Source organism: Lepisosteus oculatus, chromosome 8 (assembly GCF_040954835.1).
Source record: "Lepisosteus oculatus isolate fLepOcu1 chromosome 8, fLepOcu1.hap2, whole genome shotgun sequence".
In the NCBI taxonomy this organism is placed as follows: domain Eukaryota; kingdom Metazoa; phylum Chordata; class Actinopteri; order Semionotiformes; family Lepisosteidae; genus Lepisosteus; species Lepisosteus oculatus.
In genome coordinates this window covers 1,843,733-1,987,327 of record NC_090703.1, presented here as the reverse complement: position 1 = coordinate 1,987,327, position 143,595 = coordinate 1,843,733, and the positions used below count along the sequence as shown (strand labels likewise).

Genomic DNA, 143,595 nt, shown 5'->3' with positions numbered 1-143,595 from the left:
TGAGAACCACTGATCTATCCAACCATGTTCTAATATGCTTAATCCTGCGTTGAAGTAGATTTCCATGCTAATTTCTTATTCTTATTGTTATATCAAGCCCAGAGTAAATTTTCTGTAGCTAAAAAATGAGAGGGGATTTAACTTTTAATTAAACTTTTGATTCTACCTGGCAGTTGGGTTATATGATGGTCTCTGACCTACAGTAGGCCCTGTAATGTTTTTGCAGTAACATGTTGACATTTTGTTTAATGTGATAAAATCTAGTTAATTCATTTTTTTAAAGTTTTACATCATGTAAGTCTTGTTGTTCAAATGGTTTTTGAATCACCTAAAAGTGTCATTTAAGGTTAGGAAAGGCATCTCCCACTGAAGGTCATGCTCTATCTAAAAACCAGATGGATCTATGATTATTCCCCGCAGTCATATTTATTCTGATTTTGTTTTCAGATATTCTCCATTTTGCCACTTTCAAGGGTTTTCAATTGAAATGATTTAATTTGATATGCACAAATCATCAAAGCATACTTTGTACGAAAATCCGAATAACTTAAAAAGCCAACTTAAAGAGAAATAGCATTGGAGAGACATTTTGTTTTCAAAAATCACTTGTAGAACGTTTCTCTAGTGATTCTTAAATTAGAAGGGTACAGATTTAAGCTAAGAAATTATCTGGAGCTGAATTGTATCCACTTGAGTTTCCTCTCAAATGTGGTGTTATTATGAATAAACGTACTGTGGTTATAAATTGAGAGGTGATTTTCCTTTTAATCAAAGATTTCCATTTCTACTTGGTAGATGGGTAATCAGTGAATCACGATGGCACTTAATAAAAACAAGGATTTGATTTAAGTGCAAATGTAAAGCATGTTAATCAATTAACTCCTTGTTAGTAATTTTGTGGGGCAGTACCTCAATTTTATACTTTTAAGTAGAGCTTGATAGAGGCTGGCATACAGTACTTTTTGTGTCAAAGATTTTCCTGTATAAGTTAAAACAGACACTGATACTGTAAAACCTTCTGAATTTACTGTTGGAGGCACTTATTTTATTAATCTTTCTTCACTTAATGCATTTAATACATTTGTCAGCAATACAGCATTTTCAAAAATATGAATATACATGTTGTTATTGATTTTTAACATGTTGTGTAAGGAAAATATTCTCAAAGGTATTTAATGCAAATTTAGATCTCTCTTTCATAATTGAATTAAATCCTTATTATAGCCTAATTCTCAGGCTAAAATGAGTTAGACTAGTATTAGAGAGGTTTTAGTACAGTCAATCTAGGCTCTTTTGTTCTATGCAATTATCCGTCTTTGTACCTTTCGATGAATGAATTACTGAATTGATCCCTAATTGTTTAATTAATGAACACAGGTGCTAAAGATCAGTTTGATCAACAAAGATTTGCTGGAGTGGAAGACACGAAGACACCCCTGAGCTAGTACTTGTCTTGTCAATGCTTGTCAAATTGATGCGATTAAAATTACTAGCATATGTTCTCATGTGGAAATCACTTTCTGCTAGAGGTTTGTAGAATTCCTTCAGCACCACTGCATCACAAAGCTCTGTAAAGTTGTAGAGTAATAATAGACAATAGTTACAAAAGCATTAATGCCACACAGTTTAATATCTAGATATAAATTATAAATAAAACACATTTTCTAATTTTTCTTTTTGAGCTTATTGACCTTTGTTGCTGTATAAAACAATACTTTAGGGGATTTTGTTTTGCACAGAGCAGAATGCTTGTTTAAACTTGTAATTAATGAAAAAATACTTTTCAAACATTTGTTACATTATCTTTTCTAAACAGACAGAGCATGCACATGGAAATAGCTGGAAAGTAAGTGCCTAATGATTAGCACATTATTAATTCATAAGCGACTAAGACAGACCCTGCCAGGGAGAGGCGCCAGACAGATGGTGACCACATTTGCACAATGGAATATAAATCCTGACAGATGTGCAGCCAGTGGAAAGAGAAAAAAGGCCACAAATAAGGCATTTAGATCTAAGATCTACTGATATCTTAATAAGGAAAGAAGTGTGTTTTGAACATGAAAGCCTTACTTTTTGAGTCATGGTTGAGATATACAAGAACAAGTACGGGGACTCCTGTAGATTTTAAAGTGTAAAGCTCTGATGCAGATCTGAATCCAATTCATCCAGCTACATAACACATGTAAAAACAGTTATCTAGAGTAGGAGCTTTTTCAAAGTGAATGGAGTCGAAAGATGTCCTTTATCGTGTGATTATGATCAATGATCTGGCAGTTTCCATTAGGTACTTGGCGTTTCTTTCAAACATTCCAAAAAGCACACATCAGATCTGAAACAGTCAGGAAGTTTAGGCTAATATCGAGAGGGTTTCAGAAAGATGTGAGTGGCATGGCTGATTGAATGATGATATAAATACTCTCTTAAACACCCTTAAAAATCCACAGCTCCTGGAACGTTTGGTCAGTTAACGTAACTGGAGGGCTCTTCCCTGTGCAGCCTGCCAGGAGGCGCCTCGCTCTCGGCCAGTGGAAGCCCTTTGCAGGGCACCGCCTGAGAGCTCCTGGAGGGAGGCAGAAGAAAAGTCAATTGTGAAGTTCTGGGGTGGAGCTCAAACCCTTTCTCTGCGTATGCTCCGGCACTTTCGTGTTTTTGTAAATAAAATGACCAGAATAACCTGGTCGACAGTCACAATGACCTTCTCCATGTACTCGTCAATACAGGCATCCTTTCATTCAGAAGGCCGGCGTGGAAAACCACAGGGTGTGTGTAATGGGGGTGTTCAAGACTTAATCCCTTGAAGTGGCCAGGATTACTACTTTGTTTTATGAAGAGGCCGCCACCAGTGGCCTGAATTGAGGTTCTGGCTCTAGGCAGGTAGAAGGAACATGCTGTTCCCCCTCCTGCTATGAATGCAGAGCAATGTGCATTAACCCTGGCAATGGCAGTACAGGGGCCTTGCCAGCTGGCGGTGGCTTGCGCCGTGTTTACTCTTCCTGACCAGCAGGAATATGAGATTTCCTATGTGTATTCCACAAGAGATGCGCAAACAAGGATTTTGTGTCAATGGGTGTTTTGTAACACCCACTCCCCACCCCTGTCTCAGGCTGGATTGCAGTGATAGAACAGCATAGTTCTGTAACGTACATCGAGGTATGAAAAAGCCATACATTCTGAGACTCCGAGAAGACATTCACCATGCATCTGAGGTGGCAAAAAGAAACAACTAATTATGCGTACAAAACGTGTGCCACTATAGTGTCTGATAAAGTAACCGACTTGATTGAAAGTGTGTAAAAAATGAAGGAAGTTCAAACTAGATATCATTAAATGCAGTTTCAGGACTTCTCCCCATCACCTTTTTGCTGGTGCCTTCCTTTTTTCAGGACCACTCTCCATTGAACAACAGATACTGTATTGCTATTGACAGACTAGTTTGGAAAACCCTGCAAAATGTAATAAAGCACACCGTCAAAACACCAAAGCTCAAGCTAAAACGGTCAAGCAGAAAATCATGGCAAAAAGTACAACAATGTAATGCATTTAGCACTTGTATATCTTATTCATGACCAATTGCTTAAGACAGCTCTAGCTCATTTGTAACCCGTATGATGTAATCCGGCCTTCACAGCTGTGGCCACTTGATTCAGTTTTGTCATTCCAGCCTGTCCATACTTTACTACAGCCCACAAATCAGAACAGTTTGATCTCTCCCACAATGCTGCCAGCTCCGTCCTGGCCCTAGAAACTGAGCTACTATTAAAGTGTCAGCCTGGATTAGCAGAGTCGGCTCAGTAAGCTCTGAAGCCTAAGTCAGGTGGACAAGAACTGCATTCCCCTTCTCATGCTCAGGAGGTTGGGATAGTTCTGTGGTTTAATTAATGGAAATATTTAATTATTAAAATATGACCTGCACAATCCAATTTGCAAATAAAGTCATTTAAACTGTCTCCCATATTCCACTGCTTTTTAAAGAGTCCTTCCCCTCATTTTGCAATGTTTTTACATTACACAGTGAACACTTCTGATACTCCGATTATGTACAGGGACATTTAATATACAGGTTTAAAGTATGAAGCGCCTTGCACATTTACTTTTGAAAATAATACTTAAACTTGTCTTTTTTACTGATCAAGCATTATTAAGTTATCATTGTCTAACCAACATGATCAGTTTTAAAACCCAGAAGTGTAAGTTTTTCTATTCTAGTATATTGTGTTGATTAGCTGAACACGTCATTCTCCCACAGCTGTTTCTGATTTGAAGGGCACCGGCAGGGAATTCCATGGCTGTGTGTTCTGTGGGTCGAATTTGTACAAATGCAAAACAATGTAAAGAGAGTCTGGTGACGTAACTTCATAGCTATTCTCTTTTAGCCTCAAACACAAAACAACATCTATGTTTTCATTTAATCAGTTTAATTGCTGAGGCAGGCTTTAAATTTAAGTGAAAAAGTACAGATTGTATTAATTCCAGCCTATTTAAATATGCACATTAATTTGGAGAGACATCATGATGCATCATGAATGGTTTTTAAAATAAATGCATCAGCACAAGGGTGTACCTCTCCAACGGATTTCAATGAAATAAATTATCCCAGTACAAACTCCTCACGAGTAGTTGCATCGTTTAAAAGGAAACAAAATGCAGGACCGACCCAATTCCAATTCCAGAAATCTCTAGTCCATAGAATAAGGCACCTTGAGATTTCACAGCTGCACTCATTAAAATCTGTAAATTCTAATGATTACTTTTTAAAATTAGTGAAAAAAGTATCTAGGAGAAAAACACATAAAGGAAGAAGTGAGTGAATCAGTTTTGATACACTTTTTTCAACCGGAAAGTTGAGTTGTTTTCCATTTATCTTAAAATTCAATTATAGCTATTGGTGCCCAAAACAGATAGCATCTATCTCTCTTCGAATGTGTCTCTGGCTGTTTAGCTGTTCTTATTTTTTTGTCTCAACTATTACACAACTCAGTTTCTTTTTCCACAATTAATTTCTGCTGAAAATTGTTCTTACAAGTGAAAGGAAAAATGCCAGGAAAAAAACAACAAAAAGTCCTCAAAACAGACATTTCTCTGGCTTTTATATGTAGCCAAAAGAAAACAAGCCAAATGTAACAAAAACCTGTTTAATCTGTGGCAATCTAAAACAAACACTGAGGCAATATTAAATAATGGCATTATTGTGTTGATTCTCTTGAGTAAATGTAGATGCAGTAGCTTCCTTCATACAGCTTTTGGCATTCTTTAAAATCTATGGTGAATGTCATGAAACTGTTTCTAAACAAATTTGCTTGCAATTTAAAGCAGATGTCTCTATAATCCAGGGATGCAAACTTTCTCATATTAGCATTCAGTGTTAATCCAAGAATCCGACAGTATTCAAACTGCGCAAGATCAACTTTCAGATTTCAAGATGTCCTCTTTAGCACAAACACTATTTGCCCAGGGCAAACCCTAATAATAAAGGTCTGTCACAATCTCTTTACTGATCTTTATCTGTTAAATCATCACCAGGTGAGAATTTGCTGGACTTGAGTTGAGCAGAATCATGAAAAGTGAAAAACATGTTTTTGGTACAAGCAGTTTTGCTAGTTGGTATTAAAGATTTTGTTAGGGGATATGATCTTTGAGGGTCTGATCGTCCCAAGAATGGTTCTTCTTTGTCATACAAAAATAGTTTTGTCTTGTTTTCTCTTTCTTACAAAAAACTACAGTAAAGAAAAATGCTCTTTGAATAGGAAGCTAGGCTTCATATACTATATTTGAAAACATTGGTGGAATATTTCAATAAATGGTTGCATGAGTTGGATCTATAGACTAGAAACATCTAAACAAACCAGGCAGCTCAAATAACCTCTTCTAGTTTGTAACCTTTCTTTTGTTCTACTTTTATGTTAACCTTTCTCCTCATGACAGTATATTTATGAAGTACAGTGCCACCTGCTGTCATGATTAAATGCTCTATCTTTAATGTATTACAGGAATGCTGCTACATTGCATCTTTTTTTGTGATCAAGGTTCCTGCTGAAACAGACCAGCAATATTATCTCCTCTATTGTTAACTGTTACTTAAGATCTGAAATACTTTTATGCAAATAGTTCCTACCATGCTTAAGAAAATATTCAATTGCAGGAATTCCAAAGCATTCAGCTTCCATTTATACAAGCAGGTGAATTTTCTTGATGCCGTTCTCAAATGTATTAAAATACACAAGTGCAAGGAGACGACCGAAAAACAATTTCTCCCAACAATTTACCTATTTATAAAGAAACAGCTGTCTGGAGATTCCTTGTGATGCCTCTCATGGTGCCGAGCCTAATGGGAGGCAGGTATGTATTTGTTCAGTGGGCTGACGGGGATTAGCCCATTGTAGTCATGGCCATTTAGCAGAGGAGCAGAGTGGGATCCTCAGCACTGCAGAGTGGACATGCTGACCAGGGCCTGGCGGCTTGGGAGGGTAAACAAACCAGCAGAGGGGCTGACCCCTCATCGGACAGGACAATGGAGAGATTAAGACACTGAAGAGGAGGTCAGGAATACGGGTTTGACCCTTAGGGCTCTCAGAAGTGACAGGAGGACTGGCCAGCAGCAGCAAAGCTGCAGGGCTGGACGTGCTCAACCTAGCAGAAAATTGAGAGCTGCATTCGACACGGAAAAGACTCGGGCAGGTCCTCCAGGGAAAGGAACCTGTGTGGAAGTTTTTTTGGGGGAAAATGTTGCCTTTTCCCTAAGCACCCACATGTTGGTCAGCTGAGCTGCTCTCAGGCTGCTCTTTACTAGCCTGCAGGGAATGGAAAACTAAAAGGTCGCTGTTACGCTATACTGAGTGGTATAAAAAAGGCTTTGAAAACCTTTGAGTTTTTAGTTAAAGGTTCAAAGGCTGTATGTTTTTTGACAGCATAAAAAAAAACCTACTGAAAAATTATAGTGACAAGATTTGTGGAAAATAATTCTTAATAAGAATAATTTCTTGGCTGTGAATAGCGCTTTTCACCAGCAGAGCAGGGAACCGCAAAATTGCTCTGACCAGAACCAGTATCAGATGGAATAAGAGGGTGTTCGGGTAGCCCAGGTTGTACAAGCCACTACTGTTACTGCATGTTGTGTACATTTCAAAGCACACATTGAGTTATAGATGCCACCTTTAAAATCATAATTGTTATCCTTGGTAACAACATAACATGTTCTCATTGCTCTTAGCATTTCCAGAATATATGTACTGGATATTGTGAAATTATATTTCCTTAAGTATACAAAAACCATTGAATATGTATTTTCGCATTAGTACAGCCTTAAAATATCTACTGCTTGTTGGGAATGGAAAATGTCTTCTAACAAACACATTCTTTTTAAGTTACATCAGGATTTTGACTCACCCCTTCCTCTTGGTTCACTGCACTTATCAGTGCCTGACTACTCTGGACTAGATGGGCTTTTTCAATAGACACTATAGATCACTACCTGGAACTGAGATAAATCTGTCCACAATCTGTCCCCATGTGGTGTCAGTTTGGTAATTCAACATGTCTAAGAAATCAAAAGTCCCAGTCAGACTGCTCTTTCAATGAGTTATCTTTTACATGATGTTATCATGCATTTTAGGGGGCAGAGATAATAGATAGATTGATTGCAAAGCTAACCAGATACAGAATATTTAGTTAATATGTGTCTAGTTAAGATGTTTCACCTGGCCAAGCTGATAACAGCTTTGAATAACTCAAATACAGGTAATACCCTCTGCTCTCTATTTTGTTAAAGACTCAGCTCGAAAAAAACCCCCGGCTTGATTCACTTATCTGTAAGGAGCCCCTTGATGTCCTTATTCATGGTCTTGCACTGCAATGCTGTTTGCTGAACTTAGCGGACTCTGCCAATGTTAGGGGACAATAACTTTTGGAATGCTGTAATGTTAATAATGCAAATCAGATTCTAGGAATTCTAGTTTGTCTAAAGAAATAACAAAGTCGTTCTACAATGTCACGGAGATGTGTTAAAATCTGTAATAATCCTTACACAAATCACCAGCAGACATAGCTGCTCCACACTATAAGATATACATTTATATATCCCAATATTCATTGTGTTATATATATATATTATAGCATATGTAAAGGATGCCTGTCCATTCCAGGAGAGACGCACAAGCAGAAGTACAGACACACTCACTCCCACCAGGGCCGATTTACCCTGGAGCCAGTTAACCCACCAGCATGTTTGTGGACTGTGGGAGAATACCAGAGCGCCCAGAGGAAGCCCACACAAACGTTACACGTCTCTGTCCAGTCTCGCGTTCCCACATGCGCGGTGTTTAACAAACGCTCACGCCGACACTAATGTACCTACAGCATCACCGTTCACTCCCGGCACCATTTCAGTTCCCCTCTTTCCTCACTTCCCTTCTCACTATTGCGGATTCTCCTCGAGCTCCCAAGTGCGCAGCGTTTACTATTACTGTCACTACTCGGTATCAGACCTCCTTGCTTGTCCCCTCCTTTACGATTTAGTCTTGTGTTTCGGACTGTTACTCTCCTGCTGTCTCAGCCGTTATCAGACCTCCTTGCTTGTGTCCTGGATTACGTTTTGGCTTAGCGATTTGGATTGGGATTCTCTCTCTCTCCTGCACAGAATCCATACTCCCTTCCCTGCTTCCTGTTACACAAACGGCAGACAGCAGCCCAGCAGTTGAACCCAGGGCACTGCTGCGGCAAGGCATGAATGAAAATTCTGTGTCATCATGAAAAATAAAATAGGATGTTTTACTGATCATAGTGGTAGTGTTTAAGCCACAAATAGAGTAGAACCATCTACACCTGTCCTGTACATTGGCCATTGGATGACTTTGTTAATGAAATAAATCAAACAAGCACCACACCTTGGTGTTATTTGTTCACTCAGACTGCCTTTCTATATCACTAGGACCCACTTGAAGGTCTGACAATATTCAGTGGCAAAAATATGCAAAAATTAATTCAGTTTGAAAGTGGTGAATACTTTTTCACGGACTGTAATTAAAGGTTTGTAGTGAGCAGTGCTGGTATTAAAGAAGGGCTTCTTCAAATACAACACTTAAGATAAGTCTCCAATGCCTTTAGAAAACAAAAGGATGCTGAATATGATTCTCAGCAATTCTCTTTGCTATATGCAAAATGACAAATTACTTCTTTTAAAAACAGTGTTATATGTTATTTTAAAATAACTCCATACTGTCCATTAGGTTAAAATGTGAAATTTATTTTCAAAATAATTGCAACAGGATTTTTTAGTTTTGAGTCTTAACATGTACAGATTAAAATGTAAAGACGATAGCGGAGAGTTCATTCTGGTTTCTGTAGGGGTACAGTAGGTGGACCAGAGAGCAGGTGACTCTGATCCATCACAGGAATTACCCCAGCACTGCTGGGCCCCATGGATGCAGCTGGCTGGACTCGGGCAACTGGGGTAAAGCACCTCACTCCAGGGTGACATATACCGTAGAGTAGATTTCCTTTTATATTAATATATAGCTTGGTCAAGATTTTCCATTTCTCAATGGATGAAAACAGATGTCGAATTGCTGTGAGATTCCATGAACAAGTCTTATGGTCCCTCGGAAGGGTTTGGAAATAAATCTTAAGAAACACAATCAAACTATGTTTGGAAAGACAGATGTCTGGATGATCTCCAGTAAACATAGTTGAAAGCAACACCCCCAGTTCATTGTCCACTCATACGCAAAGCCCAGCAAAGCCCACCTGTGAGTGAGCGCTCCTGCAGAGACTGGCAGTCATGGAACACAAGCAAAAAGCCAGAGTTGGCTACCAATGTAAGCTCTTACATAGTGGTGTTCACATGCACATAGATCCCTCTGTGTTTAGAACGGGTGTACAAACAGGGAGAGGCTTCAGAATAAGTAAAACAAAAGTTTGCAGTTGAGGAATGTAACTAGTGCACAAATAAAATAAAATGTCTGTGTTCATGCAGCTATTGGAGATCTCTATGTCACCTCATCTGTGTGTGGACCAGCATGTCTGAGGTCAATGCCTTGTTCTGTCAGTACAACCTGTCCTGGGCTAAACACACACAAGAACAGTTTCACTTTTCCTTGGTCATTACTGAAATGGGAAGAGTCAGCACACTCACCTTCATAAAATACATCATTATACTTTTTATTAACTTACAGCTTTCCAAAAATATTGCAATTATATTGGCTGGGATGTGGAATGCAGCCCTAACTATTATTGAAAGAAATCTGCCATTGGTGACAGGGTATTGTTTTAAAATTGCTGCAGCAAAAGAAGGCTGAAAATCCGAAGACAAAGAAAAACTGATGATACTATGAAAGTCATGTTTATGGTCATGAGACAGCACAGAGATTTCACTGTTGCATATTAATTGTTTGAAATGTCTAACTTTAAATGCTGCATTTTCAGTCTAGCGTGTGTCACTTAAACAGGCTTAATAGCATAATTGGTGTTTTCCTTCTTGCATGCTTCACAGACGTCGAACTGAGTCATCTTTGACAACTTAAAATCTCAATTCAGAATGTTTTATCTGTTGTGTAGCCCTTGATCCAGGATGACGGGTTGGGATAAAAATGAGTTGCATTTCTGTATGAGATACCAGGGGGATGCAAGTTCCTATTTTAGTAGGTCACAGGTAACACAGTGTCACTGGACAGAAACAGGCGTGTCCAGTTCACTGTTCTGAATCACGCAAGCTGAAGAGGAGCGTTAATGTTCCAGTTTTGAACTATCCCTGTAGATGCGAGTTAACAGCGGAAACTGAAAGGGTCAAACCCATTAACACATTCATTTTATTGAGTTAAATCTGGCAGTATAAATAGTATTTCACATTCCTAAATAAAGCTATTCACGATCATCACGTTTGATACGTTCATATTTCGGAAAATGTGTCAACAACTCATGGTAAGCTTTAATATCAACTTTTTTCATGGGTGGAAGAGATGGCTCTGAAGAACAGGAACCACATTCATACGCGGATCTGCTTGGTGAAAGCAGCATGTCTTTGCCCGTAGGGAAGAGGAAAGGTTTTAAAGCCGACGGTGATGTCGGATGAACAGATCTTGGATCTGTCTCCACTGGATCACGAGGATTCACTTGTGATTTCTAGCGGGGTGAAGGGTAACCCACAAGGTCTCCAGAGGTCACCGTGAGCCGCTCTTACATTTTAGCAAAGACAGAGAATAGTAGTGCAAACTGTTGTTAAGACATCTCAACACATGAACCAGGGGTGACTCTTCCAGTTAATGTACTAAAAACATGCGTCACCGCCGTCAGTGTAGCATGCCCAATTTAGGACGCACGTAAAATGTATTTTTAGAGTAGCAGAGTCGACAGACGTTTAACAAGCATATTTAATGCAATATCGATAGACATTTTGCTTTTTACCCAGACAGCCATTAATATCGGTTAATTTAAACACCCCTCTGTGACAGAGCCTGCCAAGCTTCTTTTCCCGTCAGCAATGCTTTGCAATCGTGAAATCTGGTTTTGCCATTTCAGAACCGGTAGTGGTAGAGTGCTCATTATTTTGCTTAAATTCGAGCAGAATCACAGCTGACGTTTTTTACAGCATATTTAATTATATCAGCGATTGTAACTGAAATGTATTGGATTGCGCGGAAGTCTAAAAACATGAAGATGAATCATTACTCATAGGCCACCAAAGGATAAGTGGACTTTGCTGCTGTTTTCATAACTTTTATCATCTTTGGAATTTAGTGTATGCCATCCTAATTTTTTTACAGTCAAACCAATAAATTAAAGATAATGTAACGCAACGGGGGCTCAGGCGGGCGCCCTTGCCGCATCTGGTCGGCCCCATCCCGACTGGAGGCTCGAACCCAGGACTTCCGCGTCTCTCTGCAGCAACCCAGCCCCGTGAGCTAAAGAGAGATCTCTCCACAGCCCAGTAGCTGTGGTCCTGCTATCACAGGGAAGGGCGGTGACGTCACCCGCTCTGGTACGCCGGCTCTTACACACAGTGCTTGTCGGCCGTAAGCGTTACACTCTCCCCCGCTTAAATCGCCGTCCCCGGCGAAGGGCTATCCCGCCCCGCTTCTGACACCAATGTAACGCAACGTGGGGCTCAGGCGGGCGCCCTTGCCGCATCTGGTCGGTCCCATCCCGACTGGAGGCTCGAACCCGGGACTTCCGCGTCTCTCTGCAGCAACCCAGCCCCGTGAGCTAAAGAGAGATCTCTCCACAGCCCAGTAGCTGTGGTCCTGCTATCACAGGGAAGGGCAGTGACGTCACCCGCTCTGGTACGCCGGCTCTTACACACACTGCTTGTCGGCCGTAAGCGTTACAATAACAAGAAAACTCTGACCATGATGTAACACATACGGCCACCATTGCAGGTTGTTCGAGCCAGCTTACCAGCGCGGTGACGTCCCTGCCCTTCCCTATGAATAGCAGGGACCGCAGCTTCTAACGGCAGATTTCCCTTTGGCTCAAGAGGCTGAGTCCCTGTTGAATGATGCCGGAAACCCGGGTTCGAGTCCCCGACTGTGGGGACGCATACCCACGTGAACCCTACGACTATATAGACCGTGGAGCACCCATATTTGAATGCAGTAAATCATTAACCATTCAAATCCAGTATTACGACATATCTTTTTACTGCATTTAATTATGATATAATGTCTTAAAAAACAAATAATGTGTGGAAGAATATCTTCACTTTTATACATTGTTTTCCTGTTTTCGCGTTACCGCGCTTTAACTTCATATCGGTCGTGTTCCTGAAGCGATTCGGTTTATACTATCCTACGATTCCCTGCCAGAGCAGCAGCACCAAGCACCATGATCCCGGAAAGATAACGTTGCCAGGCGGAATTGTTTTTCAAAGACTTCTAAAGGTCACTTCTACAACGCAGAAACGAACCGAGGACAAGGAGAGCTCTCCGTGTGGCACTTACAACAGCCATGGCTTTACTGAGTAGTGTCGCGCAGTGCGTGTCCAGCGTTCTTCTGTATCTGTTCTTCCTGTTGCTCTGCGCTTTTATTCTGTATTGTCTCTATGTGAAATACATTCACATGAAGTTTGATCACATACCCGGGCCGCCGAGGGACAGGTGAGTCCCTTTCGTCCAGTTACGCAAAGAGTCATCATTTGCTAAAATTACACATAAATAAACGCAACGAAAGATTACGCTAAACGTTTGAGGGTTTCTGGACTCTCCGATATTCTGTTCCAACGTCTTTAGAAACGCTGCTGTCAGATCTCCTTTCACATGTCCGTATTATATCTTTGTGTGTCCGGATTGTGAGTAACTCTTGTATTGTATTGTATGTATTGTACTATTATTATATAATTCGTTACACTGTGGCTGTGTTGTGTGTGTTAAGCTGCTGTTGCACTGCAATTTCCCTCACTGGATCAATAAAGTATCTATCTAAACACAAAGACATCATTAGTACGCATGTTTCGTATTAGAATAATGGCGTCGGTTTTTGTGTGACCTAGTTAACTACCCCCTTTAGTTTTCCTGTGCCTGTTGTATCAAGGGATTTTAGTTTACGTGCTTGCCGGGAGTTGGAGCCGATAGACCTTAAATCATGTGCAACTTCAACAAAAGTTGCGATTTAAAGCAAAACCTGGCCTTTTTTTTTCTTTAAATTCATAACGTTCAAGTAATTTTGCAGTTTACAAAGGGGTCGTATTTCATACACAGTCCAGACTTATTTCTCCGTGTTAACTGGTTACATAACTCCAGTTAAGCGCATGGAGAGCAAGACGAGGCAGTGACCAGTAAGAAGTGGGTAGACCCTGCTGGGTGTCGGAGTATCGGGGTACCCCGGTGTGCCGCGGAATTTCCTGCCTCCAGTTTCCCCCTCGTGCCCTCCGTGCCAGGATAGGGCTGCACTCTGAGCGGACACCTCCCATACACAGTACAGGTTGCTCGACCTCCATAAAGTCTGCTCCTCACTCATACTGACTAGAACAAACTTATTCGCTCAGCTGGGCATTTGCTCATCTAGTCTGCGTTTTTGTTAATGATTTTGCATAAAATGTTATTCAGATCTTTGCCTTATCCTGTTACATTGTATTTCTCCTCACATTTACTCTTTCACACAACTTAGTCTTAAATTAAACCCTGCAATCTCAAATCCTCCTCGATAGAAATTACATACTGTAACTGGGAAGAAAAGGTGTTAATTTTATAATAATAATAATAACAATAATAATAATAATTGTTTACACTTATATAGTGCTTTTCTGGACACTCCACTCAAAGCTCTTTACAGGTAATGGGGATCCCCTCCACCACCACCAATGTGCAGCATCCACCTGGATGATGTGACGGCAGCCATAGTGCGCCAGAACGCTCACCACACATCAGATATCAGTGGGGAGGAGAGCAGAGTAATGTAGCCAATTCATAGAGGGGGATTATTAGGAGGCCATGATTGGTAAGGGCCAATGGGAAATTTGGCCAGGACGCCGGGGTTACAACCCTACTCTTTTCAAGAAACGCCCTGGGATTTTTTAATGACCACAGAGAGTCAGGACCTCGGTTTTACGTCTCATCCGAAGGACGGTGCCTGTTTACAGTATAGTGTCCCCGTCACTATACTGGGGCATTAGGACCCACATGGACTGCAGGGTGAGCGCTCCCTGCTGGCCCCACTAACACCTCTTCCAGCAGCAACCTTAGTTTTGAGATGTTTTGATGGGTGTCGTGCAGTGTAAAGTACTAGAATCATTAGTACTTTATCGGCACTGTTTTACAGATCAGCCAGTTTTGTGTCCTTCCTGTTGATCTTTAACCTTTTTCTGTTTTCCATCTTTGTACAGCTTTCTTCTGGGACATTCCTACACACTAAACAAAAAGTTTGAGGACTACAGAGTGGTACATGACCAGTTCCTTGAATGGTGAGCAAACATAACTTTCCTGATATTATAGAGAGTAGTTCAGATATTTTATTGTCTTGTGTGCTTTCAGTAGACCCACATGTAGATCAGCATGCATGTCACAAACATTTATCATTGTTAGGGCGGAAAAGTACGGACCTGTCTATCGCGTCAACTTTCTTCACACGGTCATGCTGACCGTCACCAGCCCGGAAGCAGTGAAGGTAAAGCCATCAGAGTACGATATTTTTCGACAGCTCTAAATGTGTTCATGTGCACACTGACAAACAAGGAGTGCATAATATCATTGCATCAATCTTCTCAAGAGTGCTGTTCCTCGGTGTTTAGATCTCTGAGGAGTATGATTTTTAAAGCATCTTTTTAAATGCTTGCAGTGTCAGGTATATTTCATTTGCTTGTGCTTTAGGCATTTTTATCATATAGTCTTTCTTTTGAAAATTTGTATTTTTGATGCTGAAAATTCCTGCAGTCGTCTTAACAACTGTTTGTTAATAATGCATACGTTAACAAATGCTGTTACTGATGTCATTATTCAGGAACTTCTGATGTCTCCAAAGTATCCTAAGGATCCAGTCGCCTATAAACGTCTGTTTTATTTGTTTCGGAAAAGGTACTCTTGTGGAAGAGGGCAAAGATGCATTGCTTAATGAAAGATCATGTAAATGTCAGTTTGCAAACCACAACATGCATTTTCTTTGGAAAAAGTTTTTACAAACTTCATTTGACACTGCATTTGCAGAGAATGAGACACTAACTGCTGTGGCCTGTGTAGAGACCCAGTCGAGCGCACACAACGCCTTTGACTTCAATGGCGTCAGAGTTATTCAGGTTTCATCCTACGTAAATTTAGAGAATTCCCTCACGTTGTAACGTCTGAAGAGCTAATGAAGTGTGCTCTGCTGCTTGCATTTCACACTCCCAGCACCTATGTCATGGGGAAAACTGCTTAATTTCCACTGTCTTGACTCCAGATTACAATAAGATCAGAATCTTTAACCAATATTTATGTGGCTCACTGGTGTATAACCACCCCTGTGTTATCTTCATATAAACCTACGCTGACTTTTAACTTGCAGTGATTCACATCTTTAACCAAGAGAAATATTTTGTCCAATTACCTGCAAAGAAAAGAAACTAAAATCTGTATTCCCCTTTGAAAGAACAGAAAGTAATCTACCTGAAAGACCTTAAAGGCTGAATATTTTCAATTTAAAATTAAATGCTGATTATCCTGCTAGAATGAAAAGGATATTCCATTACTCATAAGTACTAAATTAGAAAGCAGAATTATTTTTTTATGGAAACACCAACTGATGCTAGCCATAAAATTTACAAAGAATGAAACATTTTTTTTATTTTTAACACACTCTCTAAGATGTCAAATTGGCCCAAGTCTCAATAAGAATTTCTGCGCAATGATTACGTAAAGTTCAAAGAATATTTGAAAAGTAAATTAAATACAAAACACTTGGATAACACAATCCTTATGATTTCTTGAAATACTATACTAATTTGAAGTTCTTGATGGCGGAGAATGATCTACATGCAATGTTCTCTGTAGGTTTTTAGGTAATGGGTTGCTGACTGACCCGGATCATGACCACTGGTACAAACAGCGCAGAGTTATGGACAGTGCCTTCAGCAACTCGTGAGTCCCCTCTGGTGTCACCCTTTCTTCCTCTTATATATCCACTCCAATTCCACATGCTGGAATGCAGCACAGGGAGGACAAACCTTTTTCACAAGAAGTGTTTTTGTAGCAGATATCTGTAATGTATTTTACAATGTATTGTGAAAAAATAAAAAAAACCTTGTGATGATGTTCTATGGTAAACATAAATAACGCACAACTAGTCCATGGTACAAGTATAGTTCCAGTGGCAGAGTAAAGTGTGCTTCCATGTGGGTTCGAGGGGCAGTGGAAAGTGTAATGAAGATACGCGCTTGCGGACCGGACACTTTCTGCACAGTGTGTAGAGGAATGGGCCTTGAACGTCTGAAACATGGACCGGATATGTAAGATAAGATAAGATCACTTTATTGGCCATATATAATTTATTTCATTAGGAATTCATCTTTTTGCATACCCCAGCTTGCTCTCCATGAGACACAGACAGGGAGAGAGAAGCTTGGGGTCAGAGCACAGGGTCAGCCATTTATATAGCACCCCTGGAGCAGCTGGGGTTAAGGGCCTTGCTCAGGGTCCCAACAGAGTAGGATTCCTCTGCCAGCTGCAGGATTTGAACTGGCATCCTTCAGGCCACAGGCACAGATCCTGAGCCACAGAGCCACCACTCTGCCCTTGTATGTGGGAAAGCATGCAAGAGTGAGTGTATGGGAAGTGCAGGACAGGCCATGCATGTAATGAAAGTTCGGGAGGTGTGCTCTGGTGTCTGTATCTCAGCACCTCGGACTGCACAGAGGGTAACGAGCTGGGCTCGCTAGAATTGGCGCCGTCATCCTCATCCAACGGGATGCTGCTTGAATTCAAATGCAGCATCTGTGTCATCGCTTGGATAGCAATGCTAGCTTTTTAGTATTGGTAGCGGTAGTAGAATACCACGAATTGGCCATTCGACAAAATATGCAAGCTGATCCAGTCACATGTATGAAATGTACACACGGTTGGACCAGTTTGGGGATTCAGGCTGTGATTTCTCCTGCTGTGTGGCAGATACCTGAAGGGGCTCATGGGCACCTTCAATGAAAAAGCTGAGTGCCTCATGGAGAAGCTGCAGGAAAAGGCTGAGACACAGGAACACGCCAACATGCACCACCTGGTCAACCGCGTGACACTGGACGTCATTACCACGGTTGGTCACCATGCTGCCCATGTGTCTGTACAGCGCCACTCCCCCCGTCTCGCCAAACACCCATTCCCTCAAGTCTGACTTCTTAACCCTTCGTGAAACAAACCTTTTCCATTGCTATTTTTTGTACAGACAGCATTTGGAATGGAGTTGAATTTGCTGGATGATGACACCACCCCTTTTCCAAGAGCTATATCTTTGTGTTTGAAAGGAATGGTGCGCTACGTAAGAAACCCTTTTATGAAGGTAGGAGACAGATGTTTTACTCATCTTTGTAAAGGAGGAAGTGTGGTTCTAAAATCTACAGCGTATAAACTTACTCCTGACTGCTTTGAGAAAATGCAATCACCAGATTGCAATGCAAAATCTTGCAATGATTTTCATATTATTGATGTTTAAGCAAAATATCAATCGATCTAACATTATCAGGAACATCTTTTTGTACCGCAGATTACTAAAATGGGGAAAATGGGATCAAAACAAGTGTCTCAAAATAAAATTAGTTTTAGTTCGTTTTTAGTTTAATTCTAATTAGAAAACATCAAGACAGAAAGCTCATCAACAGTTCAATAGCTGTAAGCAAAATAAATCTGTGCTGTTTGTAGCAGGGGTCATGATCGAGGTCTGTCATCAGTCCATTTCCTACAGTTTTATAAAGAATATGGAAATAACATTCTGCCCTCTGAAAATTTAACAGCAGGACCCACACCGACTGCAGGGTGGCTGCCCCCTAATGGCCCCACTTACACCTCTTCCAGCAGCAACCTTACCTTTCTCTGGAGTCTCCCATCCCATTTTTCCCTCTTTCCCTAGTTTTTTCCTTGGAACTGGAAATTTATAAAAGAAGTGGAGGACTCTGCAGTGCTGCTTCGCAGAACTGGAAGGGAGTGCATTGAAAAGAGGAAGCAAGCAGTGAGAGCTGGGGAGGACGTTCCTCGAGACATCTTAACTCGGATTCTGGAGAGTGCAGGCGAGTCCATCCAGGAGTACGCTCGTTTGCTGGTTTTTATAAGGAGCAGAGGAGGCCCTCCTAGCTCATCTAGTTTCATCAAACACTCAGACAGCTAACAAATGCTAAACAGGTGCATCTTTTAATTATAAATTCCTTTGCAGGTATCTTAGCAGTATCTTTGTCTTGTGAAAAAGTTTAAATTAAAAAAAATGTTTTAAGAAGGAACCATTCGATCAGAAGCTAGCTTGTCAAAATGCTCTAATTGTCTTCAGGGTAAAAATTCAGACAGCACAAAGTAATCCAGTGTCTCTGTGAGTATTTTTGTTTTTTATCTTTGGCAGAGATAATGCTTTGGTCTCACTTGCATTAGAAGAAGCTGACAAGAAAATCAGTGTCTGAAATGTGCTTCTTGCACTGAAGCTGTAACTGTGTGTATAATTAATTGTTAGGTTTTCTGAAAATAGCATTCTTAGAAGTCTAGAAGAAAAATTAGATTGCACGCTTACTTGTAAATAGATATCAAATACAAGCTTTCCAAAATAACACATATTAGAAAATAATTACAAAACTAGTGCATTTGGCACTCCATAGAAACAACTTCTAACCAATTCATTGCCTGAATGAAATAAAAGAGAAAAAGAACGCAGGTTTGAGGTTTGCACAGCCCGTTGTGGTGTGGGTGCGCAGCCCCTTGTTGTAAGGTTCTGTGGTAGTGTTTGAACAGGAGGCCACTAAGGATGCTTAGATAACAGAATTTGATATGGTTAAACTCTGAGGTACCTCATTGTATAAATAGTTCATCTTTACCTGTGCAGCTGTTAGACTCACAAGGGGAAGGGTTAGGTCACTGGGTGACTGGAGTTATGCTAGGAGCTGCTCAAGCATAAATAAGTCTGAGTGGGTCTAATGCATTTTTATACTTGAAGTGATCACTTTTTCCTTACAGGTAGGGGAATACATTTGCAGATTCCTTTTTATGCTATTGCCTTGTACCCTGGAAGGAGGGGCAGTACTGATTGAAAAGGTTTACACGTGATTTATTTGCCCTTTTGAAAAGGAGCAGTGATTTGGCTCAGTTTGGATGAGCCTGAAAAGGAACTAGAACAGAAATTCTCGCATTCAGTCACTCACATGTAATACATTTAGCATAATGGATTGCAAAGAAAGACATTAATGATCATGTTTTTGTATTTCTCTTTAAGTTTTAAATTAAATCCATTTTTTTCTGTTTTAGAGGAACATGGAGACTACGATGATGAGCAAATGCTGGACAACTTCGTAACATTTTTTGTAGCCGGTGAGAATTGTAGCCTTTCTCATTCTCTGGCAGTTCTTGTATTAGATTTTTTAAAACTACCTTCTTACGGTATATATGAACCAAATATTTATCAGGCCATATCCTTTATTATAATTATATTAATAGGAAATTACCACAACCCTAAGAACTGCAAGAAAATGACATATTAAATTATTATTTTTTTCCTAAGGGCAAGAAACGACAGCCAATCAAATTGCCTTTACAATAATGGAGCTAACAAGACAGCCAGAGATAACAAAAAGGTGAGCTGCTGCCTGTGCACAGAAGCCTTGATGCAAGTGCAGTGTTTGTAAGGAAGAAAACCAGAAAGGGTTCTGGAAAGTTAAATCTTTTCATTTCAGGCTCAGAAATGAGATTGCTGATGTGCTTGGCTCAAAGCGAGAGATAGATTATGAAGACCTTGGAAAGTTAACGTACTTGACCCAGGTAGGTGTAACGAGAGACATTGATTTTGGGCGTACAGAGTCCGTGTGTGAATAATAATAATAATTGCTTACACTTATATAGCGCTTTTCTGGACACTCCACTCAAAGCGCTTTACAGGTAATGGGGATCCCCTCCACCACCACCAATGTGTAGCCCCACCTGGATGATGCGACGGCAGCCATAGTGCGCCAGAACGCTCACCACACACCAGCTCTCAGTGGGGAGGAGAGCAGAGAAATGAAGCCAGTTCATAAATGGGGATTATTAGGAGGCATGATTGGTAAGGGCCAATGGGAAATTTGACCAGGATACCGGGGTTACACCCCTACTCTTTTCGAGAAACGCCCTGGGATTTTTAATGACCACAGAGAGTCAGGACCTCAGTTTTATGTCTCATCCGAAGGACGGCGCCTGTTTACAGTATAGTGTCCCCATCACTATACTGGGGAATTAGGACCCACATGGCCCGCAGGGTGAGCGCCCCCTGCTGGCCTCACTAACACCTCTTCCAGCAGCAACCTTAGTTTTCCCAGGAGGTCCCCCATCCAGGTACTTAGGATTCAGTGGGTTGCCAGTTGTGAGTTGCAGGGTGATATGGCTGTGTGGGTACGGTATGTACTGTAGGCGGATCCCACCTCAATACTGTGGATTTTCCTCTGGGCACCGCCACAGGTCTTGAAGGAGTCTCTGAGGCTGTACCCCCCTGGCCCCGGCACGTCTCGGTGGATTGCTGAGGACTCGGTCATTGAAGGGATTTTCATTCCTGGAGGGGCTTCTGTGACGGTAGGTCTTCCTTGCGGTTGTAACAAGTTGGTTTATCGGGTCTCATTCCCCATTTATGTTCCCAATTGTTCAAAGATGAAGCATGAAACCAGAGCTTGACACAGAAACAAAAGCCAGGAAATAAAAGAAACTGAAGTCTGTGCATACCGTTGCTGGTCTCTCTAGGGATTATTGCACAGCCAAGCCCTTATGCCTTAATATTTCTTAGATCCCTGCAGCATCTGAAAGGGACACATGCAGTATGTCTGACACACAGAGACCCAGTATGGTGGAGACTTAGCTGAAGCTGAGCAGTCTGGAAAAGGCAGGACCAAGGAAATCATGCTGAATCCAATTGTTTGTAAATAATCACTGTGCTTGGTGTTTTTGTTGTTTTGTAAATAGACCTAAGTGTCTGTTAAGTTATTACCTGTTCTTTTGTTCTGAAACTGCACTGAGCCAGGAGAATAGAATCTGTGTGAATATGCTCAACACTCCCTGACTGCTGTTGTATTATTTGACTCTTAGCAATTTTCTTTCCAGGTAAGCTGGTATGAGGCCCTTATTTTTAAACTTTAATTTGACCTTGTGTATACCCTTATTTATTACAATTGGTGTCTGAACCAATCCTGCATCCTCTTCTATTGTCTATTACAATATACTGAGCATCAAAATCTATCTCCTTTTTTAAAAAAAACATGCGCTTTGGTCAGTTTCTTTTGCTGCTCAGTATGTATCGATACTAGAGAATATTTTGCATGTGTTCATGCAAAGGGTTGCTGCTGTGTGGCACTGAGCACTGTGTGTGTGCATTGCAGAAACTGACCCGCTCGGACGTGTCCTGCCTAATGCAGCCAGGCAAGGAGCACATCCCAATGTCCTCCTCTCACATCTGCCCTGTTTCTGGAACTAGTGACCAGAGTGCAGCAGGAGCTACAGCAGAGTGTGGGACTAGCAGGCGGAAGCATGGGGTAGTTCAGACGGCTTTCTCCCTTGCATGTTCGTGTTTACTGTGGTACTTCTTGTGTTTAACAGCTGAACACTTATATCATGGGAAGAATGGAGAAGTTTTTTAAAGACCCCTTGAAATTTGACCCAGACAGATTTCATCCAGATGCTCCAAAGTAAGTCCATGTACATCCCCCCTCCCGTTTCCCTGTCCTGTTGTGCTTGAATTTCACACGAACCTGTACAGTTAATCACTGCACTGAAACAAGCTCTTACCTGGAAGTGAGATACACCTGTACAGGTCCTGCAACAGTGACCAAATGTGGACAAAGAGCGTGATTAGATTTCTGAATGAACACTGGCCCTCCCACGTGTACATTTCTAAATGTGTTGAGGTTTGAGCACGATGGAAAGGATGTTGGATAAAATTGTCTTATTGTTGATTACAGTCTTAAGTCTTTTTACTCAGGTCCTGGATTATCCGGATCCTTTAGGTTTTCTGTGCATCGTAGCCTAAAACTGAATAAAATTCCTATTTGTATTATCGAGGCAGTCAGTGGTGCTGGTGGGTAATTGAGAGATGATTGGAATAAAAAGACAAGTCCTTGCTATTTAAATAAATAATGGAATGATGCTAAGAGTGTGCCTTTTTATTTTAGGCCGTACTTCTGCTACTTTCCCTTTGCGCTGGGCCATCGCTCCTGCCTGGGACAAGTCTTCTCTCAGGTGAGGCTTCCTGCTTTCTGGGTTGGGGGTTCAGGTAAAGAGGTGGACGTCAGTTTAGGTTTGAACTAGGAGCTGCGTCAGCATGCGCAGGCTGCAAGGGAAGAAGTTAAGGCTCATTCCATGAAAGGAAAAGAAATATTGCATATATATATCAGCTGAGGAGCCTTCTCCAGGTGTGAGGGAGAGAGAGAAAGTTGCCAGTTCAATTCTGCAAAGTTTAACTGATAGACAAAGCAGAAACATGCAGCAGTCATGACAGACACTGTAGTCTTATTACATCACCATAATTGATCACAGTACAGCTATTCCTTAATTAATGAAATGGCTACATTTGCAAGGGGAACGTTCAGAAATAAAAAATCAGTTTCATGTGAATTTAAAGCTTTGAAAGCTGGAGTTTTCTTTTCAAGCACTGTAGGTTTTGGTACCCTTTGGGAAAATTCTGAGAATATGCAGTATATGAAAAGCTAGTACTTTTTTATGGGCATAAAATTGCTTTCATATTTTGCTTGGTGACAGCTTTTGTCTTCAGGAAGATGTGTGGTGTACTGCATTGATTTTGAAATTCCATCCACATTCTTGAAAATTTTTGCTTGAAAAGTTTGCCTTGAGTTTCCCTGTTTACTTGCCATCAGAATTGTTTTTGCCATCAGCCCAACAAGTAAGGAGTACCCACATAATGGCTGTGTTCTAGGACCTCATCTTGATTCATCCCTCATCGCAGCAGTCCTGATGAAGATTTTTTTTTCTTGCACAGATGGAGGCTAAGGTTGTGATGGCGAAGTTGCTCCAGAGGTTTGAGTTCCAGCTGGTCCCAGGACAGCCGTACGGGATAATGGACACAGGAACACTGAGGCCTCACGGGGGAGTGGTGTGCAGAGTGACCCCGTACAGCAGAAAGGGCTCTTGATCTGGGCTGCTGTTGAGTGGGATGAAACTGCCTTAAGGAATTCATAAATGTTATTGTACTAACAGAAATCACGTTTTCGCACTCTTCTAAAAGAATATGGAATCAAATTCCTGTATGATATGGCCTGTCATTGAAAATGAAGCTTTAAAGCTTGAGTACTATATTATGATTCTGGCTTCTTTTTGGCTGTTAATCATTATTTTTTTGTTTCTTCTTCAGTCTTAATTTACAAAATTAAAATACCCTGAACTAGTGTGAAAAATATCCTAAAAATCTGGGAATTCATCTAATGTAAGTCTGTAATGTGTGGGTTCGCTAGGATCAGTCGTATATCCCCAAGGTGAAAATCACGTGGGCTCTGCTGTCCTGCTGTGAGAACTGATCTGAAAACTGGTGACAGGAGATGTTGGTGCACAGGCTTTAATCTCTCTGCAATCTCACTGTCACCATTCAGTTTGATTCATTACTTCATTACTAGTTCTGTGTGCATTTTCTTCTGAATTCTGATCTTTTAAAGATAGAATTTCCCTTTCCGCAGAATGAAACGGATGTTACTCAAGTTTTAAAAAAGACTCAATTGTGTTTACTGGCCTGCTACCGCTTTCCTGTTTTCTTAAAAAAAAACAACAATTTGTGCTACTTTTTAACATTTGTAATAATGATACGTTTTTCTCATTTGATTCAGTGAGGTAAGATAATGGGGAACAAACTGTGTATTCCTTGAGTCACTGTTTACCCAGCTGGGTGTTTGAGCAGTTGCAGCCTGTTGCCAAGGGTCCAATCCCACAGCCCTTTCTGCCGAGTCCAACTCACAAGCCACAGCTGGCCCTCGTGTTTCCACTAGAATCTCTCGGCTTCAATGCGCAGAATGTATGTATAACAACAGAAGCAATAACCGGAATACGTCTTCCTATTTTCTGTGTAAATTGAACTCAACGTGTCCTCTGGAGATCTAGTGACATCTGGTGGGCATTCGCTGAATGTTTAAAATGATTTCTTGCTCACTTTTGGTTAAAATACACGTGTGGTTGTTAAAATTTTATTACACTTAACGTGGAGTTCGTTTTGATCTATGAAACATTAGACTTTATACTGTACCTATCGTGTGTACTGCTCCGCTATGCTCTGTAAAAATGTCAATGTAAATTTATGAAAATTTACTAAATGGTTCGCATGGGGGTTTTTGATCACTGAACGCTATTTTAATAAAGAGTATAACAAAGAATTGCTTTGTGACAGTTTTTTTTATTTGTTTCGGAAGTTTTTGTATATGATGTTATGTTTAAAAAGGAAGTAGAAAACACGAGGCCCCAGCGAGGATCGAACTCGCGACCCCTGGTTTACAAGACCAGTGCTCTAACCACTGAGCTATGGAGCCGGCTGGTACCATCACCAACACACTACTTTAAATATTTTAATATTCAATTTCTTTTTAGAATTTTCTTCCTGTGTATTTAGATTTGTTCTGTTTATATCTGTCCTAATTTTAATTGTTGCGTCTCTGAAATGCGGAAGTCGAGTAGTTAGATTCGCGCAATTTCATCGCAGGATTTTCAGCAGCGCCGTGAACCTGTGCAAACAATAGAGTTTATCTGCCAGATACAGATTATAAATAGCGTTCAGACGGGTAGACTGAACACAATCGGCCTCGTTACAAATAATATCGTTCTGAAACATTCTCCACTATTGCGTCACAGACATGAACGCCGTGGGGGGCGGTGGCAGCGCACATCTTTCTTCGTCACCGCCGCCGGCCAATCAGAGAGAAGGAAACAACAGTTGCCTGGCGACCGCAGGTAATAGCCGCGGCCGTGAAGCTGGGCAACAGGGACTTTTCCTGCGATTCGGACGCGCCCGACGACTCCCTCCGGCGGCCGGACGCCGCTGTCGCGCTGGTCGTCGTGGAGGGACACACTAAAAAACTCCCTTCTTATCCCCCTGCTTTCGGGAAAACAAGTCGGGCAAAGTAACAGGAGAACCATGTTTTTAAAATTTATGTATCTGCGTGAAAACGAATATTAATATCGATTCCGGTCCTCTAAGAATCACAATTGCGCGCCCCAATGTGACGGGCTGTTGTATCCCTGTACGTCTCACTTTTTCAGTAGTTTACATAAATGGCTAGAAGGCTAGAGCCAATACACCTAGAATATGTTTTTCTTAAATGATTTGAAAAATCAGTGGGTGCGAAATAAATGAACAGGACAGCAGTATTACATCACAACAAATACGGGGGGAATCATTAGGTGTCATTAGGAATCACTAGAATGCACATTTTTTTGTTTCCTACAGCATCTGGCATCAGATAAACTAAACAGTTCTATCTCTTTCAAGCGCACCACCGATGAACGGGTTCTCGGTGTTACAGATTGTGAGTTATGTTGGAAAGCTAGAAGTCATTCATTTTTCATTATGTAAAGACAGCCAATTGAATTTCGATAATAATGTAATGAACCCTAATAATTTATGTTAACTATCGTTTTACCTGTCTTCCTAAAAAATCGTTTTTGACGCTTTCGATTGGCGTCCATCGCAGATTTTATTCTCCAGAAGACACGTATACAATACTCTTGGCTCTCTAGGTACGGTAAGATCAGATCACAGGACATTTTTAGCCTCTTAAATACTATGATGTCAGTCGAGTACCAGACTCGGGAAGGCTGAGCTCAAACGCCCTGTCTGGAAAAGAAAATCTAAATGTGATTTACAAGGCTCGGTGGTGTACTCTCTTAACCGTGTCACATCCGTGTGCATTTCGTCCGTATTTTTTAAACGTTGCACCAACACGAAGTTTACCTGAACTTTTCGGGATCTGAATAAGAGCAGCCGGTGGAAAAGTCCTCCGCTGGCGACGAGCGGTACTCAGGGCAGGGGGGTGAGGGGGGCTCTCCAGGTTTTTTTTTCTTCCAGGACCGATTCACACACTGACCTCCTTTGCATCGTCCACTCCCAGCACTGCTTTCAAGCTGCGGTTGCGTGTGGCACGAAACACACCACAGCACCCTGGAAGAGAGCCGCGGCCTCACAGGGGTTAATTTCCCTTTACTGATTAACAGGTGTGTGTGCCGATCCCGGAGGGGGATGGACGGCAGAAGACGGGGCTAGAGAGGAAAGGGACACATCTCCCCCTTTGAAAAGGGAGGTAGGGAGCGGGGTATGGGAAGGATATCGGCTGGAAGGTCGGGGATCAGTCAGGCTTCGCCCCCAGAGAAAGGCCCTCGAAGAGCGAGGTCTGGGGTGATGAGGGGCGCTCCGGTCCTGATGGAGAAATACCTGACGGCACCGGAGGCGGAGGAAGATTAGGGGAGCAAGGTGTATTCGATAACTTAAAAAAAAAACCTTTTTTATTGTAACAACAAAAATACATATAATACAAACAAGAGTACATACACAATATCTAGATCCTCGTCAGGGGAACGTACTGCAATACAGTTACAGTTTATGAAAAACAGATTAAAAAAGGTGAATAAAGATAAGGTTCGCACGGCTTTCGAGTTCTTACATTTAGATATAGTTTGTAAATATGCATTTACATCTATTTTGAACCGTTCAAACATGGGTCTCTTCCCAGACCATTTCAGTATTGGATACCTAATCTCAATCACTCTCGGTGGACCCAACGAATTGGCGTCAAATTTAGGGCAGCAACCTTTGACCTTTTGACGTTTCTATTAAATGGAAACACAACGATGTCCTCCCGTCGCTGACGGCTTGTGCTATTATTAGAAGTATTTATTGGTGTAGCAGATGCCCTTATTCAGGATCACGTTTAATACGTAAAAAACATAGATTATGTGTAAGCACAAAAAAAAAACAACTACACAAGTCCAATAAATTAAATTAAGAAAATGGCAAATGTGCTGTCACAAAATAGACATTGAAACGCGGGTGTTGGACTATACAGACTGAAGCAGTAAGAACTAGAATGTAAGAGCAATCTAAAGACCCTTTAGGTAGAGTATGTGTGGTGTTCATAGTGACTAAGTGCAATTAGCAGGTTGCATTACCAGTACCAGTACATTACTAGGAAGAATAGAGCTGAGAATGGACATGTTTGGGGTGTTGAAGGGTAAGACAGGTTGAAGAGGGGGAGAGGGCAAGAGGGAGTGAAGGGAGAGAAAAGAGATTATCCAATTCCCCAGCACCTACACTGGCCCTGACCTACACTCAGAACCCTGCGTGTTGCTTACTGCTGTCTGACGGGCAGGAAGAGGGTCACAGACAGCAGTAAGCAACACGCAGGGTTCTGAGTGGGCTGTGTGCAGCCACAGGGCCAGTGTAAGTGCTGGAGTATTGGAGCATGAAACAGGCAAGGATGAACACAGATGAGGGAAGGCACAGATTCTAGATTAGGCGGAGCAGGCTGATAGCACTGACAGGCAGGCTAGCCAAAAGAGTTACCGTGCTCCGAGAAGGAGAGTTCCAGGACCTGGAACAGCAGTTGAGTTGAATAGTGGGGTGAATGTCGACCAGGAGGAAGTGGCAGAACTGTACCAGAGAAGAAATGGTGAGAGTAGAAAAGGAAAGGGTCAAGAGGTGGCTGTGAGATGAGCAGGGATATGGAAAAGCACATGAGAAGCAGAAGGAAGAAAAACATTGTTGGCATCGTCAGCATGAAAGCGATAGGAACAGCAAAAGACATGAGAGGACCCAGGGAGAGAGTGGGTGCAGCAGAAAGACAGTAGGGGCCCAGGACAGAACCTCGGGGAACCCCAGTGGAAAGAGAGCAAGGAGCAGAATTAGGTTCTCGCCAGGAGACCTGGTATGTGCAATCAGTGATCTAGGAGAAGAACTGGGAGTGAGCCATGCCAGGAAATCCCAGGTCAGGGAGGCTGTCAAAACAATTAAGACTTAAGAGAGAGAGGCAGGACCTGACTGAGAAGAGTAACAGAGAGGAAAGCAGGGTATATTAATACAGAGAGAGCAAAAGCCAAACTAGAGAGGCCAAACACTGCAGATATGTTGTGGACTTTGGAAGTGAAAAGGAGGCAAAGTTGACTGATGAGGCAGAGGACGAACAGGGGGTTTAGTGAGGAAGGAGAAAGTTGGAGGGTTTGAAACAGGACCTTTTGGTGGGTGGGAATACAGAGGAAACTGATGAAAGAAGATAGCAACATGGGTTCGAGGAAGAGGGTTCAGATCCTTCTTCAGAACTCTATGCTAATCATGCAATATAACTAAATTGTTGAACCCATTAGTCAACACAATCAGTCAATACAATATCCAATCACCAAACCTATTTTAAAATCAACAGTTTTTAATGTTTAGATCAAACACACAAAAAACACCTATGTATCTTTGTGTAATGTTGAGATATATAGTCCACTTATTAAATATGTTAAAGTTGATGTCACATTTAGGGATGAACAGAAAATTGTGATTTGTATTCCCTTACCAGAGGTTATGTTTAAAATTAAAATAAGGTTTTAAAACTGTAACCAAAGAAATTAGCACACAATGGTTCAATAGTGTAGTACTCCAAAAGTGTTTCAGCATTTAAAATGTACAAACCAAGTTGCACAAAAATGTTAACAAGGTATGTTAATATCTTTTTTACCACCATAGTAATGACATGAGTCTGTTTTATGTAGAGTGTTTTTGGCACACATGCAATTCCTGTAACTATAGATCTTTTGGAAGAAATGATGACATGCAATAAAAAATGTAACTTAAAGAAAACATTTAGAAGTGTTTTACAACATAAAATATAATATAATTGCAATTAAGATGAGAAATTGGAGGGTACTAATTACACAAAGCCCAGTATGAGTCAAAACTGACGTACAGTAACTGCTATGTATAAAACAAAGGGAAAGTAAATACTGCTAATGCCAGATTTTTCATTCATTTTAGTATGTCTGCACAAGAAGTGAAATTAACTTGAGTGCTGATTTAGGTCAGGTATAATAAGTCTGCATACATTTAACAATGCAGGAACAAGACTACAGCATGTCACCAGTAGTTAGATAATCTCAGATCATCATCTCTGAACCCCATTTGCTCTATTCAGAGTTCACAACTGTTAGGGCTTATTAACTCAAAGGCCATTCTGAATTTGGAAACAGTGTCCTGTAATGAAGAGGTAGACTGCTGTGCCAGTACCAACAAAAATCAGAAGTGAGGTTTGATGTTTCTGGGTGGAAATTAAACCTGATGACCTTACTAACATTACACTCTAATATTCTATATATGCTGTGTTTGCACATATCACTCCTGCGTCTTCGTAGTGCGCACAGTTGTGATTGCCGATGCCGGCGTGCTGGCAGTCCAGCAGGCTCTCCTCCGTCCCGGCGCACTGGACGTCGTCCAGCAGGATGGGCAGGTGTTTCCCCTCCCCGAACTCCGCCTGCTTGGAGGCCTTGACCGCGTGGCGAAAACCGAGCTTCCGGCAGGCCACCGCGGCCGCCTGCGCGCTCCACAGGTCGTCGCAGACCGTCCCCCAGCGGCCGTCCACGAAGACCTCCACCCTGCCCCGGTCCGGCCGGCCCTCCGCGCCTGCCAGCCGCAGGGCGCCGTTCCGGACGGGGCCCTCGGACCGGTGCTTGCCCTTCCTCCTGCGGCCCCCCTTGTGCGGCCTTGCCGGCCTGGGCGTGCGGGGGGCCGCAGTCGTGGTGGTGGCGGGCGCCGCGGGTGTTCCTCGTGTGGACGCCAGCTGCTGCCTCAGCCTCTCGATCAGCTGCTCCAGCCAGTCTGGGGTCGCCGGCTGGGGGCCCGGTGTTGTTCTCGGCTGGGGCCTCACCGGGCCTTTGGTGGGAAGGACATCCCCTATCAGTTCTGTAAAACACAACACGTCTCAGGCGGAAAATGACCTTGTTTCCTTCACAAGGTTCCCAAAATGTTTAGTTCATTTAATTGGTTCTGTGTCTGCCGCCTTATATTCCAAGGCCCTGCGGTAGTTTGTGTTAGTTCTCCTCTCCTTCTGTGCTTTTATGGCAAAGCACTTTTAAGAAGCCACGTTTAAAGGTGCAGTATAATTCATCATTATTATTATTCATCATCCTGCACACATGCCTGCCATCGCCTTGCCACAACGCTGCAGCTTGTCGAGGCTTTGAAATGATTTTTTTCACCGCCTGCTTACACATAACTTATACAAGACTTGTAATAAAAAACATCCTCCACTATTTCAGCTCTCAAAAATCTTCCATTAAAATAAAAGAGTCCTCTGTACCTTAAATAAAAAAAAAATCAACTTACTCTCCTTTGGTTCGAACGGTATGATCTTGCTTTTAACTCTAACTGGCAGAGGGTCATAATGACATTTTCCTGGTGGTGCTCGTCTAAAAACAAGCAAAAGGAATGAAACACATTATTGAGGACTAATGTTCAATGCATGTTCATTACAAGGGCAGTTATACAGGAATCCGATACTGCAGAACTGTCTTTTAACATCACAAACCGGTTCACATGATTTTTATACTGAAAGATATCAATCTTTTCTAAAACTTGATACACAAATCATACTTCAAGTTTCTGTTCTTTTAGCCAAGAATAAATAAATCATAAGAGCTTCTTTACTTGTCCAGCATGGTTTTCTGAGTCATTTAAATGAAACTGCAGATATTTTATTTTATTTTTAATAATGAAAGAAGAAAAGCTCTAACCAATGGAGGCTCTTGACATGAAGTAAATTATTTAAGAACACAAGTAACATGAACAAAGTCTGCCACTCCTAAAATATAACGTTTTACTAAAACCTATGCTAGTTAAAGCACAACATTTTAACTTTCTGCTTTGGTTGTGCTGTAGGGAGATTTATGAATCTCTGAGACCAGTAAAACAAACATATTGTTAATGTTTCACTCAAAGCTTAACCAATGTTTGTGGAATCTGCTTTATGCTCTCAGCTGCATGACACTGTTGTTATCATTCCTCCTAGGTTAATATGCCTCAAGAACAAATAACTTCTACACCACAGTCTTGTACTGCTGCCAGGACTGTTTGGAGTCTTTTCTGGAAGACATTTAGAAAAACATATGATACAATCACTAATGTAGCCTTTCACTCAGACGTTCTGGAGACAAAGTCATTGATAGAAATCCCAGCTACTCATGGAAATACTGTACTGGCCAAAAACACTTTGAATTTGACATTTTTATGTATAGTGTTGTATTTAATATTTAATAACTTCTGCTGGTTTGTTATTTTTGGTATGCAGGAAAGCTGCCATATCAGATGGCACAAGGAAATTCCTGGATATGCACTCGAACAGTCTGCTCAGCTCAGCATGAAACGGAGCTCAGTTTTAATATAAAGGAGCAGAGAGAACACACGGTAACCCTCTCTCTTTCAGAAGAGTACGAAACAACCCTTTTCACATCGCTGTTGAACAGTTATCTGACGGTCAGTTTAGAATTACAGTGGCTTCAATACCAAGATGAGGTGAACAGACTTTCTTCAGTCTTTAACATCCATATAATTGGGTAATCTAAAAAGATATTACAATGAAAGAAATCCTAATGAAATGTTCTTACATTTAATGCAAAATCCTAATTTAGATTATTAAACATCTTCATCAGAGAGACGTGAAAGAATGTACTGTAACTGTAACAGCATAAAATCAATTTAAATAATAGCTTACAAACCTTAACAACAGAGTACAGCGGCAATTCATTTCGACAATCACAGAAATATGACAGTGTGTTTCACATCAAAAGGATGTTGAGAAGAGGACTTTCGGTTAAGTAGGACACGATATCTAAGACGATTTCTAAGACGATTAAGAAGATTTCAATGCTATGGCACTACTGCAGCCTATATGGTTATTTTTTTAGGAGACACCTTCCTTCCTTATTATGTCAGCGGTATTCCGGCCTTTCCCTTACCGTGAGGGGTCTACAATCTTGTACACGACCCCCGAGTACGAGGTTGCACTGGGGATTCCAGTGGACATGAAGTACAGCTCCCCTACAAAAAACAGCAGGGAAGGTCAGACGAATTATGTGCAAGATGTCTAGGTGAATAAAAACATGACTGAGCATTTTAACAAGATTTCACAAGCGGGGCAAATTACCCGCCTCGTCCTCCGCGAAGGAGATGATGTAAGAATAGTAGTTGTTGATGAGGCCGGGGAAGGCGCAGGCCTGGGCAGTGCCCATGCAGATCTCGTGGTAGTCCCACTGCCCACTCTGCCTGCTCTCCTGCAGCATCATTAGGCGCCTGCAGGGGAGGCACCATGCAGAATCTCACTACTTCTCCCGGAAAAGCACACCCGGCCTTCAGAAAATGTTATGTTTCTTCTCTGCTTCTGTTTAATATTTTATATCCAAGAACTGAAAATTTTCAACAGGTTTTGAACCAAAGATTTAAAAGATAGGACAATGTGAAAAAAAAAACAATTTAAGTTACTGGATGTCCTTTTTCATTTTTATGAAGTAGGAATTTTTGTTTTTGTTAGACTCGTCCATTGGGAACGCCAGACTTGGGAAGGATATAAGAGTGCCTGTGGCCTTACCCGCTCATGAAATCTCCAAATATATACATGCCATTCAGGTTGGGGTATTCACAGCCTCTGTAGACGTACCCTCCGGTGACTGATTTCCCTTTCTTGTGTGGATAGGCATAAATAGGGAGCACATCACCTAAAGGAGAGTCAAGACTATATTGTTACCTTGACCTTTTAAGGTTATTGTGCATAGGTGGTGCAGCACACACACACAAAAATAAACTTACACCTATTATATTGCTTACTTGCATTTTAAGCACCACAGTTTTACAAAGGTGAGTGCTCCCTCCTGAAGCCAGGATGCGAGCAGTCCATAATTAAGGTGCCAGTGAAATGATGAGGAAGAACGAGGGAGTACAAGCAGATGCTGACCAGTGGGGTTTACCTAAGGAGCTGTTAGCGCAGAGTTTTTTATCGTAGCAGGAGAACCCCTCTCTCGCTCTCCAGCCGTAGTTCCTTCCTCGCTCGATGATGTCCACTTCTTCGTACTTGTTCTGCCCCACGTCCCCGCAGAAGATCCTGCCCTTCCCCTCCTTGGTGAGGGGGTCCCCCCGGTCCACAGAGCAGCGCCACATGTTGCGCACGCCGTAGGCGTACACCTCGGGCCGCGCCTCGGGGCTGCGCACGAAGGGGTTGTCCGGGGGGATTCGGTACAGCGGCCCGCGCTCGTTATCGTCCACGTCGATCCGGAGAACCTTGCCCAGCAAGGCCGACCTGGTGCGAGACAACAGAGCGAGGCCCGTGTCAGGAACGAGACAGCACTGATACCAGCACGAAAAAACACAACACAAAATAACACAAAGAGGACAGCGGGGCTGACAGATTCACAGGTGTCAAGACATCCACCACCGTTCAAGGGGAGCTCCAATTCACACGCAACCATGGGGACTTAACAGTTTTGTAGAAAGCCAGGCTGTTTTATAAAATATGGTCATCTACACTCTCTGATCACTCTCTGATCACTCGCTTGGGAACATCGAAGTTCCACCTTGTTACACCTACTTGTTCTGAGCATTTCCAAATTTCCCAAAAGGATCCCCTGCCATTCCGCCATCTCCAGTGAAGATATATAAATATCCATCATCAGCAAAGAGCAGCTGACCTCCGTTGTGATTTGACGCTGGTTCCTCGATCTCCAAAATAATCCTGAGAAGAAAATGTAAAAGTAGAACTGTAAGAACTGGCGTGTTTAAAATCCCACCTTCCACCTCCAGAAACCTACACAAAATTGATAACTTTAGAACACATCAGCTCTGACATCCTTTGCTTCCAAGCAGAGCTCATTAGGTGTAAAAACCATCATATGTACCTTTCTGAGCTGTGGTCCACAGTATTCATGTCTCCGGGGGAAATTCTGAACTCACTGATTCTTATCTTCTCCTCGAAACCCACCTCCACAGAGTAATAGACGTAAAGCTTTCCATTGTATTTAAAATTCGGGTGGAAGGTCAGCCCCAGGAAGCCTCGCTCGTCTCCCTCCCAGGGTGACGTCAGCACTGCTTCGGTGATGTTCAGGAAGGGCTTCTCCAGCCGGGAGCGATCGGGCAGGTAAACCCAGACAAGCCCCACCTGCTCGGCGATGAAGGACCTGTGGGTGCCGTCGTTGGCGTGCACCATAGCCAGCGGGTTCCTGAGGCCGTTGGCCACCTCTTCCAGGCACAGCTGCAGGCAGCCCTCCGCGTCCGCCGTCACGCGGCCCAGGTTCCTCGCCAGCCGCTCGTTGGCCAGGAGCCCAGGGTAGCAGTAGTCCCGGTCCCCCAGCTCCAGGTACTGACACAGCTGCTCCTGGTCCTCCTGCAGCTCCACCAGCTGCATGTCGTCGCTGAGGAGGGTGATGGCGGTCCGGCACTGGAGCCAGAACTCGGAGCAGTAGTCCCCGCAGAGCCCCGGGATGGTCCGCACGGGCGTGCTGGGGTCTTCGGCGTCGAACAGGTGGGCGGCGTACGGGGAGCACTCCTGAACACAGCCAACAGCAAGACAACTGAGACCGCTGCTGGGACTGCCCTTCTGACAGGGCGCACAGCCCACAGCGCGACCTGCGTCTCGCCTGCTGCGGACAGTACAGCTCCAGCAGAGCACTTCGCCAATACAGAGCTGTGAGCGGATACGATCAAGTACTACTTTACCGTCGAGGATGACAATACACCGAGCAGGATAGGGAAATTCAAAATGCAGTGTGACAACCGAAGCTGTGTTTGCGGCAGGTCAAGGTAAATGCCAATCTAATCAAGTGCACAGAGCGATGTGTTTGATAGCCTGACGCGGGTCAAACTAAGGCTAGAACCGAGAAGGATTCGATTAGGGGAAACATTTTTCGTTTTCGTTTCCCTGCGATTTACGTGTCAAAGTGTCCAGAGTTACTGCCTGGGGTCCATACTTCTCTTTAAAAGTTTGCTGCAGTAAATGTGAACGGTATGTCTACGCCTCCTTCTCTCTGGCTCCTTTAATCTCAAATGGTCTCATTTTTTACCTCGAGCTGATTCTCTAGCGTGCATTTAAGAGGTCACTGTGCTTTACCGAAGGTTCAACATTGAACACAACAGTACGCTAATGTACTGAGGCACATTTCCTTACGTTAGAAGAAAACAGTCACATTGACTTAAAATAACAATCAGAAATACAAAACTGCAGGAATCCCACGGGCTGTTAAGAGTCAGCTCATTCACGACTCTTACCTGGCAGATAATGTCTTGCACGTACCCCGCACACGTCGCATATCCGTGATAATCGAAGTTGTCCATGATTCGATAGAATTTAGCCATTAGCTCCTGGTCTTTGATCGCATCGCAGCAGCCGAAATCCTTGTACATCACGCAAAAGGTGAGCTCTTCTGGCGGCTTGAAGGGAGGCTTGAAATCCAGACATTGAGGGTGCGGGCACGCAGGTGGTATCCAAAGTCCGAACCAGAAAACCCAAAGAAGAAGATGAAGCCAGCTCCGCTTTAAGCCAGCGCTATAAGGAGACATGACTGCTATTCAAGACAGCCGGGTGCGATCTTGGAAAGACATGGAATGTGTTGTAACAAAAAGTTCTGTGAGCTGACAAACAGCAAGACCTCATCCGAAGGGCTCCACGGTGTCGGTCCTCTCTGCTCGGTCTGCACTTTGCCCCAGTTTTAATCATGTACTGTCTGTCCAATCGATTTGTTTTTAATGTCAGAATCCTGCGATTCCGACGGAAGTCGTTACAGCTCGTTTTTGTATTTTCGTCTTTAAGATGCCAGTGTTCTGCAAATTATAGAGAGACGTTTTCAGATTTTCCCTTTTTTTCCACACTTTTCCGTCCTCCGATTATTACGAAACCATTATGGCGATTTCTGCTGTGCAGCTATCGCGATTCGACCAGGAACCCAGAGCTCTGCTTGAAAGAAAGAAGAACTTGAGATAAAGCCACTGAGTCTTCTTTCGGCTCTTAGTTCTTGAACAGGAAAATTGGGAAAGGAGGTCGGGCTAATGAATGTGCCAATGAATTCATTCTTCGGTAGCTCCTACATGACGGATGCACTGTTAAAAAGTGGGAGTGTAAAGGTTTGTGGATCCTAGATTGTCTAGTAATTCTAGACACAACACCAGAGGACATTAGGATGGAGGGGTTTATACAGCGAAAAGAAAACGGAACTGACTTTAGAAAATCCTTGAAAACCGATTGATAAAATAGGTTTAGATACTGTACAGTACATGTTTATTTTCTTTTTGTAGACTAAACTAACACAGCACGCAGACAGAAGTGTATAAAACTTGTTACTCCGATACAGATTAATTTGCGGGGTTTAGGCGCGTGTTGCGATTTAAGTGATCGACACAATATAACAGAATAAAGGATTTCCTAACAACAATCTTAACTGGAGTCGACAGTCATTTCTTCTAAAGATCTTAACGAAATCTCAGAATGGCGAGACGAGTTGGGGGCGCAGCGGTTAGGGATTTGACTCAGAAATGGAAGGTTGTGGGTTCCAGCTGTATAATTGCGGGCAAACAGAAGTTACTTTGGACAAAAGCATCAGCCACATTAGTAATAAACTGCAGAGCAATTTGCCAATCTAAATGCTTTATCAAATCTTTCTTTAAAAAAGATTACCTCTAGAGTGTTTAGGTTGCAGTCTAGACAGCAACTTTTGTGTCATGCAAACTGTAGTAAAATTAGAGTGAAGGGTACTTAAGCGCAACCGAATCATGGTAAAAACGTGGTAAACAGTGACACAGACAGGTGCATTCGATACGAGAAGTAAGAACATGGGAGAATTGCATTGTGCCTGTGTTAACCTTACGTGATTGTAATGCTTCCGCTGTCACCAGACCTGTCCTTATCAAGTTGCAGCATGTTCATGAATCGGCTGATCAGATTTAAAACTAAAGTAAACCGGTGGAGCACGTGTCACCTGTTAGCTTCCTAGCACGGGGAATCCTGTGGATTTCGGAAGATTCAGAATACTGCTGCTCACCTATGATCCTGAATACTTTTCCTTCTTGTTAGATCAGCGACCTGTCACCACGCTGCACGCCCCAACGCCCCGTGCGCTCCTCGTACTGTATGTTTCTCTCCGGGGTCCCAGCCCGGGAGCTCTTGCGGGGCTGTGCTTCCTGTGCTGTGGGAATGATCCAGTCAGCACTTTCAAGTCCCATTTAAAACCTCTCGTGAAACCGTTTAATCTACTGCTTCAGTTTATGGATACCCCTCACCATTTTGTTTGATTGTTTTATGGTAAAGGGCCACGAGATGATGTCGCGCGAAAATACAAATGACCTATTAATTCGACAATCATGATAGGGGACAACTGGACTAGATGGAGTGATTTTTGAAAACTCGTGCCGTAATGTATTTCAAAATGATGACATGTCCAAGATTCAACTCGTTTATAAGGTGGGGGCATTTACGCAACTGCTCGTTTAAATAAAAATAACTTATCTAATCACGTCTTAATGAGTAGATCTGCCGAACTGGGCAACGGACCATGGCATTGTACGTCAGAAGGTTGCTTTGTCCTCAAGGCGGCGCTACATCCCCACTACAATGTTGGCGTTAACTCGACGTGTTCGCTTGAGTCTTATTGAAATGCCTACGAGTCGACCGTTGATCTTTGGGTGAAGGAGAGTGCAGTCGGTGCGCCTCTCAGGGCGCTGTGATAAGAGCTGTAATAAAAGTCCGGAGGTCCTTCACTGCTCAGTTGCTCGTGTTTTTTCGGTGTCGCAAGGTGAGAGGAGGATTGTCGAGTCCACAGTCCACCTGCTTGAATTTGAACCTCGCGGCTTAAGGAAACGAAGGCATTTAGAAAGCCAAAGGGCTGCCAACGGTTTGCTTCCCTGTCACCAGAGCTTTTAAAAGACTTAGGATGTGATATATGTGTGTAGAAGCAGTATACCGACTACCGATATAGCGGTTAGGAAGCGCTCAGCTCTATAGTCAAACTCTGGAGACTTGTATCTGTGAATAAATTGTCTCTCGGGTGAATTGCAGCAGGATTTTAAAACGTTGTGTATATAACAGTACGTATATAGTTTTCATGTAATCTGAAATCCTCTCGTGTTCCTGACTCGTGAGTGCTTGGTAGGCGCCGAAGCGCAGCGCTGCGGGCCCTTTAAGGAGCCTCGGCTGCACCTTTCCTCTACCTGCGCTCAAGACTGCTCTGCCGCGTCCTGATTGGCTGCTCGCAGCAAATCCTCTTGAGTAACTTGAACCGAGCCTGGGGAAGGGGAGGGGAAGGAGGAGGAGGAGGGGAAGGAGGACAGAGCAAATTCCAACCTGGGAAAGGGCTCGGGTCTCTCGACGACGGTCCCAGGAAACTTGCCTTCGCTGGACGTGCGAACCCGCATAATCGGCGATGCGGTGAAAGCCGATATGTGATTTTATGCTCTTTGGTTAAATTTCTTTCTTTTTTTGACTTATTTATCTTTTAAAGATCGAAATTCGAACTCCCTTCTTTGCCTCTTTGCCTTTTTTTCTTTTTCCTTCTCCGAGCACATTTGGTTTGAATCAGTCGCGCCCGCCGACTCGCCTGTGCCAGCGGGGCTCTTGCGAACTGCGCCTGCCTCCGCGGCGGGCGTCATGCCTACTCGCTAGCGCTGACATCACCGCACACACAGGCAGCCGGAGAGGGACATCCTTCATCCCCGCACACACGGGCAGCCGGAGAGGGACATCCTTCATCCCCGCACACACGGGCACCCGGAGAGGGACATCCTTCATCACCGCACACACGGGCAGCCGGAGAGGGACATCCTTCATCCCGGCACACACGGGCACCCGGAGAGGGACATCCTCCATCACCGCACACACGGGCAGCCGGAGAGGGACATCCTTCACCCCCGCACACACGGGCACCCGGATAGGGACATCCTTCATCACCGCACACACGGGCACCCGGAGAGGGACATCCTTCATCGCCGCACACACGGGCAGCCGATGGGATGAGCCATCGCTCGTGACTGCGGCAGCGCAGGTCGGGTCCTGGAATCGACGGGATATTTCTTTGGGTCACCCATCTGAAAGTCTTCTTATTATTTTTTGATCCAGGGGTGTCATTTTTGTAAGACAGAGCAAAACAGAAAGCGGGAGGTTCAGAAATAGCAGTGGAACAGCCGTCTTTTTAAGGTAAAGTTGAAACGACGGGTCTGGTTTAAAACACTGGGGACCTGCTTGGGCTCAGGGCGGTGTACTATTATTATCGGATTCTGTGTGTCCTTCTCTGGGGCTTTATGAGCTCTTTCCTCTGGATACGATGTCATTGTTGAGGCACTGTTAGACAATAAAATACCTCCTCTCTGTAATTAAACTAAGAAAACACAGATAGTGAAACTAGAGAGATAATATGGCTAAAAATTCGCTGGACCAGTCCAGGGAAGACTTGAGTAAGATATCGGACGAGGAACTGATGAAATGGAGCAAAGAGGATTTGCTAAAACGACTGAGAAAGACGGATAACGAGAAAATGAACTTGATGGTGGAGCACGGCAACCTGATGAAGGATGTGAACAGGAGGCTACAGGTTCACCTCCACGAAATCAGAGGCCTGAAGGACATCAACCAGAAGCTCCAGGATGACAACCACGAACTGAGGGAGCTGTGCTGCTTCCTGGACGACGACAGGCAAAAGGGCAAGAAGTTGTCCCGGGAGTGGCAGCGGTTCGGCAGGCACACGGCGAGCGTGATGTGGAAGGAGGTCAGCACGTACCAGCAGAAACTGAAGGAGCTGGAGGCTAACCAAGAGTCGGTGATGCGGGAGAACGTGGAGCTGAAGGAGATCATCCTGATGCTGGACGAGGAGCGGAACGGGGCCGGGTCCCGGAGCTCCATAGACAGCCAGTCTAGCCTGTCCAACCTGAACGGCGGCTCCAGCACTATGAGAGACGTCGGCGACGGCAGCAGCACGTCCAGCGCGGGAAGCGCCGGCAGCCCCGATCACCACCACAACCACATCCCCCCGCACAAGCCCGCCGAGGCCAAGGCGGCGGCCGTCCGGAGGTCCATGGACGACCTGACTGCCCCGCACCACCACAGGAGCACCCCGAACGGGCTGAACGGTGAGTCCGAGCGCTGTACGGCTCAGCCGGGGGAGGGTGAATGCGGCTCATCAGGTTATTAATTCACCTCGGGGGTTCAGACGCGTCTGCGTCCCAGGAGCAGATTAGGAACAGAACTTGGATGGTGCCCTTTAAAATTTAAGAAACTCTTTTAGCGGAGTTGGCCGATAAAACGAGTCCCACTGGAACAGCGGGGTTTGATTTCTGCAGAAAAGCACTCGCTTCCCGAGTAATTTCTTTTATTTCGGCGTTTATATATATATAGGAACACTGTAGTGAAATGTTTCTGCATTCTGTGATTGTTGCTCAACATGACACCCTTTTCAAATATAAGATGAAGAATCACCGCACCCTCTTTGTGCAACAGAGAGCCATGTCCAACTTGAGTAAATGTGTGGGTGCCGAAGGCTGGGTGGCTTAGTCATCTCAATATATTTTATCCCTGATGTCTTGGCCATCGTGTACTGTACGAAGCTGCTACAATATTGAGTTATTAGTTAGCATATGCTGTGTAAGAAAAGATGCAACATGAACTGAATTAAACATAAAGGTGAAGCACTCTACACCTGACTCCTGGACATCACTTGATATTAACGTTGTATTTCAGAAAAAAATGTTGCTATCTTTATGCTACATGGAATAGTAATTCATGTCTAGCACGATGAAGGGAAATGTGGAGTGCCCTCCTCATAGACAAACACTTCTCCCCTCACTTGAAAACCTCCGGATTGCTGAGTTCATTGAACTGGACTGTAGTAACAGCAGCATATTGATTGGAATATGGTCCCAGGCCCTGCACTGAAACTCTAGCGAACTGTTTTGATGATGCACTTGCAACCGGACAGATGAGTGTATCAGTCCTGGGCTTGATTACATAGTCAGATGTGCACAAAGCATTGGTCACGACGACAAAGGGGTGTCACAATTTGATGCAGTGTACTTTATTAAAATGCCCTACATGATGTCGGGACAGCACACAGCACTTGAAACTGAAAGGTTGTGGGTTCAAGTTCCTACTGCAGACCCTGCTGTTCTGACCCCTGAGCCACACCAGCCCTGCTGGGGGAAACTGAGAGACTAGTATCCCAGGCAGGGGGGAGTCACATTCTCTCCGCAGCAGGTCGGGGGGAGTCCTGTACTCTGCACAAACAGGCTGAGCCTCTGGGGCTGAGTGTGCTCTTTCTTTTTTACGGCCGTGTTTCAGAGCGGTTAGGCGAGCTGGATTGTCGTGCTAGGCTCTGAGTCGTGACACAGAAAAAGCACTGTGTGGGCATGGTGGAGCAGCGGGGGCTTGATTAGATGTGTGTGCAGGGGATGAGAACGGGAGCCGTGCAGCTGCAGGCTGAGCCCCGGGAGCAGGGGCTGACAGGCAGCGGCTGTGTGCTGGGCAGCAGGGACTCTGCTGGAATGCAGTCAGGCTGGTCTGACGGAATGTCAACAGGACAGCCTGCAGTCGGTGATGTCATCAGGGTGTTTACAGGGCTGGAAGTTGAAATCTTATTGATAATGCTACCATTTCGTTCCCTGCCCCATCTCAGGCCTCCGTGTTGCACAAGACACGAAGGGCGCAAGTTGACTAGTGCGTATTTTTCCAGAAGTGTTCTTGGGAGAAATGTCCCAGTGGGCCTGTGTGTCTGAAGGAGTGCACTGGCGTGGCTGTGACACTGCTTCAGCAGAGCTCGACAGCCAGATGCCTGAGCTGCCTGTAATTGAGTTAGAGAGTTGTAGAAGAGAGACCTGGCCTGTTCAGTTCAGCATGTTTGACAAATGCTGAAGACAGCCCAATTCTTCAAATAAGCTTCTAGAATTCTTATTTGCCCCATCTATATTAGCTCATATGTTTGTTCTTTCATGTATGGATGTTATTGCATGTTATTCAACCAGACCAATGTGCAAATGCGATGGCTAAACAGGCAGTGAAATCCCTGCGGAGAATGTCGACCCGACAAGTCAGCAGCGTTTTCTTCCATGGATTGTTCAGGAGCTTAAAAGCTTGATTTGGTTTTTCATAACCATGACATCTGGTCCTTGGATTGCTGTACATAAGTGGAAACCCACCCAAAGCCCTCTTCAGCAGGAATCTGATGAAAAACCTATTACTGGGGAAAAAAACAGCTGTGTTTAACCTGTACAACACTGGAGATGTATTCCCTTCATGGACTGCACTTTTTAAAAAGTCATTAAACCATTTATAGTGTGTTCTATCCATACAGTATTTCAGTGAGTGTATATATATGAGAGAGAGTGGAGCCTCAATAAGTGAATTATATAGGTCAAACTTGAACCCCAAATTAGACTTCTGTACTACAGTGCAGATCCGGTTCCGTTTTCTTTGGATTCTCTCGCAAAACGTCTGTGTGACCCAGTTTTATCCAGCTGATTTCAGATGAAGTTATAAATGCTTTCTGGAGTGGTTGCTTGTAATTACTTTGTGTGTGCGCACCAGGTTATCTGAATAAATCTTCCTCATTGTTGAGTTAACGTAGTGCTGCACTGAGACAATCTCAGGGGTAGAGAGAATTCTATGGGCAAACAATACACCTTTTACATCTCTTCTTTGTATTTTGTGTGTTTTGCAGATCCTTAATATATACAGTTCATATGTGGTACATTTACAATTCAGATAGCTATCTAATGGATATGATAATTCTTTATTCTTTATTGCCACACAGCAATAGTTGGTGGAATTTGCTATCGGTACAGCAAAAAAGAGATAAGACATACAGTACATACAACATATACAGTACAAATTTAAATAGGACAGAAGACAAACATTGTCACATAGTGTACATATTCAGAGATAAATAGTACTTTGGAAATCAAGACATAATAAGAGGTCTTTAAGTCTGTTTTATCTGAAACCAAATTCACATCTTAATTTACTTAGTTTAAAACCCCATTTAGGGTAATTGAATCACCTACCCACTGCTGGCCAGACTTGTTGTTTTGTAAATATATTATACTTCTTAATGCAAGTTAGGTACAAGATTATTTGCGTCAATACCTGATATTTCAAAGGGAACCTGTTTTAGAAGTTTTGAAAGGGCAGATTTAAAATTTGGGATTTTGTCAGAAACATTTGAATGAGGGAATGAGGGAATCTCCCCTTTCCTAAAAGTTTTTCAGGTTTAGCCAGTACTTACAGTACACAGAGGGCAGAGCACATACTGCACATGTTTTAGCATGTGACTGATACAGTTTTTCCTGTAGCATGTTATTGATATCCTATAGGCAGGCACTCAAATCCTACTGCACCCACGGCTAAACTAATCAGTATTACTGACATGACAGGCTTATATTTGATTTGTTGGTAACTTTGCAAATAATTCTAATAATATATTTGCCCTAAGGATGGCAGTTTTATTCCTTATATCTAAAGAATTTGTGTACAGTGCTGTAGCTCAGTGGTTGCAAATACATTTGTGCATATTAACCCAGTTTAAGTAGTTGTGCTTTTCTGATTTCTGCAAATGTGCAGCAAAATGCAAACTTTGAAGCAGGCCTAATTAGGAATTTTGACTTATGCCCAGATGAACGAGTTGTATTGCTCATGCTATTGCCTCTCAGCAACATGAATTTCAATAGTTTCATTCTTGTAAGGACACATACCCTGCCCTGCTCTGTAAAGCCTCAGGTTTGGTACATGTGTGTGCATTTCCCAGGTAATGAAGTTGGAAGGTGTTTTGCAGGTTTTTCATGTGTTGGAGGTTTAAATCCTTTCCATGTCAGTACAGGAAAGTATAGTGAGCTTAGCCTGGTGTGAACAGCTTTGTGACTCTGGAGACAGGACTCATATTAGATGCATGATTTGTAATTCATATTGGCCTGGGTGGGAAGAATTCACACACCCACAGAAAAAATAACACCAAAGTGCTAAATGTGTCCAGCCTGCTCTTGATTGTGTGTCTTCTGCTGACACTGGTATGGGCTCAAGCCTGTTGCGCAAGTCTATGTGTGTTCTGTGCTCCTAAGGAGGCTGTGTGTCTGCAGGAGGAATGCACTGCCAGCTGAGGGCTGAGCAAGCTGAGAATGGGAAACTGCTCTGCTAATCTGCCAGGCTTGTTTTCTCTTTGTTTTGCCTTCGCATCTACTGCACCTAGCAGGCAGTCTGTGCAGATGGTGTCGCCTGTGTAATTACCAGTCCTGCCTAGTGCAGTCAGACTTGACATGGATTAAGCTCCCCACGCTCATACATGCCTGTTCTTCAGTACTCCAGTGCTTTACGTGAGGTATTTAGAGTGGTTGACAGTATAGCACTCTGCCACTGAATGACACACGTTACTGCAGTACAGGACCCTGCTGTATAAATGGTTAGATTAGAATTCAGTTGAATTAAAGTCTCAACCAAGTAAATTAATACTTTTTATACTCCGCGGTGTTTAGTGCGTTACTGCTGGAAATAAATATGGAAATACAGGAAAAAGGATGTATAGTGCAGATGAGATCTCGTATTGCCGACTGCAGTGTCAGAGGAGGTCGGGCCCATCAGGAAGGACCACACTGCCTCAGGTCCTTCACTTCCTTTCAGTCCAGTTTCTGCTAATGAGATGCAGAAATTATGCTGTTAATAGAAATTCAGTTACTGACAGGAAAATATGGTCTTTGGTCACACTGCAGTAGTTGACAACAATTAATCCTTTGTAAGCAGCAGATTCTTGGCATCGCTGCTTAATTTGAACATTATTTAATGATCTGGGTCTTGGTGGGAAGCAGGGTGGTAGATGGGGCAGCGTGGCTCCTGGGTTTATTTCTGAACTGTATTGTTTCAGATACAGGAGGTTGTATTTGTTTTCATGGTCACTAGTCCTCATAGACCACAAAGTGATCTTTTACTAATTCCGTTCTGTGGCAGATTCCAGTGGAATTTCTTTGCTGTCTTCCAGCAAAGTGTTTTTTCCTGTTTGCTTTTCCTGGCCCGTTCAGATCATTAACTTTTCAGAAGGTGTTTATTTCTGAGCCTTTTCCCAAACGGAACTTTTGTTTGCTTGAAGCCTGGAGAAGGACAGCAAGTTAAGGAATTTCAAAAGCTGTTTGACAGAGTCAGATGTCTGTTTTCTTGAGCTGGATTTAATTTAAATAGATAATCGCAAAGCAACATAATATGTAGCTAACTGGGCTCCCTTTTCCCGTCCTTTTCGTAAGCAGGGCGATTTACATTTGATCAGTGCCTGCTTGTTTGAACTGCAGCCCTCTTTGTTTAGTGTTCCAGGCTTTGCTATCTTCTGCAGTTCACGACGGGCCCCTTCTTCATCAATAGCTCCTTTTCTTTCTCCCAGAGCAGGGGAGCACAAGAGACCGGCTTACAAAGGCCCTGAAAGGAGCATGACCGTTGTGTAGAGTCCTCAGAGGCTGAGGGGGGTTAGCCCTGGCTGGGGGAGGCTGGGGGGCAGGGGGGCAGCCTGGTGCTGGAGTTGTTGGGGTTTTCCCAGTTGCTGTCTCTCGTGAGCCTGCAGACCAGGAGGACAGTGGCGCTGGTGCCCCACAGGTCTCCAGCACTGACTGGCAGCCAGATGAAGGAATGGCGGACTGCTGTTGAAAAGAAAGTACCGCAAAGAATGGGATATTGTCTGTTAGAGATGCCATCTGTGCAAACAGTTTCTGGTGCAGTTTTCTGGGCAGCTTTCACAGTTCAAAAGATGTTCAATTCTACAACTTTCTCACTTAAAGGCCTGTTTAAAGGATGCAGTGATATATTTTCTCCTTGCACGATAAAGATGTGAATTATTTCTTTCTCCCGGTTACATATAAAACAGTTGAGTTGTTGAGTGGGGGTATTACAGTGACAAAGAGTAAACATGAGACCTGTAAATGAGAAGAAACTGATCATGTACTACACTCAATGATATAGGTGCTTGTCATCTTTTGTTAGAAGGGTTTCATGCAAAATTATATTTTTTTGTTCAGATACTATTCTTAAAAAATGTTTTGTTCTGTTTTACTTGAAATGTTTCATGCACAATATGTCTGGTTTTCCATTCAAGATGTGTTCAGAAAGCTGATTTTTCATACTCTAGAGACACACAGCACCATGAAATGAGGAGATGCCTTTCCCTTAATATAATTTTAGATGCATGGAGTTCTCATTTCTGTACTGCTATTGAGCCACTGTTTGTTTGGAAGATAATTCAGATTCATTTGCACATTTTCCATCATTTTCCCTTTATCCTTGTTTACGTCCATCCTCTCTGACTCAGCCCACAGTGCTCTGTCTCGCTGGAGTGCTCCTGGTATGTTAATTTTGGTCACAGGTTGTTATTTGGAGTGGGTGTCTCTTCGTGTCGGCAAGGATCTGGATCGCCAGCTGTGTAAACATCTTGGTGCGTGTTGTCCTGAACCAGACTGCAGCACCTCTTCACATCTTCAAGGGCTCTGAGGGGCTTCTCATATCCAGTTTCTCCTGGAGATTAACCCCTTCTCGTGGGCACATCATTGCTCATTAGGGCCTTTAGTTCTGCTTGCAAATGATCTGGAAACTGAAAAAGGAGAACAAAGACTTTAAAATATATGACATCCCACAAGGGAGTGATAAACACGCTGATGTCTTAAGAACAGAATTTATTAATCTTTCCGTCTTCTGTCATGTCATTTGAAACAATACTTTCGAACTTACAGAGGTCACATCAAACAAACATCAAAGAAAAACACCTCCTTACATATTCAGACAAAGTGCGTGTTGTTCATAATCGGACCCCAGTGCTGAGAACAGATGTTGTACTTGTTGCTGTGTCCTTTCCCAAGTTGCAGCCCGGAGACAGATAAACACAATGTGCGAAGAAAGTTGGTACGGCACTTATTCAGGCTAGTGAAATACATGATTACCATTGTACAACATCAAAAAGTGGTAGATTTCAACCTTTATAGGAAATCCTTGGTGAAATTGGACCATGATTTTGTAAGGCAGTGTAACAGCAAAACTCGACAAGCATAAAACCATAAATGAAATTAAAGCAATATGATGAATTGCCCAACTAGCAGTAGCTTTGTTGTGGTCATATTTGCTCTCTGGAGTATTTCCTGGGCACTTTCCCTCCAGCTCTTCCTGTGGTGCTGTGCTGGAGTGGGGGCTCGCTCAGTTCTGGTGCATGTCCAGGGAAGGGGGACACTGCCGTATTGAGAGAAGTGAGGAAGAATCTCTGAAGTGCAGAGTCTCCAGAGACTTAGACCCCCCACCGTTAGTACCTGGGGACCAGGTGGGTTCTGGGCATCGGGATCTGGTTACTGTGGTCAGATTGCAGCTCTCCCCTCATTCCCACGGCAAAACGAAGAGGATCAGATTCCCCCATTTCTCAAGGCGGTCAGTCTGTCAGGACACTGCTTCCAGGAGCAGTGATTTTTTTACGGATTTCTTTGAAGTAAAGGAATCAATTTCAGTGTATGAAGACGGCGTTTGGCATGGTCAATACTGCACGCCCATCTGTTTCTGTGGATATAGGGGCAACAAAAACCCCCCGTTTTGTTCTGCAACACTTCCAATAATATAAAACCAGCCGTCCCTGTTTTGCAGGAGATGGTCTTTTTTTAACTCACCCTGTGGCAGTTTGCTGAAAGTGACACCTAGCAATTACATAAAGCACACAATTTGCAGAGCCTTATAGCACGCTGGATAAGTGAGACTTAAGACATCGCTGAATGACAAATGCATTTCCCCTAAGAAATGTTGTGTAACAGTAAATCAAGTACAACTCTGCGTAAGCTCCAGATAGCAATCGGATGACCACAAGCTATAAAACTGGACAGATAAAATCATGGAATTATAAGACATAATAAGGCAAAACCCCTGTGCTGCTGTCTGTGCTTTGGGTGAATCAAAAGGACAAAAGTCATTTTCCAAACCTCTTTGGAATAAACAGGATGATTTTCAAAGAAATGTCTACAATCATTTCATAAAAAGTTAAATATAATAAGTAATTTAATAAATAAAAGCTTCATAAGTAAATATTTTGAAAAGGTAAATATTTCATTTATAACAGGACCAAAGGAACCAGAGCACAAAGAAACATATTTGTATGTCATTAAGAATTCTGTTTAATTAAGATTGTTCTCAGTTCCTTGAAGTAAATGTTTTTTGTCCTGATTTAAGCATGCCTTATGAAAACATTCTTGCCCTCTTGCTGAGCTACAGTCCCAGAAGCCCATTCCTGGGCTAGTATTGTATCCTTGTATTGAGGCAAAGATAAACGGTCATGTGGAATAAAGATTCTGTTCAGTATGTCTTTAAAGCACTTCAAAATTCATACCTCATACTCCAGTGCTGGCTTCCCATTCACTGAAGGAGCGATGTGATGAATCTAACATCGATCAGGGAAGTTCCAAGCTCCTGCCATCAGGCTTGCCTCCCAGAAAGTGGAGCTAGCCTTGAACTCACTGAGAGATGCTGCTGTCAATGATCTTAAATGATCAGTTTATTGATGTCTTCCGTGCGAATCCCACCTGCGACATAAGCAGTGTCTCAGGCATCAGAAAGCGGTGGTAAAGACAGACATTGAAAGGAAGCTCCAGATGTTGCATAGAAAAGATTCTTTAACTTCAACAGTTCTCATATCCAATGCGTACCCTTTGTTGGCTCTGAAATTGAGTTCTGTCTAATGAAAGAGTCTCTTTTTAAAAAAAGACATTAAAAGATTGGTAGAAAGTTCCTCCCTGTGATACAATCTTTTTTAAAAGGCAGACTCTGATTTAATAGACATAGACACAGTAAACTACATTCTACTGCAGGTGCCTGATGAATATAGGACAAGCGCAGAGTGGAATACTAATTCTAGTGCTGCAGAGATACATCGGAGACGGTGTGATTTAGTAAAAATAGAAATGTTTCAGCACTGTTTCTCTAGAAGCGGTGTCTGCCTGTATAATTTACTGGTTTGAGCAGGATGCCAAACATGTTACTGGACAGCAGTTTCATAGTCAAAATATTTTCTTCCCATTTCTTCTCATTCGGTAGTTTTGCCATGGTAGAAGACCACAGGTGGAAAGGACAGTGCCATGATGAGCCATCTCTTTTCACTCATCTATCATATTTGACCTTTTCCAGCTCTCTATTGTAAAGTGGAATTAATTAAGTTCCACTCCATGCTGGTTGTAGCCTTTGAATGTCACAATATCCCCACCATCCATAACTAACTGTGAAGTGGTCATTCATTCACTGGCCAGCAGAAATTGTGGGCATCACTGTAGGTGCATGCTTTTAGTTTTCTGCAATGGTTTGAGAAGGAAATAAGGACTGCTGGAGCACAAATCCACTCTCCCAGCAAGTGTTGTAGCTGTCTTTTCCTGGTCTAACTATTCCAGCTGGAGTGTGCCTGCAGTGTACAGATCCCACACACTCTCTCTGCAGTGTGGGGGCTGAACAGCCAGAGCCACTAACAACACACTGCAGTGGCTGAGAGCAAAGGATGACAACGTGTTTTATCCATTTTAGCAAACCGCAAAGCATTGTGGAAATTCCTATGGAAATTTAGACTGATTTTGTAAAGAAAACATCAGGAGTTCAGTGCATGAAATGTACTCAACATTGGAAATACAGGAATGTTTCTAAATATTCGGTCTTAAAATGTATTGTGTTGATAACATCAATAATAGCACAATATAATTCTTGCACAAATTGAGCTTGATAAAAAACAGTTTAGTCCTGTCTCAGCCTAGCCATTCCTGTTCAGATTATTGAATGATTGATTATTCTCTGGTTTCTGCATGAATGAGACCTCTCAGGCCTCTCCGAGGTGTGAGAGTGTGGTGGTGGATGCTGCCATGTCAGTACAGCTCCCTCTTACGTTTCAACTGTTCGGTTTGCCTGGAAAGTGTGATTTCATTGAAAAGGGAAAGAAATTCTGTCTTTGTCATGGAAAATAGGTAGATTTGGGGATGGTAAAGCCAGTGGGATAAAGGCCTTTGTGAGTTAGATGAATGGAAGGCAAGATGAGAAAGCTCTTAGAGGACTGCCCCTTCATCCCAGCAGCATAGTCTTCCTCCCGTCCTCGTGCTGAGAGAGATAGAGATTGTCCCCAGGCTGCAGGGGTGATCAATCAAGTTCTCGAAGCACAGATAACAGATGCACATTAACCCTGTTTGCTGCTTTAAGGTTTTAAAGGGCCAGAGGAGGTCTTGCTGTGTGTTGTGTTTGGTTTTGTTGCAAAGTTGGTGTTGAACTCTTCCAGGAACAGGCCTGGAATACTAATGGGAATAATCTGGAATAGGAGCACCAACTCTGGAGCTAGAGTGTGCAGCAATGGTCCTAAAGAGCAGCTTTCTTGATCAGGGGCCTTCAATACATTAGCTTGTACTAATAAAGCAAAAAGTCAAATTAAGCTATTCAGAGTTTTGACAGAAGGAAAACAAGGTAACCCTGTGTATTTCCAGCTCTAGAAGAATTACAATTAATAATGTGTATTTTCTGTATCAGGATCTCATGTCCCAGCTCTGTTATTACCAGTAATGTGCATTTTTCTCTTTATTTTTTTCTTAACAAAAAGAAACAGTTCCTTTTGCACAACACTGATAGTGCTATATGCCCAGGGGCTTAAATAGGTATTTTACCATAAAGAGAAGCGTCCCCCTTACTCAAGGGCACTGGCAGTCAAGGCCTAAACCCGCAGCCCTGGGAGATGAGGGCACCTATGGATACATGAGCACACAGCATGTTCTGCAGAGGAGGAGTGGAGGTCTGTAGTGGGTGTTGGTGCCATTCCCAGGAAAGTACTGCTACTTACAGCCGCATCTAAAGTCTGCACTGTGGAAGGCTGTCGGCCACTGGAAACTTAAAGATTTCTTCTCAAATTTGTATCCAGCAGATTTGAAAAGTTTATAGCCCATTCTCTGTGAAAAGTTTATTTAGTCCATTTGAGGTCACAATTACACTGCTTTTAATTATAAAATTGTTTTGTCAAAATGTATTTTGTTATGGCTTGTTGAAACACTGTTAGTGTCATGTTGACTGTAAGTTGATCAATAGAATTCATTAGAATATGTTTTTTTTTATCAAAGGATGTGTGCGTTAAAGTGTTTTAAGATAGAGGATCTGTGTAGGTTCTTTATATTGCCTGGATCAGGTTTCAGCTGTTTGAACTGGTAAACTAAAAATGGTCTACTCCTGTTTCCAGGGCCAAGTGCTGTACTTTAAGCTGGAACTTGCTTTATTTTTAAGAGCTGCCTGGTCTGGATTTACAGCATTCATAACTAATCAGTAGAGGATGTGCAACAGGTTCAAAAAGCCAGAATTGTTTGAGCTGCTGGAAGGCTACAGCACCAGTGCTGGCTGAGATACCTGGGAGCCCCAGTCCTGATGGTTCTGGTTGTGTTCGGCTTGGAGGAATATTATCTAGTGTGCAGGCAACAAGGTGTATTGGGGGGAATTTATCAATAATCCCAACCAGGAAAATGTACATTGCCATAAAAATCACATCAAAACAAATTAAGCTTGCCTGTAATTGTTTTTCTAACGATTGTTAGAAACTTTTAGAAAACGACCTAAAGGGTTAACTTCAAGTCTCATGGCAGTCACTTCATTAGCTGATAAATATCCATCTGGATGACGCCAATTAATCAGTCAGTCATGCGAAACTCGATTATTCCCTTTGGTCGTTTTTCATTTTTAGTTGTTGGGAATAAGTGAGTTAATGCAAGGATGGAAGGAGTCAGAGGACGTTTCCATCAACTGTTCCGAGAAACTGCTTGCCTGTGGCTGGAGGTGATGTTGGGCACCATGGCAACAGTCATTCGAGGGTGGTTGACTGAGCCCGTAGGACTGGCAGCATGCCGAAGCTCGGGAGCGGCACGATCCAGGCAGGAGAGAGGGAGAGAGATGGAAGCGAAGGTTCTACACGCGCACGAAAGGGACGTTCGAGTTCACATTTTGCACCCGGCAGTTCCAGCCAAATACAGGTGGTGTCAGAGGCAGACGGCCTGGACAATGACGAGGAAGGGTGTCCCCTGTCGGCATGTTCCCGCAGAGCCCGCTGCTGGCAGCCCAGTGCTAGTGCCAGACTGGTCCTGGTTCAGCTCCGCACATCCAGTACACCAAGTGAAACACGGGAAACCTCGCAGGTCTTTTCCTGAATTGTGTATTTTTGAGTTTGGAATCTGCTGGTTTCTCCTCAGACAAGCGTAGTAGCAGTGAGGAGTGCGTAGGCTTGATTAAAAATAAACTGTTTGGGAATAGGCTGCAGACTGTTTATGAGGCGTGAGAGTAATTGGGACAGTGTGTGGGCTTAAGCGTCGAAGAGCTCAAGTGCCTTTTTGACTGCAATCTCTGGGGGATTTTTGGTTGGTCGCGTTTGTAAATGCCTTTTATTTACCCACAGACTTAGTATACTAAGCATGAATTTTAACTGTAAGCAGCATAATGTAGCCTTGGTGTAATTCAGTACAACACGGAGCTGGCAGAGGGTTCTTGTCTGTAAGCCTGGTCCCAGGTTTCCAAACTGGCTGGCTGGTGGTCAGCAGTGTGCTGACCAGGGTTACTGAGGTGGACCTGCAGCTCTCCTGCACTGGGAGAATTGGAATGACCGGACTGGCCTTTTCTCCGGGAAAGAAAAGCAGACCAAAGGCTGCCTGGGGTGAAGAGTTCTCTTTAGAGCACCGCTGCTTAGCAACAGTGACTCTTCAGGTTCCGCCAGTGATCCCTGAGAGCTCTTCTCTGTGAGGAGCGCGGCAGGGCAGGGTGTGCAGGGCGAGAGGTGGCCACAGCACCTGTGAGTCGTGCATTCCTCACTGAGGAGACAGGAGGCCCTCGCAGAGGAACTGGACCAGCGCAGTGCTGACAGATTAGGAAGAGCAATAAGATGTACACCGCAGCATTGGGGGAATGTCAAACTATATATGCCAGTAGGGCTGATCGTGAAAAAACGCAGGAAATAGACACAAATATCTGCAAACCCTTAAGAGACCAAGACATTACAATATCCATTTACATTAGAAAAAAACCCATATTAAACATGTTCCAGTACTTGAGGAGAATAAAAGTGATTAGTGTTTATCATCTGTAAACCCTTACACTACAATCTGGCCTCATTAGAGAGACTAGCCATTTGAAATGGCGAAAGATTCTAGCCTTTCTGTAAGCTTTATTAGCATGTTCCAGTTGCTTTCCATAACATAAATCTGCTGAGCGTTTTGTTTGTTGATACAGTATATCAAATGTGAAGCAGTCTCTGTGCGAAGGGGGGTGATGCGCTTTCATGTTGCGTAGCAAGAGATTAAGTTTGAAATTGCATGGCTTTGTGCTCTGAGGACCCAGATTCCATCTTCCATCCAGACACGGAGGAAGATTCCTGCCCCCAGCTGGGTGAAGGGATCATCTAGGCTGCACAGTGTGCTTCAGAACGCCAAGCCATCTGTCTGAGGCCATTGTTAGGAAAACAAAGGCACAAAGGGCCCTTCAGAATCCCTTGTCATGAATAGTGCTGTAAAGTCACCTGCTTAGGGCTTGATAGATGGGATGTGCTATTGTGTGTAGAGTAGTTGACTTGGAAGACGTGCAATGAGCTTTTTTCAGTGATCGTGGTGCAGTGATATTGAGGTGTACAGTGTGGTGCTGGAGTGTGCATGTGTACAACACGTACACCGTATATCTACAATATAGTTGTATATCTACAGTATATATTGTATATCTACAATGGCTGGCTGTCCTATCAGCTGGGAGGTGTTTCAGAAGAGTTCAAGCGGTTTCAAACTCAATAAATCGTCAGAGTTTATGGCACCCTTTTATCTCCCTTATAAAAGTTTTATGGGTGCCAATAAGACTGTACAGTACAGTGCGTGCCTTCACTTTCGTAGAAACGTCTATAAATATAATTGAGAGCTGTCAAAAAATGATAAATTCTTCTTATTAAATCTAGCTTTGCCTACATCTTGATTTAGAAACATTGTGACTCTTGGAGTTATTGGGTTAGGAACTCTATTTGCTCCTCTTTTTTTCAAAAACCAAAAACCGAAGTGATTTTAGGATTCTTGTAGTTCACAGTGCTTCCAGGAAGCAGGCTGCCTTACAGTAATAAGTGGCTCTCTGATACTGTCTGTTTGAACTGCTGATTTTGTTTGCACGTTATTTTATTTAGAAGAAGAAAACGTTTTTTTTGGAGCAGGATAGGCACACAAAACAGGACTGAACCAATTAGACTTCTTTAAGACAGAAAAGTGATATAAGAGACCACACTTGAAACCACACTGTTATTGCTATTTATTGTAAAACTCAGATTTTTGAAAAGGTCAAAATTTTAAAAGATTGTTCCCAATTGTGGATTGTCTGTGTGTAAGTCCCTCTTTCAATAGTGACCCCATGATCACCATTCACTCTAGCATCCCGTACCCCAGTTTTCACATGAAATGGGATGGTACTCATTTAACATCCAGAATATTTTTCACTGAACTAGTTTTAGAGCCATCATAATCCTTGCAGACACGTCCAAAAAGTACACAAATCTGAAATGTTGTCATGCTGACAATCTGCAGACAGAATTCTATATGACAACTGTAGTTAAATGCTGGGGCAGTGTTTTTTCTGCCTGTGTTTAATTATTTTCAGCATGCAGAATACAGTGCTTCTGAAAGATTCTGTGTCCCATGTGAATAATAAGGAGCTTATCTTTAAAAAAATAATGTAAATGATGGGATAATGAAAGCACTGCCTTTCTGAATGATTACTCTTCTTCTAAGCTAGTTTCCCGATCCTTTTAGGCATCCTGCCACATGTAGAGTTTAGCCTGATTTTGTCTGGAAATGAAGGGCTCTGCATGATTGTGTACAGCAGTGGCTGACTAGTTCTCATGCACTGTAGCTGCAGTGCTGCACTGAAAAAACTTTGCTGCCTTTTTACACCTCTTACTCAACCGTTAAGAGATGTAACAGATTCTCTCATCTAATCTTTCTCATAAGACTCCTGATGTGGAAATTCACTTTCTTAGACCATGAAATTAAAAAATAATGAGCCTAATGACACTGTTTTTGCCATGTGACTGCAGAGACTAGAACTCAGAAGCTTAGCCAATGCCGCTGTTCTGGTCTTGTCGGGTATCTTTGTGTTGAAGTGGTGGGTGCCTGGAGTTCGTAATACCTCCCTCAACAACAGCATCAGTTCATCCTCTCAGAGCATGGGTTCAACACAGGGATTTGCACTGTGTTGTGCAAATATTTAACTCCACTATGCACCGGACACAACACATTTACCTGTTCCATTGTGATTGAAAATGGTGTAACAAAAGTGGTTTTATTTTAATCTGTTCTAAGAAGGAATGGCTTGGCAAGCTTGTGCTCAACAACCTTATTTATAGCTGTTATGAGTTTTACTTTTTAGACAGCTTGAGAAATAAAAATAGTCTGTTTTTGGTTGTAATCCATCAGAGGTATAGTGCTGTGTTATCATTCCATATATTCAAATTTCCCTGTGAGCTTTGACTATTTGTATTGTTGACACAGTGCCTTTTTGTTTCTACTGTGTCAGTGCTGTAGCCTGCTCTTTTATTTCCTTGTCTAAACAGAGACATTAAGCACGAAGGCTGCTTGAGACACACTGTATTTATTCAGTGTGACGTTTAATATTACACTTACTGTAAGGAAGAAATGCTTCACAATCTTTTAGTCCATCCTTGTTCATCTGTACAGCCTGTCTACACTGAGGGGAAGATGAATCTCTTTGCTAACATATTTAATCTTGTTTCCACAGAAGAATTACCTCAAGGGAACACCTTGTTAGTTTGAGTTTGCTCGCTGTGTTACAAAATCCGCACTCCGGCCCTCACTCTGTGATCCCAGCATGCTCTAGCTGAACAAGACTAATTATTGGACTTTGTTCAACAAAATCATTTTCTATGAGAGAAACAATGTAGAGATGTAGTTTATCTGATATACTGCCAACTCTCAGGCTTTGTGAGACAGCCTGTATTTTTTTTTCAAGGAACGATTGGACTCAGTAATTACTTGAAACCTCTTAGAAGAGAACGCTACAGCTATTTTTAGCACGATAGGTTGATTGTACATTTTTGAATGTCTAAATTGGTTTCTGCCCGTCCATTATCTGAAGGCTGCTTATTCCTGGGAGTTGAATCCCGTAAGTGCAGGCCGTCGTGGAGTGAGACCTGGGATGGGACGTTACATCACACGCACAGGGACAATTGGGAGATGAAATTTAGACCAACCAGCATGTTGTTGGAAGGTAGGGAAGAAACTGGAGCCCCCTGATAAAAAAAAACTCCCATGAACGCGGGAGAACTTGCAACTTGTTCACACATGGAGTTGGCCAGTCTGGAACTGAACCCAGAGAAAGAGAAAGGTGCTGTTCACTGTGGAGGTGGACAGGCGGGATCCACCCTGTCTCCAGGAGAGCGGGAGGAAGAAGCAGAATCCCAGCTAGAGAAGGGGCGAACACCAGGCCTGGGCTTCAGCTCTGAGCTCAAGGCACGGGGCAGCAGCCCGTGAGAGCAGGAGAGCGCCGCCAGTTTCTCTCACGGGTCTGTTCTACGGCCTGTAACCAGCTGTTCCAAAACCGCAACTAAGTAGCCACATCCTCCTGCTGGCTAAACTGACAAAGTACCTCATTGATGGTTAGGAGCAAACTTTCTTCCCCGTCTGTTGCTTAAAGTTCATGATGGTATTTATAACAATTTGCAGTCTGCCCCTTCTTTTTCATCAAATGATACACAGCTTCTTAATCAGACGATTTGTCCCTGTCAACTGTTTGCACTAAATGTTTATAAAATGTCACAAAAACATGTTTTTATCTACACTTGCTAGATATAAGCAATTTTCTGTATGTAGGTTGCAGGTTAACAGTGGTCTGGTTACATGGGTGTTATACAAAGCATAAAATCCAATCCTTCGATTTATATTCAGAATGGTGAATGTTTGATCCAAATATAGTCATTTAAAATCCCATCATAATCCAAACCATTACAGTATGATCATGTGAAAAGCCCTCTTACTGTGTATATTTTCCTCCTTGGTGATCCCTGTGATTGATGACCAGAACTCTGCTTTGTGCCATTTTGTACATTTTGTTGGATTATTCCCTTTTAGAAAGCTAGTAATGGAGAAATCCTTTGTATTGCACGAACATGTCCGCGATGCTTTGAAACAGCTGATTAACACTGCTTTAGGTTATGCGCCATGAGCCTGCTGGGAATATTCCTCTCACTGAGATTCGTAGCATCTCCCCTTCCCCTAACCCCTCCCCAGTGCAGGTTGTGTCAGTCTGATGTTCTTCTGAATCAGAGTACCTCCATCCCCTGTGTCTCTTACAGAAGCTCTTGTGGGGTTTATTTATTTTATGCAAGCTAGAATCCCGTTAAAAGTATAAGCTCTTTGTAAGGGTTCTGATGTCAAAAAAGCCTAATAAAATCAGTCAAAATGAAATCGTACTGAGCTACTGGCAGATTTCCGGTCTTACAGCTTATATTGAAATTGATGAGATGCAAGCAGGCCATGTTCTGGGGCAGCATTATTTCAGTAGCTTATGTTTACAGACGAAAACATATCTAAGGAGATTAAACAATGGTGATCTTCCATCTCTGCATTGTGAGTTTTTTTCTAACATTGTCGGAAGAGCGTCTGCCTGCCGAATCTACAGATGAGGGTAATAGAAAAGAGGCCCTTGTTTTTCTGTGTCTCCTTGTACTGTATATTTAAGGCACTGCTTCTTGTGGGAAGTACTTAAGTCCTGGAATCACAGCGCCAGCAGGCAGTTTAGTCAAACAGCGGCTTGTTGCTAGGATACCCTTTTATCAATGCGCTGGTATGCCGTCTATCCTTTGTCCAAGTTTTCTGTGCACTTTCCTTTGTTTTGCTTCTTTTTTAAAACCAAGTTTAGTCTTATAGAAAATAACTTGAGAGGGCTATTTTTAATTACCTTCTTTAAAAAACAAAACAATGTCCAATAGGAGCCTAGAGTAAAATATTATTTTTATATCCAGTAATGGATTACTTCTTGTTCTTTTTTAGCGCTTTCCTGTCTTATGTTCTCTCATATATTTTAAAAATTGTTACTCGATTTCTCAGTTTCTTACCCTGATTTCTTCCATTTTTGTGGTAGATGGTCAGAAAGGTCAGAATTCCCAGTTGACCAGAGATAATCTAGTTAATCTGAACCATCGGCTGGGAACAGTGTAAAGCAGACATGTCAGATAGGCTCTTGTTTTGCAGTTTACAAAATGTGGAATCTGGATTACAAAGTCTGCAGCCTTCTGAAAAGCTCTGCCACTGCACAGATATAATCTGTCTGTCAGCTGCTCATCCTGCTGGAGTGTCTAAAAAAGTATTTCTCCCCATGCAGGTAATGTATGTGAGAAGAAACTGCACATGGGACAGTGGGAGGACCTCTGTTATCTGTTGTAGAAAAGCAGATCGTTTTTATTTCTACAGATGCGAATCATGTTGATTCAATCTAGCGTGACTCAGTGGTATTCCAAGTGCTCGTGACCTGCCCCTGGCCTAGACAGAGATGTTACAGCAGAGCACTGTGGTGGGAGTAGATTTCAGGAGGTTTGCTTACCTTAACTAGTATAATTTAAGAAGCTAAATCACATATCTCAGCAAGAAAATTAGTTAGTATTAATTAAAAATCTTGTCATCATATTTTTTTAAAAAACACCAACATCAATCAACACCAAGAAGGAACTAGCATCAATTTTGTTTATGATTATGGTCAATTTTGTACCGTGGAAGGTTCATTTTTCTCACCAGTTGAAACTGCTGATTATTATAATGTTGCTCTCATTAAATTATCAAAGCAGAAGCTCCAGTTCAGACAGGTTCCATTTTAACTAGACGTTGTCCTCTATGGACCTGAAAGCTCCCTCTGTGAACTGGAGCAGCGGTGGAGGTCAGCTAGGGTCTGTGTTGATGTCCAAAAGTCACACTTGATGAAATGCAGGGATGCAATCACGGATGTTGGAAAGGACGAACTGTGGAATGGCAGGAGAGCGAAAATAGACCCTATTTGTACCGGCGAGACGGGGGTTAGCCCGGGCTCAGCTGTTCAGGAAATGCCCTCAGGCCATGGACTGGATCGACCTGGTGCTAGGCGGGTCTCAGGACATCTGAACCTCAATGCTGAGCGAGGAGCAGAGCAGAAGCAGGACGTAAATAGGCTATACAACCAGGCACACCAGGAAGACATGAATAATCACAGGATACTAGGAACAGGACAGAAGTAGAGTGCCCTCTAGGTGTCCGGGGCGTGACAGATGTCCTGGCAAAAGCTATGGCTAATTATTTATCTACTTTAATTAGAGATGAGAAAAATTAACAATTGTTACTAATTGCAGTGATTTTTCAAAGTTTCTCTGAAACCAAGTGTTTTATATCTTCAACTATAGCCTTCTTTTGTAATTTCTGAAATTTCTCTGCCTCCTGACTTAATTTGCCATTGCTGTTTATCCTACAAATAGTTCAGCTCTGTCTACCAGTAGCTTGTCTTGCTGTGATGTTGAGAAAGTAGTCTTGGAGCTGCACCCTGCTGCTGTTAACTTAGATCCCTGACCTACCTGGGTTTTCAAAGACTGAACACTCCTCTTTGCTCATTGATTAGATATGTCTTCTAAAATCCATGTTTTCTTCTAAGGGTTTAGCTAATTACGTATCAATATCCAATTTACTATCTTTATATAAAAGTACTGGAAAAAGTAGTCATTGCCGAACTGCTAATAGTAACAGTCAGTTAGAGATGTTTTTCTCTTAATGTTTTGGACTGGTTTCTTTCCTGTCTTTAAAATCTGGGTGCTCTGAGGTTTCCTGTTCCTCAGAGGACCATCGTTAGGCTCCTTTGGTTTGGTAACATGCTGCGTTTGGGGACAAATAGAAAACATAAACCTGGCGTTCCTATTCATACACTCTCACTGTCCCTGATTTTGTAACTGAGAGTCAGTTTTTTCTATGTCTCTAAAGGAGGATCGCTGTGGTATGACTCCATTTAAGTTATTTTAGAAATAAATTTTGTTTGTTTATATAGGACTGAGGCTCCCTTACATTCAAATTCTGTTGTTTAAATTGTGTTTGTTTGTCATTTTAAGAAATATACAGTAGCTAGATTGAAACTTGTGCTTGACTCAAGTGATGTAGAGATGTGGACATGTACATTTACAACTTTGTTTTCAAAGTATTACAGCAATTATAAATTCATTACATTGGTTATTTATGGATCATGAATCATTTAATTGACTTTATAATGGATATATTAACATACTTAGAACTTCATGGTGAAAGATCTTTATGTCTTCTGAATTACTTATGCTCCAGTATACTGAGAGCTTTTAAACCCTCATTCTTGTATAACAAATACAATAAAAACAGATAGATTTAAACATCTTTGTTGTGTTGTTCTTCCTTTTATGGAAATACATTCCATTAGAGATTAGGCAGGTTGAAATTCTGTGGTCTTCTAAGTGAAGCTGAAAACATTTTTACTCAAAAGTGTGTTTTAAATTCTTTTGGTTGGTAAATCATTGGCTCTCTAGTTTGCACAGTAGATCAGTTTTGATTGTTGTAGTAGTGTTTTATTGATTTTTATATTTGGACTTTTTTAGTACTGTGTACTTATGTTATCAGATTTTGTGCAAATGTGTGTTTGGGTCCTCAAAAAAAATGTTGAAGACTGCCCAGAAATTCACACTGTCATTTGGCTGCGGTCTGTTGCTCCAGCTGTTATTTAATCTACAATATTCTGGTAAACTTCTGGTTTCAAAGAATTCTTTGGTTCATTTTTTTCATTGCGTGGTTCATTGCGTGGTTATTCTTGTCACATGGCTTTGGATTTTGAAAGATGTGTTTGCATATAGATAGGAGACAAGATGTGTACTGATGGTGAGAGGTGACAGCAGCAAGCATTGTAAATATGTGGTGACATCAGAATATCCCAAAGAGGTATGAATGTGAGCTCCAAACAAGCACACAGCGGTGCATTAATCCTTGTTGTGACCATACCTGGTCTAATCTGTTATTTTTTCCAACTATCATGATTACACTTACTGTATCATTGTGGCAACAATGTGGTCTTGCTAATGGCTTAGAGATTGCCATATCATAATAAGAGCAGAAAATTGTTTATTGATTCAGGACATTATTGTACTTTGTGGGAGGAAAAGATGCAGTTTATGAAAGTAGAAATGGCCAATCCTGAGGCTGTAGGATATTTTGCCTACACACTTCACAGTTTGAAGAGCCAGGTGTGTCCCATTTAGTTATATGAGATACTTTCATTACCATGTAGGCAGGACCAGGACCCCTGTGGACAATAGGCTTTCTTTGCCCCGGTATCTATGCTTGGCATCTCTCTCTTTGCACGAGAATACTTGCTTGCAATTGGTTGTCTTCCATAGTGACAGATCTGGATATTGAGGGATTCAGTTTCTTTGTTAAAGCTTAGTAATACAGAGAAATCATTCAATTTCAACCAGCTACTTTTTCTTTCTGCTACAGCACCTTCGAGTGATACAAGAAACAGAAATGATACCATGATACAAGAAATTTCAGACTGAAAATGTGCTGCTCATTTCTTGCCCTTTGCTCTTTCTAAAGTGTTGACTTCAATCTTAGTTTAACAGTCGCTGATGTCTAGGCTAAGCAGTGTTTTACAGAGTGAGGTACCCATTTCTGCTCCTACCAGAAGACTGTATGGCGTCAAGTGTTTTAGAAGCAGAGAGCTGACTAATAGGCCAGTGTTCGAAATGGACTGAAATGTTTTTTTCTTAAAATTTCAAAAGCACTTTTCTACACTTCAGTAATCAATACCGCCTCAGAATGCTGCTGTTAGTCTTGTTGTAGGAAGAGAAAATGCAACATTTTCATAAAATTATAATTTCTTGCCAAATTTCAGGCCCTGTCTTGTGCTGCCTGTGCATGTTCCGTAAGTGAAGGAGCTAGTACATATGAGGTCTTGTATATTCCTTGTACAGAAATTAATTTACCTGTTAAATTAAAGGAATAATTTAACAACCTTCTGTAGTGTCCGTTTGAGACAGTTCAAGGCAGGAAATTGCAGTATGAAGGACTATCGATTGGTTTTGGAAATTGTTAGTCCCAGTGATATTGTATCACAGTGGAACTCACCCTTCCCAATCCCCAAACCCCCTACACTGCTTGTGGCTGATCCTGAGAGCTGGTAGCCTGGGATGGAGCACGATCTGCAGGATAGAAAAGAAGAAAGGCCCAGAGAAAAGAAGAGCATATGTCTCATTCAGTTAATCTATACAGCTTTTCACAGTAAGATGATTACAGCATTCATGGGCAGAATTTTTTTAAAAAGAAAAATAGGATAAAATAGCCATAGCCAATCCTAAGCCACTTAGCAAAATATTTGCCCATGCAGCTCTCTGTAATTGCTCAGGCTGTGGTAATTAATTGGATAATATGCAAAGGTTCACATGGTTTAGAGCCAACCAGTAATGTAGCTGTGTGTCTGCAGCCTTATCCTTATGGTGTGTTATATTACGCACAAACTGCAAAGCATTTTTCCAGTTCATTGCAGGACGGCGTAGTGAATATAGTGGGAGAATTGTAGAGGGCAGGTCAGAAAGAAGAGGGATCAAGTGGGACTGGGTCTGGGCAACTCATGTTAGGCACTAATGCATTTTATGCCTGGAGATTATTTCTCCAGTGCTTTTAACATCTCAAAGCCTATTAGAAGATCCACTGAAATACATTTCACATTGTTTTTTCTTAGGTTTCGTCACTCCTTGCTGTACGTCCTTAGTTTGCCTGAAACTTGTAGTCTACATTGCTCCTTCCAGCTCCTGCTCCTGGCAGTGTTGCATTGCCAAAGTGTAACTGTGCAGTTCAAAAGGATTTAAATTGGAAACATCTATCACAACACCTAAGCTGATCATTGTGGAAGGCAACCATGAGGAACTGAGCGACCCAATAAAATGTTACTTTTGGAATAAACTAATCCAAATACTTTGTGCAATTACAAGTGCAAAAAAACGCACACCCACAGAAGACGGAGCAAAGAGATTCAGGAAAAGGGAGAGAAGTATAGGGGAGTGGCTGTGAGTTGGTACTGTAAAGATGATGGACAGTTTAAAAAAATACAAAACCTCCGACCCTGCAGTCTTCACACCACTCTCCTTTACCAGATGTGCTGTGTGTCAGGGTAAAGGAGATTAAAAAAGCTACTATGTGGTACCAAACACATGTTCTCACACGACTACACACTGTATCCAAGCCAGGAGAATCCTTGTTTGTGGGAACATGCTGTCTTAGCAGTTTGGTTTAAATCCCCAGTTTAACTCCAAGTTAACTGAGATTTTCGCATATTAAAATCGTGTTCCAGATGTGAAGTCTGGTACAAGTAAGTGCACTGCTAAAAGAAAGTTGGAAGTCTTAAAGGTTACAACAGACACTTTTATTTTAGAATTTAGAACAATACAAAAGGTTCTTCTTCTCTGTATCCTTTATTGTACAAGAAAGAGCTGAGCCAATAAGTTGCTGAAAAACATAAGATGAAAAAGTTGGGGTGTGATAGAAAAATTTGTCTGGTTGCTCATGATATTCTTGTAGAGAACACTTGAGTCACATCTTCATCAGAGGCTGGTTTTTGTAAGATATTTTGTCAAAGGATTTTATTCAGCTCATAAATGTGAGACTTTAGTCCTGCTCACTGAGGTGTTAAACAGGATTAGAAGGTCTTGCATGAATGCTCTTCATTTCAGTTATACTGTGCTAAGCAACAGCCAAGTAACACTGTTGTAGCCTTAACCCATGAGAATTATCTTCTGCTAATACTGTCCCACATAAAGTCAGTTACTAGTACTGTCCTCTTGATCTTATTCAGCAGAGAAGATTAAGTTTAAAAATATTTAATAATATAATAAGAGTCCATGTCCATGGGAGACTTCCTAGAAATTTGCAGACTTTATTCCCAATGTAACGTCTGCGATGCAGAATTCATTGCATTCCTTCCAGGTTTAGTTCAAGCTACTGTCTTGATTTTGAAAATGCGAGGCCCCTTTATAAACAACTTTCACTAAGAAAAAGCAAGAGCATGCTGGGTTTTTCAGTCAGTCGGAGCTTCACATGAGACTGGTTGTACTGCAGACGGTTGGCCATATTCCGGCTGCTCTAAGGGTGACATTCATCAGAAGCTTATCCCCTTTTCAGTTTGTTACAGGGAAGAATGCCAACACGTGCAGGTGTGGCACACAGTAATTTTGCACTTCTTTCCATCAGGCAACTGGGCTGTTTTTTATCATTTCCTGTCATGTAGTAATGGATTCTATTTTTCTGATATTATCATAGGGCTTAGAATGCAGAACACTCTAGAGAACACGTCACCAGTTTGAGCTCTCTTTTGGTGGTTAAATGTGTCTAAGAATAAAGTGATGCTCTTTAGGCCCTTTGAATAAGTTTTTAAAAATTACATTCGTAGGTGTGCAATAAATCTTCAGACAACTCAAATCACCATCTCTATTATCCAGGAATCAAGAGTTTTAAATTATAGAGTACCAGTCTCAAGTATTCATTAAAGTAGAATCTTCTACCCTTATTCTTTCTCCTTAATTACATTTCTATACAAGAAATGGTACTGAAAAATGTAATTGATTTTTCAAGAACCTCTGTTTAGAATGTGAAATTATGTATAGCCTTGCTCCACAGTGCATTCTTTTTAATATTAAAAGTGCAGCAGTAAACTGCAGTTGGTATGTATTGCACATTCCTGTATTGTATTATTACACTGCATACATCTGTAAACCAGCCTCAACATTATTATGAATCTGTCTTGCCCTCTTACAAAGCTCTGTAAAAGCAAGACGTTTTATCTGACAGACTCAGATCTACCCTTTCTCTCCATTGATAGTTGCTCAGGTGTGGAATGGAGAGTTTTAACAGACCATTAGAAGAATTTGGAAACCAATGGGCTTGCATATCTAACAGTTTGGCCCTTATGATTAGGCTAAAAATGTGTAAAAGACCTTACTGCAGTGGGCAAGGAAATGGTGTGTTGACAGACAGAGACCATGTTTACCTGCAGCTTCTTTATCCCAGTGACTAAGAGGACACCATCATAAATGTCAGTGATTTACCGGCCATGTGAATTTACAGGAGGATGACATGATATATACAGTATATGTAGGTCTGCATGACATAAACACTTTGGTTTGGCACATAGAGGTCAGACCTTGGCATGAAATGTTCTCTCACTCATATTGGTTAGAAGCAGTCTGTTAATGCAGGTCAGTGCAATTTTATTTATTAACTGCAGCACACGATGAGCCAAACTCTAACCAAAAACTAAAATCAACATATTATTGCTTGTTTTAGCTCCCTTGTATGGTCTCCTATCTCAAAATACTGCAGCTCACCTTTATGGGCTTGAACATTTTTATTCCTGGCTATATCAGCGAACTGCACATGAGCTACATCCTCACAATACTGGTGCTCTCTGGACCTTCAGAGCCCCACCCTGGGCTTCGAGCACCGGACTTCCCAAGCCCACGTCGGTACTTTCAAATCCAGTCTGCACTCTCACTTCTATAATCTAGTCTTTATCATTTTAATTTGTGTTTATCGGCCTCTCATTGTTTTGTTGTACCATGAAAGGTGAACAGAACTATTTCCTCTAGTCCACAGTGATTAATTATTTTAAAATTCAAATTACTTAAAGCTACTGTTTTAAACAATGTGTTGAAAATTAGTTACAGTAATCAGCTAAGGTGAATCAAATAGTATTGCGGCAAAAGTTAACTGTCCCTTCTGGTAAAGGTGAGAGCTAGACCTTTTGCCAAGTGAAATTTCTAAGACCATTTATCGGAAATCTTTGTGTTTTGCATTACTATGATGTATAAATCATCATCATTTCCGGAATGGAAAGTGTATGTAAATTTCTGGGTATGAATTTGGATCCCTAGTGGTTTAATGCAAAGTCAAGAGAGAGAGGGAAAAGTTTTTGCCAATTCTCAAAGGGGAATGAGTACCCTGTTGTGTGTGAGCATCAGCCCAGCGTGTGCCGTGTGTGGCTGAAAGGTGTGAGCTGGCTCCGGAGGCCTGCTGGGACCTCAAGTTGGCCGCAGGGCCAAGAGAGTGGCAGGGCAGTCCCGGAAAGGAAGGGCGGGGAGCACAATGTACGCTGCCCTGTGTGAATCACAGCCTCACCACCTCCTGTTACCTCCTCTTACACACGCGGCAGCGTGAGGGAAAGGACCCACAGGGAATGTTTGGCGATTTGAAGAGGAAGGCCTTCGGGAAATGGGAGACTTGTTCTGCCATGTGCTGCAGGAGCGGAAATACAGCAACAGTGAAACCTCACCCTTCCAAAGGCTCAGCCAGGAGGGAAGTGGCTGAGTGGTTGTATAAACCAGCAAAGGACAGAGCAATACAGCAATGTACAGCCATACTGCGGAACCAGAAAGTGGAATAAATATATAATCTGTTAATAAATTTCTTTTGGATTTGATTATAGTTGTAATATATTGAATTGTGTGATGACATTGAGTGTAGCTCTTTTAGCATATTTGCATAAACTCTTAAAAGCAACATCCACAGCAGCAAAGTTTCTTTGTCTTGGCTCGAGATTCCCAACTTCATCTGCATTTCAGCTTTGATTCTGGCTTGAGTGAAAAGCAGTCAGGGGTTCAGAGCCAATGAAATGCCATGAGATGTTTTTTCTTGGAGGCTGTTGTCTTTCAGCTTCTGCTTTAATGTGTTATTTGTACAAACCTGTGGTTATTTAAAGCCACATCCGATACGTGCAGTCTCGACTGCCATCTTTATTATACCGTAGGTCAGTGCAAAACACCAGACTCTCTGCCACAGCTGTAATTGAGTGATCACATGAGTCTGTCCTTCAGCTCTAATAACAGCCAACAGAAGCGTTTGGCTGCTCTTTATATACTCTTTGGAATGAAACAGATTTGAGCCATTTTTCTGCCTGTGTCTTTCTATAATTTCCAGTTATAGTAGTAAGAGCATTTAGAAAGCAAACATAATGCTGTGCAAACATACTGTCTGTCATACCAGGTGCTTTTCTGTGTGTGTGCTAGCCTGCAGTGCTTTAGAGGCTTCAGTGAGGAGCCCAACATTATTGGGTTAATAATTATTAATAATAACCTCTATGTCATAGAATTAAGAAAGCCAGCCCCCCCAGCTGGTGAAAATGTCAAAGCTGTGCATTGTGCCGTGACGTGTGCAGCTGACCTTCATGGGACTGAGAAGATTCAAGGTAGTGGCTCTGCTCTGTCCCTGTGCAGACGTGAGGACTAGTGTTAAAGTTGTCCTGCTCCAGTGTACAAACTTTACATTAAGTGGAATTATGAAGGAAACTATAGATATGAACAATCTATAGTTTCTTCCACTATAGATTGGAAGAATCTATAGTGGCAGGGCAGGGGAGGGGAGAGAGGCGCCACACTGAGGGCCTGCGAAGCGACAGCTGGAGACCGATTCATGCACGTCTTCCCACATCGTGGTCAGATTCATCCTTCTGGAGACGAGCTAGAGAAGGAAGGATACCTCCGTCTGTGTTCAATTGCGGATTTATTTCCAATGCACATAGAGTTAAAAACATGTAGGGTTCTACACTATCTACCTGGCCTTGGAAACACAAAGATACACAACAGAGATCTGGAAAGGCAAGACGAGTGACACACACCACGAAACTGAACTGAAAGTGTCCAGTGTGTGTACAGACCAGTGATCCCAGCACCCGGTTGGTGTGTCTTCCATGTTTACAGCGAATAAGACTGAGTATTAAAAGTTTCAGTGCCGTAATGATACAGAATTACATTTCATGAAGTGCCTCATACCCAGCCCAGCTGAGGATTCTGGGGGAGTGCTGTTGGACAGCCTGCAGTCTGTGCATCACACCAGGCCAGACTGAGCTGCTCTCCCCAACTGCTGCTATGTCTATAGAATAACATTGCAGCCGTTAACAAGGCTTAATGGGACCAGTTTATCAGCTAGTGCCAGCATTTACGCTTCTGCCGTTTTTTCAAGAGACAAAACATGCTAGACTCCTGTGATATACACCCTATTCAGGATTTGGAGCTGGGCTCCAGCACTCCACACCCTACTTTGAAAACAGTCCAGAATCAGTGTTTATACAGTATATAAACAGTATATATCTCCACAGGACAGGTAACTAGGTGCTCGGCATCAGTGATTACAGCCCTGCCCTCAGCCACCACACTGACGTCATGGTTTGGTTTCACAAACAAGAGTTTTGTTTTTAAAAACACTGTCACAGTTCCACTATCAGGGGTCACACGTCATGTTAGGAACATCTATAACTGGCTCCTATACACAAAGCTTAAATCACGCACTAAATGGAATAATTCTACAGCAATACAGCAGTGTGACTAGATTTTTGTGTGGTGTGATAAAATATGAAAAAAGACTTGGGGCAATATTAAAACAGAAGAATTGTTTTTATAACTCCTGTTGTGCACAGATACAGTCAATTTGCTTTAAAAAAGCAATCAGGTTTCAAAAGATGAATAAAACAACACCAGGACAAATCTGAAGTTAATTGTTATTCCTACAGCTTATTTCTAGTTGTCTGTGTCTCGTGCAGAAGGAAACGCTCATCGGGGAGATGGCCGCTGGCCGCGTGGGCATCGCAGCCCTCACCCTGCACAACTCCATTCTCCAGACGCGCAGTTTTACTCATTTTCCTTTAATCGGTTTCTCACGAAGACGCGCTTTGCGGATTCCCTGCCTTTCATTCATGATTAGTCAGTGAAGTCTGCACGGACGCTGCTGAAGAGGCTTAACGTTTCTTGCCCATGTGGGCTGCAGCAGCCAGGCCCCAGCCGGGGGGCTTAGCGCCCGCGAGGGCAGGGGAGGGGAGAGGGGCGCCACACTCAGGGCCTGCGAAGCGACAGCTGGAGACCGATTCATGCACGTCTTCCCACATCGCGGTCAGATTCATCCTTCTGGACGCGAGCTAGAGAAGGAAGGATACCTCCGTCTGTGTTCAATTGCGGATTTATTTCCAATGCACATAGAGTTAAAAACATGTAGGGTTCTACACTATCTACCTGGCCTTGGAAACACAAAGATACAGTTTAGATTGAAAAGGATTCAAAGAAAATTTTGAATGATATTTAAGCAGAAGAAAAATAGCCTGTCTAGATATTTGATTCAAAAATATAATGTTTTTATATTTTTTTAAATAAAGATTTTGATTTTGGAACCCAACTTGATGCACTTCAGCATGTGGCAGTGTCCTTGATGAGCAGGTCTGAGCTGCTGCTGTCCTTAAAATGCTCAGTAACTAAAATGTCGCACGGCACGTGGCTCATGGGCTCAGACAGATGAAGCTGAAAACACAGGACACCCGCATGGCTCGTCTGCAGTTACTCAACAGCCTGAGAGCCCTGCTGTCAGCAGTGTCTGTCAGGGTGGAGTGAGGGTGTCCTGTTCTTAATCCTCTTCATATCCCAGCACTCAACAAAGGAGAGAAGCACATACAACTTGCAGCTTATCCTCTGTCTGATTATTTCTAATCTGATGGAGCACGGCCTTTCTAAATGTTACACGACCTCATTAAATAACGAAAACAACATGAAAACGACTCCAGAAGGCTACCGTAGTGCCTGCAAACGTAGCGTGGAAGATTGTGATGCCCCTCAGGAACAGAGACGATTATCAGGCTTCCTTCTGGCCTGCTGAGCTGCTCTCATCACAGGAGAGGAGCCATGCTCACACCTCTGGAGTGTGCTGCTGGGAAGAGTTTTCCCAAACTGGCTGCCTCTTGTTTGTTTTCTTTCCTACAGAGCCAGGCCCAGGCTGATAAGCGGCTTGGGCGCCCACTGGAGGTCAGGTGACCAGATGCCACTAGATTAGAGGGTCACAAGCAAGGCAAAGAGGATTGGAAAGAGGAGGCCAGCCTGGCTGCTCACCAGTGCTTTTGCAAAACCAAAGTTTCTCTTTTTTTGTTTGTTTGACGTTTTATGAGCAAATTAGGAAACATGCATGTCAATTTGAGTTAAACTTGTAAGATTAAAATATATCATCAGGGGTAATCCCTTTTGACTGGGAAATAAAGCACCCATTAATTTAAACCTTGAGAAAATCAAATCAGTTAAAGGGCCCATTATTGGTATGGTTATGGAAACAATAATTAAAATAATTAAATTAGAAGCCATGTGACAAAAGGATTCTAGGTGTTAGTCAGCATGGATTTAGAAAGGACAGTATTTGCTCTTAAACTTGTTATGAGTTCTTTGAAAAAGCAACAGCAGTAATGGATACAAGCATGGCATATGAAATAGTGCCTTTAATTTTCTTTTTTTTTAATTCTGAGTTTTCGGGCAGTAGGCATTCAAGGTAATGCAAATACATGTGTTTGGATTGAGAACAGGACAGGATAGGAAATGGGCAGTACAGATGAAATGCTCAGACAGGGGACCATTGTTCTTTTTAATTTATATCAATGGTCTGGGTTCTGCTGGCATATGATACCAAAATGGTAGGATTAGAAGTGCCTGATTTAGACAAAATTCAAGACTGGAGAAATGCCGGACAAATGACATTTTATATTAACTCAAATAATAATATTGACTATTTAATAAAAGTGCAGAAACTGCTAATGAAAAATTAGGCATTTATATTCACATATCATTTACATCTTGTAGACAAGGTGGGAAATCAATAAACAGAATGTTAGGATATCTAATGAAAAGTGTAGAATGTTTTTTAAGGATGTTATGTTAAAGTTTAAAAATGCACAAACAAGATCTTTTTAAAAATATTTTGGACAATTTGGATCACCACGATACATGCTGCTGCCCTGGAATCAATCGAGAGAAGGGTAACCAGACACATTCCTGGGCTTAAAGGAATTTCCTCCTCTCAGAACTAAAACTTTTCTGAACCAGAATCTAAACAGTTACAAGGGGTTGAGAATCAGGTTCTCTCGCGGTCTTCCGTCTTTGTGATTCACAATCATGAAAGGTTTCAATCAACCCAGTGGTATCAAGAGTGAAACATGAGCCAGAGAATATAGGCTCTTTTTGCACAAGGAGCAGTGGGACTGGTGTTTTAGGAGAAGGGTCTAGCCTTCAAAACAAAACTCCAAAACAAGAAAAATAAACAGTTTTAAACAACATACTGGATTCACCTAAACCTCCTATTTTTTTACCATGTCGGTTTATCAGGTCAGAAAAGATAAAAGGCTGAGTATATCATATTTATGTCCACCAGACTGTCTCTTTTTAATTAATATCTAATATATTTTCATGCAAATCTGCAGGCTTTTTATATCTCTGGTTCGAATCCTGATAACATGAAATTAAGAATTTCAGCCCTTTTAATGCATGCTGGGTTTGGGAAACAAATGACTGTTTCACTGCATAAAATATTTAAACCAACCTATATATGGAGAAAAAGAAATCCGTGCACCAGTTTAAAGATAGTCTTTTTGAAAATGCCAATATAATGTGTTATCCTTTAGAAATGTAGATTGTGTATGCCAGCATCCAAATGTGCACTTATGGTCACTCAGTTGTTCCAAAAGGCTGCTCTCACTTTAAAGAGTCGACTCCTTTCGAAACGGTGTGGATTTCGTATTGCCATCACCCTGGAAACTTCATTTGTGTGTGATTCTGAATACAGATTTCACCATGTATAGTTTTTCTGTGCATACAGGGTAATGAGCATGCTGTTTATATCATGTATAAAACATGGACTGAGACATTGTCTGAAATTTCCTACAAACAGACATGAGGTCTGATTGATTTCTAGATATTGTTGCTCTGACATCAGTTCAGAGAGGAGCAGTTCTATTTCAGGGCCTAAGGGAATGTCCCACTCAGACTCCTAAAGGAGCTGAACCTTTTTAGTCTCAGGCAGAGAAGACAACAAAGGCACCTGATCTACATATTCATAATCTACAGTGTCATTCCAGTGGACTTCTTCAGAATGAGGACACTAGAAGAAAGCATTAAGACGTGCATTTAAAGCTGAGATCAAAAGCACGTCTTCATGCGCAGGGTGTTGGGAGTGTGGAACAAGCTGCCCAGCCATGCGGTTGAAGTCGATACTCTGGCTTCTTTCAACAAACAGCTGGATGAGATCCTGGGATGAATTAAGTGCTAAAAGCCAAACAGGCCAGGGCCTCCTCTTCTCTCTCATTTGTCTGATTTTCTTCTTGTCTTCAGCCTTGATTGAACATCAGTTTAATGATCAATGAGTAAGTAGTACTGTTCTTATGGGAAGAGCTGTGTGGTTACATTAACTCTTTGTGGATCAGTAATGCCTTCTATTCAAGTTTTACAATTAACTGTTTTCTCTGTAAGCAGTTCCTCTTTCTCTCAGGGACAAAAAAAGTCAGTGTTATTTTTCTCTCTAAAATCGCTTGCGTCAGCTAAGCTGATATAATGTGACGAGTGTGAGTTGTAGCGAGGGCCTTTGTGGGGCTTAAAAAATATCTCTGAACCAGTGAGCCATGCATCTAACCACACTGCGACGTGCTGACCTGAGGAGGCACCAGTTCTGTAACAGCCTGTGACTTGAAAAGGCTCTCGAACTCCATGGATTATGCACCAGATTGCTCTTCTTTTCTCTGACATACTGCCGGCGGTTTGACATTTGTGACAGGGAAAGTAGTTAATAAATCTTTACTGAGATATCAGATTTGATGTTTACAAGCACAGACAAGTTAGTTTTAAAAGCAAAATATAAAACATTCTCTTTAATTCACATTTTGGCACATTGTTTTGCATTATACAATGGTATGCATCATTCAAGGAAGGAGAGACATAATGGTAGTTAAAGATCAGAGAGATATAATGCACACGCCTGAGCTATTTCTGAGCCTGGAAATATCCACTCTGACATTTTCTACACCCATCTGATTACGTTGATGATCTCTTCATGTCAAGCTGCTAGATTTTCGGGAAAGTGCGTGTGAAAGAAAATAAGCCTGAAAGAAAAGTGCAGTGCAGTGAATTTTGGAAAGCTCTGGTAACTGTTTATGTAAGGATACTATACCAGTCTTTCTGTAAACAAAGCATAGGGTTTATTAAAGTATTCAGTGGCCTGAGGACCACTGCAAGAAAGCTGTGCTCTCCCATTGTCACCTTTGACCTTTGTCAAGTGCGTGGCAGCTCTCACTGACCCCTGCTCACAGGCTGGGAGACAGGGTCTGCTGCACATTATCCCTGCCACCTCTCTTAACACCAGCTTGCACATCAGAAGAATCTGTATTTAACAAATGGAAAAAACAGACCTATTCATTCTATTTTAACTTTGGTATGTAGCACGGTAGTGTGGCCTGGATTCCATTTTCTGGTCTCTCTGTCTGAAGAGTTGTAGTAGAAACCAGAAGTTCTCTTGTTTCTGAAGGCATGTGAGTTGAAGGGATTGCAGGGTGGTTAGGAGCTGTCTGAGGGCTCTGAGGCATTCCAGGGATCTTGCTGAGGAATGTTGGGAATCTCACTGGTATCACACTGTGATAGGAGCAGGGATCTCAGCACACTGTCTTATCGCTCAGAAGAGGCAAACAAAAATCATAGTGAATAACTCTTCAGTTGAAGATAACTAGCCATACTTTTTATGAATAAATATATATTTGTCTTTGATATCCATGTAATGCCTAGCTATGCTGATGTCCAAATAAATGCATTGTGTGAATATTTAAACATGGGTTCAGCAGTTCAGCTAGACATTAAACAGGGCAGTGAAGGAAGTATTTTTCATCCCTCCTTCCATTCATTACCTACATCAGTATCCAAAACCACTTATTCGCAGTTAGAGTCACAGCTGACCAAGCACGCAGGGCTCATAGCAGACCTGCGTTGTGGAAGGACCACACACACAGGCAGACACATCAGAGTCGCCAGCTAACCCAGCCAGCATGGTGACAACACTAGCTTACTGGCCAGTGGTTCCAGAGAGGTAAAAGAAATGAGAATTATTCTAGGAAACTGTGCTTTGAATACCATGCATTGCCAGGGGAAAATGTTTGCAGCACAGAAAGGTTAAAATACCTCAGGAGATTAACATTTCAAAGCGGTTAAGGACTGAAGCTGTATGTCAGGCTGTAAGAGTGCATGGAGTTTCCAAGCGTGCTAATGTTAATTGGAGCCAAAGGCACAGCACCAACCATGTCGGCTAACAGCAACATAGCTATCATGTAGCCAGCTCAGTATCAGGATGCTGTGTATTTCAGACTTATCAGTCTAACAAAGAACTGCAGGAGTGCAATGTACTTTCAGAGCTAGCAAATATCTGTGAAAACACTGAAGAAAAAAAACAATCTGCTTTTTTAAGGGGCAAAGGCATTGAATTTCCTCTTAAGCAGGTGTCCAAACATAAAACTGCTTCACAATGACACCCAGATCTGAGTCAACACTTTAGAATATAAACACATAAGAAAAGGTGCAAGTGACAGGGGGACATTCTGACTCATCTGGCCCATTTATTAGTTAGTAGCTAATTGATCTGAGACTCTCATCCAGCTGTCTCACAGGGGGTTGCCAGTTGGCTGTGCCTCTGAATATTTTGAATACTGTACCTTAACCCTCACCTGCCACAGGTTCCAAACCTCCAACCGTTGGCGAGGAAGAGAGTGTCCAGCCAGCTGTCAGGTTTAAATTTCAGATTCTCTGCACAGGAAAATAAACTCATATCTGTGAGCATTTGGCTGTTTTTCTAATTGATAATTCTCATATTATAGTAACAGTGTTTTTGTTGTATGTATTTTTTCACCAGATTCATCTTCAAACTACATCCGACAACTAGAGACAAAAGTCAGAATTTTAGAAGATGACAACAAACTTCTATCACAGGTAAGAATATATACTGTATACACTTCTGGTATGTCTTGTTACAATATTGAACTTCCTCACATATCCTCACCTTTTGATGCCATCTAAGCAAAATACTGAATACTCAATATTTCCTCAATGATAAAAATTGTTTGTCCTACTAATTAGTTCTGCAGATTAGTATGTGTACTTATAGTAATCTGTTTCCAAGATTTTGGTTGTACTTCCCAAACTGTAACCTGATGAGAACTGGAAATCAGGTCAAAGGCTAATAGGTGAGGGAGGTTGGTTCCAGACAAACAAAATGAAACCAAACCATCTGTGCTTGGTTTAAGTGAATGACACTGAGTTACGTGTGGAGGGCAGGTGGTTTGAAGAGGTGTCACAGCTGATGGACGCTGCCCTTACAAAGCGAGGGACTGAGCTGGCTTGTTCTGGGCTTACAGAGCTCAAAAGGAAATAAATGGAGCATGTAGTAGGGGTCAAACTGGCAATACTATACACTGAGAGCCATTAACAGTGCAGCAAATGAGCATGGGAAGCAAAAGAATTTGTTGTTCTGAATCCCCGGGAGTGTGCATGAAAAAGTGATCTGGTTGAGCACCTCCCACAGACCTCCTGAGTGTGAAGTCTTTTCTCTGCTTCATGGCTGAACTGAAACAAACCAGCACTGGCAGGGTTTCTCCCTCCCTGGCCAGCCTGACCTTGGCACGTGATGGCCCTGGGCACTGCAGAGTGACACATCGACATCTCTCTCCCCACCAGAAGCACGAAAGCTCAGGCTGCTGCCCCTTCATCGTCAGCAGCCAGTGCCAAACCCAGTGAAATGACTGCAGTATTGACTGTTACTGCTAGAATTTCTCTTTGTGAACATGTATGGCCCTGTCAGAGGGAAAAGAAAATGACTATCTTTCCAGTTGTTCTTACAGTGATTATGAATAAAGGAGCATGTAGATCTTCACACCTGTGATTAGGAATGTGATGTATATAAGTATACCCTGCAGATTCCTTTTCTTACTTTTCTTTATATGTGAAATTGTACTTCTAATTCCATGGTTTAATGTTATTAAATTTAGGTTGATTTAAATTACCCTGTATTGCTCCACAAGAGACCTACAATGTGAAAGGTCTTTATTTCATGCTGATTGGACATGGCTACATGGAGGAAAAGTTTTGCTGTTCCCAGGGGTGAGAGTGCTTAAAGATGTAAGCATCAAAAGGTGAAGGTTGAGTCACTCTTTCTTTTCTCTTCCTGAACATAGAGTAAATAGAGCACAGTTGATGCTCTGTGTCACAGACATCTTTTTATATATCTTATATATCTTTTTATATATGTTGTTATTATTGATCGCTTGTCTTATATCTGCATTTTAAAATATTGTCATAATGTTTAAGTGTTTCCAGCTGTGTAAAAAGGAGGAACTAGAGCTGTCCATCTCTGTCTTATAGCTTTAGATGGTTCTAATTGTCCTGGGTCACCTATTGTTTTTGTGTCAAAAGGTGAAGTGTGCCATTCTTACAGCGCCCGTAGAAGCGCGTGTGGGATGACTATCACAGACCACATGATTCTGTTCAGCCTTGACGTTAGGAGGCTGCAAACTAACTGTGTTCTGTTCCCTCCTAGCCCCGTAACCGCAATAGTTTACCAAAGGTACTGACACAGGTAAACACTCGGACTCACCTGGGGGGCTTGCATATGGCTTGGTTTTCATCCTGGGTGCTGGGCTTTAAATTATGTTTGCCTTTTTTTTACTAATATTAACTGTGAGACGCTTTTATCTTGCACTTTATCCAATGGTAAGCTGGCAGTAGCATGTTAATAGATATGAACAGTGTATTTTCTCTGTGCTCCTCTGAGCTGGAGAGCATGTCTGTCTCTTGCACTGTGAAGGTAAGTGCTGTGTCTGATAGAACGTGTGTCCTCGGTTACCTGTTGCACTGCAGAGCTGCATGTAGCTGAGTTTCCACCTCGGAGTGATGTAAATTATTAAACAACAGCAGCGAAGGTGGACACTGCTGTTAATAATGAATGATAGATAAGATGAAGTACAGTATGTGGTATTAAAGAAGCCATTAGAATTTTTTATTTTTGTCGTCTTCTCCCTATGCCATTTTCTTATTTTAAACTGCTTGCAAAATAAACACTATCTCCTTTCTTGAAGCAGCTATCTTGCATGTACAGGTTTTCTTTTTGAAAATTATGCCTTACAATTCAACAGTAGTCACATGTGACTTTTTAAAACATTTTATTAATTGCAAATACAGAGTAGACATCAATTCTGATCTTTTGCTATGCAGAAATGTGATCTGCAAAGTTGGACAACAGTATGAAACAGGAAAGTAACACTATCTGGTTGTCTGACAATGTAATATATATATATAGTATATTATGATAGTAATTTAAATATCCCCTTGAATTTTTATAGCGCTGTTCATCTAAAAGTGCTTTAAATGTAGAAATTCATTCACCACTGAAATGCAGCCCCAACTGGGCCAGTAGTCACACTGCAGAGCAGACCAGGTGGGGGAATGACAAACCAATTTGCCAGATGGGTTACAGAGGCTATGCCGTACGACCCTAAAGTACTATATACCCAGGACACCCTCACTCTCCTCTCTTGAACAGTGCCATGAGACCTTTATTGACCAAGATGTCAGGACCTTGGTTTGACAACGCACCCAAAGGACAATGTTTTTCTTATTCAGAGCACAGTCTTCCCGGTCAGTTTACTGGAGGTCAAAAGTCTGCCATAGAAGCTACAGTATTTGACTTTCAAGCACTGACTGCTGATGAGACATATTGAACCTGGAGTCTCATACATGCAAAACATGTGCTCTGCCTCTCGGTTACATATACTGTGAAAGTATTCTCTAGCTCAGTCCTGGTGCTGCAGGTCCACAGACCTGCTGGTTTTCATGTCAGCTTGGTTATTTACTTAATTGTAACCTTACTTGAACTAACATGTTTCCTGATTGAAACATTTGCCAGTTTGTTTCTACTCAATAATGTGGAATTTTATGTCACTTATGAACAGCACAGATGAAGAGGCAACCTCCAACATTTTAATAGCTGAAAACAATCAGATTGTTTGAATTGATCCCATAATTCCCATAAAAGTCAATTCAGGGTTCAGCTGTGTAACGTAGAGCTGGACTGGAACAAAAACTGGCAGGTGTGTGAGCCTTAAGGACCAGGACTGGGATTCCTGATCTAGGTGATAGTGCAGCAGTTACAGTGTGTGATTTTGAAGTATCTTGATAACATGCGGTTTGTAAAAATCAAACGTGATGCATGGTGTCAATGAATACCAGCACTCTTGCAGTGGTTGGTCAAGAACGATCGGAGGTGTTTAGGCCCAGACATGGACTGTGTGCTGCCAGGGATGTGGACTGCTCCAGAGAATGGTTGTCTGAATAAACCTGACAGGAACCGTCACTGGACACTTTTACTAGAACGCCATCAACCGGGCGGTTAGCCTCAAGGAGCTCGAGCCTAAACCTTCAGACATTTTTAGACCTGATTGTCTGGTGAGAGTCTCCCATTAGCAGCACTGATAAACAGCTGGTTGTGTTGGCTCAAGAGCTAGACAGGCACTTTTTGAAGTCCAGGAGTTTTCCAGGAGCTTCACACAAGAATGTGGATGGGCTGATTAGTATCCCAGAAATAGCTAAAAAGAGCAGATCTTTTACTGAGCTACATCATCACAATCACTACACCATTAAGTTCTAAACATCTACAGTGAAATAAAGCAAAGAGCTTTAGAAGTCTAGAGCTGTCTCCGATAGCTGGTGGAGTAACACTTACTTTGAGACAAGCGGAAGAATTTGGTTTGAACTCTGTTGTTAAGTGGTTTAGTCTGCTGCAGTAGGCTGTCCATTTAGAGAACTTTCAGCTGGCTTTCTCCTTTCTGCCCACACTCCTATTTTAATGATTCATTTATAAACATTATTATCATTATTATCTGTAGTAGTAGTAATTGTTCGGTATTCATCACTCTTGTAAAAATTTGGTTTTGAACATGGATGCTGTTTCCAGTAGTTAGGATCAGAGATGACTTTGACCTTCAGCGGCGTTTTGGCAGCAGTAAGGGAGGAATTCTGCTGTAGTAAACAGAGAAGCCCCAGAGACAGCCTGTCTGTGCCTCCCTGTTGAGGTTTACATCTGAGTAAGCCAGCCACACCTCTGTTTACCCAACCCTGTGATAAAACAAATTGTTTGGAGAAATACAATTCCAATCAAACTGTTTATCCACTCCTGCTGCACCCTGAACAAGGCCATACCATTCCGGCCATAGAGAAGCTGGCAGCCATGCAGGGTGTATTAAAATTATTCATGTTGCTGAAGCTTTCTTACTGCAATGCACAATAATGCTAATTCAACAGAGGGAATGAGTGCTGCCCTTCTTTGGTCAGGTCCCAAGGAAGGGTTCCATTGGTGTGAAATCTGATCCTGCTTTTGGGAAGTGAGTGAAGGTGCTCAAACGTCACATCGCACAAATGTTTTCTTTTAGATCACAGCCATCAGAGGGAACAAACAATTCATATGTCATTGCATGTCTCGCATGCGCAGAAATCCTCTCTTTTTAATTCTTCCCTGCATCTTCTTCCTTTGTTTTTTTAACCACATACTGTAGTATGATGACTCCATCATTAAAGGCCTATTCATTTCCAGCAATTATCAGGCCTGCGATTTTAGAGTGAGTGACCATGAGTTTCCTGCATGGTCTTTCAAGCTGTTTACTGGCAAGATCTCATCCATTTAGTCTTATTAAATTGCCACTTACTGAGAAGTAAGGAAGAAGAAGGACCAGCCAGCCATCTGCCTTTCAAAATGGCCAAAGTCATTACAAGTCGTTAGAAATGGATTAGGTTGTCCCACACAGTATCAGTCTTTGGTTTTAAGCACCGATACAACATGAAAATGGCTAGTAAAAATGAAGAGGGATTACACTTTTATTATGTAATTTACTTAACCAATAATGATGTTTCAATACAGACTAAGAGGCTTGTGTGAGCTGAACTAGATCAGTGGAGAAATTCTCCTGACTGTATGACATTACAATTGAGGCATTATGTTAGGAACCTGAGATACATTTACACACATTGTTCAAAATAAATCGGTCCCTCTGCTGTTCTGATAAATCAAACAGAAAAGTCGCTAGGTGCTACAGGGGTGTGCGAGTCTTGTGTTTCTGATATATCATCCTCTAACCCAATACTTAATGCAAAAATGTGCAGCATGCAGAAGATGTATTGACAGAAATTTCTTAGGACCTAATTGAGCTGTATTGTGCAAGTTAGTCAGCAATGACTGTACTGAGTGAGGACCTGAACCCTGAAGCCCCAGCTGTTTCTGCTCTGAGCTTGCCTGTCCGCATCAGTGAACGCAGCCCTCATGCGTCACTAGTTTATTTGGGTTGTTCTTCTGCTTGTGTGACTGAATGGAATTTGTTTTGGGAAATGGGATTGGGAATGGGATTTTTTTAGTTTTATGGGGCTCAAATGACATTTCTGTCATAATTTTGTCTTTCTTAAAATATCCTATCGCCTTATTTTAACAATGTAAAGACCAGATCAAATAATTTGGCCCTTTTTACCTTAACATCACAAGCTGCACTTATTATTTTGGCCCTGAAAGTAAAAATAGTCTGTCTCTGCATCTTCTGTTTCCTCCTGTGTGGGTGATCCTGCCGCTGCGTGAGCGGTGCCCTTTCCCAGAAGGCTGCTCTGGGAAAGGGCTGGGTGTTTCAGCTGGATGAGTTCAGCAGTGCCTGCAAGTGCACTTTGTAGGGCCACCCGCTGAGGTCAGGAGTGGCATGGCTTTTCCTGACCCCAGCGGAGGAGAGCGTGTCATGTGGGCTGACGGGCTGAGCGGCGCCCCCTGCCTGTCCTGCTCCGCGATGAAAGCGGCCTGATGGAACCCAGCTGTTCTGGCCTCTCAGCCAGACTCAGGCCTCCTGAACCAGTGAGGGGGGTTTTCCCCCTCGGGAGCCCTTGTCAGCCTGTACGATATGCTGTGCCTGTTTTTTATAGACTGTTATGTTTACTTTTCTTCAGGACCCTTCGATCCATTTTGAAGCACAGCAGCTCTGCAAACCGAGCTCTCAGCATGTCGATGGGCACGAGTGCTAAAAGCTTGTGATCAGGGTCAAGGCAGCATGCTGGCTCTTCACTTGCTCAGTACTACTGTTAAAAGGAATAAATGGGGATCTTTGTACCTGCTTCATCTACATAACTTTGATCAATCTCTTGCTCTACCACATGCCGAGAAGCAAACAGCCATGTTTTACGTTTTGGGATGACATCATAGTCAGAATAGCACTGACAAATTTGGATGCGGCATTTTGTAATTTTGTGGCACAAGTTGCACCTTGCCCAGTAAATGGCAACCTGCTTGTGCGTGCAGGTATCGATTTTCCTTCGCCTGTTGTGTCTGTACTCCTCCACATCTTGCTGTTTGCTGCTTGTTCTTTATGGACGCCCTCGTCGGTGACGACTGGGGTCTCCTCTCAGAGAATGGAGATTTGTCCGAGTAATAAGTACAGAAAGTGGCCAGCAGTGACCGACGGCGTGACCTGTTGCATGTTTCCACAGCAGAGCAGCACTGGAGACCTGAAGACCCTTCGGAAAGGCTTCTCCCTGTACCACTCGGAGTCCCAGCTCTCCTCCCTGCCCCAGTATCAGGAGCCGCTGCAGAACGTACGTACCCATCAGCTTCCCGCTGCCTGTCAACTCCCTAACGAGGGGAGGTGCTGGAGGCGCAGTCCTGGCCTGCTCCACGAAGCCTGCCGTTGGGGCTCAAGAAACACGCTCCAGCCTAAAAGAGTTATCTCCATAGATTTCAATTTCACATGAATTAGACGTTTTTCCGATTCGAAGAACACTGAGCCTATATTTGAGAGCTGGCGACCATGGCCCTGTAGCTGCCAGAGTGCTTTCTGGAAGAGCTCACCAGCGGGACAGCACCACCATGAGTGTTCTGGAAAGCAATCTGAGCAGGAATTGCTCTCTGGGACACGTTCTTTTCTTACAAGGGAAGTCCGGTCAACTGCGTATCGAAGTTCAATACTGCTTTGGGTCTGTCAGATTGCACTTTGCTTGTTTGCCTTCTGTCTGAATAAGAAATCAATCGAGGGCCTCAGTCTCCTCTCTGGAGCTGGGACTATCGTTAACAGCGTTTTATTTGTAGATTGATAAGATATGAGTTAGTCAAATTTATTTTTCATGCCTGTTCAAATCTTAAACTTCTTAAAGCCCAAATCTCTGACTCATACCTGTGTGTACGTTAGAGGCGTGTTTGTACTGATTTATCGGTTCATAGGATGTGGAGCTATTGAAAGAAGTAACCTGCACAGACACTTATTTACACTGGCATTAGGTACAGTGTAACAGTACAAAGACAAAACCAGGACCGAGGACATAAAAAAATGTGAAAAATTGAATGGTTTCTGCATACACTTATACTAATTAAAAATGTATACTTTACCCTGGAAATGTAATTTAAAGGGGCTTCATAAACAATTTCATGACACAGTAGCTGAAACCTCCATGTGGAATTCAGAGTGGTCTTGGAGACACTGAATGGAGAGCTCGAGGTTTTGTTAAATCCTAATAACTCTGTACAATCTGAAAATTACTCTGCTGGAGACCAGGCTCCTTGCAATGGCCACAGAGCCTTCTTGGGTGCAGAACCACTGAACATTATTAGAAATCTATGTTCATCTTATCTTAAGCAATCTCTCATATAGCTTTTGGTTTATAGTGGTATTAGTTGGTGATCTTTCAATAATCTTTCATGGGTGTTACATCTTTTAAATCCTTATCATAAAATCATACTAATTCCTAATAGTATAACTTAGGGACTGAGGTAGATTTCAGTTCTTCCAAAATTCAAACTCCTTGTATGTGAAATGTAATTGTTTTACATGAATCAAAAGGAATAAATAACAAAAATACTATTGGGATTGGACATGGATGGGAAAGGTTAGAGGGATACAAAGAATATCACAGCAGCAGGTAATCTGAGATTTATGTCACAGCTAAAATATTAAATGTGACAAAATTATTTTTATATTTTTATAATATTAATAAATAAAAAGTAGACCAGATAGCAGCAAGGAAATGAAAGCACAAATTTCCAAACTGAATCCTTTTACAATCTCTGATATTTCATTCTTATGCTTTTGATGATGGTATAAAATAGTCTATTTTTGCTTCATGATTCTGGGTTCCATGGAAACGATAAACTGGTCTCTAGATTATTCCTAGTTGTTTAATCATGAACTAAAACACATGGTAGACTGTTCTAGCATTAATTACTGCCCAGGAGGAGTCGTGCAGTGCTGTGAGTATCGTTGCACAGCTTTAAGACAGATCATTGTCATATGATCAATGTGATATTTTGATAAACTAGTATAATACCTCCTTAGTTTTATTTCCAGGCCTGAGGTTGTGAGATTTGTTGAGACACAGGTTTTACCAGAGTCCATCAGGGATAGATGCCACTTGACTCGGTTACTTCCTAGCCTTTAGGCACTCTGTGGGGACACAGCCTCAGAGAGCGAAACCAGATTGGGGTTTCACTGCTGAAACGTCCTGCACATCAGTTGTTTCATAGTTTTCTAGTTGAGTTCCAGTGTGGCTGGGACTTCCTTCTGTTCCTCCCTGAAGTAATCCTGCTTCTTCTGAAAGGCTATCAGGTGCCAACTGGAGCAGTGAGCTCCTTTTAAACTCATCTACAGGCATCAAAGCTCAGCCCACACAAATACTGCACTGTGGGCTGTGTTTACTGGAGAGAATCAATTAGTGCATTGTGTTTTTGTCGTGGTCTGAGCAGGGCGAGAACAGTGATGCGCTGGCTTTTGAAAGACAGACAGGCAGGCCCTTGAGTAACAACTCGAGCTCCAGTGATTCACATCTTGTATCCATAACTTTGAGCCTCCACTGCTAAAACACCACTGTGTTCACCACACCCCCATCCCTGTCTCATTCCTGTCCAGAAATGAGGCAGTTTTGCTCATGATGAAAATATGAAAATACTGCATATGCACGTTGTAGTTGAACAGGTTAGAAAGAGCTCTATTGCATATTTTTCTTTCTCTCTTGGAGAAATCTGTGGGGTGCCAAAAATGTGTTTTTTTTCATTCCATGTGGTTGGTTATCATTGTAATAGCTTGTTTTTCTCAGTAGACATGTCGGGAATATAGAACAGTGCATGGCGCATTGTTGATTGTCCGTAGTTGGTGTCTACTGAGCTTGCAGGTGTGAGTTGCCTCGATTCTTCTACATATCCTCTGTAACAGGGCTGAGCATTTACAGAGGCGTACTGTCTTATAAACATGACAGGGGTTTTGCTTCATTACTTTTATCAGCAGTGGAGAGTCATGGAAAGAGCTGTGGGGAGATTTTAGACAGTATTTAATACAGCCCTGACATACTTTACCAAGTCTGCGCTCTTGGAGAAAACTGGATCGCTTTGTAACTCGAGTGGATGATATTATGGTTATTTACCAAATGTAAAATAAATTAAGGCATTTTAAATTTGACTGCAGAATACATTTAGCATGCTCAGGACAACGTGATACAAACCCCGGCATCTCAGTTGTTTAAGCTCACTCTTGTGCTGTCAGAGCAAGTTAGTTTTGTCTTCTTGAGTATCGTTCAGTTTTTTGACTGGGTATGTGTAGATTATTGTGATATCTTTGGGAGCTGTGCACAGAATTATGCTGCGGTGAACCAAGCAGCCATGAACATGCTCTCTGGTCCACTGCTTCTCTTTGCTTCATCATTGGCGTGAACAAACTTAAGGAGTTCTTGTGAGAACCTGAGAGAACCTGTACAGCCAGCTTATAATGCACACTAATGCAGGATAATTACAGAATCACAAGGAAGGTTAATGGCACAGATGTGTTTTACAAATCGTAGGATCACAAAGACCTCCCTGAGAGCTCTCTACCCTACCCCTTCCAAAGCTTAAATGCTGTAGCTGTTCAGAAGCAATTCAAAATCTGATTTTGCTGTTTGTATCAGCGAAGAAAGGTCATAGGGTGTTCACAGTACACTGCTCCTTTCGAAAGGCCTGGTCTGGTGAGCTTCATGTAATGCTTTAATGAAAGATTGGTGTTTACAGTTTTGCATTTAAGAGCTAATAGTGCATATTTTAAATTGGACCTTTATCAATTTAAAAGCTGTGCCAGTTCACCAGAATGATTTTAATAGAGATTTAATTGAAAATTTGCCTCTGGCCCTTTTTGTACTTTCAGTCACTGCTTGGTAATCTTTTTCACATTTGTTTTTGTAAACACACTGTCGACTCAAATGAAAGAACACATGCAACACTTCTCCAAAACAAATCCCTAGCTTGTCCAGAGGCCACACAGAGCACCAGTGAAGGAATTTCAGTTAATTGTTTTTAATTTAACGGAAGAATACCACTGAAAGGCTGATTCCACACATGGGCTCGTGAGGGCTGTGTGGAGAGAATCGATTCACTGTTGTGCTGCGCTGTGGCCTGAGCTCAGAGAGGGGGAGTAGAAATTATGATTAATTAGGACTGTTGCTCTTGTGGGATTCATTTGTAAACAGCACTGGAGGTTCTGTTGCATAAGCGGTTTCATTTTTTACTGTAATTGTGAAGGAGGATGAAGAAGTATTTCCATTTTTGTCCTACTAATGTATATTTTCTGTAATCATGTACAGCCAACATACCAAATTGTGCTTTAACATGTCTGTAAATACATTCAGAATCTTATTTATCTCTCTTCTGAGCTCTTTGTCCTTCTTAGTTCGCTTCCTCATGTCTCGTATCTTTGTCCTTTTTCTTCAAGCGGTGGTGCTCCTGCAGACCTGCTGGGTTGGGAAGTGTCTGTGGAAGAGACTCATAGTGCTGCTTAGTTGAGTACAGTGTAGTTGAGTTTGACTGGGTGCTGAGGAGGCATGGCCCAGCTCACTGGAGTTCACATGACCTGTGACCTGTGAACCCTGACCCCTGTGTCTTGTCTCTGCAGGGCTCAGCCCGACTATGCTCTGGAGACCCGGCCTTGTCCACCACAGGCTACCTCCCTTCTGCCCAGAAGCCAGAGGCTGTGGTACATGCCATGAAGGTGAGATATTTCAGCTTTGTCCGTGAATAAATGTGAATAAAGATTTTAATTTAAAATAACAAAACAAAGTCTTTAAAAAAAAACATGTAGTTTAATAGCGACAACTCTTAATTGTATAAAATTCAGTTCATGTTTTCTCAGTTAAGACCTGCTTTGTGAACCCAAGTCTTGGCATTAAACACCAGGGGTAGGGGTATACTTAAATGCCATATTTAGCAGCTGTTTATTTTGAAAAGTCTGTTTTATAGGTCTGTAAGATACAGTCAGTAATTAGTCTGAGGTATTTCAACACATTCTGATTAACCTTTAGAGAGCAGTGGCAGGGGTTATAGTTTTCTTTTTGCAACCAACCATTTTGCAGGTTTATAAACTATTGGCTGAGAGCCAGATAGTTAAACATTGTTTCTCTTTCGCATTTATTGCTGCAGTATCTTAAAGTTAAGTCATGCTGTAACAATGAGCACAATCCTGGGTTCCTGTAGTTCAATAAAACTGCCACCAAGTCTGCCACCTGGTGGTGTTTTAGAGAATGTCAAAAATCTCCCATTATAAAAAATCAACAGCTTTATTACATTAGCAGCCTGAGCTCATGACTGCAGTGCACACTAGTAGGACATTAATGGATTGTGAATTGGCTTGTGGGATATTATTTCACTTGAAATACTGTTGCTAATTACTAAAATAAACGTACATCATTTTCATAAGTGAAAGATTTCCATCTGTTGAACTTGAAGGTCCTTGAAGTTCATGAAAACCTTGATAAACAACTTCCCGAGGATTATGAGGAAGACCTGAGTGAGAAGGAGAAGGCTATTGTTCGCGAGATGTGTAATGTAAGTGTGGCTAAATACAGTTTTGTCTCTGAGATGTGAGAAATATCACTGTACAGTAAGAGCCTCAGATGGACCTGCACAGGGAAACTGCTTGTGTGACTGTCGCGGTTCTGCGTGGGCTTGTGCCCTCCACCGCTACACCCCACCAGTTCGTCCCACGAACCCGGGTCTCCGGTGTGACGCAACAGGGAACCAGCTGAGTGAGCTAAAGGAGACCTCCCTCAGCCCAGGTGGCTGAGGTCCCTGCTACGCGCAGGGAGGGCGATGACGTCACCGTGTCCGAACTACAGTTTCACAGTGACACGGGGTCTGGAGTTCGCAGTGCTTGCTTAAGGTCAATCATACTTCTTGTAGTGGTGATTTACAGTGTGTATACCCAATGTTCAGATATTGCTCAAGAGCCTATTGAAAGAGAAAGGTTTTTTGTTTTTTGTTCTGCGTATGTTAGCTGACGTTTGCCTTTTTTTCACAGGTGGTTTGGCGCAAGCTGGGAGATGCTGCCGGCTCCAAGCCATCAATCAGGCAGCACCTCTCGGGCAACCAGTTCAAAGGCCCTTTGTAGCTGAATTTCTCTGGAGAGCGCAGAGCGAGGAACAGCGGCTCTGGAACAGGGAACCTCTAACGATGGGCATTCATGTCATCCGCAGTCATTGTCTCCTTCCTGCTCTACCATGACCTCTGCTGACTGCAGCGGAGGACAGGACTACATGTTCAACGTGCAGCTGGACAACTTTACCATCCACCTGTAACAAGCTTGGATGAACAGTCTGTGTTGTATCTGATTAGCCAATGTGTATTTCCTTACTATCACGTATTCAAGACTGGCAGCTAGTTTCACTGGTCGTTCAGACATACTCCCCCCATGTCTGGATTCTGGTTCTGTACGTAAAGAACTAAAAATGTTAAATCTGCTGTGTTTTTCGGTGTTTAAGTGTTAAGTGCTACATTTTTGAGTTGAGTCTGATAATTAGAGCTCAGAATTTGGTTTTGCACAAGCTTTGTGTATTGCACAAAGCAGTGAGGATCTGGCTTAATCAATTGTCTGGCAGAAATCTGCCTGTGATCACTGGTGCATCTGTAAAACACTGTCAGACAGCTCCCTCTGCTTGGAAAGTATATTACCAATATGTAAGTCACTCGTAAGCAAAAACCTTTAGTGGATTATAGAGAATTTTAGAGACATGTTTAAAATAAGAAACCAGAGTTATCTTTATTTAATTCTAGTGTGGTCACACTTGTGTATTATGCCAACTACATTCTGTATTTTGTATTCTGTAGGCCACAAAATGTCATGTGGTGTGGACTTTTTTTTGTCATTTAAGAACATATAAATTTCTAACATAAGAGGCTGCCAACTTTCAACAATGATCCAGTGTGCAAAAGCCTCACAGTTTATAGTACAAGATTAATAAAATTATAGCTATAGGCTGCACTATAAACATTACAACAGATCTGTTAGCTCATTAAAAATTAGAAACATACTGCAATACCAGTCTTCTAAAAAAAAAAACTGTTTCCCAGATTTGTTTGTTTGACAATCGTGAAGTCAGTATTGGTGCACTGCAACTCCTTTGGGTCTTACAGACAACTGAACTGTCAAAGCAGGGTCTATATGAATGAAATTTCTGAACACCAATCTCTAATAAAAATAGCCCAAAACAATGAATCTACTGTACTAAGTTGTAGGCTGCAAAAAGAAGACACTTGATTAATTCATTAGTTTTTTAAAAAAAGATTTAAATGGTTTGTTTAGTCTAAATCACTACCATCCTTCCAAGAGAAGGTTCCGAAAATAAAATTACTGTTTGTAGTTGGATACAAATAACATTTCAGGTCATTTTCACAATGCCGGAGGTCATTTAAACAACCAGAATTTCACGGCTAATGATTTAATTGCACTGAGCCAGTTTATATGGGCAGAGGGCGGACAGGAAGTTGCGTTTGGAGGCCAGATGTCACTGCAGTACTGCACACTTGCAACAAAATAAACAGAAAACATTAAATGGTCTTTATAATTGGTACCTCCTTAAAGTTACTAGATTGACAAACTATATGTATAGTTCAGCTCCATAAGCACTATTTAACCCTAAAGCTTAACAGTTCAATTTAGGGTTGAGTTGTAAGACAGTAGATCATTTATTAAAATTAGAATGACCACCACCGTTATAGACTACAGCACACTTACCCTCAGCTGGGTCAAAAAACATTTATGAAAAAGTGACCTTCTTTTAAACAAACTGCACACTACTGACTTTTTATAAAAAATAATTTGAATACAAAGTGATATAAAGTTTAAATATTTTCATAATGTGACAAATTCTAAACACGATGCTGCTTTTGTGGACGAGATTTTGATTTGGAAATCTGTAAGTTTATTCAAATTCCTTTGTATTTTCTGTATATGTGATACACAAACCTGGAAAGTACAGAATTTTTGTAAATATGGATCCCTGTAGAGTACTTAGCATGCATTTGTAACCTATTTTTTTCATAAGCTGTATTTAGCTGAAAAGGAATGATATTTTTAGCAAGTAAAAAAAACTCAGATATAAGACAGGCCACTTTTAGCTGATTTTGAACAAAATAAAATACTTTCTTTGTACATTTGTGTCTGTCAAACTTCTGCTCACCTCACTGTCCTTATTCAGATTTTTTAGGTTTGCATGTGACTCTGCTGTCTGCTGGCAGTTTGAAAAATGAAACATCAAAATCAAATTGGTGTGATTAACAATCGATTTACAATGAGAAACAAAGTGATGTTATTACCAATATCTACTGCTCTAACTGCAGTGGTGGCATAAACCTGAACACATGACAGCTGACATTTACCTGAACTGGAGGTCATGGCCTCTTCCAGTTAAACTGCTTGTACTGGGAGTAAGTGTATAGATGAACAGACTCATTTATGGATTTATTTCTTCCAACCTGCCCAAAGGTCACTGAGAGATGAAATCTTAGAAAACAGAGAATCAGTACACAGCTCATTGACTGTTATCTAGAGAATACCTTGGGAGTACGTTTCATAAACATCTACAATTGTTTAAAACCATGTTCTGCAAAATAAACATCAAACACGCACGGTCTGTGTAAAAGCAGAAATGTCTTTTAATTTCTTAAACCCATTTTCCTGATATCAACAAAAACAAAGAAGAGATGGAGAGATGACTGGAATGTACAGGAATGTACAGAGGGTAGCAACTACTGTAACTGCCTGAACACTGGCACATGGGCATGTTTGGAATGAGAGCAAAAGAAAAAAAAACAACAGATGAAAAACTAAGATCTCAAAATCCCACTTATCTCTACCACATATAAAACATATTGACATAACATCTTTCGATTAATTCCTCTTTTACAGATCATCTGTCTACTAAAAAGCTGCTCAAAGGTACTGCAGCAAACAGATGCTCACTCACTTTTTCTACTTCAACAGAGGAGACAATCTTGAATATGCCAAAGAAATGAAGAAAAGTTTTTAAAAAAGTCTTGTGGGAGTTCTAGCTTTACAATAATTTCAAATACAACTTTGAATTGAAATGGCAAAAGACAACCCGATTCAGCTCCACTTGAGACAAATCAGCATTTGTCCAGCCTGAAGCTAGTAAGGCAATTCTTTGCATAGGAGTTTAGTCTGATAAGAGCTGAGAAACTGCAGTAACATGCTTTTCTTTCAGGTAAATTCCAGGACAATTACATTTCCTGTGGGGAAAACAGATTGTTCAAAGACTTTACCTTACTAAATTTGAACGATAATTTAAGGTGACTAATTAACCACTTAGGAAAAATCACTATGGGACCACAATACAGGTGATGTGTTCTGTGTCCTGCTTCTTCCTGCCGTGTCAGAACCTGTGAAACAAGCAAAGCCCGCGGAGGCTGGCACTCTGCTTGCCCAAGTCAAGCCACGGCTCTGCAATTGACAGCCCAGCACTTCCTGCTGAGCAACACCGGAAGTCATCCAAACCAGGCAGGCACGATGTCCTCCCGTCTCATCTCATCCAGCCTCCTCTGTTCATCCCGGAGACGGGTGGCATGCCGGGCGGGGGCAGCGGGGGGGGCACCTGCGTCTGCCCACCGGGGGGCCCCGGCGGCGGAGGGTAGCTGGTGGGGGGGATGGGCATCCCTGGAGGTGGCACCCCATGGCCGGGGGGCATCCGCGGAGGGGGCGGGTAGCTGTGATTGTAGCCAGGAGGCGGGTAGGCGGGGGACGGAGGGGGGAGATTAGGGGGAGGATAAGTAGCAGGAGGGGGTGGCACAGGAGGCGGGGGGTTGGGGGGGTAGACGTGCGGGTGGTACTGGATTGGGGGCCCGTAGGACGGGGGCATCGTGCTGTAGGACGGCCCCTCCGTCTTCATCATGGACTGCAGGCTCTGGTAGCCCTCGCCGGACATGTAGGAGCTGGACGTGGACATGCCCATGATGTAGCTGGAGGGCGGCGGGGGCGGCGGGCGGTGTGGCAGCGGCGGCGGCTGGTGAACGGGAGCCTGGTGCGGCGGCGGCGGCACCGGCGCCTTCGGCAGCTCCACCGCGTCGCTGGCGGCGGCCAAGTCGGCCTCCGGTGCCGGCGCGGGTGCGGCGGGAGGAGGCTTCCGCTCTGCGCACAGGAGAAACCCAGCGGATCACGAGCAGAACCACGCCGGGCCAGCATGCACTGGTGTGGGCCTCTAGTGACACCACGGCCAACAGCGCGGCGCTCTTACATCATACAGGCGGCCAAACAAACCAGGAACAAAGCTGTCTAGCAAACCGGTTTCCATAAGAGGAATTGTTTTAATAAGGTAAGGCAATTATCAGATTTGTCTGGAAGGTCAGATAGAGTAGAACATGTTATTCTGGGTCCTTCCGGCGTTATGTAAGTGGATATAGACTACAAGCTAAATAGATACAGCCTTGAAATCCTGTCAAAGACTTGTTGGCTTAGAAGGCAAAGAGCTGCTAAGTGCTCATATTTCTGTGCCATTAATACACAAGAGGAAGTGCGTCAAAATGCTCCAATTGTTTTGTAGGTGTACAAGGCACAGACAACAACAGGGCATGCAATCATCTTATTGTTAAGAGCGCAGAAACGAGAAGCTCGCTGAGTGACTCAATCGGTAAAAAACTCAACACGGGTTCAAGCCCAGGTCACAGTACTAGCTGACTGTGAGAGCTCCCAAGCAGAAGAGCACAGCTGGTTGAGCAGGTATAATAAACATAACTGGCAGTTCTACATTTAGAAAAGCAGAAGGTAAGAAATGAAAGCCAGAGCACCAGGCTTAACAGAAATTGTAGGGGCAGACTAAAGTTACAATGTACTGCACTCAAATAATCCAGAAAGGATAAATACTGAATGGCACCAAGTTTGGGCTCACAAAGACATGTGCTACCTCGTCCTGCATGTTTGCAGTTTCTGCATCGTGTCTCTAGGTGCATGGGTAACACCAGTGCTTCCAAACACGAGGATACTCACCAGGTGGGGGCTGTACACTTGGGAGAGGTGGCATTGGAGTTTCCAAGCGTGGGATTTTAGACCCAACTTGCTCTGGAATGAAGACGGAGAACACTTGTAAATTTATAATACAAGGAAGGAACTGCTGATGCGTAGCTTTTGCATTAGTTAGGCTGAAGTGTGATGCCCATTGTCTACTAAAGTAACATCAGCTTGCCTTGTCAAACTGCTGCAGTTTCACATGCAAACCTGAAAACCTGTCCATCTAATCGCCTGTGAGATCTGTTCTGTAACAGCAAAGCTAAAGGATTCCCCACTAAAAGCAGGGCTAGAAAGAAACTGACCAGTATGAAGAGTCACTTGCCAGCAGAAGCGATTGCAGTCTCGAATAAAAAAAGGTTCTTCGTTTTAAATGTATTATTTTAACACATGCTACATTACCTGGTGCCTTGGGTTCATCTTTTGGAGATACAACCTGATAAAAAAAATGCAACAGTATGTCAGAAAATTCCAAAAACAAAGCCAATTGAGCTTAAGGCCCCTATGGAAAGAAGTAACCTTTTCTGTTAGCTGCTTTAGATCATAGATATCCTGAAAAAAGCAACCTACATGAGCTCTATAAACCTCCTGATTTCTGCCAGCATGGTTGCTTCTAATTACGATGAATACTGTTTTGCACTAACAAAAGCTATACAAGACAAGAAAGCACATTAAACATCAAAACTAAGTTTGCACCAAAAATTACACAACTGGCAAATCTGTTTTTTTTCCCCTTATTCAAGCTAAATACGTCCACAGACCAGTGAAAACCGAGAGGGTCAGCTGTAATAACCATGATCGGTTTGTTTGTTTTTTTTAAATTCCTGCAACATTTAAATATAAATATACAACACGATATATTTGCAGTTCTCAACAGTAAGCCCTCCTCAGTTAAAGACTCATGCAGCTGAACTAAGCCTGTTTGTGGAGGCTTGGTGAATTACTCAATGATGTTATACAGCCGACAAGGAAGTCCAGTCGACAAGGAAGCCCACATGGCCAGAGTGGTCAGGGGTTAAAGCTGGGTGGTTTCGAGAGGGACTGACATGCTGCCTTTTGAGCTGCCGGGGTGGGCTGGCCTGCGGAGAAGCCTTCTTGGGCGGAGGCTGTGCAGGTGGGGTGGGCCCGGAGCTCTGGGGCTGGGGCTGGGCCTGGGGCGGTGGCACAGGGGGCTGTGGCGGCACAGGGGGCAGCACTTTCTCCTTCTCCTGCGCCTGCGGCTGCTGTGGGATCTGCTGCTTCCCCTGGGAGTAAAGATCCAGGATCTGGTGGCAAATATCTGCAGCACAAAAAACGCACGGCAACAGCCCAGGTCAAGGTGTGGCAAACTCTTTCAACTTTCGACACACCTGAAGAAGGCTCCACGGCCGAAACGTTGTGTTCTCTTTCTTCTTTTTTTCAGCATGGAATAAACCTATTACTTGTTCCTTTGCAGCCTACGCATGCTGACGCAGCTACCCACCCAAACTCTTTCAACTAGACCACTGCACCTTTTAATCCTCCTTATATTTGCCCTACTATCCTAAAATTAGTTGAGATCGGAAGCATGTTAACCACCCCCCTCCCCAACAAAATATTAGAACAAAATATTCAGAAACACATGGTTACCCATTTAATTGTAGCCTGAAAAACGTTAGGATAACAATGCACAGATTTCTCCAGACAAACTACCTTCCAGCAGTTCAACTGGAACGTCCTGCACAAACTGCTCCCACCACTTGCGGTATGTCTGCTTGGATGTCCACTCCTGGATCTCAAACTTGCACAGCCGACCTGCCAGGTACATCACAGCCACTGCAATGATCTCCGGCTCCCACTGCAAGGACAACATGGTGCACAAACTGGGGGCAACAGCCCCGGAAACATTAACCATCTGCAGGTGCAAGAGCTAAGGCCAGGCAGACAAGACGAGTACAGATGCAAGGGTCCGCTATACAGCACTGCCAACATAACAGGGATCTTAAACTGGTAAGTCAAAGTGATATTAAAATGATCCGTTTTTGGTAAATCTTAAATTGTTTCTGCACTGCATGACCATTTTAAACTTGAGAAGAATAATGGGTTTACAAAACGTGTACTGATTAAATTTAATAATAAATAAATATTTTACCTGTCATTGACAAATGTCCAGGCCATCTGCACCAACTTCTGTAGTTTATTCTTATCACCTGAAAATATTAAAACAGAATTCTTTCATCTAATAAAATCCAAATGCAAGAGGCTGCATAATGTTATTACATTGTCACACAAAACCACACCCTCAAAAAAAGGTTTCAAACGCATATGCAATACTTCTCCAAGGCATGTTAATCTGTGATTAACAGCCCAAGGAAATACACAATACATTCAAAGTGTCTTTACAGTGCATTTTGAGGACAGGACATTGTCAGCAATACAATGCTTGCTAAAACTGTAGCTGAAAGCCACTGTCAGTGTGGTAATGTTAATACTGCTGCAAGCACACTTGAAGCACTTTCTTGTTAAGACTTGGTTCAAAATTTTATCAACCTAAAGCTAAGCTACAGAGTATGAAAAACAGGGACAGGTTGAAACATTTGTTTAATGTTTCTTGGGGAGATGTACATACTGTAAGTGCTTTTAAGATTGAAGGAAGTGCTTTAGAACTGAAATCAGGATGTTTTTCTTTAAACAAAGGGTGTGGGTCTGTTCCAAGATGTCCCAGAGCCTCTGACTCAACAACAATTAAAGAAACGGTCAGATGAGACCCTTCAATCCATAAGCTGCTTGTGCGCAAAAGTTCATTTCTGTTACCTGATCTCTAAAAAATACCACTACTGTATCCCTGATTTATGACTTTTCGCTACAACAAAGTGTGCAAATTTATACCTATTTTTATCAACAGCAGATTAACAGAAAACAGAGCCAATTAACTAACCTGCAAAATGAAACAATTTTTCCTCAAGTTATTTGGTTGATGCTTCTGTTCAAGGCCACCTACATTTGCATCCCTGTACACAGGTCTAATAGTTCAGTGAAGTATCTCAGGGGCACAAAAGCATTGTCTCAGCTGGGATTTAAACCTTCCAGTTATGAGTCCAAAAACATTGCTCCACATTACTGCAAAAAATAAGACAAATGAAGACCCAATAACTACCTTTCAGCTGTTTCGCATAGCGAAGAAGAAACTGATATGGATGCTCCACTTGCAAGTCAAATTTTATGGTCTGTAATAATATTCTTTCCAGCACCATGACTTCCTCCTGTTGGGAAATAAAACTTCTGTTCTTAGTGCCAGCACACTAACGGGGAATACACCTGCTGAAACAATTCTTGTGACATTTTTATGAGTACAATAGGTAGAGTAGTGAAAAACAGAAGCAGAGCTTAGTTAATGTGCCATATGTTATAATTTAGACCACAGGAAGTCTAAGAGACAGCTACAGCAAAACCACTTTAGAAGCAGTTCCCTTATGATTTGTGAAAGCTTCAAAATTTGTCTTAAAATGCTGTAAATATTAAATATTGGATGCCTGATTTACAGTAAGCGTTTTCATCCTTTATTCTGAATTAAAAAGTACTAACGTCTGCCTATTGTTTGCGCTGCAGGCAGGTGAATTGACAATAACTGTACAGTTCCGGCCACAGGAACAGGCAAAAGCTGTCTGGAAAAAGAATAAACACCAGTTCACCTTTGGGTCGTCTCCGAACTGTGCAAACTGCACATCATTCAATAAGCTGCGAGCGGTTTTAATGATGTCTTTGCACTTCTTCGGGGTCTCCTCCACTTTGCCCGCAAGAAACAGACAACAGGCTCCCGTGACCTACACCCCAAAAACACAGACGTATAAGGACCAGTAAAGACTTCATTCAAGGAATAGATAGTTGTTCTTAAAGGACACATGATGTGCTCTGACAAAATGTGCACATTTTATTAATGACACTTTAATTTTATATTATTTTACATACAATTACCACTTAGTTCTGCTCTTATAATATACTTTAACCTCATTAAAAGTTAGTTCCAAATTACCTAAAAGGAGTGCATGAAAAACAGCATTGATAAACACTAGAATACGTACGTATCTAGGGAACTGTTTGAAAGAATGGAACATGTAGAAGCGGTGAAAATAGATGATCCCAGTCGCCAGTGTGTCATAGTGCCTGATCATGTCATCAAGGAATTAAACAATAAACTGACATCTAGTGAAAAACCATTATGCAGAAGAGAAGAACATAGCGCAGGCAACAAGCTGTGTACTCTCTCCGGAGACACGACAAGACACCGAAATAACACTGTGTATCCGATTATGAGTTTCTTTCCATACTGGTGACTATGGAAAAATTAAAATTGAATTAAAAAAAAAGACAAAAAGCTAGCAAGTCCTAGCAATAATATAACAGCTTTCATCCCAAAATGTGACACGTATCAGAGGGAACCCACTTGACTCGCCCCTGGAATTCCAGATCCAGCTAGGAGCTGCGGTCAAGCTGCACTGGCAGCTCCGCTACACAGCTCACGCAGGAGCGAGACACTGCTTCCCTCAGGGAGGCCACACTGCACTGCCAGTCCGTTAACTGCCCGGCTCGGCGGGTGGAGTCGGAACCTGACACTCCACAAGAACAGCAAAAACACATGGGCAGCCGGCGGCCCCGCGAGGCAGCCGAGGAAAGGATACAGCCCCAGGCGCGTCCCCACGTCGAATATGAACCGGGCTCCCTCTCGCCGGTACCGGGCCTCGGTGGCTGGGTCCAGCCCCTCAGACTGGGAGGGGGTGTGCGCCAGGTCCTTCTTGTCCCAGTACCAGCATGGCTTGATGTGGTCCAGGTTTGCACCAGGCGTACCGGGAGTTGAATTCTCCTTATTTTCCTTCATTTATTAAAAATAATATAACTCACAAGGCAGATCCTTTAAACAGCTCACTGTGCAGCAGCCCTGCAAGTAAAATAAAATCATGTCAGACTGGTGCATAAAGGACAAAATACAACTACTGCTGAAACACCTTTTCTCTTTTCGGCTGAGAACACCCGTCAGCAACAGACGGATAACCTTCTTCTCCACACAGAAGCTCAGCTTCAGACACAAGCCAGCCAGTTCCTCCCTTCTCCAGGGGGATGTTCTCACTTGTTTGTCTGAACTCCTGACAGTGTTTGCATTAATCGAACCAAACTGAGATCTTCTCAGACCTCGGCTGGTCTTGACTGAAGAACTTAGTGCAGTTTGGTTTATTCTGTGCTGCCATCATGGGTTGCTCTTCACGGGCGCCGCGCCTGAAGCGGAGGTGTGGTGTGCACTGGGCACACAGACAGCGCACCGTGTGCCGGAACCAAGGAAAGAACGCACTCCATTACAGGACATGTGTGAGACAGGTAGCAAGGCCATGTCTAATACAGTAAAACTGGTGAATTACTGTTTGCTTCTGTGCTGGGAGGCATCACCCAACAGGGACACAGTGTCCGTTTTCATACTTTTTAACAACGTTTCAATACAGACGGATTTTGACCATGTTTTACTAATACAATGAAAAATTCCAGAAATGTACACAGTGAAGAGTAAAGGACACAGCGAGCCCACACTATCACCTGTGTTTTCAGAGCTGTTACAATTAAGCTACTATAATAAGCTATAATGAATTATAGTAAGCTACAAGGTTTAAAAAGTTTTACAAAGGTAAAAGGCTTTGTGTCAGTAACTGTAAGGCTTTGTGTCTGTAAGGTGCTGGAGAGGGACGTAAAGGGTAATGAAAGAGCTGGACTCATGAGCAAGACTTCGTTTGAGTTCGATGTCCAGCACGGTGCTCTATCACATATAGATGCCGGTTCCATCGCAAGGCCCAGTGTTCTGTCTTACTGTATGTTTTTATATGATCGGCTTTTGTGATGGAACATAATTTCTTAATATTAGGTCTGAGGATAGTGCACATTATCAAAACTTTAACAGCAGTGACTGTTCATCTGGTTGGCAGCGATACTCTTCCCTACCAGCTGCAACAAGACGTAGGACCCACACCACGGCCGTGTCGTTGCGCAGCTTCTTGTGCTTGCCATGCCATGTTAGGACCATGACCACTTGGCCCCCCCCGGCAGCACCCTGCGTCAGTACCGTCGGCCAGAGCGCCCGTCACGTGATTTCACGAGCACCGTTTCAAGCGAGCAATGCGCTGGCCGACCTGTTGGACTGGCCCAGGAGGAAGAACGGTCCTCTCCGAGGTGTCGCTTCGGGCACCTCGTGCGTGAACAAAAACCTGACTCGGCTCCTTTCCGCTTTCTACCCCAGAGGGCACAGGTGTGGTTCACCTAGACGAGGAGCATCAGTGGGAAGGCCTTAAGACGGCCCTGATGAAACACACCCGCGCCAGCGGCAGAATTATATGTCAAATCCAAGCAGCTGACGAAAACACCGAGATGGCAAAAGACAAGAGCAGCAGTAACACACAGGACAGACAGGGGTCTGGTCACCACGCACAGCGAACTGCAAGGCACACCAGCGCTCCCTGTGAACCACAGGAACACACAGCCGCAGTAACTCAGGGATCTCACAGGCGGGTCCTGGGGGGCCTGGCGTCTTCTGTTGTTTTTCCCCCCGTACGAAAAGTCAATTTAACACCTAAACTAATATGCATAAATGTGCCATATATAGGATTTTTAATATAGGCATTTCACAGTCATCCTAAAGGATGACTTATGAAAAACAGGTCTTTAGAGGTACGATTACCAACACACTTGAAAGTCTGGTTTATAATACACCACTCATGCAGTTAATAACATAATTAGACCGCTTAAGCAACAGGAAGAGATTCATGAATGAACCAAACCCCTTAAGCCAGCAGGTAACTGGGCCCTCCACACAGCTGAGGAACAGCACACACTAGAGGGAGTCGCAGTGCGTACCACTTCTCTAACATCTGGACAACGCAAACCTCAGCAACTTCCAACGAGTTCTGAAAGAAATGGCATCTCTCATATGAACACAATATTCTGCGTATTAGCGGGACTGTACGGAGGCCACGCTCCTATCCAGTCAAGACATTTTAACGCCGGCTAACAGTTATTACAGCGCCACAATAATGTAAAAGACGAAAGCCAAAACGCAAGCAGGATTAATAATACAAGATGAATGACAAATCCACCTCAAAAAGCTATAAGAGGCTTATATGTGCATTTATTTCTCAATATCGTTACATTAATGCTGTACCTCTATACGCTGCAGCAGTTACAATAAACAGGGCGTAAACAAATACACGAGGGGTGCATTTCTTCCTTTAAGCCGCTGTTTACAGATTCCATTAAAAAAAAAACCCGTCTCCTGTGTAACGACGCTGCATGATTAGAGATGAGAGAATTGCTTACGACAGTCCGTGACCCTCGAGGAAAACAGCGCGCAACTAAACACAGAAAGCCGATCGGAGCTCTCCAGGTTTCCAGAAGCAGTCACAAAGTGAAACTGAAAACCGGACAGCGCAGCACACCCCGAGCCCCTCGCCTGCACCCCACTTCCCCGCACTGCTCCGCCCGGGGTGCAGAGGCGCCGAGGGCCAGACCGTTTCACAGGGGTACCCCGAGTGAGTAGACACGGGCGTCGTTGAGGAAAGCGTTGTGGGCTGTGTGTGCACAGCTCCGGGTTTTTAACTCGGTTAACTCGTTAGCGCAACGCGCGGCCAGGCGAAGGGACTGCTTCCCACACCACCGACCGGTCAGCGCCTCTCGCTTCAGCCTAGCTGCCCCCAGCGGGGACTGAAACACCGCCGTACACACCTGACGCAGCTGCAAGACGACGGCAGCAGTCTTTATTCCAGGGGAGAAGACCACGGACGTCTTCTGTGTCGGTTTAATCCCACAACAAAACTCCCTCCCGTACAGTGGGCGCCGCCATTTTTGAGACGAACACGGTTACGACAGGCCCTCCGTATGGCGAGCACGGAGGAGGGATGTTTTTTTTGGGTCCCCCGCTCTGATTGACATCCGTGCTGACCAATTAGTAAATGGAAGCCCTTTCCATGTAAGGTAATTCATTCAATGCCAAAGTAAACAGCCAATAGGTGGAGTCAGGAGGCGGGCTTTGATGAGCTGTGTTGTGCAGTCAAACTTAAGAGCCGCCATGTAGTAAGTGACCAATCAAATAAAAGAATAGAACACGTTGTCGCTTCCGCAACCAATCAAAACTGGGGGGTGGGACTACTCAGCCTCGTTTTGAGTGACATACATATTAACCCAATGAAAGAGGAAATACTAGGGGACGTATTTCAGCGTTTATCCAATCAAAACCCTTGAGAATGTATGCAGGAAGTGTTCTTTATTCAATCGCAAAGAGGAACAGTGGTGCAGGCGTGGTTTAATCTGGTTGCAGGGCGGTTAGGTTGCACTCTCAGAGCAACTGGGTGAGGACTGAACTCCAAGCTGACAGGACCTGCAGCAGTTAATTTGGAGGTAATGTTATACAATAATGCTACAAAATCACACACTCATGGGCGGTTCGTGGGTTTGGTTCTAGTTTACGTCGGGAACACACGCTGTTTTACTGTGTTGAGTAACGCGGGGCAGATGCCGATTTCCACCGTCCAGATTTACTTTTCCTCCTCAAAGTTTATCCCTTGGTTGTAATGAATGCCTCGGCGACTTCCCTTAGGTTTTCCTACCAGGAGAGAGTTCAGAAAGGCCGAAGAGCATCTGCTGTCTGCTGTGGAAGAGAAGGCGCTGTGCTGCAGTACAGCACTGTGCGATACACCAAAGTTTCAAATGGCTTCACAGTGTTGTGCCAGACTTTGTCCGAAGCATGCCAAATACCTTACATGGGTTTATTTTTCGAAATTCGTTTTAATTTCATTCCATTTAAGAAGAGAATGGTGGTTGTTACTATAGCTATTCAGTGCTGTACTTTTGTGACAGGAGGCAAAAGGGATTTTTGGCATGATATATCATATCTGTATTAAACATCACCATGGTGTTTACCATTACTGGTGGGAACTGTTTTTGTTCATGATTAAAATCTTAGATATTGCTCCCGTCCTACAGTAGAGCTAAGTGCAGTTAGGAAGCCTGCATGGGCGAAAGGGTTTCTAATTTCTGACTTGTGCAAGTCGCTTCATTTAGGTCATGCAGCTGCACATTCGATCCAAAGCGCCTGATTGGTCGGCTTTAATATTGACTGGGCTTCTTAGTAACAAGCAAAACTGGCCCAATGGGGACAATCATACAGGTCCATCTGCGGTTCCGTTCCTCTTGAAAGGTAAGTCGTCTGAAAATGTTCTCCGTAGGCCGTGGGCAGATTTGATCCCTCATCTCCGCAAAGAAGCAGCTCTGAATGATAGCTTGGGGTCTTTGTAAGGATTTTCTCTCTAGAAGCTCTGCTTCAGGGCGTCTGCACAAAGAGTAGTGGGTGTGTTCTGCAAACTACCCAGCCTGTGCAATTCCATTGGATGTCTCAGGAAGTCGACCCAAATAAACAAGACAGGACGCGCCATTTCTTCAGTTGTAAACATCCTTCTTGTCTTGTCAAAGCACTCTATTTACAGATTGACCTCTTTTTCAACGTTGATCTTTTTAATCTTGATAACAGGAGATGGAAGGCAGTTCGGGTGTCACATCAGTGTGGGTCTTTCTAAAGGTGCCTGGATCTACACAGTGCTCAGACACTCTTACTGTTCGGTGCTGATGTAAAAGGTCCTTTTCCTTCAGGAAAGCTAAACGTCGGGGGGAATCTGCCTTTCCTCTTATTTTTCTGGAGTTTAAAATGAATAAAAGTGTTGAGTAGTAAATATTGTAAAGAGAAGCAATTCTCTTTAAAAGGTGTGAGAAATGGAGGGTAAATATAAAATGTTCTGCAGTAGTTTGGAAACTGGAGTTGCAACCAGATTCCTAACAATTCAAACAATGGCCAACTGCCCATCTTGAAAATGTAATTGTTGATTTTGTGTTCTCCCTACATTAGAGAATTGCTTCGGTTACCCCAAATAAGGACTGATTTATATTTTTACTCAGCAGTGTTCTGGTCTGACTTCAAAGAGAAAAGTCTGAGTTATTTCCAGTGATTTCCTTCTGTCACATGTGCAGCACTTGGTTTCAGTCGTTGAGTCTTTTGACTGAGTCTTGGCTTGGTCTCGTAAAAGTGACAAGGGAAGTGAACCATGTGTCTCGCTGGTGGCCAGGAATTTTGAAAGCAAAGCTGTGCAGCTGTGTGGAAGTGCCTGGCAGTTATTTTGAAAACTTTAGTGCTCTATTTGGCAGTATCCTGGGGGTGGACCCTGAGACATTTTCCGTTACCAGTTATTCCATTGTAACCGAAGAAAAAGTATCAGTGTTTCATGAGTGTTTTATGGAATAGAGTAAACTAAACTGATTGACAGACTGACTTGTCATTTCTGTGTCCAGCTGGCAACCGCTGCGTTGAGCAACACTGCTCCTTCTAGAATAGATGAGGTTTTTCCCAGTTTTTATAGGGCAGTTCAGAGTGCTGGATGAGTGAGGGGAACTGGCATCACCCAGTGGGTTTTTGTGTGTTGCCATACACTGACGGTTTGATCATTTCACCCATGAACTATTTGTTTTTGCCAAGGCACAGCATTTTCTTTTTGTGAACAAGCACCTTGAAAGAATGGCACTCTTGTCTCTCAGGAAATATTCTTATGCACATGCTTCTTGGGGTAAACAGGCGTACGGAGCAGTGCCAGTTCTCGTTTGGTGAGGATTCTCTTTATGTTGCTGTATGTGTCAGTTGCGTGATTTGCAGTAAAAAAGTGATTTTCCTGATGTTTGGAAGCTGTACGTCTGCTTAATACGGCATGAAGTGAAGTACAGTGTCAACCCTGCAGGAATAAAGTTGTGAGTGTGCAGTTGCACATGATGTGGGATGATGCTTTTGCTGTGTAGCTCTGCTGCACAAAGGCAGGCCTTCATGCATACTGCACTATTTTTCTTTGCAGGTTTTATTTGAGGAGAGTGTCAGGACTTGAAAGCTGCTTTATTGGAATATCCTGAGGTCTGATCCTCACAGGATCTCCTTGATGTGGTTTGTGTGAAGTGTCTGTTATTAATGTTCTTGTGTTTTAGATCAGTGGTTTTCCTCAGTGGAACTGGGAGGCCTCTGGGTTCCACAGAAAACATTTTTCACTCCAGATCTAGTTGTACTGCAAGATAATGTCCGTATAGTACTAAAACTGAGTGTGTTATGAAATTTGAATTTTTTTGTGTGCAATACTTTGTTTCATCATGGAAAAGTGACTAAGCGTTTCTAAATTAGAACAGACTGATGGTGTATTTGTATTACAAATAGTTTTGCGAAACTTAGCAAGATGTATTAAGAAGTAATACACTTATTAATAATTCCATTAAGGACCATGTGATTAAATAGTCAACTTTTTCAGTGCAATCATCAAGATGAAACACAGTCTGCCTAAAAATAAGGTATTGAGTGCTTTTATCCTAATGTAATGTACCTCAAAGCCAGTCTTTTGAAATAGTGCTTCACATTAACACACCACACAGCACTGTTTCCATGGAGATGCCATTTAGTCTTCTGCATAATGAAAACAGCCAGTCCAGGTCTTGAACGCACAGCATTCAGAATATCATTACGAGCCTGTTCAGATTCAAACGGTTTGAAAGCGAAGAGGGCTGTGAAGAGTCTGATGCGGCGCATCACGCAGCCGTCTCTGTCCGCAGTCTCGAGTGGACCTCCACCGTCAGGAGTGGCGTCACTCTTCAGCTCCTAGATCATGCCCTTTGTTTTTGCTTTCGCCCAGGCATTTTATTTTGGGGTCTCGTCTTTCATATGAAAGATGAAAGGCGAAGCATGAAAGTGTGCTGTACCCCCCCCCCCCCCGGTGGAGCTGTGTCGGTGCTGGCGGAGGAGATGCCACTGTTGTACCTGCGCCTTGTGGTTCTGAGCTGCATGCCCAGCTCCGGCACACACGTGCAGTAGTAGAATAACGAACAAGAGAGGGGCCATCAGATATAAGCTGGTGATTGTCACTGCTGCTGAGTTTCTGAAGATTATTTTAGGAGTGCAGCCTTTTTAATTTAGCAACTGTAAAATACTTTTCTTTGTGTTATCGAGCTGTTAGGTGCGTAAAGCGTGCCACCTAGTGAAGAGATGTGGGTAAGGCTTTTGTCGAACAGCTTTAAATTTTAATATCTTCCAATAGGCTGCTTAAATTAACAAGGACAGTATTTTAGGATGTATGGGAAGATTTAGGAATCACAAGCTGTGATAATTAGAAATCATAATTAGAAATCATCATGGTTTCAGAAAAGCTTTTGCATGGCTGTGGCTTGGATCTTTTGACTTTAAATATGTTTGTTGATACATAAATGTCCATCAAGGAATATTCTGCTGTCCCTTTGTCCCCTGTTGTGCAGTGAAGCATCCTCCTGATCTTTCTCCAGTCTGAGGATGGGGAAGAAGAGCAGAGTGAAGACCCAGAAATCAGGCACTGGGGCTGCCTCAGTGGTCTCCCCCAAGGAGATGATGAATTTAGTTTCGGATCTGTTGCAAAGTAAGACCTGTTTTTGTTAAGGTGATAATTGGTGCAGGTGCATAAAATCCCTGTGGGTTTCCTGTATCTCAGTGAGGATGTTCTATCTTAGGACATGGTTTTTTTTTTTAAACTTATTTCAGTCCTCCAACACCTAGAGGTTGACATAACATTTCCTAAAGCCACTTATTAAACAATCATGATGTTGTGCTACCTTAATCATCTCACTTATTTAAATGCTACAACTTAAGCAGCGCCAAGAGGCAGCATTACTACCACAACACCATGCACCTTTTTTTAGTTTTTCCAGTTTGAAACATGCAGAAACTTCACTGAAGGTTTTAACAGTTCTGTTTCTTAGCTCTTTATTTGCATCTGCTGTGCCAAAGCTCAGGATTCAATTGTTAATACCTCATTATTGGATCATATTGTATTGTAACATTATGAGTCTCAAACCACTGTTAGGTTGACCAGTCTTGCCATGCATCACAGATGGAGAGAGCCACATTTCCAAGCCTCTTACATCTTGTCAGCAGTGTTTTCAGCTTCTTTAATACCAGAGTATTTAGGGAAACATCAGTTTCAATTCCCACAAAGTCTGGGTAAAAATGAATGTACTTCAACTAATATTCTACAGCAGAATATCAAGTGCCCCATTTTGTTGTGCACGAAATAGGAGGCATGTAATCGATAGTAATAGCTAAAATCTATCAAATAATAGCTCAAATCTGTTCTTTAAACGTTTTCCTTCTTGGACAGAATATAAAACTTTTCACTGTTATAGCAACCTTGTCTGCTATCAAGAAAACAGAAAGCATTTAAACATTACATGTCAGATGTCCTAAATTTGGCAATGGTCTTCAAAGAATGCCTTGATCATGTAACTGGCATTGTCTGAGACAAATCCAGTCATGCTTTTAAAATGTATTTTCAGTGTATTCAAATATTACACTATGCCCTGTGCCACCTATAAGGTATTTCTGAAGTGCAAATATATGTACAGTATCTGCTGTAAGAACTGAAATTGTTATTCTAAAGTTGCTGAGGTTAGCGTACCTACAGGGACACCTGGAGGATATTGGCTGAACTACAGGGCAGGAGTCCTGAAGGTCACATGGTCAAGAAAAGCCCCAGCTCTTAACATGAAATAGACTATGCAGTGCAGACAGACTGCTTTCTTTGGACGTTATTATTGTCTTTACTATTCCACATGATATTTTGTAAGAACTGAGTAAATTTTAAAATGCTATTTGCAGAAGAAACTTTTTTTTATTCACTTTTCCGTGGTTTTTCAAAGATTGTTTTCCCATGCAATTTGAGTAGTTCCGTAAGGAAAATTCATTACAAACCAATCTCCCTGGTTTTATGTATCCTGCTTTGTTCGTAGAGTGCAGCGGCCCGGCCCCAGCTCCGGGAAAGGAATGGGAAGAGTACATTCAGATCCGATCGCTGGTAGAGAAAATCCGCAAAAAGCAGAAAGGTATCTCCCCCTTCAGCAGGGAGCAGTGTCTTTCTGAACAAGCTTCCTCTTGAGCACTTCCTCCAGAGATTCCCCATGCTATTAGCTCTTCTAGTGAAAGGAGTTCAGGTTTTCCCCAGGAGCTGATTTATTGCAGAACCTCATTTTATGTTTTCCTGTGACTTTGTGACCAAGCGTTAGACTTGTCCTCGTCAGTGAGTTCACTGTAAATAAATGTGTGGTGAAAGTGGAGATATCCTGGTGAATATGAATTTGGACCAATTATGATTTTTTTTTTTTCCAATGGAGATTTTAGAAGGGGTTTCTCTGGAGCATTCCTGCTCTCTTTCCCAATACACATCACCCCCCCTTTCTGCCCTCTGATGCTTTGAGTATCTGTCCATTATTTTGTGCATAATAATAACATAGCAGCAATAATAATAATAGCAGCAGCAGGTCACTTGTCTTTTTTTAAAATGACTTGATCCTGGTTTCTCACGGGTCCAGGTTTATCGGTGGTGTTTGATGGGACAAGGGACGACTTTTTCCCAGAGCTCATGTCGTGGGCAGCAGAAAACGGAGCCTCGTGTGAAGGCTTTGAAATCTCCAATTTCGCAGAAGAAGGCTATGGTTTGAAAGCGACGAGGGATATTAAGGTTTGTATTCTTTCTCTCGCTTCGTGGGGAGTCTCATGCCCGTTTTTTTTTCAGATAGCCCCTTGTTTTCCAGGATGGAGAAGATGCAGCGTGACTGAATGGTAGAATAAGACGGTACTCATGGGTTAGTGTGGCCGTGGTGCCACTCACTCTGTGAATGAGTGGAAGGCAAGTCCTCCTAATGAAAGGGCGGGTTCATCTGAGGGCCCTGGACAGAGAGGGTTTGTTCCCACCTCTTGGGAGCCCTGTTTGGTGTAGCTAGATGTTGAGATATTTTCTGTCGTACAAAAGAGACTCGGAACGTTATTGTTTACTTTTCAAATGAAGTTGGCTAACTCCTCGTGTGCGTGTGGCTGTACATTATACAGTACCTTAAAAGTACAGTACCCTATAAGGCTCGACAGCGGCAATGCTGGGTATCTTTCTCCCCTTCAGTGTGAACTTTTCTAGTTCCTTTGTGGACGACACTCACTGGCACAGCTCCCCACTGGAACACCTGACACGTTCAGACCTTTGTCATTGCTCTTAGCTGTCATTGCTGATACAGCAACAGTCTGTCAGCATGTTTTTGGAGTATTTTTAAGTTGTTTATGTGCAAAATATGTGAAAAATATATGAAAAGTGCTGTCAAACTGAAGTGCGTCTTGTTAAGAAAGCTGTCTTTTCTCACGTCCTACAGGCAGAGGAAATGTTTCTGTGGATTCCTCGTAAGATGCTGATGACAGTAGAATCAGCTAAAAATTCTGTGTTAGGTGAGTATTTAGTTATGGCTCATTTCTGGCAGTAATGATTTGGTGTGTTTAATAATCATGCGCAAGTGGTGTTCCTAAAGAAACAATGTTCACACTTTGTGTGGCTGCTTCACTGGATTCATAATGTAATCACTACTCAGTTTTCTTAAATCTAAAAACATTTAATGCACCTCAAGAGAATATTCAGTACTGGCAGAACCTTTAAATTTTAACTTTTAGCTGTAAGACAGGATGATGTTACTTGTTTAATGCTAATAAAAGGCATGCATTACCTCTTTTTTGAAATGGCAAAGAACGTCATTTATCAAGGTTTTTATCTCCTTTTCCAATTTGCCTCTTGGTTTAAGGGATTCTGCATCTTTTCCAGCATTTTGTTTTTAAGACCATTGTAGGTATTGTGCAGCTGTTTATTGATCACAGGGTTATTGATTTTTTTCAGCATTGTAACAGATTGAGAGACACTACAGGTGTGAGGGACTAGCTCAGGTGAGGAACACAGCGCAGGTGCCTGCCAGTGTACCTGTTGCCACGACGATTGCAGATATTGTTTAGATGACAAGTGTGAAAAATGTCAGTGGAATCTGAGAATCCAAGATACAGCTGGAGAATGAAAGAAGGCTTAATGAGAGGTCTACACCAAATAAACCTCCCCTCCTTTACTGTGTTTGCAAAATCCACTCTTTTAAGACTACTCAAATAGAGCAGAAATAAATGTCGGTTGCCTGTTGTTTTTTCGTTCGGTTCTTGTGCTATGTTATCCTCCTTTCGGGAGGCAGCAGCAAACCCTTTCAGAACCGAACCGGTGAACCCATGCGACCGACCCCTCCTCCTGCGATTTCTCCAGGCCCCCTGTACAGCCAGGACCGGATCCTGCAAGCGATGGGCAACGTGACCCTGGCCTTCCACCTGCTGTGTGAGCGTGCAAACCCCGCCTCCTTCTGGCTGCCCTACATCAGGACCCTGCCCAGCGAGTACGACATCCCCCTGTACTTCGAGGAGGACGAGGTCCACTACCTCCAGTCCACCCAAGCGATCCACGACGTATTCAGCCAGTACAAAAACACCGCGCGCCAGTATGCGTACTTCTACAAGGTCATCCAGGTGAGTGCCGGGCTCGCGCCGGTGTCGGGGCTGGGGGGCCGTGTGCTCCGCTGCCGGGCCTAGTCCTGTGTTGCCATCTCTGATTGTAGCCAAGGTGCTGACGGCTCACTCTGGCTCGGGTTATCGGTGTCGGTAATAAACGTGTAGAGAGCCAGCAGGTCAGTCAAGTCTCCGCTGTCGCAAGTGTGAAGCCGAGCAGTTGTGTGAGGTGTGCTCATTTCCCTGAACAGTAAGGTAAGCCTGATAATAATAATAATAATGTTTCTTTATTAGCCCTATACAATTTCTTGCATTAGGAATTTGTCTTTTCACATATCCAAGCTTTTGTCCATGGAGACACAGACAGGGAGAGAAGCTGGGGGTCAGAGCGCAGGGTCTGCCATTGGACAGCGCCCCTGGAGCAGTTAGGGTTAAGGGCCTTGCTCGGAGTAGGATTCCTCTGCCTGCCGCGGGATTTGAACCGGCAACCTTCCAGTCATAGGCGCAGATCCTTAGCCACAGAGCCACCGCTGAGTCACTGGGCAGAAAGTATAATGATGAATAAGTATACATGCTATATGGGGCACAGATAGGCAGGCTAAACAATAAGTGGTTATTATTGCATGTGTATATACTGTTATAAGGCCAGAGGCCCTGATCTTTGGTTCTGCAGGGACCCTGTTTCGGTTGTCATGAAAGGTGTTTTTTCAGATCCCTCCCAACTCCTGTCCTGACAGTATTTTCATGTTGAAAAATTGCGGAAAATGCTAATTGGTCTCATAGGAAAGTAATAGAGCAGAAATATTTCTCTTTGGGCTCAATTGGTAGTAAGTTTCATTTTGTGGAGCCTCTAAACTGTAAATAAAATTTCTGCCAGCTATGCTTAGCTCTTTTTGCATGTTCAGCACGAACGATGTATATTTAGTACTTGGCAAAATAGCTGGGTTTCATTGGTTAGGGACAGGTCTACAGTACATGTTTTGAATTATTCTTTTTTGTGAACATATTAAAATGTTCGCTAAAAGGTAGCAGAAAGGAATGATACAACATTTATCATGACTTACGTTTTGTAGTGCTGAATGAGTTCCCATTACTAAATGTATCGTGTCTAACTACATCATCCTGCAGGGGCTGTGGTTCAGCAGAAGCCTGAGCCATAATCTCAATTTTTTATTGAGGTCCATTGTCCAGGCAAATCAGGGACATGAGTTTTGAGTTCTTTAGCCAGCGGTTTAATGAATTTCCACTGCTGTATTTGTACAGATACTCGTACGTTTTGTGGCTACTTTAAGAAATAAGGTTTTAAAAAGGTTTTCAGCACGCAGCAGCACATTTAAGCCAGGTAACTGCTGGTTTATGATGGCCTTTTGCACTCAATTTCCTTGCTTCTGATAAGCTAGCAATGACACTGCTTGAATCTGTCACAGTGTGTCTTTGCCACAAGGGGGAGACATGCAACTTCAAATACAGTGCTGCCTTTGTGCTCTTCACAATCTAGGCCTAAAGGGTTTAGTGCTAAATATTTTATCCAGTTAGTCTTTGCTGTAAAATGTTGACCTGTAAATGCATTCAAGTATTTTTTTTTCTGGGTACCGCACCTGCTGAAACATCCTAGAGACTATTAACTATTATACTTGGTTTTTATTGCTAATTCTCAATTATATACTGCTCTCAGGTCAAGGGTAGAATTTAATTCCTTAAACATTAATTATTTGGCTGTATCTTAATATAGCTGCTTATACCATTTATGCAGCATAAACAGATGGTAGCTCTCAGATATGAGATAATTTCAATATCCAAGTCAGAAGGGTCTCTACTTTGTGTGTTACAGCAGTTTTGTCTCTTGTACAATTGTCATCTGATGATCTCATGGATATACTTCTAACTTGTTGGAATTTGAGCTTTTTGTTTTCACCTCTTCTGATAATATCCTGGGTTGCTTCACCTGCATTAGAAACACTTTTCTGATCAAGATGTACTCTAAGGTGAAAAATTAACAGAACAAATTAGCTCTCGTTATTGAAGGAAACTTGGTTCTTCAGCATAAATAAGATTTGGTATATATGTAAATGCACATGTGTACATATAGTGCATTATATACAGTACAAGTAGGCAGCTGTGTCAGCATGCATAGGCTGCAAGGGAAAGATTTATTCCATGTTGAAAGGAAAAGAAAAAAGACACAACATTTTGGCTGTGGAACCTTATTCAGGAGTGATGGGTGAAGAAGGCTCCACAGCCGAAACGTTGCGTCTCTTGTATATTATGTGCATTTAAATGTATTTAAAACGTCCAGGGAATTGTATAGGTCTGGTCAGGTGTCTTTGTCTTTTGGAACTAGTAAGCATTGCTTCTGTCCGTATGCTAATCCAACCCTGATCTGTTCCGGCCTTCAGATCATACTCGTCTAGATGTTACTGTTCTCTCTGCATAGTGCGATGTGTAAATTTTCTCAGACTTCTATGTGGATATGACCTGCACCTGAGCTGTCATTAAGAGCACCTGTAATGTAGCCACTGGAGCAGCGAAGGGTTGTGTTTGGATGCTGGCCCTCTGTCAGTTGGTGTTGTCATGTCTTTTTTCAAACTGCACTCTGGGGAAGAAGACCTGGGCTATTCAGTGCACTTCAGGATACTGCTTATTTGCACAGAGGGGTTGTACTGTGGGGTTGCACACAAGAATGATCCATTTGCTCACTGGTCATTCACTTCCTCTGCAGCCTTTAAGAGTATCTCTCACTCTGATGCATGTCCGTACATAACCTCCAGCCAGCATTTGATCATTGCTGGCCTTAGCTTTCCCGGGAAGTTTTATGTGATTTCTGTTCTGACATAATAGTTCATAAAGATACTGGTGACATGGTCATTTTTTTGCCGCTGACATTCTAATGCAGAATGTGATTGATCGCCCGTTTGTGGACACAGCAAGGAGCTGCCATCTCCTCATACTGAGGCTCCCAACGATAAGGAATCCATTCCCCTCCTCTCCCGCCTGGCCTGGCTCTGCCTGATGAAAGCAGAAACCCTGCCCGTGTCGGGGGCTTGGGACTGTTCTGTTGTGCACTGCAGTGCTCTTGTCAGGGTCGTTCCACTGGCATTGTGCTACAGATTTTGTTCTCGCACGGTGGAAAAGCAGGGGAAGTATGTTCGTTGCAGACCGTACAAGACCAAAACTAAATGTCTGACACATTAGTTTCCTTCTAGTTTGTGGGTATTCTCTTCCTCTTAACTGGAGAAAGCGATGTGAAGAACTCCTCCAGCTCGTGAGGTGGAACAGGTTTTTGTTCGATTTAGGTGATGAGATTTAATGCTGTCCTCTGTGCAAGAAGATGTGAACATTCTTTGGACCGTTCAGGGGTTGAATCTGAATAAAGTTATGATACAGTAACCATGCTGTCTCCATCTGAAGACTGGTGTGAGAGTGCTAAATGTAAATGTTTTGTAAAATGTCCTTTATTTTCTTTCCAGCATCCAGGCTTGCTTGTTTTCTTTACCGGCCTGATTAATAGTACAGTAATTCCTTTGCCACTGAGTTCTGATGCTCAGTCTTTTTGTGTTAAGCTTCATTGGTCTGCAAGTCGACGGGGAAAAAATCTTTGTTTTTATAAATTATTTTTAAAAATCTTTGCTGACGCTGTTTTGTTCTTTCATTAAATAACTGTCAATTAGAAATATGAACATTTCACATTACTGTCAAGATAAGACATCAAATATTTATAGAAATAGTGGAATTATTCCATGATATTTAATAGTTAATGTATTTGTCATTTTCTCTGTAGATATATTGACATATTTTTTATTAAATGTTTGTTAGTTTTCAGCTATAGGTGTTTCAGAAATGCGAATGTGCCATATTGATTTTTTCTACTTTCTTTTTTTTAATCAAAGGATATAATTTTTTTAATTTGAAGGCACTGTCATTTTAAAAAAGAAAATCCGGAGAATGTTTAATTTCCTCACTCAAGTCTTGAGGCCCCAAAGAAGCAGAGGGCTTAGTATGAGGATGTCAGGATGAGCCTGCAATGTGCAGCACTTTCCTGCTTCCCTCCAGTGGAGACCTGGCAGAGTCTTGTTCCATGAACACTTTTACAGGCGGAGGATTTAGACCCAGTTCAACTTTATATAGCCCATGGAATGTTCTGCATTCCCTTTTCTATGAAATGAAAAACATTGCAGTTCTAGGAAGATTATTATTAATCTAGTAAATTAATATTGGTCCCTTGTACGAAGATTCATTATAGAGTCACATTTACATAAAGGTGACAGGACTGAGCTAGAAGACATCAGTTGTTTTTTTTAAATTAAAATAGAAATTTCATTACAGATGTTTTGCGTTACTTACGTCACGTTACAATATTGGGTTTATTTAATGTTTTTAGCTATTAGTAGAGTAGGTATATTAGTGCCAATACATTGAACTGGTTGTTCAGTGCTGGTCAGAGTGGGTCTGCGACTGGAAGGTCCGTGTCTCTGTAATGACTGCTGTCAGTGTCTGTGTTCCTGCTGCTGCTGCTGCAGATGACCGGGCTGGAAAATTAGCTTGTCGCATTGGCTTTGAATTGAATTGACCTGATTGTACCTACCATGTATGTTGAGTGGGATCTGACAAATCCATAGTAGTATGTGTTTAAAATTCATCCATGGCGCATGATGGCAAGAGTGAGCTGGCTCGAGGAAAGGAAAGAGCCCCTTTGCAGACACTGCTAGATCCTTGTGGGGATGTGATTGTGTAGTTCTTTTTGGGTAACTGTTTGTTTTTCCCTAGTCCTGCACTGACTGCTTTTTATTTGCGGAAGGAAACGTTTTTGCAGTAATGGAGCAATTCCCTCAAAAAAAAAAAAAAAAACCTTGTAAGCTGACTCTCTGCGCAGAATGAGTTTGATGTGTTTTTTTAACTGCCTAACAAAAAGAATCAAACTTTTAAACAATTTTCAGTCCATGTAAAGGATCTTTCATCTGCTCTAATTTAATATCAATTTACATTGATGACTGAATTCATCTTTATGTTTTTTAAATGTTAAACAATTGGACAGCAAACACAGCAGTGAGAACAAAATGCAGCAACACAAAAATTGAAACGGCTTTTAATGAAGCAATAGTCCCCGAGAGCGACTAGCCAATTAGCAGTCTTTTATGATATATAATTTGCCTGAAATTCCTCACTGCGTGTGAGCTTTTGTTTTCTAATTGATTTACGGTTCTAGTCCCCTGTACCTCATCCCCTACTGTCCCACACATGGTGCCAACACATATTCCACTGTGAAAAATGATAAATTACCTTCCACTTGTGATGCTAATGCATCAAGAGAGGAAGCTGCACGCTACACAGAGCACCAGCAACGGCCGAACGAGGAGGGCGTGTTTGTGGGGGGCTGCGCTGCTGTCCTCCAGTCTTCTGACGGACAGTTCACTCTGAAGGCTTTATTCCTCACCTTTTTAATCGTTTTTCTTAATCTAAACTTATAGGTACTTCTGAAGCACTGTGCCTCCAGCATAGTACAGAGGAAGAAGTGTTTGCGAAGCAGTTCTTTTTTCTGCCATTGCTGTTGTTAACGTCATTAATGTTTTTAAGCAATTGGTTTCCTGTACCTGACACAATGTGGGGGTGCTGCTTGTTGTCGTACTCCGATAACTCCAGACATTTTGGCTTTTGTCCCAATGATTGGCTTTTGCACACCCACCCTATAATGACCCTTCATTTTTCCCTCTTAAAGCCGGAAGTGTGTTAGGCAAAACTCAACCTCAGAACACAAGTGCCAGGAATCTAGGATTACATGAGAACTCAGGCGTGCAAAATATGAGGAAACTGCACATCCTTGCCACCATAACAAAACCGTTGAAACTCTTAAAATGCATATCTGAATATTCTCAAAGAATCTTGAAGTCTCCTTTAAAGGATTCCTGTGCCTTTTTTTTTCCTGTTGCCCACCGTTACATAATTTTGCTTAGTTTAGTGCTACTGACAACACTTTAATTCGTCTGCCTCCCCCACACAAGCCTTATAGTGCATCATCCAAGACTGGGAATTATGGGACCACAGAATCTGACTCGCTAGCTGTCTAGCACCTTATCTTTTAATGGTTGTCAATCAAAGTATACTGTATTACTGTATTATTTAAGGCTGCTTTGAAGTCACATTCCCCCTGTCCCCCTCCCTAACTGTTGCTGGAGAGCAGTCTCAAACTGTTATTTGCCTCAGTTTAGGAAAACCACGTTGACCTTTATCTGTACAGGCTGACCTTGTGTTAATCTGTGGTATAAGAGGAGTCGCAGTCAAACTGAACAATATGAGATGTGTAATTGGGAGACTGAGATCCTGCACTCATCCTGAAGTCCGGGGGAGAGAGATTCCCTTTGCTGCATGGGATCCTGGGAATGGCTGTCTCTGTCCCAGCATGGCATACAGGACATCTGTGTGTGTTTGTCTGTTGAGGAAAAATCAGTTCTGACCTGTTAGCTGCAGCAGAAGAAAAATCTCAGCTCATTGACGTTGACTTTTGTGCCCGCTGTTGAATGCGTTTTCAATAGCTGCATTGATTTCTGATGCAAATGAAAACAGAATAACATCTTAAAATCCCCAAGATCTTTTCATTTAGTATTTTAGCTGTCTAGAGCCTTTCCGAAAGCCACTACTATTATTGTACATTATAATGAACGTGGCACAAACCCTTAATGTGGAATAGAGCATATAGACTATATATCGGTCTGTCCCATGCTTTTATAAATAACAAATTAATTTAAATGTTGAGCATTTTAAAATATCCTTGTTGAGGTTTTTTTCAATAAAAACAGTCCTGCTTTAAGAAACCCAGGCCAAAATACTAAGGGAACTTTAGATCCCTGCGGTCTGTAATAAAACTGCAGTGATGTTACAGGAGACTGACAGTGAGGTGAAGAATCATTTTGTACAGTGTATTGTAGTTGGCACCCATACACAAGATTGCTCAACATACAAGTAAAAATTTTAAATATTGATAAAATATAGGTTTGTTATAGTGTTTCTAATGACAATTTCACATAGGCCAAAAGGTACATTGCAGAACATCGTAATAAAACTTGATTTTTTCGTTTGAGGTTTTTTTTTTGACATGCAGTTTAAATGAGCCCTTGGAGAAGGGCTACTGTATCTTTAAATGTAGATTTCTGTGGCACTGGTGGGTTTCTGTCTCACAAATTGATGAAGCAGATTTATGACGGCTGCTGGGCACAACAAATTAAGTTGACAGTGATGTATGGGAGCATAATGCCATGATGATCCCTCTGTAGCGCTGCTGGACTCTGCCTGCTTCACTAGGCTCTTGTTAGGATCTGTTAGGCAGCTAGATAATGAAATTCTAGTGACTGATTTGTGTTTTTCTTTTTTTACCTTTCCTCTTTCTTTTCTTTTCACCTTCAATCCCCAGACCCATCCGAATGCCAGCAAACTGCCCTTGAAGGATTCCTTCACCTACGATGACTACAGGTTGGTGATGCTGAAATCGTGCTCAATTAAAACAGCCTTTAAAATTGCAAACTGTTTATCCTGCTATTAACAGCAGCAGGCCAGTTTGACTTTTGCATTTCTTTCGAAGCCATGGTGTGTGCTTTGAGTGATTATCCTGTGATTAACTTATTCCACTGTTACTTTTGCTTTTTTTAAATTTTTTATATTAAAACAGCCAGTTGTAACTTAGGATCATTTGCAAAAATATGAAGCATATGCATCCGTCACACGTGGCATGAAGTAAAACTGGAACTGGGTCTGTTTCTAAGAAAAGTGATTGAAAATGATTGAAACAGAACCTTTTTTTCCATTGGTCGATGACTCAAGTTTGCGCTGGGTTAGCGGTGTTTTCTTGCTGTGTCATAGATGGGCGGTCTCCTCAGTCATGACTCGTCAAAACCAGATCCCCACAGAGGACGGCAGCCACGTGACCCTGGCCCTCATCCCGCTCTGGGACATGTGCAACCACACCAACGGGCTCGTAAGGGCTGCTCGTCGCGTCCTGACCGCCTCGTCCGAAGGGTCCGGAACCGCACTGTCCCTTGCAGTGTTGGGGGCTCCTGGCTCTTGCACATTATTGATGCGGCTGGTTTTGTTTTTGCATGAACTGGTTTCTAATTTCTGCTCTTTTGGTGGTACGGTCTTTGTTCCATAGTACACCAGATTCAGCGCAGGCACTAAGACGTGAAACGCATGCAGTAGAAACAGCTGTGCAGCCTGCAGGGCGGCATTCTAAAGGGGAATGCCTGTATTTCGCTTCACAGGGTACTGAGCTCGCTCGTTTCTCTTCTCAGCCACAGCACATTGCCCTTCAGAGCACAGTGACACCTACTGGTCAGAGACTGTGTTGCTGTATTGGTTGTGCGATTTCCTTTGGTCCAGTGGTTCTCATTCCTGGTCTGGGTGGGTTTTGCTCCAGCTGAGATCTTAATCGCATGCTATTTTTTAAAATGTATTTTCAGCTCCTTAAGAACTGGTTGAGGTTTGTAATTGCCATGAATGAACCCTGTGCTGATGTCAGGACTGCCCTCATTTAGGTGTGTGAGCTGAAAAATAACCAACTGGACTCAAGCTGACTTGCTGTGGGAGGTGTCTGATACACTGTCATTCCAGCTGTGTGTGATCGTCATCAGTTGATCGCCTATCAATAGCTCCGTAATCAGAAATAAGGGAGCACATTTTTAATAAGCAAGTGGAAGAGACATAGCATGAAAATGTATCTGCTGTAGTAGGAAATAATCCACTTTAAGAAGTGTATTTTTCAAACAAAGGATTGAGTGCAGAAATAAAAGATTAAACCAGCAAGCAAATATGTCACAGGCACCGGTCAGCACTGGTGATTGAGGGCCCAGTTGGAACAAAACCCTGCAAACACAGTGGCCTTCCAGGACCATGACTGAGAACCAGGCAAGAGACTGAGAGGAGGTGCAGAGCTGAGCAGGAAGGCGTTATGAAGAAGCCTATCTGACACCGAAGATAAAATCACTGATGATTGGGGTGATTAGTAACCCTTATTAATTGCAGTGGTTGCTTTGTGTTGCATTATTGGGATGTCTTAAATGATGTTTGTAAAAGGTTTTTAAAGATCTTAAGTGTTTGAAAGACCATTAATGTACAGTATGCTGGGAGGACATCTTTCTTACAAAAGCAACATTTGCTTTGCAGGCAGTACAAATGAGAAAGATCAAACAAAAACATGGTGCTGTTTCATTCTGTTCTTTTTTTAATTAAACATCCCTCCAGTGGTTCATTGCCCTTAGTTCAGGTTCGGCATTTGTATTTGGTATAATAAATATTATCGGCTTAAAACATCAACAGAATTTTAAATGTGGATTTTAAATGTTTTATTTGAATATAATATGTGTTGGGTTTCTAATAGGCAACAGAGCAATATATTTCCTCCAACAAGCTTCTTAAGTATGCATACAGAAATGTGTTATATTATAAAGTAAAATTTTATTTTAAAACTAAGGGAATAAAATGGAAAAGCTTGTCATTAAACAGTTTAATGAAACAGCTTCTAAGGTATTCCCTAGGTTTTAGGGAGGCTTAATGTTTAATAAAACTGGTTGTAGCTTCTTCAGCCATATTTCCAAGTTTATTTTTTTAATAGACTTGTATATATCCCTCCATGGAAATCATAAGCAAATCCATTGGTTTATTCAATTTTCTTAATTTTAGTCATTTGCAAGGTCTTTTGTTAACTTGATTCTAAAATTCATATGTACTGCTATGGCTTTTAATTATCTGAGATATCCAGATGATACATTGTGTTTTCTGAAGTGATATTGTTTCTTGTTCATTTATTGCTTGTATTGCATCTCTTGAGATTGTCATAACGCAAAATTAATATGGCCCAAAGACTGCCAGTTTATGAGAAATGATTACTTTCTGTTAAACATCCAGCGTAGCATGGTTGTGTTTCATTATGTAGGGGTTTACAGGTTTCTGTGATGATCTGCTTTGACTTTCTAGAGACACTCGGTACATGTAAGCTTAGGAGCATGCAGCTTACGACTGTGAAGGGCGGCACTGTGGCCTTGTGGGTAGCCCCGCTCTCGGGCCTGTGATGGGCTGGCATCTCGCATCCAGTGCTCCACGGTCAGGCTCCAGGAGATCCTGACCGGGAGAAAGTGACTCTCTGTGTTAAAAAATGTTATTGTACAAACTGTGCCAAATAAAAAAGATGATTATTTTGCATCCAGTAATACATACATATTTGTTTAAACATCTATGCACAATACACATGCAGAATCTTCATTTTTTCTTGTGTTTTAGATCACAACTGGCTACAATTTAGAAGATGACAGATGCGAATGTGTTGCCCTGCAGGACTACAAGCAGGACGAGCAGGTGAGGATCTAACTTGAGCAGCCATGACACTCATGTTGCCCTCGTAGTCTCAGAAATGACAAAGCAAGACTTTCGTTGTTAGTCTTCTGTTTGATGCTGTGATTTTGTAGGTGGCACAGTGGTCAGCATTGCTGCCTTGCAGCGCTGGGGCTCTGGGTTCAATTCCTGGGGTGCTATCTGCGTGGAGTTTGTAGGTTCTCCCCATGTCACGTGGGTTTTGTCTGGATATTCCAGTTTCCTGCCACAGTCCAGAGACTTACTGGTAGGTTAATTGGTTTCTGGGAAAACTGGCCCTGGTTTGAATATGTGTGTGTTTGTGTCTGTCTACTTTGTTTCTGGCATGGCATGTTTCATGTTTCAGGAAGACCTTTTTTCCTTTTATGGGAATCTGAGCTTTGTAGCAGAAGAAAATGCTGAAGTGGTTCTCAAGTCTCATAACAAGTGGGTTTATACTATAGCTATGCAGCCAGGACAGGTAGTGATTTATTCTACAGAACATGAAGGGTTTGGTCAGATGCACAGGACAGCTTGAATGAAGAGCTGTGAAACTGATGCAGTTACGAAAACTGTAGCAACACAATCACTCATATTGCTGACTGATTTCTCAAAGGATTTCACAGTGTTGCACCAAACCCTTCAACACCTTATCAATACAAGCAACTAATGAGTTATTCTTGCAGTGTTTTCATTTGTGCTTAATTGTATCCATCTGGTTGTATATGTCTGTATAACTGTCTCATTCAGAGCTGGGATGTTTTTAAGAGCTGTAAAAAAGAACTGAATATTCATTAGATATGATCATTTCACAACACTAGCAATCAGAACAGTCCAAGGAGAGTTCTAAATCTGCTTCGCGTTAATTAGGTAAAGATAATCGGCCATCTATAGCTGTTCCTATAAGGGCTTATCAGCATGATATAGCTGTGTTTTGACTGTTTATGCTAGATAGTAGTTAAACATAATGATATGATGAATATTTGAATGTTCATTTTAATTTTATATATACTTAATTTGTCAACCGATAAGAAGTGCCTTTGTATTTGTACATCAAAGACAAAGAGCACTAAGACAAAGTAGGGAAGGCAGGTTAGAAGATACTGTATTAAATTGCACATTTCGCCTTGGTTTATCATTTTGTTTTTGCCATCTTGTGCTTGTCTTGCTGTGAATGGAAGGGCAAGATGAACACAGTTGACCAGTCTGCAGGACAAGAGCAAATGTGAAATAAATCCCGCAGTGTACAAAATACACAGATAATCAAAACTGTGTCCTTTGAAACGCTTAATATGCTCTAGTAAACGGAAGAAAGCTTCACCTGCTGCTTATTTTTTTCAGATCTACATTTTCTATGGGACCAGGTCTAATGCTGAGCTTGTGATCCACAATGGTTTCTTCCACGACAACAACTCCCACGATCGCGTGAAGATCAAGCTCGGAGTGAGCAAGAGCGAGCGGCTCTACGCCATGAAGGCAGAAGTCCTGGCGCGCGCTGGCATCCCGTCGTGAGTACCGCCGTCTCGCGGTCCGCCGCCCACGCCTGCCATGGGCACTCCTCGTGCGGCTCGTTCCTGTTTCCACGGGTAGTGACGAGGCCCGTGCTTGTCATTCACGATGTACGAAATGCATCTTCTCCCTTATTTCCAGGGGGTAAATAAAGTGTCATTGTTGCAGGCAGAAAGCAAACCATATCTTAACCCGTGTGGTCTGAGATATTGGTTAAACTTTCTCTGTGGAATTCACTCTTGGTGAAGAAGTGGGCAGGGATAATTTCATTGCAAAGCTGCAAGAGTTCCATAATGCATTTTCAAAAGCAATAATGTCAGCTGTGTCCTGTATAATGTTCCTCTAAGCCCTTGATCGATACATTGTTGTGCTTGAAAGTATTGGCCTCCTAAAATGATCTTTTATATACTGTAATGTAGAAGGAAACTAACATATAGCGTTCTCTTAAACAAAACTTATCAGATGAAAATCTGATGGAATTTTGCAATGATTAAACGGTAAATTATAAATTATTCAGTGTGTTTAAAAATGCATTGAGTTCACTGGACTTTCATCTGTTCAGATCAATCACTTCTCAGCAGAGGTGGAAAATTCACTGGCACCTGATATGTAATCATTGCTGTTAGATCACTAATATGCCTTGTAGAACTAACACATACTGCTAGAATGCCCTGCTGTATTCCTGGTACTGTGATTTAATTTAAAAAAGATGAGTTCATATGATATTGGTTGGGTACCAATCATTTTTCATACCTTCTATTCTGAGAATGGATTGTTTGAGGATTGATGCAATTCTAACGAACTAATTTCATTTTTTCAACTGACACTATTATTATTATTAAAACTGAGTTGCGTTTTAAAGTAGAGGTAAAGCTTTCAAGAACCAGTGTACACGGGGAAAGTTTGTTTTCCATCTTTGCTTAGATATTCTGTAATCATTATCAAATGTTTTTTTTTCATGGTTTGTTTCAAACAGTCTTCGCTTGCATGTGTTTAAAAAGGATTCAGATGAAGATTACATGGCATAGAATATCCTGTTTTCGTTGGCCTTTTGAAAATACGTCCTTAATGAAAAGCTCAAAACATGCAATATGATGGCGGCAGTGTCTGTGGTCGATGGCTGAGTAGTGCTTGAATTGTGTTTGCGTTAGGTCCAGTATCTTTGCACTGCACTGTAGTGAGCCTCCCATTTCTGCCCAGCTGTTGGCCTTCCTGCGGGTCTTCTGCATGACTGAAGGTAAGGCTCTTTGTGGCTTTTGACACCGTTATTGTGTCCGATTCGATTTCCGGCAGGTTCTGGCTTGTGGCTCTGCCTGGTTCCTAAAGATGCAGTTCTGGCCTGTGCCTGAGTGCCTCTTGCACAGTCCTACTAGGAGCTGCCCTAAGGTGCTTAATTGATCAAGCCCTTCCAAACAGATGTCGCAAAATTAACACAAAAGAATAGTGCAGTACAACTGAAATATTTATGCACATGTACACAGAATGTATTTGTGTCGTAGATTGCATGTAGCAAGACCATGACCTCTGGCAAGACAATTGGTTACTTGAAGCAGCACTACACTATCCCAGTTTGAAATGTCAATTTTAAACTGACTGCAGCCCAGCAGGTCGGTTTAGCAGCTTAGATACAATGCTTAATATGTGTAAAAATGGCACAATAGTTTATTGAATGAATATAATCTCATTACCCATAAGGTAATACTAAAATCTAGCATATATACAGTAACTAAATTGAAAGGTATATTCATTTTTAAGTACAAATTGCATATAGAAATGAACTATTTGTTCCTCAAAGTATGAGATATTTGTATCTACTAGATGTATATGATTGCAGATGAGCTGAAAGAGTACCTTGTTGGTGACCATGCCATCGATAAAATCTTTACTCTTGGTAATGCGGAGTTCCCAGTCAGCTGGGAAAATGAGATAAAACTCTGGACCTTCCTGGAAACCAGAACTACACTGCTCCTGAAAACTTACAAGACGAGCACAGAGGTAAGGCCCTGCCTCTCTCACTCACACACACACGCACACACGCACACACGCACACACGCACACACGCACACACGCACACACGCACACACAGAGCCCAGACCCTGCCTCTCTCACACACACACTCACAGAGCCAAGACCCTGCCTCTCTCACACACACATACACTCACAGAGCCAAGACCCTGCCTCACTCACACACACACACTCAAAGAGCCAAGACCCTGCCTCACACACACACACTCACTCACACACAGAGCCAAGACCCTGACTCACTCACACACACACACTCACTCACACACAGAGCCAAGACCCTGACTCACACACTCACACACACACACATACACTCACTCACAGAGCCAAGACCCTGACTCACTCACACACACACTCACACACTCACACTCACTCACAGAGCCAAGACCCTGCCTCACACACACACACACTCACACACTCACAGAGCCAAGACTGTGTCATGCACAAATGCTCGCATGCACTCACACATGCACTCCTTTAGCTTTAGATTGTTGGATGTCTGCAAAATTATGTCTGCAGTTGGATGTCTGCAAAATTATGTATTTCCTTCTTACAAAAGTGGGCTTCCTGTCCCTAATGAGAGCTATAAAAAACAATCTCAAGCAAGATTATATTCTGTGATAACAGCAGCATGTGTGCTGTGCTAGATCACTGACCTGTGTTTAAATTGTTTGCCTAAAGTCTCATGTCTTTGCATTGCACTGCAACAAACCTTCAGCTCTGCTCTTAAACAGCTCCTTGGTATGTACAGTGCAACCATTTGCTGGTTCTGTGTGGTTAATTTTTTTGATAAAGTAAAAACATCTGTGACCTGTCACCTGCCAAACCTGCTTGAGGTTTCTTCTAAAGATCTCTTGTGATCCAGGCAAGTTTGTTCATAACAGTGACCGACTTTATGAGTTAACCCATACTGTTCATGTTAAAAGAAGAAAAATAAAAATGTTTGCTATGGTTTCTTAAAGTGCTCTTCTTAAAGCCTGGTTTTGGGAGAGCAAGTGATAGTCCTGAAGTCTCACTACTATTTGTGTGTTTTTCTTTACCCATTGTGAATGCATTGCTTGAATTATACAGAATATTTTAGGTGGTGTTGTATTTTCTAGAGACAATGACGTCAGACACTTAGTTTGTAACATTGAGGGCTAAATTCACACAAAAAAAATCCTTGCACAGTGGTCACACAATGTGTGTTCAAATGCAGTCACATTTAAAAAGCTTCAAGTTAAAGAATAATTTTAAAAAGCAGTGGGTCATTAGTAATAAATAATGAAACCTCCCATTTTCATCATGTTGAGGTAGATCTTGAATTGAATGAAATCAGGAAACCAAGGTAATCCCTTCTCCTGACTGCTGTACTGCTGTAGGAACACAGTTTAAAGAGAAAAACTAATTTAGTGATAGATCACTTTTGATACATGAGGATTTTAAAAATCCTTTGTGAAAGAAAGCAAGTGGATTGCGATAAGCCAGGCACCCCTGCCATCACTGCTTGACAAGAACCTGATCCCTAAAAATGGGCACTTTGCTGTCTTGTGTAGTCAATGGGTATGCGGTTCTGGGTTAGTTTTGATTTCCTTTAGCAGGTTGATGGGAGTGTGGGTACTGAGCCTAAATTGGTTTATGATTTGTTGTTCATTAGGAGGGAGTAGGATGATCATAGGCAGAAGGGGCTTTCTTTACTATCGTCTATTGATGATCTCCTACTTGCGTGAGTTACAGCTGCCTTTGTCAAGCTAGGTCTCTTCTGCACCACCATGTCTTCAACAGGCTGACGTGACCAGCACCTTTATGCCTCCTTTCTGTCACAGCTGTGACAGTCGCAGGTTACCACTGGTTTAGCAAATTAAGTAGCATATTTAATTCACATAATGTACAACTCTCATTTATTGTATGAAGGATGGAGGCACACTTGGCATTACATCCCCAGATCTCTTATTCATGTTCTTAAGGACTTGGAGCCATTCCACCTGTCTAGGAAGTGTCCTGCATTATTTTACAGGCACATCGCAGAATGCTTGCACAGGCTAAACATGCACACACAGCTTTGAAAATCCAGTCCTGCAGTCAGAGAAATTGACATCGATTCTCTTTCCTTCTTTTTTCCCCCCTCATTCTCAGGATGACAGGTCATTGTTAGAAAAACCAGACCTTTCATTCCATTCTAAGGTAGCAATTAAGTTACGTTTGGCAGAGAAGGAGATACTGGAAAAGGCCATGGCCAGCGGCAAAAGCAAAAGGGAGCACTTTCAGAAGCAGCTGGAAGAAGGAGCCCCCCTTCCCAAGTACGAAGAGAGCAACATCTCTTTGCTGGAGAACTCGGTTTCCGACTCCAAGCTGCCCATCATTCTCAGGAAGCTAGAAGAGGCAGATGAAGCAGGTGAGGAGGAGCTGAAGATGAATGAGGCTCTCTCTGATGAGAATGCAGGTGGTGACGTTTTAGTGAATGGAGACAGTAAGCAGCTCAGTGGCACCGAGACAGAAAACAGAGAAACCCCATATGGAGAAGGAAGTGCCTGAAAGACTGGAGATGCCAAACAGAATGGCAAAGATGTCTCTGAAGCAGAACGGCAGTCCTAGTTTTGTTCATCTAGTGACAATAAAATATATATATAATTGAAATGGCAAACCTTTGCGTGAAGACTATATTTGTCCCATGTGGCTTAGATCAGTGTTTGCACCAGAGACGCGTTCAAGAGTTAGTGCTGCTTGTAAATCTTTAACAAAACAAAAAGAGACACATTAAAGTTTGTCATTTTTAAAGTATTGTTGGTTTTATTTCTTTTTTGCCTACATTGTGCTTATATTAATATTTTTTTCAGCTTATTTTAAGACTTTACATTTTAAAGAAAAAAGTACATGAAGGCTACTTGTCAGCTCCTTCTAGGTTTAACTTAATCCTTTGAATGTACCTTTTATATGTGTAAAGAATAAAGCTCAGTTCTTGCAAAATGACAAAATGTTTACTTCTGAAATATGAAGTATATCTAGCGGGGGTGATATGTACAGCGCACACGCCAGAGCTTCAGGTTTTTAATGTAAAACAAAAACTAGGAATGAATGTTCCTGTGAAAATAACCAGCATCCATTGACATTAATCATTTATGTACCTTTTATGCAGGGTTGAGTATTTGTTGTGTTTCCAGTGGATAATCTTTCAAAATATATTTTTGTTGGGGGAGCTGTTCTTTCAGCTACTGTACTTGTAATGGGAGGTGAGATTTGGATTTGGAAAGTTAACTTGTCTAAGCGTTTTCTTTAAATTATGTGAAACATTCACTTGTCAATAAATGGTTTTATAAATATGCATGAGCTGGGGAATCATAGTTTGTATGAGTGTTAAGAGCCCTCATTTCTGGAATGTTGACTACAAGAACATTTATAACTGAAAGTTGACCTGAGGAGTGAAAAAAAAAAAAGTTAGAAAACCCACATTAGAAAATGTTTACAAAAGATTTATAAAAAAATGCCTATTAGTATATAATAGGTTTTAAAATATACTTATTCAGTATACTGCATTTGAACATGTTACAAATGTCCAGTTTTAGTATGGGATGTTTGTACAGTAAGTTAACTAAGTGCTGGTATACAGCATAGTGTCATTGGAAGTATTAAACTGAGTTATACAAACTGGCCTTAGAAATGGCTCTGGCTTCAGAAAGTATTCTAGACCTACCCAGTGCATACAAGTTTCATTTATACTTTCTACAGGAATGACTGCTTTGGTTTCAGTGCATTAAATATTTTCTTTGTGATATGTTTCACATCATGTCAAACATATGAACCATGAACACAGATGATATCAGTATTAGGTTAAAGAGACTCTTTATGTTTAATATCCTTTATGATCAAACCTTTGCATCTTGTTTTATTCAGTGAGGAAAAATTGTAAATTGACAAGCAAGTTAGTTTACAAATTCTCTACTGTTCTTTTTCTGTACAATTCCTTTTATTTCTATCCTGCACTGTAGTTTTTTTTGTAATTGTTTCATTTGGAGTAAGATGATAAGCAACTTTCTTTTATGCTATAGTCCATTTTAATGATGTACAGATGCTCTTGCCTTGTAACAATCTTGATGTAATTGCTGCTCTGTATATAAATGTGTAGTTACTGAGATTACACATCTTTATCAGTATACAATACAATGTTGTTCTTCATTAACAAGACAGTTTTGGAGTTGGTACAGATTGTGTTTCACATAAATTGGTTTTTAAAAGAGAACTTGAGTTTGTATAGAAATGAACAGTCCTGTTAAAAGCTGTCTTAACTGTGTGGTAATTTATGCTCCTTGGTTAAACTAGGAGATTAAACATAGCTGACATTTTCACCTGAATCCTGCTTTGTGTTTTCTGTATGTTGTGTGTTGTAGCAGATTAATGCATTGGCTCGCTTTTCTCATTTGAACAGTGATTTAACTACAGGCCTTTGATTGTGGTTTCAGATATACAATATCTTTTTTTTTTTACTGGTTTTATTTTTATTTTTCAGGTAAGTTATATTTCACTTTTTTCTTCAACCCTAAGCACCATTACAAATTTATAAAAGAAACATTATCTTGAATCATTTAATTCAGCGCAATTAAATTTTGAAATTTTACATGCATTATTCATTCATTCCAAGATAAAACCCCTTAATTCTTGAATTTATTATTATAATGGGCAATACTGTGGGCAATAGTAAACTATTGCACTGCTGTATATGTCCAGAATTGTTAGTATTATGCGTGTCATGCTTGAAAGCAAGTGCATGTGCTTGTTGTAAGTCTGGGACACTTGCACAAAAGTAATCTCATCCATGAATAATGCACAAAGGCTCTATTAATATACAACAGTACTGTATAAAGTTAAGTAGAAATCCAGTTGTTATGCACATATTTACCAATATTATCTTCTGTCTTGTCTTAAAGCAAAATAAGTTTTTTTTCTTTTGGAATAATGGATAAAAAGGAGGTTTGCTCAGTATTTTCTCAGCTTCTATTTTGTGGAAGTTGAAGTGTGAAAGTAAAATACAGATGCTCTCACTAATTGATAACAGATTTTCTGTTGCAGGAGTATTAAACATGGGCATGCACTGCAATTTCTCAAGTTCCGTCTATTATATGAAGCTGTTTTGCAAAGGATTTTTAAAGTAAAATAATAAAACCTAAAATGCACTTTGGATTTTTACTGTGTTCTCTTAGAGGTCAAATGTTAATAAAACCTAACATGCGGGTTTCCATGTTTGATCTCCTGTGTGGCTTCTGCAGGACATTGTGTTCTAGGTCGTGTTTTTTTTTTTACATCTCCTGAATATAAAAGGGTGACGCAGCAGCATGACTACCTCACAGCTTTTGGGATCTGAATTCGAACCAGGGCTTCTTTCTGGAGTTTCTGGGGGTTTGCATGTTCTCTCTGTTTCTGTGGATTTGTGCTGGACACTGTTTTCCTGGTGAGTTTGACTACGTTTTCCCTGCGTGGGAGTGCGCACGTGCGTGTGTATCCTGCGATGGACCACCTGGGCTGTGCTCGTGCCTCAAGCCCTGTGCTTCCTTGATATGCTTCAGCTTACTGCGGTCCTCATCATGTGTGGCTGCTCATGAGGAATGCTAATGGATAGATGGGTAGATATACGACCAGAGCAGTCTCGAGCTAAAATCAAACCGGTACCGAGTAAAGTTGGTACATTCAAGCAGTTTCATTTGCCTTCTGGGCTCTGCAATGACTCGGTGAAGGCCAGTCCGGGGGTTCTGTAGAGACGCTTATTTAGACAGTGCATTGTGAGTTTCTCAGTTAACTCTTTTCTGTATGTGGTGATGCCCTACATTGATATTCTGGTGATAGATCTCCAGATATTATGAGTCTAAATGCAATCTGGAACAAAATATTTTTCAGACCTGATGGGATAAAGGAGGAAGAGGATTATTTGGGGATTTGGAGGGACATCTTCCAAGTAACGCAATTATTATGATTTGCAAAACGCCACTTTTAGCATGGCAAAGTGGCAAAATTCACTCAAGATGGATCAGCATGTTCGGTGTTATTAACATAGATCACTCAAGTCCATTCATTAACTGAACCATTTGTTTTTACCATCATGCCAAGTGTGAGCTCATGACAGAGCGCTGGATGTCTTCACACAGGTGTTTCAATTATGTGCACCTGGGAGAGCAGGAAATCTAGCAGCAGCCTGCAGCCCAAGTGTTGGGCAAAGAAATATTTTATAGCAAAGCAGAGTAGACATATGGCTGGTAAAGTTGTAACAGTATATAAGAATAGATAACAGTTTCTCTTATCCTTGTAAAAAGACTTGTTGCAGAAGTTCTTGGCTCATCATTAACCTGTTATAGGCCATAAAGAAGCATAAGTTTCATAAAACGGTGAGGTTTGGTAGTACAAAATATTTAATAAAGTACATTTCTAGCAGCATTAATTTCACTATGTACAGTGCATTTAGTTGGAAGTGCCTAAAGCAGTTCAGATTCCAAACTTGTAGAAGAATCCTGTCTATTCAACTTTTCAAGTTTAAGTGTAATCATTTTCTTTTTATGTTGTTTGGATATTTGAGACAATGTGTAAAAATTACCAAAGTTTCTTAATGATTTTCATTCTGCAGATGTACAGTACCTATAGAGTTGTGGCTTATTCCAGATGCACAGATATGTGTCAGCACCTTTTTTAATCTAAATTGGCATTTGTCAGTTATGTCAACTAAGATCTTCGGAGATCTTAGTCATACTTAAGTTTTAAAACCTTTTCCATGTTATAAAAAAGGATGTTAAAGCAATTCCACAGACACCGCCTTTACATGACGGCATCTTACCTCAAATGCTTTGTCTCAACCTGTAATGGAAATGGTCATGTATTATTGAACAGAAGGAGTCAGGAAATCAGGGATGAGAAGCATTTTCTAATCATCAAATCATGAGGGGAAAGATTTTTAAAATCCTGGAACTGATAAATAGAACGTTATTGACCAATGCAGAGGGTGTATGAAACAGATACATGTACAGTATATCTGATATTACAGTGGTAGTTAAGGATTATTAAAAGTGCTGTCCACCATGTTGAGATGAATACTGAAAGCAGCTTCCTCACAGGGAATCAGATGCCAGTGGTCCTAGAGGGTAGCTCATCTAGCTTTTGGTTTAACAAGCTGCCTGGCCAGCTAGCTGGAGGGTTGTTTACTTCTACAGGGATCTTCAAATAAACAGAAAGAAAACTATGCTGGAACAATGTGAAATTGAGGGGGCTGATTTCTTCAACTTTTTAAAAAATGTTTTTGAAAGCGCGAGAAAAAAAGCTGAGATTTCTGAACAATTCCAGGAGCCTGCTAAGTGCTGAAAGTTCTTGGAGAAACCACCTGCAGGTTGTTAGAAGTCCAGTGGAGACCACTGTGCAGTTAAATCCATGGGCTTAACTTTGTTTAAAGCCCCACAGTGTTTTGATTGCATCTGGCCAAGAGCAACAGAATTAACAGTAAAGGCTCATGAAATTCACATGCTACACCTTCAGAATGAGTATTGGAACTGACGTTTTGCATTTGACTAGCAAAGAAAATAGTGGAAGTCATACGGAGCATTTTTTAGTCATTAAATTTGATGTTTTCTACATTTCACGATCATGAAATGTTAACATACCCTTCTTCCAGTTCATTGTTTGGTTAGAAATAAAAAAAAAGGATTCAGCATGGTTTTGAGAAACGTATATTTTAAAAGAAAGTCTATTGACTGCAGAAAAGCTATTAATAGATTGCGAAGATCTTTATTATTGTCTGTTCTGTTTGTGTTCACCAAACACACGCCGATACAAGCACCAGCTAAGTACCCCCCACCAAACAAAGAGCGATGCATTAAATAGAAAACAGGCGAGTCCCTTGCTGCAGAGATTTGAGCTTGTGGTTCTGTATTCCAAGGTGTGAGCCAGCAGCTTTGCTTGCTGGTTTGTGTGAAAATCTGCAGCAATTTTGTAATCCCCCCATTAATGGGCTCAATTTGTTCCAGAAAACTGAGAGAAGAAGCTGCTGCCGGGTGACCGCTCTGCCACGGCCATCCCCACAGAGCTCGTAATTCTCCTCTCCCGCTCCTCCAGCACTCATGTGTGCTAAGAGAAAGGCACATCATTCTCTATTCTCCCAGGTCAGAGTGGGAACAATTAAGTGTGGAGGGCACAGAAAGCAGGCAGGAGATGGCGGACAGTTGATGAATGTGCGGGCAGGCTGCAAGTGACAATATGCAGACAAGCGAGATCATTTGCAAATGGATTCAGGGAGACAGAAAAAGAGGCAAAGTCAGGGGCAAGCAAGGGATTTTTTAACCCCTCCTTGCCTCCTACGGAGAGAGAGGGAAAGTGAGGTAGAAAAGGCTGAGCTCATTTGCTATTAAGCCCAGATAAACCAGTGAAGAAAAATAAGCATGCTGTGAAGAGAAGCATGCTCTAATGCATAAAGGAGTTTTCAATCTAAAGGAGCAATCTCTTTTTCCGGTTTTATCAGTCCATTTTCATTTTATTAGAGCAAACCTCTAAACTCGATTTTTTAATTGCTGTCTGAAATGGAAACCGTAATGCTAGGTGAGAATTTCTCTTCTGTAACAAGTACAGTTTACTTCATTATTGCCTATCAGTGTAAATCAGTGGTCAAATCCATGGGGTATTTAGCCAGTGGAATCTTGCATTAATGAGACTAAGTACATTCAGTTAACATTATTCAACACAATGGTATAAAAATAACATAAAGAGATGTTCGCTAATGTTACCTAACAGGCCTTTAAATAGACTACTGGGAGTCTAGGTACTTTAAAATTACAATGTCCACGATTGGAAAGAAACAACAAATGAAAATAAAAACAATTAAATGAGTGGCCCGTGAGCTTGTGTACAGTATGTTGATGCTGGACCAGGGCAACACAGCTGTAGCCTTGAGTGGACCTCCAGTAGCTGCAAGACAATGGATATGTTTTACCATGGATGTCCATTCCCACACATCCTGTACTGTAGTTGTTTTTCTGCAGGAGCAGCAAACAAAAACGACATTTTCAGGTTGGTCTTTGTTTTCCTCTCGTCTACTGTATCTCTTGCAAAAATTGGTTTCTTTTTTTCCACATGTGATCCTGCTGTTACACTGCGTTGATTTGTTGTGAACAAGCTTGGAAAACTTATTCCTTCGTAACCCAAAGGCTCAATTCTGTCTGGACTCCATCATTGACAGATGAAATTGGAGGGCCAGTAGAAGTCCATCCTGGAGAGACTCCACCCTGCAGGACTGAAGCAGGATGCAATGCAAGTTATAAAACAGCACCCCAAACCCATATAATAATAATAATTGGTTCACTTACAGTGTATAGCGTTTTTCTGGACACTCCACTCAAAGCACGTTACAGATAATGGGGACTCCCCTCCACCACAAATGTGCAGCCCCACCTGGATGATGTGATGGCAGCCATAGTGCACTGGTACTCTCCCCACACATCAGCTCTCAATGGGGAAGAGAGCAGAGTGTAGAAGCCAGTTCAGAGATGGGGATTATTAGGAGGCCATGATTGGCCATGAAGGGCCAATGGGAAATTTGGTCAGGACACCAGGGTAACAACCCTACTCTTTTTCAGAAATGCCCTGCAATTTTTAATGACCACAGAGAGTCAGGACCTCAGTTTTACGTCTCATCTGAAGGACGGCGCCTGTTTGCAGTATAGTGTCCCCGTCATCTTCCTTGAAAGCAACCTGGGATCACATGGAAAATCAGTGTAACTTTTTTCATTTATATTTTCATTAACCATTTTCATTTGATTCCCACTTTGTCAACACTAAATTGACAGGAAACAGGTTTTCTTGTCTTGCTGGAGGACAGAAACAACATGCTTGAGGCTGTTTTAAGGACAGTGTGACATCTGCTCCCCAGCATTGGCTTGCACAATAGGAAACACATTTTTGCAATGGAGGCTCATGGGCTGCAGCACATTGTGCTGAATAGGTAAGCAGCTCCGTGTGAACGAAAGGCCAGTAGCTTGACCATGACAGTGTGCGTCAATATAAATGCATCCCTTCTGTTTTAAAATTGGCACAGTGCTGAAAATGAAAGCTGATAGATAGAAATAAAAGCCTTTGATACTATTGTAAGCTGCTTATAACTGACGTTTTCATATTACATATATACAGAAACAAAAAATAAAGGATTAAAGAAAAACTTTTTTTCAATGGAAAAAAATATCAAAGTCTAAAATTAATAAAGCTGAAATCTAATTGGAATAACACAAACTAATATGACATTTCATTTATATAAATAATTACTGTCCTCAAACTCCCCGGTGGGCTTGCCTCAAGGAGCTCAAACTTCTAATGCTCTTAAAATTGTCTGCCATCTTTTATTTATGGCATGTTATATACTTTGTTGCTTCAAAATCCCTAGAAACTACTTCATTGTATCAGATGCAGGCTTCCGGTAATAGAATTGTGGCGGGAGGGTAGTTATACAGAAGTGAGGACTTTTCCAGTGTTTTACCATCTTGGAGTTTTTTTAATAATAGAAATATAATCTCTTCCTTTATATAAAAATAATGATTTTCTCAGGATCAATATTTGAAAAACATTGTAGGAGCACTGTCTTGTGTCTTTTGTAGAACGCATGGTAGTGGTCCAGGAGATTATCAGGGCTTTGCTGGTGGCTCTGAGCCAGCTGGGTGTCTGTGCAGTGAGGAGTAACAGCCTTTGTCTCATTCCTGCTCCTGTCCTCTAGGCCTTGCTGCTACAGTAACTGGTGTTTAGAAAGTGCATCTAAACAAGTATATACTGCGTGTAGAATAGTATAAGAGAGACCAAAACAAAAAATGGAGAGGATGGGAAAGGAGAAAATAACACAGAAGTCCGGCAAAGCACCTGCTTTTTCTGGAGCCAAGCTCCACTGGCAACATACGGTATGATTTAGACTATCAATGCTCAGTGCTGCACTTTGCCTTCCGCTTATTGGCGAGATGCTACCACCTATAGATAAGATCGGAAATCTTGATCCACAGGACTGCGGCTATTTCTGCTCCAGAATCCATATAAAGGGAGTCCCGAGAACTGGGATTAGTGGAATGTGTTTGTGGGCCTTTCTAGATGACAATCCACACAAGCTCAGCGGGGCTCACAAGCAGAGACTGATCCACTGACTGGGCACAGCCAGCAGTGCGTGGAGGAAATGTAAAATGATTCTAATCCATTACAATTCTCTGGGAGACAACTCTGTCTTCATAAATTCAAAGAAATATATAGAGGATTAGGCACAACTAGCCTGGCTAGCCCCTGGATAGGATCCTGACTCATGAGATGTCCCATTCTCTCCCCGTATTTGTGAAATTATCCTGTCAGACTAATTCCCAGGACTCTCTAGGCTGTAACCTGGAAGAACACGGTTCTCAACACTGTGTGCTATTCAGCCTCAAAGGACAAACCCTTTTGTTTTAGAAGATTGTTCAGATTGTGCACACAAGGCTCAGCCACCCATTGTCACATGAGTGTGCTAGGCCATTCTCTCTCTAACATCAATGGCAGTCTACAGGTGGCCAGGAAGTTGCAGGAGTCACTGCTTTGTAGGAAGCCTGGAGAGTCCACACTGACTGATCCCAGCCCCATTGACATGACTCGGAGTTCAAGTCTGTCATTACTTTTAGAGCAAGCACTTTTCTTGGTTAGGCCCCTCAGGAGCCCCAAGCCTCAGTGTATACCTAATATTTTACAGAATAGAGCATTTTATAGTGTATTCCTATGACTGAAAAAATAATGTACCAACGCATTGGAATATACTTACAATGGCTACATAAAATTTACGATGTATGTTTTTTTTTTTATTTTAATGCATCACAGATCTTCTTCTGCAGATGAGGCCAGATCAAATCACCTTTGTTAGTCAGATTTGTTTCTTGGCTAAACTTTCCAAAGAAAATATTTAAGTGTTTTTATAGAAAATGAGCATATCCTATTTCCTATTTCCCCCTTTTAAATGGTCTAGCATGGAGCATTGCCTAGAACAGAGATTATATGGGGATTTGGGGACTGGAGTCAGGTTTTCTAAACCCAGAAAGGAATTGTCCAAATCAAGTCAGGGGACTTCTTCAAAATCATCACGAACACAAGGACCAGAAGAGGGAATTAAGTTTGGGACAAAAAAATAATTGCCCCACTGCTCTCGTTCAATTTACTTCCTAACTGGGGACCATGAGGCATTAGTACAGTACACTGGAATTTAAAAAAAAAACGCACTTATTTCAATTGCTGTGACACCTTTTTGTTTGGGATGAAGTGGCACTTGTGCTTTGAGAAATAATAGTAAAAATGGCCATTTAAAATACAGTGTCAAACTTCTTAAGCACTACAGCTATCTTCAGAATATCTGGGTTGACAGTTACATTGCCTCTTGGTCTTGAGTGCCACCTTGCCAGAACGATTTTAATCTCCCAGCCTCTGCGCGTCCACCTGAATGGCCATTACAGAGACTCAGCTTTCAGGGCGACGTTTCCCACCCTGGGGTGCTGAGGGGCTTAGGCTTCTCACGAGTCAATGGGTGCGATTGAAACCCCACCGAGGTGTGTTTCTAGGTCACGCTGTGACGGAAATGCACCGAGACACGGGATGGACTCGCGATGCGAGTGTGCGCGATGTGAGTCCCAGCTGGCTTTCCGTTCCCGTTTCTTCAATCTGCACCATTTAGGCTCAAGCACAACCGCTGTTTAACAACGTCTGCAGGAAAGGTCACCTCAGAATTAAACTCTCTTAATAATATAATTCATAATAATAATAATACAATTATGTTTACAGTTGCAGGATTCCCAGCAGTTGCTAGGGATTTCCGAGTAATGATTATAGAAAGGAAAACAGACGGTGGAGAGTGAAACCTTATTTGGACAGGGCTTGGAATGACACGTGGGAAGGGGATCCACCTCATTAATGAACATGTCCAAAGAAAATTCTAATCTGTACAGTCTGTTTCCCTTAACGTAGTGATTATCTGGATATCCCATTGTTGGAAAGCATGCAGATTTATTTTCTAGACTACCTGTTTTTTAAATACTTCATTGTAACATTTAAATTACACTGAATGTGTCCCATTTAGGTGAAATCATGACTGTTTCAACTTATTAGACACAGTAATAGCTGCATAATAAAACTCAATTTTCTGTAGTACTGGAAGTGATGTAACTATCATGCCAGTAAATACTTTATATTATATATTTTATATATGTGCCTTGACATCATTGCATATTATTGCTTCATTAAAGACCAGTACTTTAAAAAGAACTCAGCTTTTCAATTATACACAGATGCTATTCATGTATTATTCAGTGTTAATTAATATTTGATTGTGCATTTATATTGGTTGAATTGCATCCCTTATATGAATGTGTTAAGTCTGATGTTGTTAATTAGAGCACTGAAACACACATGTGGAGTAGATTTCACTTCCATTCAGTGGCTCTGTTCCAGATAATGTTGTGTGATACAGTACATACAGAAGATCCTTTAGAGAGATAGGCCTGCTTTTTATTTGCTATCCTATTATCTGATTCGATAGTCTGCATATAATAATGATAATGCACCATTAGTTGTAGTCAGCCAACATTTTTATCCAAAACATCTACTGTCTATTTATTATTGTCAGAACTTCACATATCTACAGTATGTAGTTCATAATTGCAACTATCAATGATGAGTATTTGAAAGTCTATGTTCCCCCTATTTATAGCACTGCAGTTGTTGAAACCTGATGACCAGCAATTTGTGTCTGGAGCTGTGTTCACAGTTTAGTGTATCCCTGGACATGTACTGTAGCAATCTGGTGTACTCATTGGGTACTTACTGTAAGCACTGACAACAACAGCAAAATAAGCTACGTAACCCTTTGACCCATCTTCCTGAATGATGTTATTTAACACTTGCCTAAATTTTCTATTATTTCACTAATGTGACACTTTTTAATATAAACAAACCAAAGGATTCCTTTGGTCAAACAGTTTTTGATAAAAACAACATTAGAGGCTATTGATACTCGTAACACTGGAGAACTCCAGGTCCGCTTTTAAACAGCCTAAATGAAGAATAGCTACCAGAAGATGGCAGCAGCACGCAGTTAATAAGACCTTAATGTTTAATTAGACATGCAAACTTCGACCTCCTCCTTTTCTGATGAACTGATCAAGTACTATAGTATTTATAAGCCAAGTGTTTGGATCTGAGAAGGTTTCTATGGGATGTTAATTTTGTATTATGATCCAAAGGGTAAACAAATGGGATTAAGTATAAAATTAGATAATCATAACTATAAAAACGTGCAATTAATGTTCATCTAATGTGAATATCCCTGTTTTCAGTAAGGAATGCAATAAGACTGATGAGACCCAAAAATGAGAAATGACATTGTAGTCATTGTTATACTTTGTATCCACAGAAATATTAGTACACACAGAGAGGTGATGTACTACAAGCTACGTCCCCAGGGCAAAGACAAGCTTGTTTGAAGACCATTTAAATTTTAATAATCTTGCGTTTTATCACTCTGTTAAGAATTCCATGAAAGGAAGACCATTTATTTTCTTCATCACAGATGTTGGTTTCATTTCAATCCTAGGGAGAAGAAAACAGCCTGTCCTCTTGTTTATCGGTTTAGCTATAAGATTCCTCAAATGGCCACTCCTGGCCCATAACTTGCACTTGTGTTAAAATTCTTGTGTTAGAATTCAAGACCAGCTCCTGAAAGCAGTTAATTATTTAATTCTTCCTTGAAAGCCTGTGCGTTTACTTCTGGTTGTATCTTCCTCAAGATTAGCACTGACACAAACCACAGGACACAAGGGGAAAATACACTGAAATGCATTTAAGAAGGGCTCTGGATCACACTAGCCAGCCTTGTTGTTGAAGCCAGATCCATGGATTAGCTCCCGACAACCCAATGGGCTAGATGGGTGGAATGGAGCTTTTTTTCTGTACTTCAGCCCTTCTCCATAACCTGTCCGTTTGCACCGTTTTCAATAGACGTGGACGTAACTGCAATGAAAACCAAAATGGACAAATTGAAATCACAGTTTTGTGAGCAGGACATCAACCCAGCTGCAAGTGCGCAGGCCTGCTCGAGAGGGCGAATTCGGGGCTTGCTGGTGCGCACAGCAGGAAGACTACATGTAAGCCAACAGGGGCTGGAGTGGGAGAACCAAGCAGACAGGCACACGAGGGGCAGAAGCAGAACTGAGAGGGGAGAGGGCATCTTCAGGAACAATACGGGAAATCTGTGACAGATATTAGATCCTTACAGAGAACAGGGGGCGATAAGAAAAGGCACGGCTTAATCTGCTAAACTGCTGATTGTGCACTATGGTGGAAAATACCAGCAAAACTGCCACTTTCTGAAAGGAAATCCATTATTCATAATCGCCCGCAGTAGTGCAAGACATTCATATAATGCAGATAGCACAAGTGTTCTTCATAACTGGTAACTCTAACTAGGAACTTGTTTTCCTCACAAACTCCCTTAATTAAACCCTGTCTCTCCTTACAAGCTTCAAGAAATTAACTTTGAGATTGGGCTTTAAGAACAACATATATTCCTTTTTTGTGAAGTAGTGAGAAATATATGTTTGTGTGTGTGTGTGTGCTGCACCTTACTCTAGTCAGTTCTCTGTTTTTATTTTTCTGCAGAATGCAAATGTGTCCCTAACATTCCTTGATTCCTTGGTTGCTGACAGTGATCCCTGAAGAGGAAGGGGTATGTAACTGCTGGGAAAACAACACTTTCAGCATGTTACTCTGGTTCTAACAGGAATGCAAGAGCAGGCAATGAAGAGAGGTGACCACTTCATTACACAGGTACTTCACATATACCAGACCACAAACCAAATTACACAGTACACTCAGAACTAAAGACTGGAAAACACCTAAATAACTAAGTAAACGTTTTTCTTGCAAATACTGTATACAATTATTTTCAAAAGTAAAAAACAAACATAAACATTTTTTATAAACTTTAAAATGCATGTTTCAGTTCTACTTAATATTAAAAAGACAGATGTTTTGATGTTTTTTAATCTGTGGAAGAGGACACCCATTAATCAAACCATCATACTGATCATGTACAATTTTTATCCCAGGTTTGGTATCAGTTTGAACTCTTGGCTGCTGCCAAGTCAGACCTGAGCAGCGTGCAGGCTCTCTGTCCATCAGTGCTGATTCACATGCAGCTCCTATCTTCTCCATACACCAGGGTATTGAAGTACAAAGGCAGTTCCAAAATCAAACTGGCTATCCATCACTCGGAACCCTCCTTTTCATGAGATATTTTCACACATCAGAGCCTTTGTGCATTATCACCAATGGAAAATATTCCTAATGTTTAAACATGGTGGTATTTAGTACTTATCTGAATGAACAATTAGTGTTTTTTTTATTTTAGGAATAGACATTTATTAGTGGCTTACTTAAGAAAAGCAGATTTTTGAATGACTTCACTAGCAATATATATTTAAAAAAAATAATTGATACTGGCAGAAACATTAAAGGCTACTTGTTCTGTGTAATATGCAAGCCTCCAGCAAAGTTGAATTAAGTTATCATAGCTGAAGTGGTAGCAGTACTGTACCTAATGAGGACAATCTGCCAAAGAATGTTAATACATTTTGTCATGAATCCTCTTTTCAAAACACTCCAAGTAATTTCCCTAATTTAGCAGGTAAGACCAAACTATGAGACATGTACAGTAGGCATAGTTAGAACCAAACAATAGTTTCACACACACACCATGTACAATGTACCTGTCATTTTAAAAATTAAATTTTAAAATAATAAAAAATTACAATTGAAAGTTTATCCCATTTCTTAATCATGACAGGGTTACGGTTGATCAGTCCTGAGCATGATCTTGAGGTACAGGATCCCAGAGGACTGAGTGGTGTGGAGCAGCAGTGATTACAGCAGCACACCTGGCTCCAGCAGGGCCCTGCGGGCTCCGGCGAGCCGGGAGTTGAAGGATTGGATGTTGAAGGCAGTGTAGATGCGCTGTGACTCTTCTTGAAGACGACGCTGATGCAGAGGGTCAGCATTCCCCCGGGAGACGGCACCTGTCATCGCGCAGAGGTGCAAGGAGCCGAGAAGCCGGTGAGCGGTGGACAGAGAGCCGCGCGCTGCTCATTCCCAGCCGGCCCATCTGCTGGCGGGAACGTACCAGCCCCCGTGGGCAGCCATCGGCAGCAGAGCTGCGCCGTACGCACGTGCCAGTGTCTGCAGCGCCCCCGTCAGGGCGCAGTGGAGGGTGCGCTGCAGTCCGGCCAGGTTATCTCGGAGACGCCCGAGGGCCGTGTCACACAGGGAATCATAACCTACTGGTCAGCTCCCTCCTCAGCAACCACTGCGCAGAACTTGCTACCGTCTGTCTCCGGCATGGGCCCTCAAACTCTCCAGCCAGCTCTGTCGGCGCACCCAGCTGGGAAGAATCACTCACAATCAAAAATCACTGGTTTTGTTGCCTGTACCAAAGCAAAGGGAGGTGGCAACTCAACCTGTTCAAATTCCCAGATCTATAATTCTTCATAGCAGTCTTCCTGGGGAAATAGAGACTCCTTAATTAGACAGATCCCTTTAAAACGGACAAAAGCCTTTTAATTTGCATTGTTTTTAATAAAAGTGGTGAGAACGATCTAAAAAGAGTGCATAACAGTTCAGCCGAAAGATGAGAGGTGTTTTTTAAATCATGTGGTAAAGTTTATTGATTGTCATGGAGAATTTGAAACAAATGTCAACAAACAATGAGCCTTGCCACACGACTGTACCTTAATGCAGAGAAGCAGGGAAGACAATTCCTCTAAGCAGCGTTTTATTATAACACACATTATTTTCTGTACCTATCCTAACTTTTGACTCTACAGGCCAGACGTCAGTGATGTTTAACATAACATTAAACAACGCTGTCTGGTAAGTATATGCCTAGGGGACTGTATAACTGGTAGAATGAAGCCTGGAAGGTACATAATTGCTGTGAATACTTGCCTTTGGCAACATTAAACTTTCCTATTTAATGCCAAATTTGTCGGCCACACTCCCGGGAACAGTTAAACTATGCCTACATTCGACTGCCAGCAAATGGTTTAGTCACACTTCACTGCTATTTTATTTTTCGAAACAATTGTATTTTTTACCCTTATTTGCATTCTGGATTCCTCAAAACGAAAACTATATTGTCCCACCAGGGAACTCGAAGAAGAAAATCCAAGAGTTCTGAGGTGCCCCTGGCACTTACAGCCTAGTTTATTTTCCGTTTTGGGGACAGAGACCCACGCCGTGAGCTAGGCTCTCAGCTGGGATCAGGAGTTGACACGCAGCTGAAGCATGGAGCATCTATATTATTTACACATCTATTGAGCCTTGCTGCACTGATGTAACCACTTTTCTTCATTAAAAAGCAATTATTGGCAGAAATAGTGACTGATGACGTGGGCATCAAGGATTTTTATTTTTATCTCACTGTACACTAGTATAATTTTTAAAATTCCCTTTTATAATTAAATTATATTTTTTCAAAGCGTATTAATATATTTCTGTGCACTATTAATCTGTAAGTTCTGTATACAATACATATACTTACATATACTGTATGTAAAATATTTCCTTCAATTTCCCTCATGGGATCAATAAAGTATTTATCATCTATCTATCTATCTATCTATCAATAAGGTATCTATCATCCATCTAAAAGGCTTTTAATTTTAAAGCATACAGTTTCAGTGTAGTATCACTTTTCTTGGTTCAGAAGCAGCCTTGTAGCAGCTAAGGTTCACAGTTCTGGCATGAAAGCTTTGTGATACAAGAAGAGGAAAAAATAAAATGCTGTTAAAAAAGTTTTTTGAACCCTTAATAATAGGACTGTTATGTACTACTATGTAGTACATATTAAGTACTGCTATGCACTGTAGTGCTTACAACTTTGGAAGCACACCACTGTCAGTGCTACTCTTTAGCAATAAAACTTGGTAAAATCAGGGAACATTTTAAAGTATTGCACAATTTCTTGATCTTTGACATTATTGTAATGTACAGTTCTTAAGACAGACTGTTTAATTTAGTAGGTTTTTGTAGTAGGTTTTGAAGTATAGATGTTATGGATTTAAGTACAATCTGCATTGCCCACATTTTCCTGCCAGAAAAGTAAGATACAAAACACCTCGAGTTCTTGGACACCTTTCAGTGCCGTCAACTATTATTTAATAGTATTTTGAATTTCTGTGATGGTGCTCTGATGCACACTAGAGTGTCTGAGTCCACTGTAGGAATGCCCTTCAGTGACCTTCCTTTTCCATATGAAGTCAAACCTTTAAATGAAGCAGAAAATCATGAAGGACTTACTAAGTACTATGAAAAGATCTGATCATTTCTACATTTGTCTTTAGTTTTTCATTTCAGTTTTCAATTTTCTGAATCACAATTACACAATGATTCATGAAATTTGTTGGATGGTATTTTTACTGTTCTGAGATTATCTGGCAGTACTTCATAGAAGTTTAGTTAGGGTGCAGTAACAGTGGAGAATATAGTACAGAAAATTGCAAACAATCAGAAAATTAAGATTTTTTCAGAACCGGTAAAATAATCCTTTATTACCTGACAAAAGTAAAAGGGTGTTTTTAATCTTAATTATATTACAATCATATTTTATTTGCAGATAAGTATCTTTCATTTACATGTAATTAAGGTGAATTAAAACGAATGTTTTTACTGTTTTGCATATTTTAAAACACTAATTAATTATATAATACAAATCCTGCAATGACCATCATATACATTAAATACAAGCTACCACTATTTGTAATAATATCACTTTTTTGAAAGGAATGTATTCTTGAATGGAATATATAATATTCCTGTAACCAAATAAGCCAGCTGAGGACAAATTCTTGATTTGTTCTCCAAAAGAACAGTTCTCAAGAACTGACAGAGGGAAAGGGCTCCCACCAATGTTGTACAGCACAGAAAGCAGTGAAAAAGAAGGACAATCAATAAAAAATGAAATAGCAGGACAGGACCTAACAGGTTAAAAAGATTAAATCACACAACTGAAAGCACCCTCATATACAAAAGTGGACAGTTTCAGCTCACTCTGTTCCAGCAGAAAATAAAGAAAAAATACAGCAAATATACATGTAAAAATCCTTGTTAATTATTAATACAATGGCACTACAGAATGTCAACTGCTTCTAAACAAATTCATCATTGGGACTGTTTAAAGGAATAATTTAAACTTTGTTATCAAATGTTAATTCCTCTAGTCTCTTCTCATCACGACTTGATAGGCATTTGAACAGAAATAATAACAAAATAACAAAAATGATTCTTCTTTCTCTTATAGTTACTTTAAATATTTTTATGAGTATGCATCCAGTAAACTGAAAATGCATTTATTACACCATAAGAAGTAGTGTGCATGAACTCTTAAAAGGATGGTTAGAAAGTATACATACTGTATACCCACATGCTCATTTCCCTGGTCTGTTAGCTGCTGTATGTCACGGCGATGGGCCTCAATTAGAGCTGAACAGCTGGCTGTGGTCGGTAACTGATTTTCTATACAGTATGCAGAGTGGAACTATACTGT

At 41.9% G+C, this 143,595-nt stretch overlaps 5 protein-coding genes and 1 non-coding gene across 13 annotated transcripts; 3 read left to right on the top strand and 3 right to left on the bottom strand.

Moving 5' to 3' along the window:
* Positions 1-12,774: 12,774 nt before the first annotated feature.
* Positions 12,775-24,964, top strand: LOC102686415 (cholesterol 24-hydroxylase). Its single transcript, XM_015350618.2, has 15 exons — positions 12,775-13,085; positions 14,810-14,887; positions 15,009-15,090; positions 15,424-15,497; positions 16,449-16,535; positions 17,562-17,700; positions 17,830-17,943; positions 18,511-18,667; positions 19,884-19,946; positions 20,137-20,209; positions 20,309-20,393; positions 21,066-21,176; positions 22,191-22,279; positions 22,763-22,829; positions 23,587-24,964. The coding sequence occupies exons 1-15, from the start codon at positions 12,937-12,939 to the stop codon at positions 23,737-23,739; spliced, it is 1,521 nt and encodes a 506-aa protein (XP_015206104.2). The 5' UTR covers positions 12,775-12,936; the 3' UTR covers positions 23,740-24,964.
* Positions 24,965-25,044: 80 nt separating this feature from the next.
* trnat-ugu (transfer RNA threonine (anticodon UGU)) lies at positions 25,045-25,117 on the bottom strand. The gene has a single exon. It is a non-coding gene; the product is annotated as a tRNA-Thr (tRNA).
* Positions 25,118-27,065: 1,948 nt separating this feature from the next.
* Positions 27,066-37,746, bottom strand: hhipl1 (HHIP-like 1). Its single transcript, XM_006632261.3, has 10 exons — positions 37,626-37,746; positions 35,860-36,541; positions 34,494-35,140; positions 34,187-34,330; positions 33,570-33,898; positions 33,194-33,320; positions 32,753-32,898; positions 32,565-32,646; positions 30,937-31,019; positions 27,066-30,513 (listed from the first exon to the last, which is right to left on the bottom strand). Exons 2-10 carry the CDS (start codon positions 36,148-36,150, stop codon positions 29,915-29,917), a joined length of 2,448 nt encoding a protein of 815 aa, XP_006632324.2. The 5' UTR covers positions 36,151-36,541; positions 37,626-37,746; the 3' UTR covers positions 27,066-29,914.
* A 99-nt stretch (positions 37,747-37,845) lies between these two features.
* On the top strand, positions 37,846-89,923 carry ccdc85ca (coiled-coil domain containing 85C, a). Of its 6 annotated transcripts, none has more exons than XM_015350394.2 (7): positions 37,846-40,701; positions 75,331-75,407; positions 77,011-77,037; positions 81,984-82,085; positions 86,393-86,488; positions 87,223-87,321; positions 87,794-89,923. In XM_015350394.2, the coding sequence occupies exons 1-7, from the start codon at positions 39,990-39,992 to the stop codon at positions 87,881-87,883; spliced, it is 1,203 nt and encodes a 400-aa protein (XP_015205880.1). In that variant the 5' UTR covers positions 37,846-39,989; the 3' UTR covers positions 87,884-89,923. The 6 variants fall into 6 exon arrangements, with proteins under 6 accessions (XP_015205880.1, XP_015205878.1, XP_015205879.1 ...); XM_015350392.2 differs by having other exon boundaries at positions 77,011-77,049; XM_015350393.2 differs by having other exon boundaries at positions 37,847-40,701; positions 81,981-82,085.
* A 479-nt stretch (positions 89,924-90,402) lies between these two features.
* ccnk (cyclin K) lies at positions 90,403-100,685 on the bottom strand. Of its 2 annotated transcripts, none has more exons than XM_006632126.3 (11): positions 100,502-100,685; positions 97,426-97,682; positions 96,829-96,910; positions 96,439-96,570; positions 95,904-96,009; positions 94,899-94,956; positions 94,460-94,629; positions 93,835-94,067; positions 93,191-93,224; positions 92,771-92,842; positions 90,403-91,915 (listed from the first exon to the last, which is right to left on the bottom strand). In XM_006632126.3, exons 2-11 carry the CDS (start codon positions 97,620-97,622, stop codon positions 91,311-91,313), a joined length of 1,689 nt encoding a protein of 562 aa, XP_006632189.1. In that variant the 5' UTR covers positions 97,623-97,682; positions 100,502-100,685; the 3' UTR covers positions 90,403-91,310. The 2 variants fall into 2 exon arrangements, with proteins under 2 accessions (XP_006632189.1, XP_015205876.1); XM_015350390.2 differs by lacking the exon at positions 100,502-100,685 and adding an exon at positions 100,097-100,451.
* A 381-nt stretch (positions 100,686-101,066) lies between these two features.
* setd3 (SET domain containing 3, actin histidine methyltransferase) lies at positions 101,067-127,351 on the top strand. Of its 2 annotated transcripts, XM_015350552.2 has the most exons (14): positions 101,089-101,173; positions 103,666-103,751; positions 105,101-105,237; positions 106,604-106,696; positions 107,183-107,331; positions 108,011-108,083; positions 108,928-109,184; positions 116,566-116,624; positions 117,012-117,126; positions 119,424-119,498; positions 120,834-121,000; positions 122,153-122,238; positions 122,836-122,996; positions 125,139-127,351. In XM_015350552.2, exons 3-14 carry the CDS (start codon positions 105,135-105,137, stop codon positions 125,535-125,537), a joined length of 1,737 nt encoding a protein of 578 aa, XP_015206038.2. In that variant the 5' UTR covers positions 101,089-101,173; positions 103,666-103,751; positions 105,101-105,134; the 3' UTR covers positions 125,538-127,351. The 2 variants fall into 2 exon arrangements, with proteins under 2 accessions (XP_006632323.3, XP_015206038.2); XM_006632260.3 differs by lacking the exon at positions 103,666-103,751 and having other exon boundaries at positions 101,067-101,173.
* Positions 127,352-143,595: the final 16,244 nt, after the last annotated feature.

Coding starts and splice junctions, on each gene's coding strand:
- LOC102686415 (XM_015350618.2), top strand. CDS start 12,937: ATGGCTTTACTGAGTAGTGTCGCGCAGTGCGTGTCCAGCGTTCTTCTG. Junction 17,701..17,829: donor CACTGGACGTCATTACCACG/GTTGGTCACCAT, acceptor TTTTTTGTACAG/ACAGCATTTGGAATGGAGTT. Junction 20,210..20,308: donor CAGCCAGAGATAACAAAAAG/GTGAGCTGCTGC, acceptor TTTTCATTTCAG/GCTCAGAAATGAGATTGCTG.
- hhipl1 (XM_006632261.3), bottom strand. CDS start 36,150: ATGTCTCCTTATAGCGCTGGCTTAAAGCGGAGCTGGCTTCATCTTCTT. Junction 31,020..32,564: donor AAGATTGTAGACCCCTCACG/GTAAGGGAAAGG, acceptor GCTTGTTTTTAG/ACGAGCACCACCAGGAAAAT. Junction 30,514..30,936: donor ACCGTTCGAACCAAAGGAGA/GTAAGTTGATTT, acceptor TGTGTTTTACAG/AACTGATAGGGGATGTCCTT.
- ccdc85ca (XM_015350391.2), top strand. CDS start 39,990: ATGGCTAAAAATTCGCTGGACCAGTCCAGGGAAGACTTGAGTAAGATA. Junction 75,408..77,010: donor ACAACAAACTTCTATCACAG/GTAAGAATATAT, acceptor GTTCCCTCCTAG/CCCCGTAACCGCAATAGTTT. Junction 77,050..81,980: donor TACCAAAGGTACTGACACAG/GTAAACACTCGG, acceptor ATGTTTCCACAG/CAGAGCAGCACTGGAGACCT.
- ccnk (XM_006632126.3), bottom strand. CDS start 97,622: ATGAAGGAAAATAAGGAGAATTCAACTCCCGGTACGCCTGGTGCAAAC. Junction 96,571..96,828: donor TCAAACAGTTCCCTAGATAC/GTACGTATTCTA, acceptor TTTGGGGTGTAG/GTCACGGGAGCCTGTTGTCT. Junction 93,225..93,834: donor GGCAGCTCAAAAGGCAGCAT/GTCAGTCCCTCT, acceptor TTTTTTTATCAG/GTTGTATCTCCAAAAGATGA.
- setd3 (XM_006632260.3), top strand. CDS start 105,135: ATGGGGAAGAAGAGCAGAGTGAAGACCCAGAAATCAGGCACTGGGGCT. Junction 109,185..116,565: donor ACTTCTACAAGGTCATCCAG/GTGAGTGCCGGG, acceptor TTCAATCCCCAG/ACCCATCCGAATGCCAGCAA. Junction 116,625..117,011: donor TTCACCTACGATGACTACAG/GTTGGTGATGCT, acceptor GCTGTGTCATAG/ATGGGCGGTCTCCTCAGTCA.